The sequence below is a fragment of the Schistocerca gregaria genome, chromosome 8 (genome assembly GCF_023897955.1).
Source record: "Schistocerca gregaria isolate iqSchGreg1 chromosome 8, iqSchGreg1.2, whole genome shotgun sequence".
Taxonomy (NCBI): domain Eukaryota; kingdom Metazoa; phylum Arthropoda; class Insecta; order Orthoptera; family Acrididae; genus Schistocerca; species Schistocerca gregaria.
In genome coordinates this window covers 114,431,139-114,575,317 of record NC_064927.1, presented here as the reverse complement: position 1 = coordinate 114,575,317, position 144,179 = coordinate 114,431,139, and the positions used below count along the sequence as shown (strand labels likewise).

Below are 144,179 nucleotides of genomic sequence, written 5' to 3'. Positions count from 1 at the left end.
TCTTCCATTGGCTAGAACTGCCTGCTCGTAAATGTCGTCTGTCGAATTTCTCACCTCTCCTTTCGAAGACTTTTCGTAGCAGGTCCCGCAGGGCTCCGAAGTCGGTGGGGAGATTCACTGATTTTAGTTGGATTCTGTCAACAGCCTCCATCACCGAGAAGGTTACCCTTCTTCCTTCTTCATGTCCTACACGAACCACATGTCTCAGGGCTGTGGTCAGGGTAGCCGGCTGTTCAAGTCTTGCTAGCTGCATAGTATATTCTAAATTAGGGTAGACCCTCACAGGATCCACAGGTGGCAATCTGAGCACTGGAGTACTCTGTTCGGTAGAATTTATGCTGGAGCTAGTTACTTCATTTTCTTGAATCGGTTTCTCATGCTTGTTCTGTTTCTCTCCAGAGACTGTTATGGCCGCAGGATGCCCTTGCCGTTTCTGATGTTTTATCGGCTCTGCTCCCCGGCTTTCAGAGGAGGGAGCTGCTGCTATAGGGAGATCTGTTTGTATAGCTATGTTCACCCTTTGGGGCTCAGTTTGAATGGCTATATCTGTTGTTTCCGTTTTTCCGGCGCCCGTAAGCGACCTCAGAAATAACTTGAATTTACTTGCCCTCATAGCGTCCCTCCTCCTCTTGCTCGGGGACTTATGCTTCGGCATCCTGTTCGGTATGCCGAGTTCAGCCATAATCAGTTCTGGAGATTAATCTTTGTTCTAACATTCTGTATGTTGGGTAATTCCGACCTACGGCTCCACAAGACTTCTTCCCTCTACTTTTGCATGGTATGCAGATTTGTGTACCTTTACAGTCCTTGCGATTATGGCCACTTTCTCCGCACTTGGTGCACGCCGACTCCCTGGTGCACAGCCTGAGAATGTGGTCCAGGTCACCACAGTTGTGGCAACGAGGTACCACGACATAGTCTCTGGTGTTGATGGCATGGAAGCCAACATAGATCCTGCCCATTGTTGTGAATCCTTCCACATCTGTGCTGTCACTTCAGCGACATGATGTACAACATCACGACCTCGTGGACCCGTTTTATATCTAAGTTTGAAACAATTATTAAATTCATCAACGCTTAAGTGCTCAAAATTTTGTGCCCTGATTGTCTCTGACAGCTCTTCGTTCGTCATAATAGATGGCACGTCATAAAGTATGACGAGAGGATTTCTTTTTCTTGGTGGCTCACATTTCACCACTGAGTTCAGCTTTTGGTTCTTCAACAGCTTTTCTTTATCCTCTTCCGAGGCAACTTCTACGATGACTGAATTCCTACTCGGTTTGATTCTCTTTATCTTTATTTTTTCCTTCACAGTGTCCACGGTTTTCGTGAATAACTCCTGTATTTTCTTTATGCTAGTGTCTTGTCCAGGAAGTGTTCTCAAAAAGACTGCCGTATCTGGCCTCTTAGTTACCTTGTCTATTGTCTCTCTAGTGGTGTTGGGCTTGGTGGGAGCTTGCGCTGCCACTGCCGCCCAAGTTTTCACTGGCTGCTTTCTTAGTCTGTTATTTTCTTTTTCCAGTTCTTCTAGCCTTCCTTCTAGTTTTGCATGGACGATAGCCCAAGCTGCCAATTCATTTTTAATGGCTGACATTCCGGCTTGGCTGATCTTGCCATTTTTTACAGACTGCTCCATGAGCGTAGTTATTCTGGCAAGCCTTTGCATTACTGTCTCATTCTCGATCTGTCCCAGCTCGTCTTGAGGAGAGGGATCAGGCGCAGTAGACGCACGTTGAGCGCACTCGAATCACTCGTATCTGTCGTCGCCATGATTTACGAGTGATATTAAAAAGGTAGCTAGAACTATTGTGAAAAGCACAAAGTTAGCATTACTGCTAACCCGATGTTATAGTGAGAAGTGTTGCTTTCTGTTCACCTGGAGCAATGCTCTCGCGATTTACAGGGTGTCCCATATGAAACTGGTACGCCTCACCCTCGAGATTCAAGTAACAATGAAATAACTAACAAAGACTAGATAATAGTATCGTTACAAACATGTAGTTCCCTGTTTAAAAAGTGTGCAGGAAGTGTGGCCATGGTCATCCAGGCCACTTCACAAGCAATTCGAGAGAGATTATTAACTAATACGAGAGGCGTACCGTATTTATGTGGGACGTTGTGACTGTTTAGACTGCGCCAGGGACTTTCAAAAATACCCCCATTTCGCTGCGGAGTTAACGTTTCTTTCTGGAACATTATTAAATGTGCACTTCTTAATAACTGAACACGGCAATCATTAACGTCATTTCTTGTAAAACAAGGAAAAGTGTATAGTACACTGAACTGAAATACTACACGAGGGAAGATCTTTAAAGAAATATTTTCTTAACAGTAAACACAGATGCAACCCTTTCCTGTAAACTATCAAAATAATGTTGCACGATCAACAAGTAAAAAGATATGATACTCATTTATCTAGTTCAAACTCAGCTCTCGATAAAAATTTTTGAGTGAATTTCTGGCGAGCAGCGTCTTGATCACCCAACATCTCGAACCAGATTAATCACTGAACGTTTTTAATGAGCAGTTTACGAAGAACTTGAGTAATATAGCACCATATTATTGTACAGCAATATCGACCGTCTACCAGCAACTTTGTTAGACAATGTGCTGTTGAGCTATTACTGCAGGATGTGATACTTTAATATGGAGAAATCTCTATAAATTCGATGTGTAGTACGGTCTCTGTAACCATGCATACAATCTGTGGACGACAAAAAACTAATGAAAGTCAGTTCATTTAACGAAGTTTTGAATTTAGTTTTACGAGGACACACTGGTTAAACCGAAGACGACTTGTGGAAGTGTTTACGTAGACCAATAATCGCACGGCGTCGGGAAGAAACAACTGCCGAATTTCTTGGAAAAAAAGTAAGAAACCAGGCATGCAGTAACTTCTCTTGAGCCTGCCTTTTTCCATCCGTAGTGCTATGTTTACCAGTACTTTAGAGTAATTCTAGTCCGGCAAATGTAGTTTTGTATTCGTAGCTGGTGACAAAAACTGTCAAAGTAATCTTGCAGCGAAATTGTTAAAGCATGTTAACTATAGCTACGTTTAAATGATTATTTATCATTTTTTCCCAATATTATGTGAACCAGTTCACAGACTCACTAAAAATATGTTTTGCTTCTATTGTTTGTAACTCATGTTGCTGAGTATCGGATCGAAAACAACACCAAGACCATCACAGCTCAATTGCAAATGATGTTATACTAAAATTAATAAGTTATTTATATTGAGAGATACTTACATTCACATAATGTATTATCGCTGCCGTCTCAAAACCTTATATGGCCTTAGATTTCCGTATGTGTTTTACGACATGCAAAGATCCTTATATCGCAATGGTTCACATTTAGCAGTTGCGTCACGAACTACGGTACTTGGAATAATTGACTTAAGGCAGTAGTCACTGTCATTGCTGAATGGATTTTAAACCCATTTAGCTAGTGGCTGCACAATGATTTATGCAGTGCATTGGTTGGTTTATATTTTAGTGTTTACTAGACTCTGCATTGGTACTCCGCAAAAGCATGACTTCAGTTACAATTTTAGATAATATCTACAAATTCTGCACCCAAGAAACTGGCGTTCCTTACCGGCTCATCCATAATGCAGTTACGTCTGTAGACTGAATTAATTTCGCAGTGACATATATTTGTAACAGTTATGTTTCCTGACTCGCTGGTTCAACAGGAATCTGCTGTATACTTTGAACAGTGACATAGTGATAATGGCATGAATTGTTTTGTCTTCTCCAATTGTAGAGAATTTTTTAGGCGAAATATATTTTTTCTTCCTTTAGCTCGTACTCTGTATCGTCGGCAAACTCAACCCGCAGAACAACTCTTTTTTTTTTAATAAAAAAAAGATTCTCGATTCATTATCTTAATGGTGACTAATTCTTTCATATCTGTGTCGCAATATTTCTTTTGAAGTAAATAAATCTATAAATATTCGGCGACATCTTGCAAGGGAAAGATCGACTTCTCAAAGTCTGTTTTCATTTTTCTTCGCTGTTACTGAACGTTAAGAAATTACCGTATGTAATATTTCAGCCGCTTATACGAAGTGGAAGTTACTGAAAAACAATTATAAGACATGAACACTTTCTAATGGTTCTCGCACTTAAGAGCCTGATGTACGACATAAAGCGCCCCATGCGCAAGCGACGGATCTCAGCTCTCCCTCGCATGAGCGACCGATCGATTCGTAGATTGCGTGCGTGCGTGCGTGCGTGCGTGCGTGGGGGGTTGATAAATGAAGAGGGAGTTTCCCCTTTATATCAAGAAGTAATACAAAAATTAATATGTTCATTTTGTAGTGCAAAACATTCTGAAGAGTTTGGTATGTAAAACATATATATATTAGAGGAAATGTGTCTTAAGTCTGCCAAAGTGCAATGTCACGCTTCTTCACACAGCATTCTTCTATCGTAAGTCACTATATTTACACACAAAAGTGTGTATTTAGTAATGGAATTCGTGAAACCTATAATCAGTACACTGGAAATTAAGCTGCCCTGTGGTGCCTCTCTTGTTCCCAGCTGGTGAGTTTGACATCCTACCCTCTTTAAAGAAAAAACCTCACAGTTAATACCGGGCAGGATTATTTGTAACTGGGAGAACAAGGACTATTCAGAAAATTTGCGTTCTTTGTTGCCTATCAGCTACTATATTTCTCTTTTGTGTGACGTATATTGTCTTGCTTATCTCTTGTCTTTACTGATTTTATGTTTCGTGTATTTAATTTTACATTTCTTTAATTACTAGGTCCTAGCGTGGTTTTTTTCTGATATTGCTACAGCTTTGTACGGCGTGCTTTCCTTTCTGCGAAAGAATGTATTACGTTTTCGAAGTTCGTCAGATGTTTTGCTACATAAAAAATCCAAATATCGATGTGTAACACTAGAAAAGCTATTAATACGAACAGTACTCAAGACTGATATGGTTTTTCGATTTGATTACATCTGTTTTGTCACTGTACGCTAAACAAAACGAAATAGGCCTTTCTAATATTGCAGCAATTGTAACACACGGCAAATAAGACAGACTGTTTTGGCATAAATGATCATTTTTATCTCCCTCATTTACACAAACAACACGACAGAATATAATTCACAAAGTACCAAAATCAAATGCCTCTGCATCTTCATGACTACTCTGCAATTCACATTTAAGTGCTTGGCAGAGGGTGCATCGAACCACAATCATACTATCTCTCTACTATTCCACTCCCGAACAGCGAGCGGGAAAAACGAACACCTAAACCTTTCTGTTCGAGATCTGATATCTCTTATTTTATTTTGATGATCATTCCTACCTATGTAGGTTTGGCTCAACAAAATATTTTCGCATTCGGAATAGAAAGTTGGTGACTGAAATTTCGTAAAAAGGTCTCGCCGCGACGAAAAACGTCTATGCTGTAATGACTTCCATCCCAACTCGTGTATCATATCTGCCACACTCTCTCCTCTATAACGTGATAATGCAAAACGAGCTGCCCTTTTTTGCACCCTTTCGATGTCCTCCGTCAATCCCACCTGGTAAGGATCCCACACCGCGCAGCAATATTCTAACAGAGGACGAACGAGTGTAGTGTAAGCTGTCTCTTTTGTGCACTTGTTGCATCTTCTAAGTGTCCTGCCAATGAAACGCAACCTTTGGCTCGCCTTCCCGACAATATTATCTATGTGGTCCTCCCAACTGAAGTTGTTCGTAATTTTAACACCCAGGTACTTAGTTGAATTGACAGCCTTGAGAATTGTACTATTTATCGATTAATCGAATTCCAACGGATTTCTTTTGGAACTCATGTGGATCATCTCACACTTTTCGTTATTTAGCGCCAACTGCCTTTTCTAAATCGCTTTGCAACTGATACTGGTCTTCGGATGACCTTACTAGACGGTAAATTACAGCATCATCTGGAACAACCTAAGAGAACTGCTCAGATTGTCACCCAGGTCATTTATATAGATCAGGAACAGCAGAGGTCCCAGGACGCTTCCCTGGGGAACACCTGATATCACTTCAGTTTTACTCGATGATTTGCCGTCTATTACTACGAACTGCGACCTTCCTGACAGGAAATCACGAATCCAGTCGCACAACTGAGACGATACCCCATAGCTCCGCAGCTTGATTAGAAGTCGCTTGTGAGGAACGGTGTCAAAAGCTTTCCGGAAATCTAGAAATACGGAATCAACTTGAGATCCTCTGTCGATAGCGGCCATTACTTCGTGCGAATAAAGAGGTAGCTGCGTTGCACAAGAGCGATGTTTTCTGAAGCCATGCTGATTACGTGTCAATAGATCGTTCCCTTCAAGGTGATTCATAATGTTTGAATACAGTATATGCTCCAAAACCCTACTGCAAACCGACGTCAATGATATAGGTCTGTAGTTAAATGGATTACTCCTGCTACCCTTCTTGAACACTGGTGCGACGTGCGCAATTTTCCAATCTGTAGGTACAGATCTATCGGTGAGCGAGCGGTTGCATATGAGTGCTAAGTAGGGAGCTATACTATCAGCGTAATCTGAAAGGAACCTAATCGGTATACAATCTGGACCTGAAGACTTGCCCGTATCAAGCGATTTGAGTTGCTTCGCAACCCCTAAGGTATCTACTTCTAAGAAACTCATGCTAGCAGATGTTCGTGTTTCAAATTCTGGAATATTCCATTCGTCTTCCCTGGTGAAGGAATTTCGGAAAACTGCGTTCAATAACTCCGCTTTAGCGGCACAGTCGTCGATAACAGTACCATTGGCACTGCGCAGCGAAGGTATTGACTGCGTCTTGCCGCTTGTGTACTTTACATACGACCAGAATTTCTTCGGATTTTCTACCAAATTTCGAGACAGTGTTTCGTTGTGGAACCTATTAAAGGCATCTCGCATCGAAGTACGTGCCAAATTTCGCGCGTCTGTAAATTTTAGCCCATCTTCGGGATTTCGCGTTCTTCTGAACTTCGCATGCTTTTTTCCGTTGCCTCTGCAACAGCGTTCGGACCTTTTTTGTGTACCACGGGGGATCCCTTCCATCTTTTACCAATTTATGAGGTATGAATCTTTCAATTGCTGTTGCTACTATATCTTTGAATTTGAGCCACATCTCGTCTACATTCGCATAGTCAGTTCGGAAGGAATGGAAATTGTCGTTTAGGAAGGCTTCTAGTGACACTTTATCCGCTTTTTTAAATAAAATTATTTTGCGTTTGTTTCTGATGGATTTGGAAGAAATGGTATTGAGCCTAGCTACAACGACCTTGTGATCACTAATCCCTGTATCAGTCATGATGCTCTCTATCAGCTCTGGATTGTTTGTGGCTAAGAGGTCAAGTGTGTTTTCGCAACCATTTACAATTCGCGTGGGTTCGTGGACTAACTGCTCGAAATAATTTTCGGAGAAAGCATTTAGGAAAATCTCGGAAGACGTTTTCTGCCTACCACCGGTATTGAACAAGTATTTTTGTCAACATACCGAGGGTAGGTTGAAGTCCCCACCAACTATAACCGTATGAGTGGGGTATTTATTTGTTACGAGACTCAAACTTTCTCTGAACTGGTCCGCAACTGTATCATCGGAGTCTGGGGGTCGGTAGAAGGAGCTAATTATTAACTTAATTCGGCTGTTAAGTATAACCTCCACCCATACCAATTCGCACGGAGTATCTACTTCGACTTCACTACAAGATAAACCACTACTGACAGACACAAACACTCCACCACCATTTCTGCCTAATCTATCTTTCCTGAACACCGTCTGAGACTTCGTAAAAATTTCTGCAGAACTTATTTCAGGCTTTAGCCAGCTTCCTGTACCTATAACGATATCAGCTTCTGTGCTTTCTATTTGCGCTTGAAGCTCAGGGACTTTTCCAGCGCAACTACAACAATTTACAACTATAATTCCGACTGTTCCTTGATCCAAGCACGTCCTGTAATTGCCAAGCACCCTTTGACATTGCAGCCCATCCCGCACTTTCCCGAGGCCTTCTAACCTAAAAAAACCGCCCAGTCCACGCCACACAGCCTCCGCTACCCGTGTAGCCGCCAGCTGAGTGTAGTGAACTCCTGACCTATTCAGCGGAACCCGAAACCCCACCACCCTATGGCGCAAGTCAAGGAATCTGCAGCCAATACGGTCGCAAAACCGTCTGAGCCTCTGATTCAGACCCTCCACCCGGCTCTGCACCAAAGGTCCGCAGTCGGTTCATTCAACGATGCTGCAGATGGTGAGCTCTGCCTTCATCTCGTAAGCAAGACCGGCAGCCTTCACCAAATCAGATAGCCGCTGGAATCCAGAGAGAATTTCCTCAGATCCAAAGCGACACACGTCATTAGTGCCGACATGTGCCACCACCTGCAGCTGGCTTCACCCTGTGCTCTTCATGGCATCCGGAAGGACCCTTTCCACATCAGGAATGACTCCTTCCGGAATGCACACGGAGTGCACACTGGATTTCTTCCCCTCCTTAGCCGCCGTATCCCTAAGGGGCCCCATTACGCGCCTAACATTGGAGCTCCCAACTACCAGTAAGCCCACCCTCTGCGATTGCCCAGACCTTGAAGGCTGAGAATGATCCTCTGAAACAGGGCAGGCAGCTGCATCTGGCTCAGGCAGAGACAGTGCCTGAAACCGGTTTGTCAGGCGCACCGGGGAGGCTTTCTGATCAGCCTCCGGGGACACCTTTCGCTGCCTGCCACGCCTTGGAACGACCTCCCAATCAACCACAGGCGAGGGCTCAGCCCCATTGCGGGCAGCAACCGGGGCAACCACAGTGACAGACCGATCTGGAGACAGACGGGACGAGGTTGACATCCCCGTGATACCCAAGTCCGGCTCCCCACAGTGGTGCCCATTGGCAACAGCCTCAAGCTGCGGGACCGAAGTCAGCGCCGATTGCAGCTGTGAGCGAAGGGATGCCAAGTCAGCCCTCATCCGAACACAGCAATCGCAGTCCCTGTCCATTCTAATCGATGTTGAACAACAGTTACTGAAACACGAGTCCGTGCCTAGATAACGCAAGCGAAACACGCAAAGAATGTATCAACTAACCTGTACAAATGCCTAACGACTGCGCTACAATCTGCTGAATTTACGATTACAGTAACTAAAACTCGAAATTGCACCTCCTATACGAAACTCACACGCAATTTAAATAAGAATCTACCAAGTAAACACTAAAGCGCGATGCTACAACTGTCAAATACTATAATGCGCCCGAAATATATGAATTAAACAATGCAAGTACCCAAAAACACGCAAAGAAATTAATTAAACTATCTAACAAATAAGTAAGCTAGGGTTATACGACTTGCTGCTGCAGCTGCTTATCCAACGGCGGCAGGGACCTTCTACAAGCAAAAAGTTTTATGTTAGGAAATAGTTTCACATTACATTCATACATTCCAATTTATCAGGAATTAGATCGAGAAGTAGTAGTAGTACGAAATTTTTGTATAAATTTGGAATCGTTATATTCTTCCATATAATTTTGTGTTATCCCTGTTTCTTCTCCTTTTAACAAACAATTTTGCCATCACAATCTATCTGTAACTATTCCTGCCATTGCCAAACTAACTCTGCCAGAATCACCAGTTTAGTTATCTTGCATTTATTCTCTGCTTAGGCGTCATTACGTGTTCGTTCAAGGCGTTTTCCTCGCTATTCCGAGAACAGAACTTAACGGTTGCTAACCGGGGACCGTAAAACTGGCCCTTAGTAGTGCAGAGGTTTGGCAAAAATTTTCTGTCAAAATTTTATTTTTTTGGAAATGCCGAGAAGATTAACATGTAATCTTTATTGTCCCGCCGAGTGGACGTGCGGTTCCAGACGCTGCAGTCTGGAACCGCGAGACCGCTACGGTCGCTGGTTCGAATTCTGCCTCGGGCATGGATGTGTGTGACGTCCTTAGGTTAGTTAGGTTTAACTAGTTCTACGTTCTAGGTCACTAATGACCTCGGAAGTTAAGTTCCATAGTGCACAGAGCCATTTTTTTTATTGTCCGTTATTCCTGTTAGTGGTTTATTTCCATTCTGGTTGTCTGAATGTGTGGATTTCGCCAAGAATTATAACAACTCTGGTCATTCGCACACGCAGTCAACCACATAAACAAACAGAGATTGCCAGTCACCCGTTCGCTTTCATTCAGCTTGGATCTTAAAGCCCTATCCCCTTTCGTGTTCGTTGGTCCGTCGATTATTCATATGATTGTGAAACGCGTCTCGGTTGGGTTTTGAATATTTTTGAACACGTTCTAAGTTGATTTCTGAACGAATCATAAGTTGATTTTTGAATGCGTGCATAGTGTACGTGATGTCTCTGCCAGGGGAATCCCCGTCGTATCTAGAAATAAAGAATAAATGCTTTTGAGTTATTTATGAAATAATTACACGTAGTATTAAAGTATGTAGAAATAAAAGTATTGAACACAATGATATACGTACTTACTGTAATGTTAAGGCAAATCCTTTAGGCAGTTATTCTCAAGACCCTTTTCATTTTATATAATCTAACTTCTCTTCATGCAGTTAATAACAAGAGCTACAGTAACCAGTAGTGCTGCTGTATTACCAACATCTCCATAGACAAATCGAGTAAATTATTTCAATACTTGCTGGTAAATATCAAAACTAATGAAAAGGAACTGAGTACTAATGAACTTAAAACGGATATTAATGGCACAGTGGAGAAACGTACACAACACATCTGGCGTCAGTGAAAAATGAAATGTCTTCTGTAAAGTAACCTACAGTTCCCCAGAAAAGTGCTTCGAAACAGGTTTAATAAATCATAATTCTCGTTTATTTTAAATTTATCTTTTGCAAGTGTTCATGGGCATACGGAAGTCAGCTGTAACTGCCGCTTAACATAGCAGTTCATTTTCCACATCGGAACTTTGACAGAGAGTGACCTTCATAATACTGATAGAATTTGTTTGACAAATCAATCATGTGTGGGATGTTGAGACGAGCGATCGATTGCAGGCGATAATGCGTGCGACGAATCGCTGTGATCCGGCACTTACTGCGCGCGGTACGGCGTTGTCTTATCACTGCTTCCATTGGTTAACCAGACGAGTACTAAATCGCCAGTTGCAAGCGATTGAAACATTTTATACATATTGTTGATTCCAAGTTGATATGTGCAAAAAAAGAGTTCTAATACGATTCAAATGGTTCAAATGGCTCTGAGCACTATGGGACTTAACATCGATGGTCATCAGTCCCCTAGAACTTAGAACTACTTAAACCTAACTAACCTAAGGACAGCACACAACACCCAGTCATCACGAGGCAGAGAAACTCCATGACCCCGCCGGGAATCGAACCCGGGCGTGGAAAACGAGAACGCTACCGCACGACCACGAGCTGTGGACGAGTTCTAATACGCCAAAATTAATTTTATTTCTTGTAAAACTAGTAAAAGTATGAAATAATGATACAGTACTTGAAACGTATATTATATTTGTACTGTGAAAATAAATTTAAGGCAACATGTGACAGCCTTGTGTGTTCCAGGCAGTTTCCATGTATTTCAACAAAACTGAGATGAGTTAGGAATGAGGCTGCCACATAAATGGTACTGATTTTAGCTTGAGGCTACTACTGTCATGATGGTCAATGTGCGGCGGAGCGGTGTTAAAAAATTCTCTAGCACTGAGTGAAGTAAGCTGCAAATTAATGTACACCTACCTCAGTACAGTGTTCGTTCACCATCCGCTGCTCTGCATTCGTACGTACTACGTAGACGATGTTCATTGAAGAAAAACATCGTCCATGCTTACGATTCCATAGTCCGCGTAACAAAATAAACCTCTAAATCTCTAGTAATAACGGGCAAAAGTGGATGCTTCCTTCCTTCCTTCATTGAAAATGTCCGCTTCGCGATACTAATGTTTTTTTTATTGTCTTTTAGTTATGGTGTTAACAGGCCCACATTTACGTCGACAGCACATCTACTAGTTCATGCAGCTTATGTCACACGATAGACAGCCAGAAATGTACTAAGTCCTACCCGAAATATTACGAGATCAATACAGTCAGTACTCTGAAGAATCCACTGTAAAGGATCGAGCGTGAAACTCAATGCTCGCCAAAAAATGTTCTGTAAAAGCATAGTGAACACGCCACGCAGACTTCTTCACAAAAAGCCGATAGTTTCACACGCGGTTTTCTCTACAACAAACACTCCAATATCTCCCAAAGTTCACAGAATTGTCCGTAAATGTATTTGCCTGTACGGTGATACCAACCGAACACGAAATAAGTCACTTCTTCATTTTACAAATAACTTTTTCGCGCACGTCTGACATGATCTTCTCGTCCGGAACTAATACACGACCGACTCAGTGCCGTTGCTGTCAGGGCATATAACTCATTCCAAGCGCGGGAAAGATTTTTTTTTTTCATATTGATCAACCAATCAGAGTTAATCAATCAGATCAATCTTTCAAGATCATATTCGCGCTTAAACTGTTTTACTCCAATCAACATTCACAGATACATTTACGTCATTTCATGCTGCAAATATTAACAAAATGTTCCACCAAACCAAACGAAATGAAAACTAATCTTCAAATAATTTTAGAAAAACATTACTCTACAATTAACTATTTTGGCTGCCTTCTTACAAAAACAAGCATGCTTGGACATATTTCATCAGGAATATGGATACAAAAAAATTTCAAGATTAATTTTATGTAATGTATTACACAATCATGGCGTGGGAAAGGTAACGTGTGCCCCACATGCACACTCTCATTCTCTCTAATTTACTCCCACAACGACATAAGACACAAATAACAATTTTGTCTGAATTTTATATTACGAAAATGAAAATTAAAATTTTAATATGAATATCTCAATTAGTTTACCTTTTGGTATCATTTGAAAACATAAAGAAACCATTAAAAATGTCAAAAACTGACACTTAGGGAATTAAATTCAGTTAGGAACTATAACAATTAATTTTACACACGGAGAGTTCTGTTTATATCTCCGAAACTATTATAGGTAGCGGTATCAAATTTTGACACAAAGTTCGTCTGAATAACAAAAGGTCATGTACCAAATTTGGAATAAAATAAATAATATTTAACATAGTTATTTAGTTTATTAGGTGAAATGAATAAGTGATCTTAGTACACGCCACAGCGAGCATTCTCACGGTCTGCTTTAGCGACAGGTGTGGCTATGACGCAAGCGGCAGGTCAGAAGTCGGTCGCCGCCGAATGCTACTATACTGCGGGCTTCCAAAACAGCTTGGCATAATGCAACAAAACTTAGTGCAAAAAACTGCAGTCGCGTAATAGCTGCGACGCTACAAACTAACTACAGAGATCCACTCATAACAATTGTCTCTGTTAATGACCTGTAAAATGCCTTCCTGTGAAGGAGAAATCGCGGTCTAACTGCTGAATTACATTCGCTGTACCATATGTAATCCGACGTATATGTATTTGCTTCGGATACGTGATTTCGAAAGGCGACTGATAGTGCGTACCATTTGGGGAAGGACGCCTTACATGGTGTATTATATATCCATCTTGCCCTAACATCAGGCACCTTCGTTATTGTCATGGAGTTGGACTTTCACCAAGCTTCCAGCCACATCAGCAGCAGTGTCTTCCGGGTAGCATACATTCCTTCCATTGTGCACTTCCATCTTTGCTCACTATATACATGGATATTCGACACCCGACAACCAGCACGGTAACCAGTCCGTTGTGGTAGGGTCGTCATGTACCCACTTGGTGGTAGCCCCCTGACTACACAGGGATCGCACTGCTGATGCCTGAGCTGCTACCTCCCCAAGTATGCCGAGGAGTAGATGCCTCTCCCTCTGGGGCATCGGGACTCCCAGCAAAGGCCCTACTGCCAGGTGCTCTTTGCTATGGCTGGGTGGCGCCCATGGGAAGAGCCCCTGGTCACAGTGGGTGGCATCACGGCGGATGACCCGCAATGAAGCGTGGTACATCATCTTTCGATGGTGGGCCTCCACCAGCAGTATCTAATCAATCAAGGTCTAAGCTCAATGGAAAGAAATTTGATCAGAGATCATTTCGCTCCCTGGCCATTCCATGGGAGGAACGTATGGCTAAAGAAGGCAGTGGAGATTATTCACCTCGGTACCTTGTGTGTACGCGAGTTGATGGGGAATCATTTATGTTGACCAAGCCCCAGTTTTTTTGTGGAGCATTTAGAGGACAAGTTCGGGGAGGTGGAGATCTTGTCCAAAATGCGCTCTGAGTCAGTTCTCATCAAAACATCATGCTCTGCCCAGTCACAGAGATTGCTCACTTGTGACAAGTTGGGTGCTGTTTTCGTTACCATCACTCCCCATAAAAGTTTAAACGTGATCCAGGGTATTATATTCCACATTGATCCAATCTAGAATGACGAGGTGTTTACTTTATCCCTCGGAACCTGATGGACGCGCCGGACGATCTGGTAGCCACCGGTGCCTTCATCTTGGCCTTCGAAGGTGATGTTTCACCCGAAAAGGTCAAGGTGATGGTTTACCGCTGTGATGTGAAGCCATATATCCCTCCTCCGATGCAGTGTTTTAAATGCTGGAAGTTTGGGCATATGTCATCCCGATGTACTTCCAGCATCACATGTAGGGATTGTGGACATCCTTCGGATCCCAATACTCCATGTGTCCCACCTCTCATCTGTGTCAACTGTGGAGAACACCACTCCCTCTGCTCGCCAGACTGTAGGATATTCCAGAAAGATCGAAAGATAATGGAATATAAGACCCTGGACCGCCTGACCTACACCGAGGCTAAACGGAAATATGAGAGGCTTCATCCTGTGGCAATGACATCGACCTACGACGCTGCTGCAACAATGGTTCTCCCATCGTCACGTATGGTTGACTCTAAGATCGGTCAGAATCCACAGGTCCCCTTGCTTGTGGGGGGCACTTCACTTCCTGTTGCTCCTGCTCCATCTCCTTCAGGCGCAACACACTCCCAACCATCAGGGACATCAGTTCCCCCTTCCCAGCCAGAGTAGAGTAAGACTTCTTCGGCTACTCTCGCCAGGAAGGGGACCCTTGGGGCCCTCCCATCCCAGGCTTTGCCCAGTGCCAAAGCGGACACCCGCAAGTGGCTGAAACAACCACCAGTCGCTGGTTGTAGGGCCTCGTCCGTCCCTGAGACTGACCCAGTGAAGCCCTCCAAGCCTGAACCACCGAAGGCACAGCGAGAGAAGCAGAAAAATAAGAAAGTCCCCAAGAATAACGACATTGCGGTGGCACCCATCGCACCGCTTCCTACAAGGTCTGCGTCTGAGGATGAGGTGGAGATTCTGGCGTCTGCTGAAGACCTGGAACTCGCCGGTCCTTCAGACACCATGGATGTCACTCGCGCGGGTACTGAATCGGTGGCAGCGAGTGAACAAGCTGCGTAAATTGCCTTCCCAGTCCCTTCACGCTTTTCTCAGCCATGGATAATATCATCCTCTAGTGGAACTGCAGCAGTTTGGCGGAGCATTTTGCTCTGAGTTCCGCTTCTGCGAATTACCCACTGACCTACCACTCCATTAAAGAGCAGATGGAATGTCGGAACCTTTCATTCCACACGCACTATCCTGAATCCTACAATGTTCCATAGGGAATTTCACAGTGCCCTAGCCGCTTGCCCTGATACCGCTCCTGGGCCAGACGCATCCACTGTCAGATGCTCAACCACCTTTCAGTGGACTGCCAGCGACACATCCTCGACCTTTACAATCGTATTTGGGTCAAGGGTGAGTTTCCGTCACAGTGGTGGGAAAGCATTGTTATCCCCATTTTGAAAGCTGGCAAGAACCCTTTGGAGGTGGACAACTACCGCCCCATTAGCCTCACCAACGTTCTTTGCAAGTTGCTGGAACAGAGTGTGAGCCAGCAATTGAGTTGGGTACTCGAGTCACAGGGCCTCCTGGCTCCATCTTAGGGTGGATTCCGTAAAGGCTGCTTTGCTGACGACAATATGGTGAGCCTGGAGTCCGCCATACGTACTACCTCCCCCAGGGGCTCAGCATTCACTTGCTGAGTACGGGCTTGGCGACCCCGGGGTCCTGAGCTGGGGACTGGTCTGCGCCGCCAGTGTCCTGACACCGTAACCCCCGGACATGCTTCAGCGACCACCGTACGGCGCGGCGGTGAAACGTTGTGTGCTGCGGGGAATGGTAATCTTGGCTTGACCGCCTGGATTGCGAGGAAGGCCAACCTCTATAAAAATCCCTCAATCTTTCGGTGTGCTCCGCGCCTAGAAGATGCATGGCTGTTGGGGTGGAACAGTCGCAAGCGGGCAACCTCTGGGGCACCTGCCGCACCCCAGTTGTATAAGGCTTACTCAGGCACGCGGGGCTCTGTCTGAGCGGACTTTTAGTTCCCTAGCTGCTCGTGGGACCACAATGGACCCTTCGACCTCTACTTTTCCCCCTACCAGTGGCTTGGGTGGGCCGCTGGTTGGAAAACACACCCAATCGAAAAAGCGGCTACGCGCTGCGAGTCCTCCAGCGCCTGGTGTTGCTAGAGATTTAACAGAATGTAGTAACGGAGCACATGCTGATCATCAGAATGTGTTTTTGATTATTAAAAGGAAGGAGGGTAGCTTTGAGAGGGTTTCTCCCTTTTACATCCACAAGGGTCTTGAGGGAATTGCAGGAACGCTGAAATCTGTAAAGCGACTGCGCAATGGGACTCTGTTAGTTGAAACTTCTAGTTCCCGTCAAGTCGCTGCCCTTCGGAAAGCAAATTGTCTAGGAGAGTACGCTGTCGAGACCGAGCTCCACTCCACTTTGAACTATAGTAAGGGTGTTGTGACGTGTAGGGACTTGGTGGATATCCCCATAGACGTGCTAAAATCTGAGTGGGCTGACGAAGGAATTGTTGACGTGCAGCACATTATGAAACGAGTCAATGGGGACCTCGTCAAATCTGACTCGTTTATTCTCACATTCAGTTGCCCGAGACTCCCGGAGCATGTTAAAGCGGGGTTCTTACGTTTGTCCGTACGGCCATATTTCCCCAACCCAATGCGCTGTTTTAAATGTCAGCGCTTTGGGCATACTACGTTGGGGTGCAATGGAATAGCCACGTGTGGTAAATGTGGTCAGCCTGCCCATGACGGAGCCGATTGTTCCTCGCCTGTGAAGTGCGTGAATTGCTCTGGGAGTCACCCTGTCTGGAGCCGGATCTGCCCCATCTATCTCGAAGAGCGGAAGGTACAGGAGATTAAAACCTCTAAGCGCATCCCCTATGGTGAGGCCAAGAAGATCTTTAAGGCCATGCAACCTCCTGTGTTTTCAACATCTTTCGCTTCCACTCTCAAAAAACCGGTACAACTGGCCACTGTTGCTACACAAACGGAGGTTGCTAGTGTTAGCACTAAAACCTGCGCTTGCCAGTGCACTTGTGCTGCTGCGGTTGTTTTGCAATCTGCGGCTCTCCCCGCTACATCGGACAAGGCCGTGGTTGCTGACATTGAGGTACTTCCAGCCTCCCCCCATATGGCGCCTTCTGCCCAGGCGAGTCAACCTCCAACTGTTGACAAGGCTCTGCATTCCAAGCCCCCCAAGACAAAGCCTCAGAAGCTGAAGGTTCTGCCACCTGAGGAGACTAGTCAGCGTCGGTCCGATGATGATGCCATCGTACTGTCTGACATCTCCCGTGGGTCGTCATTGGATCTTATGGACATTGATGTCGACCGGGGGCGGTCTTCTCGCCCCAGGAATCAATCTCCGGCCAGTACGGTCTCTCCTCCAAAGCACAGAGGCAGGGTGAAAGTTCAGCCACCCTGATCACTGGCTCCCATATTACAGTGGAACCTGAATGGTTTCAGGACGCATGTGGCCGAATTACAACTCCTCATACGAGAGTGCCCCTTGTGCTTATGTCTCCAAGAGACACATTTTCGGGCCACTGATTCTCCTTCTTTACGCGGCTATACCGCATATCGAAAAGATGATCTGACGGGGCAAAGGGCAAAGGGTGGTGTTGCAGTTTTTGTCCGTGATGTGCACCCCTCATCTGAGCTCCCTCTCGTCACCGACTTGCAAGCAGTTGCAGTTGACATTCTTGTGGGTCGGAGGCTCACAGTCTGTTCTGTTTATTTACCACCTCCGGATGCGATAGACACTGAGGCTCTCACGGACCTTATTAGCCAACTCCCTCGCCCATTTCTTCTTCTGGGGGACTTCAACGCTCATAATGTCTTATGGGGCTCTCCGACTACTTGCCCCAGGGGTCGCATTCTGGAAAGCGTCATGATGTCTGAAGAACTGTGCCTCCTCAACTCTGGTGCTCCCACTCATTTCTGTACTGCTTCCGGATCGTCATCGGCTATTGACCTTTCCTTTTGCTCTCCTGCACTCGCGGATTCTGCTCTGTGGGAGGCTGCAGCTGACCTCCATTCTAGTGACCACTTCCCCCTCTGGATTCGCCTCCTGGATGAGGCTGTGGCATTACCAGTGCCGCCCCGGTGGCACCTTTGCAGAGCTGACTGGACACTTTTCAGCCAACTGGCTGTTTTGGAACACCGTGCCAGCGTCCACGAATGGGTAGACCATGTTGCAGCCGTGATCTCTCATGCTGCTGAATTGTCCATCCCACGGTCATCCGGTCATCCCAAGAGGCGTCCTGTCCCTTGGTGGACCACTGAGTGCCACTCAGCCATCCGCGCCCGCCGTGCAGCACTGCGCCGCTTCAAGTGCCGTCCCTCAGCTGACAATCTTGCGGCCTTTCGAGTGGCAAGGGCCAGAGCGCGGCGGGTGATTAAAGAGAGCAAACGACGGTCATGGCAATCGCTCTTGAATTCCATCTCTCGCTCCACTAGTTCTACGAAAGTATGGGAAGCCATCAGGAGGATTTCCGGGAAACTCAGCCAGCTACCTGTCACGGCTTTGCTGCATCAGGGATGTCTCCTCACGGCGCCGAGAGACATTGCCCAGACACTGGCCATGCATTTTGCGGAATCTACCGCCACTATTAACTGTGATCCAGATTTCTGCCGCTACCGCACTGCCGTCGAAAGGGGTCACTTGGACTTCCGGTCTCTAAATTCTGAACCCTATAACTGCCCCTTCACAATGTGGGAACTGGATTCTGCGCTGTCTGTGGCTCATGATACTGCGCCTGGTCATGATCAAATCCGGTACAGCATGCTGCGGCACCTGTCGCTGCCATCCAAGGAAGTTCTCCTGAACTGTTTCAATATGATATGGTTATCTGGCACGTACCCTGACTCGTGGAGGGAGGCAATTTTGATTCCCCTCCTCAAACCAGGGAAGGACCGAACGCATCCCAGTAGTTATCGGAGTATTGCCTTGACGAGCTGTGTTGGGAAGACGTTGGAACGCATGGTCAACCGCCGCCTGGTTTGGCTGCTCGAGACCAGGCAGCTCCTTAGCCCCTCTCAGTGTGGCTTTCGGAGATGTCGTTCCACTATAGACAACTTGACCCTGCTTGAGGCCGCCATCCAGCAGGCCTTTCTATGTAACCAGCATTGTCTAGGGGTCTTCTTTGACATTAATAAGGCGTATGACACTACTTGGCGCCGCCTTATCCTCAATCAACTCCATGAGTGGGGCTTTCGTGGCCGTCTCCCCATCTTCATTCGGTCCTTTCTTTCTCACCGCCTCTTTCGGTATCGGGTTGGTAATGTGCTATCGGATTTGTACGTGCAGGAGAATGGTGTTCCTCAGGGCAGCGTTTTAAGTGTCACCCTCTTTGCCGTTGCTATTAACAGTATCACGTCCACTATCCGGAGTCCTGCCCAATGCTCCTTGTTTGTGGACGATTTTGCTGTTTTCTGTTCTTCCTCCAGTCTTGTCAGTGCTAGTCGGCAGTTACAGCTTACGATAAAGCGCTTAGAGGCATGGACTGCAAAGACGGGTTTTACCTTTTCTGCAGACAAATCTGTGTGTGTTCATTTTCATCGTTCTCGGCGTCTTTTTACCTCCCCTGAATTGCGTCTGAGGGACACCGTTCTTCCTTTTAGAGACACTGTGAGGTTCCTGGGCCTCACTTCTGATTCCAAGTTGTCGTGGTTGCCTCACCTTAAAGACCTCAAGGTGCGGGCCCTGAAGGCACTGAATATTTTGAAGTGTCTGAGCCATCGGTCCTGGGGAGCAGATCGGGCGCGTCTGCTTCAGTTTTATAGGGCTTTCGTCCGATCGCGTCTTGACTATGCTTGCACCGTGTATGGGTCAGCAAGGCCTTCGTATCTGAAGATCCTTGACGCAGTACACCATGAGGGTATCAGGCTGGCCACTGGTGCTTTCCGTACCAGTCCCATCCCCAGCCTGTGTGCTGAGGCAGGGGAACCGCCGCTCGCCATCCGGCGGAAACTCCTCATGGTGCGACGGGTGTGTCATTTCCTTGCCTGTCCTACCTCCCCTGCGTACCCTACCGTTGCCCGACCGCCTATGGAACGTCTCTTTTCCAGTCGTCCCAGGGCAACAAAACCATTTGGGATTCGTGCCAAGCATTTGCTTGAGTCCCTTGGTGTGGAGCGTGTGGCCCCCCAACGACAAGGTTTTACTCGCCTGCCTCCCTGGTTGCTCCAGAGGCCCAGCATCCTTTTAGACTTGTCGGAGAACCGGAGGAACTGCACTCCGGCGTTTGTTTTTACCTCCTTATTTTACGATATTTTAAATCAGCATCCGGACCATGTACCTGTATTCACAGATGGCTCTAAACAGGGGGACACTGTTGGTTGTGCTGTTGTTTTCCCTGATCGAGTCGTCAAGTTACGGCTTCCTGCGGTGTTTACCATCCTCGATGCCGAATTATTTGCAATACTGCGGGCATTGGAGCAGATGAGATGTGTTCCCAGTATTAAGTTCCTCATCTGTTCTGACTCCCTGAGTGCCCTTCAGACCATTCAACACTTGTACCCAGCGGATACGGTCGTCCAGAACATCCATGATGCCTTACTCCACCTGCAACGGCAGGGGAAGGAGGTTTCTTTCTGCTGGGTGCCGGGGCACGTGGGTATTAGGGGCAACGAACTGGCGGATGTGGCTGCCAAAGATGCATGTTCCCTCCCTCACGTTGTTGAATGTGCCGTCCCCCTCCATGCTGTAACCTCCCTTTTGCGTTTTCGTGTTATGCATCAATGGGAAGAGGAGTGGTTGGCAGTTTCTGACAATAAGCTGCGTCTGGTAAAGGGCACTACGCGACCATGGCGTACGTCCTACCAGTCATACAGGCGGGATGAGGTCCTCCTCACTCGCCTCCGCATTGGACACAGTCCCTTCACGCATGGTTTTTTACTCCGGCGGGAGGACCCCCCAATCTGCAGTGCTTGTGGCGTCCAGATTACTGTCCGCCACATTTTACTTGACTGTCTTTTATTCTCTGACCAGAGGGCGGTGGTTTCCTTGCCACCGGATTTGCCCTCTATTTTGCAAGACGACGCAGCGACTGTGGTTAAGGTTTTACGGTTTTGTGTCCTGTCCAATCTGTTGCCTCGGATTTTAGGGAGAAGGTTTTAATGTGCTGCTGGGTGACTGGCTCACCCAGTTTTTAGGTAAGAGGTCCGCCAGTCACGATTACCTCCTTCTTTCACTTCGGTATCTATTCTCTTTTCCTTGTGTTTCCTTTCCTTTTTTAGTGTGTTTCTTCTCCTCTTGTTTTGCCTCTGTATGTGCGCATTTGGAACTGCGTTAGGCCTGTGTCTTTTAGCCGTTCTCCTTGTTCGGCGTCCGTCTTCGTCCCTTCACCGCCTGTGTTCCTGTTTCTATGCGCTTGGGCGCTGATGACCACGCTGTTTAGCGCCCGTAAACCTCAAACACACACACACACACACACATACGTACTACCTTTGCCAGTCGTCAGCACCTGGTCGCTGTCTTTTAGGACATGCGGATGGCGTACGATACGACATGCCGTCATCATGTCATCATATCCTCTCAACACTTCAGGATTGGGGCTTTGGGGTCCACGGTCGATTTTCATCCGCAATTTTCTGTCACATCGTACCTTCCACGTATAAGTCGTGGCCTCCCATAGTTCCTCCCGAGTTAAGTAGAATGGGGTGCCTGTTTTTAATAGCAATTAACGGCTCGTTGCGGCTGTGGGAACGTCTGTTTCAGCGTCCTTGTATGCTGACGACTTCTGCCTTATACAGCTCAAATGGCATTGCAGCTGCTGAAGGTCAGCTGCAGGGTCCTATCCATAAGGTGCAGTCTTGAGCTGTATTGCATGGCTTTCAGTTTTCGGCAGCCAAGACCCGCGTTATGCATTTCTGCTGGCGACGCACTGTTCATCCGGAGCCGCGGCTTTACCTTGATGGCAAATTTCTTGCTGTGGTGGAGTCACATAGGTTTTTGGGTGTGTTTTTTGATAATCGGTTGACTTGAGTGCCTCATATTCGGCAGCTTAAACAGATGTTTGAGCCACACCAGGTGGGGCGCCAACCGATCTACCCTGTTACGGCTCTACCAGGCGTTAATCCAGTCCCATCTGGATTATGGGAGCCTGGCTTATGGCTGAGCATCCCCATCTGCATTGCGGGTGCTGGACCCAATCCTACACAGTGGGATACAACTTGCCACTGGTGCCTTCCAGACCAGCCCTGTGGACAGCATACTTGTCGAGGCAGGTGTCCCTCCACTGCAGTTGCGGCTGCAACATTTACTGGCCGCATATGCTGCCCATGTTTTTAGCTTGCCCGCACATCCAAATTATCGTCTCCTGTTCCGCGGTCAGTCGTCCATCTCCCAGAACGTCGGCCCCGGTCTGGATGTACAATCGTGGTCCGCGTCCGAGAGCTTCCCTCCAGGCTTGGGGTTTTCCCTGTTCCTCCTTTCTGGGCCCCTCTCCATACACCCCCGTGGTGTGTGCCTCGCCCTTGCCTTCAGCTCGAATTGGCCCAGGGCCTGAAGGACTCAGTCCCTCCGGAGGACTTCCGCCGCCGCTTTTATTCCATCTTAGCCACGTATCAGCACTCTGGCGTTCTATACACTGACGGTTCGATGGTTGCTGGTCGTGTCGGTTATGCTCTAACTCTAGGGGACCATTCCGAACAACGTTCATTGCTGGCGCTCTGCAGCGTTTACACTGCTGACCTGGTCGCCATCTTTCATACCCTACAGTGTATCCACTCTTGCTCCGGTGAGTCCTTCGTTATCTGTAGCGATTCCCTGAGCAGTTTATGAGCTCCCGACCAGTGTTTCCCTCGATCTCGTCTGGTGATGGCAATCCAGGAGTCCCTGCATACTATTGCCCGTTGTGGCCATTCTGTGATATTTGTGTGGACCCCAGGTCATATTGGGATACCTGGCAATGAAAATGTTGACCGCCTGGCCAATCAGGCTACGAGTGAACCAACCCTGGACATTGGGCTCCCGGAGACTGATTTGCGAGCAGTCTTACGCTGCGAAGTTTTGTGCTATGGGACGCTTAATGGCGCGGTCTGACCGCCCTAACGAACTCCGTGCTGTCAAGTAGACGACGATTGTGTGGCCTTGCAGGCCACTCGCAGGGACTCAGTAGTCCTTTGCCGGCTCCGCATAACCATATCCGCTTGACACACAGCTTTATACTGCGGCATGAGGACCCGCCTCTATGTCGATGCGGGTCGGCTTAGACGGTGGTCCCCATTTTGTTGGAGTGTCCGCTTTGAGCTTTACTCAGGCAGACTTTCGCACTGCCTGACACATTCCTTGCCTTTTTAACATATGACTCTGCCATGGTGGACTTAGTTTTGCGTTTTATTTGGGCAGGGTTTCTTTGTCATTTAATCTGAGTGTTTGTTGTGTCCTTTTTGTTTTGATTCTGGCCTTTGGCCTACTATTTTAGACTGAGTTTTTAATGTGTTCTCGGTGGTTGGCTTTTCCTATTTTATCTCTATGGTTGGCCACCCAGTCACACTTTGTGTGATCTTAAATCGTTTTGTCTGATCTGTGTCTTTCTTGTCCTGTGTCATCTGTCATCTTTTCCGTTTTTCGTTTTTATTATATGCGGATGTTTTTAAGTTTTGGAAAAAGGGACCGATGACCATAGCAGTCTGGTCCCTTTAATGCCACAAACCAACCAACTCTAGAATAACAAGAAAGAATCAATTTGCGCAAAACGGAGCGAAAGCGTGACGCATGAAGAATATAATAGTAGTAGTAGTAGTAGTAGTAGTAGTAGTAGTAGTAGTAGAGGGGTTTTGGGCGCACGACAGCAAGGTCTTCAGCGCCCGTTCAGTAACTTAGTGAGATGGGTGTCAAGAAAAATCCCGGAACAGGAATATAAAACGGAACAGAAAACATTGGTAATAATCGTCGAAAAACATGTGCTCACCCACACTAAAGCGTGGGATGAAGCAGAGCGTCAGCAGTAAAACATGGACAACACAGGAAGAAAATGATAGAAGAAGCTAAAACAATGTAGCAGATGGAAGTGGCTGGCTGACCGCAAGGAAAAAAGGGGAGGAGTCAGCCACTCTGGCCTAAAATTTTAGGCTGGAGGTTTTAGTGTATTGCAGAGTCCAGATACATCACAAAACTTAAAAACCCTAGACACACACGTCTCATCATTAGCTAAAACAGAAGGCAGATCCCCAGCAACTTGTACTTCTGCCCGTGCATCACGGTATAAAATGCAGTCTGTTAAAATGTGCCGGACAGAGATGTGCACACCACAAGCATCACAAAACGGTGGATCCTCCCGCCGTAATAAAAAGCTATGTGTGAGAGGACAGTGCCCTATCCGAAGACGTGTGAGGGCCACCTCCTCCCGCCTGAGCAACCGGCAGGAGGAACGCAACGGCCGAGTGGTTGACTTTATCAACCGCAGTTTATTGGCCGTCACCGCCAGCCATTCGTCCTCCCACAACTCCATGCACTTCCTGTGGGGTGCAGCGATGACTGACTGCAAGGGAATAGGACACTGGACCACACCCTGCTCTCTGCAGGCCTCCTTGGCAGCCTGATCGGTCTGTTCATTGCCCCAGATGCCAACATGACCAGGCACCCAGCAGAAGGATACTTCTGTACCCCTCCGCTGGAGCAAGTACAGTTGGTCATGTATCAGCTGGACCATCGCCTCAGTCGGATACAGGTTCTGCAGTGATTGTAAGGCACTAAGAGAATCGGAGCAGAGAAGAAATCGATCGGCCCGAACACGATTCATCTGCTCCAGTGCCTTCAGGATCGCGTGGAGCTCTGCTGCGAAAACGGTATATTCAGCAGCGAGGCGAATCCGGGTAACTTGATCAGGGAACACTACAGAACGGCCAAGGAAATTCTCCTGTTTGGAGCCATCAGTGTACACGACAGTGAAACCGTGATGCACATCTAAAATGTTAAAAAACAGACATTGGAATGTAAAATCTGGTGTGCGATCTTTCTTAAAATTAGTCAAATCTAAAATAAGTTTGTGTCTCCAGAGGACCCAAGGGGGGGATCTGCTCCAACCGCGACGCAAAACACAAAGACCAGCCATAGACATCGCAGCGAGGCAATCCTGTGCGCGAATCCCATAGGGCTGCGTCGCACGTTGCCGGTTATGAAATAACTGTGCCAGAGGAGGCTGAGCAATGGCAGGGTATGCGGGGGTGTATGGTGCGGACAAAGTTTTATACGCCTGGCGCACTATAAGTAGCCGTCGCCGCATAGGAAGTGGCGGTTCACCAGCCTCTGCACAGAGGCTTGGTATGGGGCTAGTTCGGAATGCCCTGTGGCCAACCGAAGCCCTTCATGGTGCACAACGTCCAACATCTTCAAGTAAGAAGGTCTCGCAGACCCATAAACCGTGCACCCATAATCGAGCCGAGATCGCACAAACGCCCTGTAAAACTGGAGCAGACAAGTCCTGTCAGCTCCCCATGTACTGTGGCTAAGACATTTTAAAATACTTAAAGCCTTAAGCGACCGCCGTTTCAGGTCTTTAAGATGAGGTAACCACGTGAGCTTCGAGTCAAAAATGAGCCCCAGAAACCTCACCATGTCTTTAAAAGTGAGAATAGTGTCCCTCATCCGCAACTCAGGAAAGGGTAAAATCGAACGAGAACGGTTAAAAAGAACACATACAGACTTCTCGGTGGAAAACTTAAAACCACACTTCCGCGCCCAGTAATCCGAACGTCTAATCGTAAGTTGCAACTGACGAGTTGTCGTTGCAAGGCTTGAAGAAGAGCAAAACAAAGAGAAATCATCCACAAACAAAGAACACTGGACAGGACTTTTCACTATGGACGTAATGCTATTAATAGCGATGGCAAAGGGAGTCACACTTAGAACGCTACCCTGAGGGACACCGTTCTCCTGCTCAAAGCGATCAGACAGGAGGTCACCAATTCGGTATCGAAAATATCGTGGCGAGAGGAAAGACTGAATAAAAAGAGGAAGACAACCCCGAAAACCCCATTCGTGAAGTTGCTCTAGGATGAGACGCCTGCAAGTGGTATCGTAGGCCTTCTCAATGTCAAAAAATACACCTAGAAGGTGATGACGGCGTAGGAAAGCTTGTTATATAGCCGCCTCCAGTAGGGCCAGGTTATCGAAGGTGGAACGAAACTTCCTGAATCCACACTGAAAGCGACTAAGGAGTTGCCGAGATTCTAACATCCAGACAAGGCGGCGGTTGCCCATCCGCTCCCAGGTCTTCCCTATGCAACTAGTGAGGGCAACACTACGGTAGCTACTCGGGCTCGTGCGGTCTTTCCCAGGTTTTAAAAAAAGGATTAAAACTGCCTCACGCCACGCGTCAGGAAAGTGACCCGACGCCCAAATTCCATTAAAAAGTGCGAGGAGGATTTCTTTGTTGCGCTTTGTGAGGTGCCATAACATACTGTAATGGACCCTGTCGTGACCAGGGGAGGTGTCACGAGCTCCAGGAAATGCGGAATTCAGCTCCCACATAGAAAATGGGCAGTTGTAAACTTCATGAGATGTGGACTGGAAGTTCAAACTACATCTCTCAGCAACGGCCCTATGACGCTGGAAATCTGGATCCTGACTGGTTGTTGCAGTAACTGTGGCAAAATACGCTGCCATAGTCTGGGCAATGTCTCGCGGATCCGTGTGGAGAGTGCCGTTATTCAGTACAGCAGCTATGGGATACCTCCCTCCCCTGCCAGAAATTCTCCTGATGGTCTCCCACACAATGGAACTTTTGGTGGAACGATTAATGGTGTTCAGGAACTGTTGTCATGACCTCTTCTTGCTCTCACGAATAATGCGGCGACACCTTGCCTTCGCCACCCGAAATACTGCAAGATTCTCAGCAGTCGGCCGAGACTTGAACCGACGCAGAGCCGCACGCCTGGTCCTGATGGCAGAGCGGCAGTCGGCACTCCACCAAGGCACAGGTGGCCTCTTCTGGGGGCCCATGGACTGTGGAATGGATGCTGCAGCGGCGTAGTGGACCGTTTCGGTAATATGATCCACCCACACCTCAACAGTCGCACATTGTTCGAATTGGGCCAACTGGCTATAAAGTGTCCAGTCAGCTCCACTGAGAACCCATCGTGGTGGTCTCCTTTAGGGGCCCACGCCATCTGGCAGGTGAATCCAGATGGGGAAATGATCACTGCCATGCAAGTCAGCGACCACTTCCCAGTGAGCACTGGCGGCAAGAGCTGGAGAGCAAAGCGAGAGATCAATGGCAGAGGACGACCCAGTCGCTGTGCAGAAATGAGTACTCTGTCCTCCATTGAGCAAGTAGGCACAGGATGACAGGAGAAGCCTCTCAATTGCCCTACCCCTGGGGCAGGTAATTGCAGAGCCCCAAAGCACATTGTGGGCATTAAAATCACCACAAATCATGAATGGTTGCGGGAGCAGTGTAAGAAGGTCGGTGAGGGCCACTTCATCAAGTGCCTCATGTGGGGGCAAGTAAAGTGAACAGACAGTCAATGGATGACGTACTTGCACAGACACAGTGACAGCCTGTAAAGTCGTCATAAGCGAGAGAACACACGCGAGACAGATATACCTACACCTCCTCTAGCTCTCTCTCCACGCAGGTCGTCCTTTTTGTGGAGTGTATAGCCTCGCAGCTCAAGGGAGTATGAGGGATGAAAATAAGTCTCCTGGAGACAGAGACACAGTGGTCTACCCTGAGAGAGTAGACGAAGTTCCTCCACATGCGTCCTGAACCCTTGCAAGTTCCACTGAAGTATGGGAGTCATCTATGTTGGGGGTAGCACCTTCATCCTGTCTCTCCGACAGGGCGGGGAGACCGCAGCAGGTGGAGGGGCAGGTGTGGGGTGAGCTGATTGCCCCACACATACGTCGTATTCCATGAAGAATCAGATGAAGCCTCACGTAAAACAACAGCCGCATGGTCAGACGGTTTACCACGGGATTTGACCCGGTCTTGCTGTGGTACAGGAGCTTTCTGTGGTTTGGTGGGCTTTGGGGGAGCTGATGTGGAAGTGGTAATTGGCGCACTGGGCTTGAGAACAGCCTCAGCTGTTGGAGGCGACAGGGGCTGGCCCAAGTTCGCCACTATACCCTTGTCTGCCATTCGAGTAGGGGCTACCGGCTCTGAAACACTGGCTGTGTTGCAAGTGCACTGACAGCTGCAGGTGTTAGTGCCAACACTCACCACCTCGGTCTGCGTTGAGGCATCGACTTTTGGAGTAGGCTTCTGAACCAGGGATGCGAAAGATGTAGCAAATGTGGGAGGTTGCATCGACTTATAGATCTTCTTCGCCTCACCATAGGGGACTCGCTTGGTTGTTTTGATTTCCTGGACTTTGCGTTCCTCTAAAAATATTCGGCAGTCCTTACTCCAAACAGGGTGGTTCCCAGAGCAATTAATACATTTAGCCGGAGACGAGCAACCAACTCCTTCATGAGCAGCCTTACCACAGTTGCCACAAGTCGCTTCGCCTTTACATCCTAAGGTGGTATGCCCAAAACGCTGGCATTTAAAACAGCGCATTGGGGTCGGGAAATAAGGCCTCACACTAAGGCAAAGGAATCCAGCTTTAACATGTTCAGGAAGTTTTGTGCTACTGAAGATCAGAATAAAGGAGTCGGATTTGACAAGATTGCCATCAACCCTCTTCATGATGTTTTGGACATCAACGATACCTTCCGGAGCCCACTCACGTTGCTGTTCGTCCTTGGGAATGTCAACTAGATCCGGCATGTCACAACACCTTTGCTGTAGTTCAAGGTGCTGTGCAATTCAGTGTCTATGGCATACTCTCCGAGACATTTAGCAGATTGGAGGTTAGTTGCTTGCTGGGAAGTGGAAGTTTCCACTAGCAAGGTCCCATTACGTAAGCGCTTCACCGATTTCAAGGAGCCACAGATGCCCTCCAATCCCTTTTGTATATAGAAGGGGCGAAACCTTCTCGAAACTACCCTCCTTCCGTTTCACAATGAGAAACACATTCTGAGCACCAGAATGCATCCTGTTACTAAAGACTTCACTTGTCAAAGATGTGCTGCAGTCAGGGGGACTGACTGCACGAGCCCTCTTCAGAGACTGGGTGTTAGAACCCTCCAGCGGTCCACCCTTTCCGCTGGGAGGAGAAAAAAAGGATTTCGAAGGATCCATCTCGGTCCCACGAGCAGCTAGGGAACTAGAAGTCCACCTAGACAGAGCCCCGCGTGCCTAGGTAAGCCTTATACAACTGAGGTGCGGCAGGTTCCCCAGAGGTTGCCCGCTAATGACTGTTCCACCTCAACAGCCATGCATCTCATCGGCGCGCAGCACACCTTGAGATTGAGATGTTGTTTATAGAGGTTTATTCCATCCTCGCGATCCGGGCGGCCAAACCAAGATCCCCACTCCCTGAGACACACAACATTCCACCGCCACGCCGCACGGTGGTCGTTGAAGCCTGCCCAGAGCTTACGGTGACAGGGGACTGGCGGCGCTTACCAGTCCCCAGCTCAGGATCCCCGGGGTCGCCAAGCCCGTACCCAGCAAATGAATGCTGAGCCCCTGGGGGCAAGAATGTAATATTACCGTTCTACTTTTCCTAGATGTTTGAGATCCTACCATAAGTTTTTGTGTGCATAATATTCACTGGCGATCCAAAGATTTCTGTGGATTCACATAGCTAACAATGAAATTTCCGGACTGATCACAATCATTGTTGTGTGCAAGTGCAGACTTGGACTGTGCAGCAGCGTTTGTACGTTTTTACTCCTTGAATGAGTATCTTATTTGAGCTCGCGTTTCTCCTTCAAATTTAGTCTGACCTTTATTGTACATGCAAGATTCTTATGCTTTGAGTTTATCACGAGAATTTCGTGGACTTGAATTTGAAGCATAATTTTTTACGAGGTGTTTCTTGTCATAAATTTTGCTATGTTTTTGAGCTGCAATGTTTTGAAATAGCTAATCCAACATGGAGATTCCTTTGGTCTTGTATCGTTAGAAACGAAACCTAATCACACTTCATGAAATCATTGACGTTAAACGACATTTGTCCAGCTTCAGAAAAAATTTTGTTTAGAAAGCTGCACATTTAACGTTGCCGATATTATCGACTTCTGAATTTTTCCACCTATGTATTTCACATTCAGAATGGAGAAAGCGAAATTTCTTTCGTTTACTCAATATGTCAAGGCATTTTCCCTGTTTGAATAGTAAATTTTATTTCTCGACTTTTCATTTCCAGACAGCTGGACTATCACATGCATATTCTACATGAGAATAATAATTCAGTTTCTTCGCATCTGTGAACTGGCAGTCTGCCTTGATGAGTGTTTCGGTTGTTACTCTCACATGTCTGCGTTATTTAAACGTCCATTTGAACACTAAACCAGCATATCGCGCATTTCATTATCTACACGCATTTCCTGTTCACAAATTCTGTCGTTGCCTGTTGTATATCTCGTTAGAAACTAGGAATCGAATTTTTTTAAAAGGGCATATCTCATGCAGAGGAAATTTTTCAGGACACACAAAAAACTGTGTCAACCCCAAACTAAGAAACGCAGATGCTTTTTGGTGGTTTTACGTGATTAGTACAGTAATATCGTAGTTTATGTGAGAAGGTTTTTCACCTTAAGTAATTATGCTGTGTGTAATTGAACTATAGACTTCATTGATTAACACCCTTTTAAAAAAGCACAACTAAATTAAAAAAACTCATGTCAGAATTAAGCAAACTTTGCTTTGTTTCTTTTTTTAATTTTCTTTAACTATTTTTCAAAGGTATACAAAATACTATTAAGAACAATGGTTTATGATACAAATCACAATAGCTAATAAAAATTATAACACCAGTACTGCCATCAACTAAATTACATAAAATACATTCTTTTTTTTTGTGGCATTTTCAGGTTAAGTTGGCCAAGAAAATAGTTCTGTGTAGAAATACTTGTGCTCTTGAGAAATGTAGGGTTCGATTTTCTTAAGGTGTTCAATATTTGCTTTTTTGATGGGAACTCCCCCCAGAAGAGTACGATGGTGGAGCAGGTGTCATTTAACTGAGAGCCATGAAGAAAGTGTGGTAGACCAGACCATTTTATGTCGAATGCCCCTTAATGTAACCTTTTCTTTCATGGGAATAGACAAAGTGATAAAGGGTACTAATTGGAAACTTAATTCTTTCATTTTTGGGTTTGCTTTTAGCCTCTTCAGAGGTAGCACACTTTTTGTAGTGCAATGGTCACCAGCTTTTGAAATCCAGAATTTTTGTGGTTGCCACTTCTGTCGCCACAAAATTTGCTGGTACAAAACTCTCTATATCAAAATCACGGTCACGAGGTAAAAAACTGTGACCTCTCACAAGGAAAAATTGTTGTATTTTATTAAATTGACCTGAGTCTGTGAGTGAGAGAAGATATCGAGAAAGTCTCTGATTTTTGTTTTGGCTTGTGCAGTTATCTGAAAATAAATGGAACTCTGTTTTATTTTGAGGCACCTATTTTATAAAATCTGATAAAAAAGAACAGATCTCATCTGGCGATTTTCTGCCATTCCTTTCATGTTAAACGTACAATGTACTCTTCTTTTCTTTTATGTTACTGATACTGAATATACTAACAGTAAACTGTCTTAAATGGAAAAGCTATTGAACTGGAATCATTGGTAGGGTTATATTCTGCATGTAGTAAATTGCGATGGACAAAACAATGCTTTCTTTTTGCCCCTCTACAGATAATGCGTAGTTTAGAGCAGAATAAAATTCCTACTCCTGCGTTTATGTATTAATAGTTCGGCTGTAGCTGTCCTTTTAGCAACCTCATTAAGATGACGGGCTTCAATTTTCTGGTTAAGTTCTGTGCAGGTACAACATACATCCACTTGAGACCTACCAAATCTGTAGCCAAAACTCATTCCAGTATGTGTAGTACGAGACACTTCCGAATTCAGGATATTTCGTTCTGAACAGTTTCCACATTGTTTTTATTGATAGCTCAGGGCTCAGGTGGCATATTTTGACCTGTCTACCTCTTTTACCTTCTGGGGTGCATCCATTCATTTTTAATTCTCTGATTCTTCTGACTATCTTTTCACTCACAGAAAAACAGAAAGAAAAGCTTTCATGCACACCTTCGTTTGATCATTTCCTACAAGAATGTGACAACAGAAAATAGCACTTTTCACTACCTTGGGATTACCTCTACCCTCTGGTCTTCTCTGTTTAACTTAACCTACATCAGTCAAACCTTGTAGATATAAATACTGGGCATTCTTATTAAGAATATTGTAAACTTTTGAAAACACATGCAAACAGTTGTCTACCCACAGATTGTCCAAACATTTTCTTGTACATCTAACAGAAGAAGGAAAAAGAAAGAAACAAATGAGTAATTGTTGCAGTAAACACGACTAGTACATGGTCGTTCTGAAGAAGATGGAGGCTACCATTTAAAACAACTTTGGTTACCTATTCAGTAATATTGTTATTAATTGTTTTAATGATAAACCTAAAGTATAGCTTTGAAACAATAATGTATTGTTAAATCATTAACACAAAAACGGAACAAAATACTAGAAGCAAAGTAGCTTACCTGAAGGAAAATTCAGGTTTTTTAGCCTCAACAATATTGCCTCTGTGGTTAACATTACCTTCACCCTTGAGTCCGGCTACTTTTACTTTGTTTGCCTTATATAATGATGGATTTGCACCACGTTTTCTTTTGCATGATTTGTCAGCGTTATCACCACACGCGCTATCAGTGTCACTCATTTTATCGTATAGCGTGAACTAATTGTCAACTGATCAGCAATGGAACAAAGGCTGTATGTCACAGGTTAGAAAATAAGTGGCAAACTGAAAAAGCTGTTTACAATGCAGCCAACAGACTTTTTTAAGGAGGCGGAAGTCAGTGACGCCCATTTAAAAAAAATCTGCTATCTTTAGTCTGGGATTCTCGCTCAATGGGAGGCATTAGAAACGCCCTTTTAGAAGTAATCGTTAGGCATATCTATCAGGCAAAATTTTGAAAAACACAGTCCTCAGTCGTGAACACAATTAATTTGTCACCTAGGTTTCGGTGTCACAAGGGACACCTTCTTCGGACAAAATTAAAACTAAATGTTATAGCATAATGTACCAAAAAATACGAGAGCTGCTGTCATACCTGACAGCGTCCGATAGTCAGAATTAAAATAAAATGCAACAGAGGTGCAAGCCACTAGGGGCTGCCATGTGTCCACTGCTGCAGTCAACACAAAATTGAAACATCATGTGACTTGTGCACCACTGCAACTTCAAGACAATACCGCCATCTGGTGGCTATTTGGTAAAACAAGCTATTTTGTAAACATCTCTCGAAACTTCAGAGAGGGAAATAAACAAACACCTGAACGGTGTACATGAAGTAATTACAATAGCAGGATACTACATGATATAATATACAACTAATGAATGACTCGCTGTAGTACAAAAATTCCAGAATAAATGCATAAAGAAGACATATACGAAATATTCCATCAAATGACATTACTGCTTTCTATAATGATACGTTATAAAAACCAAAAAGTTTTTTTTTTTAAGTTTACGTATATGAGCCGTAAAAAGTAGAAAGAAAAAGGTATCTCAGAATCTGCCAGAAGTAGTTGGTACATCAAAGTGTTAGATCTCGTCAAGCAACGTCTTTATACCATAGGAATAACTTCTTCCGCGCAACTGCACCTGCTCGTTGAGAAAAAGTCCGTCATTTGAAAGTAAATGCTTGAAAATTTCCAGCTCCTCCAAAATATCAAGTTTACGCTCTTTTACTGTTTACAATATAGCTTGTCTTACCAATTAGCCACCAGATGGCGCTATTGTCTTGAAGTTGCCGTGGTGCACAAGTCACATGATGTTTCAGTTTTGTGTTGACTGTAGCAGAGGACACATGGCAGCCCCTAGTGACTTGCACCTCTGTTGCATTTTATTTTAATTCTGACTATCTGACGCTGTCAGGTATGACCACAGCTCTCGTATTTTTTGGTACGTTGTGCTATAACATTTAGTTTTAATTTTGTCTGAAGAAGGTGTCCCTTGTGACACCGAAACCAAGGTTACAAATTAATTGTGTTCACGACTGAGGGCTGTGTTTTTCAAAATTTTGTATTACACAACAGTCGCTGATTGACAGTCATGTTAAAAACCTTAATATCTATGAGGTTTCTGAAACAACAAAAAAGTGAAAATCGCTGAAATGATGAGTTACGCCCCTTTAACTCGATTCATAGGTTTTCACTCACCATATAGCGGAGATTGCTGAGTCACAGATATGCACAATAAAAAGATTCTCATAATTAAAGCTTTCGACCATTAAAGCCTTCATCAACAGTAGACACACACACACACACACACACACACACAAACACACACACACGCTACTCATACACACACGACTGCAGTCTCAGGCAACTGAAACCACTCTGCGAGCAGCAGCACAAGTGCATGATGGGAGTGGCGACTGGTTCGGGGTAAGGAGGAGGCTGGAGAGGGGCGAGGGGGGCGGTGATGGTGTGATGGGGGTGGTGGACAGTGAAGTGCTGCAGATCAGATTAGATTAGATTAGTTTTCGTTCCATAGATCCGTGTTGAGGAGATCCTCGTGAATGGGGAACATGTCACCTTTCCTTTTTTTCTTTTTTTTTTTAAGCTGAAATAACAATACTAATAGTATAAATATATACAACACATCATTTGTTTCTATTAAAAAATTCGTCAATGGAGTAGAAGGAGTTGGCCACTAGTAAGTCTTTCAGGCTCCTTTTAAACTGATCTCTATTTTAACTAAATTTTTTATGTTTGCTGGCAAATTATTGAAGATGAGTGTTCCTGAGTAGTGGACCCCTTTTTGAACTAAAGTAAGTGCTTTTAAGTCCTTGTGCAGATCATTTTTGTTCCTGGTATTGTATGTATGAACTGAGCTGTTTGTTGGAAAAAGAGATATATTATTTAGGACAAGTTTCATTAAGGAGTAAATATACTGAGAGGCAGTAGTTAGTATACCCAGTTCTTTGAAGAGGTTTCTACAAGACGTCCATGAGTTTACTCCACAAATAATACGTATTACACGCTTTTGGACTGTGAAAACTTTTGTTTGACTTGAAGAGTTGCCCCAAAATATTATACCATATGATATTATGGAATGAAAGCAGGCAAAGTATGTAAGCTTTTTCACTTTTATAGCGCCTATGTCTGCTAACACTCGAATTGCAAATACAGATTTGTAAAGGCATTTCTGCAGTTCTGTGGTGTGCTCCTCCCAACTGAATTTATTATCAAGTTGTAATCCGAGGAATTTAATACTGTCAACCTCTTCTATCTGCCCTTCTTCGTACTTTATGCACATGCTGGATGGAAAGCTCTTACAGGTTATGAATTGCATATAGTGAGTCTTTTCGAAGTTTAATGTCAGTGAGTTGGCTTTAAACCATTTATTAATATCCATGAAAATATCATTAGCAGATGTTTCTAGAACTACACTCGACATACTATTTATTGCAATACTTGTTTCATCTGCAAACGAAACGAACTCTGCTTCTGGCAGTGTAACTGATGGGAGATCATTAATGTACACAAGAAAAAGCAATGACCCTAAGATGGATCCTTGTGGGACACCACATGTAATTTCTTCCCATTCTGATGATGACTGATGACTTAATTCACTAGTCCCTTGCACTGACACCCTTTGTTTCCTGTTAGCGTGGTATGACTTGAACCATTTTGCAACACTGCCCGTGACACCATAGAATTCTAATTTATTTAAAAGGATGTTGTGGTTTAGACAATCGAATGCCTTTGACAAATCACAGAAAATACCTGCTGCTTGTAACTTGTTATTTATTGAATTAAGTACATTTTCACTGTAGGTGTAAATAGCCTTTTCGATATCAGAACCCTTCAGAAATCCAAATTCTGTTCTTGAAATATGTTATTTGTGGTCAGATGGTTGAGAAGCTGCCTGTAGATTACTTTTTCTAAAATTTTTGAGAATGCTGGCAAAAGTGTAATCGGTCTGTAGTTTGATGGCATCTCTTTATCCCTTTCTTGAATAGAGGCTTAACATCTGCATATTTCAGCCAGTCAGGAAATGTCCCCGTTATAACTGACTGGTTACACAAGTAACTTAGAATTGTACTAAACTCACAAGAACATGCCTTAATTAACTTTGTTGATATTTCATCGTAACCACTAGAATGCTTTGTTTTTAAAGATTTTATTATGGAAGTTATTTCTTTTGGTGATGTGAGTGACATATTCATGTTCCTAAAGCTATTTGTAAAGGCTAGTTTCAGATATTCAGGGGCATTATTTACTGATCCTGACAATCCCATTCTATCAGTAATGGATATAAAGTACTTGTTAAATAGATTTGCCACACTATGCCTATCGGTTACTAATGTGTCATCTACCCTTAGTGCTATTTGCTCCTGTTCCTTTCTGGTTCTACCAGTCTCCTCATTCACTATATCCCATATTGTTTTTATTTTGTTACTTGGCATTGGTATCTTCTTCTCGTAGTGTATTTGTTTAGATGCCTGAATTACTTTTTTTAAATATTTTACAATATTCCTTCTATTTAGCTAAATCATCAGCATTGGAGCTATTCTTGGTCGACAGATACATTTTCCTTTTTGTCTTACAGGAAATCTTTATTCCTTGTGTGATCCATGGTTTTATTATAGACTTCTGTTTAATTTGAGTAACTTTTAGAGGAAAACAGTTTTCAAACATGGTACTGACATTGTTCATGAATGAGTTATATTTTTCATTCATGTCATGAGCACTATAAACATCTTTCCAGTTCATATCTTTGAGCAGTTTTCTAAAACACTCAATTTTTGGTTGATTGAATACTCTCCTGTACTCAGATTTAGCAGTCTTGATAATCTGCTTAGAATTTACATCTAAAACAAGGAGCTGCATGTCATGATCTGATAGTCCATTTATTACAGGTTTTATGATATGATTTTGTTCCTTTGATTTGTCTATAAAAATGTTATCAATGGCTGTCCTTGAGGATTTAGTGATCCTAGTTGGAAAGTTTACAGTGTGAGTTAGATTGAAAGACAGCATTACTAACTGCAGTAAATGTTTACTGGAAGATTGAATTAGAAAATCTGTATTAAAGTCACCAGCAATCAAAATTTCTTTGTTTCTTACTGTTAAATAACCCAAAAGAGCTTCTAGATGATTTATGAATAGATTATAATTTCCTGCAGGTGCTCGGTAAATAGTTGCTATCATATAGTATCTGTTATGGAACTCTACTTCTGTTGCAAATGCTTCTAGATGCTGCTCTAAACATAATTTATTAATGCCAATGTTCTTGAATTTATGGCAGTTTTTAATAAATGTGCAGGTTTGATGGAGTCCAGGGGAGAGTTGGGGAGGGGGAGGGGAGTAACAGAAAGGAGAGAAATAAAAGCCTGGGTATGGTGGTGGAATGACTACTATGTAGTGCAATGTAGGATGTGTTGCAGGGAAAGTTCTCATTTGCACAATTCAGAAAAGTTGGTGTGGACAGCATGTGCTTCAAGATCGAAATATTTTTATTGGTACAATTACGTGCAGTGATTTATGTCGATGGTATTCCTTGCACGATCAGAATAGAAAAGCGCTGCAGTTGTTCAAGTAGTCCACGCTACCTTGTCACTATCAAAATGTTTAAATAAACAGGATTCCATACTCTGTTGTGAATTTCTCAACAAATTCTTTCAGTAAATAAGTAAACTGTATCTTGTACAGTACCTTGTATCCAATAAATTGTTTAAATAATATTCCACACATTTCGTTCATTATCAGAAATTGTTTAAACTATATTCCATAGACTGCAATTGGCTGCAATCAACTGAGTCTTTTTCCCACTAATTTCCAGACAATTGGTGGGAGGGTAGGGCTGGAAGATTTACCAGAGGGGAGGTGTTATTAATTGATCAGTTTAGTTAATTAGTCAATTAAATTGATGGAGTGGGAGGGGACTATTCGAATAACTGAAAGTGTATTTGTATCGGCGCTAGGAAGGGGGAGGGTTGGATGTTTCCATTGGGTTGGAAGGGGGTCATAAATAAACCAAAACGGTTCAAAACCCACTTAGTAGATCAATATACTAAAGTCATAGTTTAATTAATTTGCATATCAGTTTAATATCAAAAGTGGTGTAGAAAAATAGGTTAAGCACCTGTCAATCAAAAGAGAACACTAGGTTAATGGTTGACATGGAGCCGAATAGTAGGTTTGCCCCTGAACATATGCTTGTCTCTGATGTAGACAATCCATGCCAACAAGATGTGTTTGTGCTGCCGGTGCCCTACTGCTAAAATATTGCGCCATGATTCCCTATGTGCATCAGTATTACTCGAGTTCCAGTTAATATCAACACATTCACTTTAAACAGAAAATCTTCCACATCGATAGTTAATTGGCCTCTCAGTAGCCGTTGTACTAAGACACCTCGAAACTAGACTGTATATTCGAATATTAAAAATAAATTGTGACGGCTGCTACAGGCGATCCACCACACATATCAGTGCCCAAACGAGGCAACTCTATTTTCTGTTGAGTTGAGAGAACAGATACCTGGTGGGGCCAATGTAATTCATCTTCTTTCGACCTTAGTCATATAAATACTCTTTCCAAGTAAGGTAAGTCCCACACCGTATCCACTGGCACTTAATTGTAATATCGTAGCGTATATTTGCAATTTCTATTTTACATTTACAACATCTGCTCGTCAAATCTTTCATGCGACGTCCACTGTGAACAGAAAGAGACGCTCTGTTTCCAATTACAGAATAAATTATTTTTAAAGCGAAATTTTTTGTCCCCATTCGCTAGAGTGGTCCAAAATTAGTCAAAGGGGATATTTGATCTATCGATATGTATTAACAGAGACAGTAAATCACGAAGAGTAGACAAAAAACCAGAAACGGCTCAATAGTGCTACATGCTTGACGGGCGGCCCAGGGCAATGATGTCGCTCCAATACTGGTTATTCTTCCGGTTTACGGTAAGTGTTAATATACGTTGATAAAAGAAATATCGCAATAGATTAGTCTGGGACCACTCTATCGAATGGGCCACGTAAAATTCTCTTTTAAATAGCGTTTTGTTAGTAATGGTGAACAAACCGACGCTTTCTGTTAACACTGGACGTCGCATGTAAGACGTGACGAGCAGTAATTGTTTGAACTGACCCCAGGTACACGAGAGAAACTCGACATTATTTTATATATAATAGCATTCATTGTTGGTTTAAGATGATCGCGAAGTGAGATCACATGTATTTTCTTCGTCCGCTAAAAGAACTTATTTAAGAGGAAATAGTGTCAAATTTAAATTTTCTATGCTTTGTCGTTATCAGGAGAAAGAAAACGCGTTCTACGGGTCGGAGCGTGGAATGTCAGATCCCTTAATCGGGCAGGTAGGTTAGAAAATTTAAAAAGGGAATTGGGTAGGTTAAAGTTAGATATAATGGGAATTAGTGAAGTTCGGTGGCAGAAGGAACAAGACTTCTGGTCAGGTGACTACAGGGTTATAAACACAAAATCAAATAGGGGTAATGCAGGAGTAAGTTTAATAATGAATAGGAAAATAGGAATGCGGGTAAGCTACTACAAACAGCATAGTGAACGCATTATTGTGGCCAAGATAGACATGAAGCCCACACCTACTACAGTAGTACAAGTTTATATGCCAACTAGCTCTGCAGATGACGAAGAAATTGAAGAAATGTATGATGAAATAAAAGAAATTATTCAGATGGTGAAGGGAGAAGAAAATTTAATAGTCATGGGTTACTGGAATTCGGTAGTAGGAAAAGAGAGAGAAGGAAACGTAGTAGGTGAATATGGATTGGGGCTAAGAAATGAAAGGGGAAGCCGCCTGATAGAATTTTGCACAGAGCAAAACTTAATCACAGCTAACACTTGGTTCAAGAATCATAAAAGAAGGCTGTATACAGGGAAGAAGCCTGGAGATACTGACAGGTTTCTGATAGACTATATAATGGTACGAAAGAGATTTAGGAACCAGGTTTTAAATTGTAAGACATTTCCAGAGGCAGATGTGGACTCTGACCACAATCTATTGGTTATGACCTGTAGATTAAAACTGAAGAAACTGCAAAAATGTGGGAAATTAAGGAGATGGGACCTAGATAAACTAAAAGACCCAGAGGTTGTACGGAGTTTCAAGGAGAGCATAAGGGAGCAATTGACAGGAATGGGGGAAAGAAATACAATAGAAGAAGAATGGGTAGCTTTGAGGGATGAAGTAGTGAAGGCAACAGAGGATCAAGTAGGTAAAAAGACGAGGGCTAGTAGAAATCCTTGGGTAACAGAAGAAATATTGAATTTAACTGATGAAAGGAGAAAATATAAAAATGCAGTAAATGAAGCAGGCAAGAAGGAATACAAACGTCTCAAAAATGACATCGACAGGAAGTGCAAAATGGCTAAACAGGGATGGCTAGAGGACAAATGTAAGGATGTAGAGGCTTATCTCACTAGGGGTAAGATAGATACTGCCTACAGGAAAATTAGAGAGACCTTTGGAGAAAAGAGGACCACTTGTAAGAATATTAAGAGCTCAGATGGAAACCCAGTTTTAACCAAAGAAGGGAAAGCAGAAAGGTGGAAGGAGTATATAGAGGGTCTATACAAGGGCGATGTACTTGAGGACAATATTATGGAAATGGAAGAGGATGTAGATGAAGATGAAATGGGAGATACGATACGGCATGAAGAGTTTGACAGAGCACTGAAAGACCTGAGTCGAAACAAGGCCCCTGGAGTAGACAACATTCCATTGGAAGTAGTGACGGCCTTGGGAGAGCCAGTCCTGACAAAACTCTACCATCTGGTGAACAAGATGTATGAGACAGACGAAATACCATCAGACTTAAAGAAGAATATAATACTTCCAATCCCAAAGAAAACTATCAGTTTAATAAGTCACAGCTGTAAAATACTAACGCGAGTTCTTTACAGACGAATGGAAAAACTAGTAGAAGCCGATCTCGGGGAAGATCAGTTTGGATTGCGTAGAAATGTTGGAACACGTGAGGCAATACTGACCCTACGACTTATCTTAGAAGCTAGATTAAGGAAGTGCAAACCTACGTTTCTAGCATTTGTAGACTTAGAGAAAGTTTTTGACAATGTTGACTGGAATACTCTCTTTCAAATTCTGAAGGTGGCAGCGGTAAAATACAGGGAGCGGAAGGCTATTTACAATTTGTACAGAAACCAGATGGCAGTTATAAGAGTCGAGGGACATGAAAGGGAAGCAGTGGTTGGGAAGGGAGTGAGACAGGCCTGTTGTCTATCCCCGATGTTATTCAATCTGTATATTGAGCAAGCAGTGAAAGAAACAAAAGATAAATTTGGAGTAGGTATTAAAGTCCATGGAGAAGAAATAAAAACTTTGAGGTTCGCCGATGACATCGCAATTCTGTCAGAGACAGCAAAGGACTTGGAAGATCAGTTGAACGGAATGGATAGTGTCTTGAAAGGAGGATATAAGATGACCATCAACAAAAGCAAAACGAGGATAATGGAATGTAGTCGAATTAAGTCGGGTGATGCTGAGGGAATTAGATTAGGAAGTGAGACACTTAAAGTAGTATTGGAGTTTTGCTATTTGGGGAGCAAAGTAACTGATGATGGTCGAAGTAGAGAGGATATAAAATGTAGACTGGCAATGGCAAGAAAAGCGTTTCTGAAGAAGAGAAGTTTGTTAACATCGAGTATAGATTTAAGTGTCAGGAAGTCATTTCTGAAAGTATTTGTATAGAGTGTAGCCATGTATGGAAGTGAATCATGGACGATAAATAGTTTGGACAAGAAGAGAATAGAAGCTTTCGAAATGTGGTGCTACAGAAGAATGCTGAAGATTAGATGGGTAGATCACATAACTAATGCGGAAGTATTGAATCGGATTGGGGAGAAGAGAAGTTTGTGGCGCAACTTGACCAGAAGAAGGGATCGGTTGGTAGGACATGTTCTGAGGCATCAAGGGATCACCAATTTAGTACTGGAGGGCAGCGTGGAGGGTAAAAATCGTAGAGGGAGACCAAGAGATGACTACACTAAGCAGATTCAGAAGGATGTAGGTTGCAGTAGGTACTGGAAGATGAAGAAGCTTGCACAGGATAGAGTAGCATGGAGAGCTGCATCAAACCAGTTTCAGGACTGAAGACCACAACAACAACAACATGCTTTGTATACTTGGTGTAGTGTCGGTTCTTGTCACACAACTGGATAATTAGCGTCCCAGCAGCACTTGTTCTTGAAAAAACTTATTCTTTAGCTGAAGTCCCGATAATCGCGACATAACCCGAAATTTTGCGTGACATAAACACAAGAAATTGTATTCAAGTTTTCTTCGTAGTGCAAAATTGGTTTAAGAAAGACTGCTACTAGTTTCAGCAATATCTGTTGTCACAATAAAAGTGTAATTAAACGTTTCTAAATCGTATTTAACTAACACATTTCGTATTGTTTACTAGTTGGAAAATTTAGGCCTAGATCGCGTCTATCTGAGTTATAAACGTTTAAAAACCTGACCAAACACGCCTGATTACGTAAATTCTCTAAAAGCAAATTAATTACAAATCATTCTTCTGTCATTGTATCTCTAAATCAGTACCAAGAAAACAGCCACTGCACGTAATACCTTTTTGTGGAACAGGAAAGGAAAATGTGTGCCCTTCAGGCACAGTTGGAGGAAGCAAGGAAGAAACTCATAAGGATCAAGGGAGATAGGGGGGAGGAGGGTGGTTGGGAACTGGCAGCTGGTAGGAGGATAGGAAGAAAGTTTTATCATCAACACCAAAAACAGGTATCTACCACTGCCAGAGTTAAGTGGAGAAGACCCTCAGATAGCACGAGAAGCAGAAAATGTGTAGCACGCTTCAACCGAGGCCAAGAAGCCTAGGAATGTACAAAGCGTTAGGAAGAAGAATGTGCTGCTGCTAGGTAGCTTCAATCCAAATGCAGGGCTAAGTCATGTGATAGAAGACCTAGGATCTTTAGGTAAGGACTCTACGAGGACCATGTAGTGATGGTGGGTGGGGTGGGAAATAGTTTGGACAGAGATGGTGCATATGACATAATTGGTGACCTGAACAAGACAGCTCCCTGACTCATGGCACCTATGCACACTTTGTTGAGATGTTCCAGAATCATGATGGACTACATCTTGATGGAGCTGTAATGCGAATCATTGTGGGGTTAGGAATGGCTCTGAGGACAGCCAATTTTGCTCATGTTCCTCTGGTGCTTGTTGGGACTATCAACAGATGGGGTCTCACTAGGCATAGCCTACACCTGAACAGGACAAGGAAGGGAAAATTGGACAGCTTGTTCGTTAAAGTATAGGGTGTGAATCTCGGGCCACACATGGTCAAATACCTGTTGTCATAGGTAGGAAAAGTAAGTTTTTTTTGCTAGGATAAATCCACACAACAGGTTTCCCTGCATAAAGAGTATTTCCAGCACTTTAAAAATTACTGAAACAATCACTCACAGAACAGATTTTAACACCTCAAATATCACATATACCAGATGTCACAAAGAAAAACAAACCATTTGAAAGAGTAACATTGGGCATTTCACAGACTTAACAATCCTCCATCAAAACATGCAATCAATAAAAAATAAAATATAACTATTAGAAGTTGAGCTCCAATCTTTGAACTGCATACATGCAGTAGTATTATCATTATACGAAAAGGCATAGTCTTACTGCAGAACTACTTCAAGAGGTGGAGGATCATGCATTTATATCAGAAAAGGAACACAGTTCAAATCCAGACATGACCTCAGTACTGTAAGTGAAGACACTTTCGATTATGAGCTGTTGAATTAACAGTTGGATTATCAGCTGTTGAATCAACAGGGCTTGACATCACCAAGAAATTAATCATTTTGTATGTGTATAGATCTCCCAATGGTACTGTGGACACTTTTTTAATAAGTTAACAGAAGTTCTAGATGAAGTCTCTAATTACAGAGGTCAATATAATTCTGTGTGGTGGCATTAACATGAACACTAAAATCATAAATGAATCCAGCAGGACCTTCATAAACATCCTTCGAAGTTTTGGCATGTCCCAATTGGTCAATAGTGTTACAAAGGTTACCACAACGACTTCACCAGTAATAGACGATGTGAACACAAATATGGACAGAGAAAAATGAGATGTAGCTGTAAAAAATCTCAGACTGTCAGACCATCTCTGTCAAAAGCAACACTCAAGTCAGGCATCGAGTCATTCCCTAAACTACACGCCTACAAACGACATGTATGAGAAATCAAAATAAAAGATTTTTGAAAAGAACTGGAAAAATAAAGGTGGGATAAAGTGTATCAGGAAGACAATGTGTATATGAAATTCTCTAAATTCTCCACATTGTTTAAATTGAACTTTGAAAAGGCATTTCCAAAAGTATACATGTCTGTATCAACAACTCACAAAAACATATGGAATACAGCAGGTATTAAGAAATTCTCCCAAACACTTAAACACCTCAGTTCCATATAAAAGATTCACAGTGATCCAGAATTCTCTATCGTAGATACAAAAAGATCTGTAGGAACTTGGTGATTCCCCCCTGCGGGTAAGAATAGGCCCGTGGTATTCCTGCCTGTCGTAAGAGGCGACTAAAAGGAATCTCAAACGTTTCGGCCTTATGTGATGGTCCCCTGTTGGGTTTGACCTCCATATCTCAAAATTTTTTCGAAGAGCGAGCCGATTGTCGAAGGGCGCCTTACTTGGTGCATTGTGTTCATCTTGCATTGAGAAATTTCGCGATCTTATTCGTCGTTGCAATGTAGTGCTACATGCTCTCCATCTCTTGGGCATGGATCCGTTCCTGCGTGCACTTTCCGCCATGCGATGAGCAGTGCCAATTTCTGCACGAATGAAAACCATGGACGACATGTCACCTAAAATCCAGCTCGGTAACCAGTCCGTTGTGGTGGGGCTGCCATGTACCATGTTGGTTGTAGCCCCTGACAACAGAGGGATCGCTCGACTGATGCCTGCGCCGTTAACTCCCCACGTATGCCAAGGAGTAGATGACCATCTCCCTGGGGCATCGGGTCTCCCGGCAATGGCCATCCTGCCAGGTGGCCTTTGCTGTGGCTGGGTGGCACCCATGGGGAGGGCCCTTGGTCGGAGTAGGTGGCATCAGGGTGGATGACACGCAATGAAGCGTGGCACATCTTCTGTTGCTGGCGGCCAGTCACCAGCAGTCTCTAAGCGTTCGAGGGCTCATTTTAAAAGTAACGTTTATGACTCCAAATCGTTCCCCATGGGAGGAACGCAATGAATGAAAGTAAGACGTATTTGGCCAGGTATCTCGTCTGTACCAGAGCTGATGGTGAATCCTTTATATCAGTGAAGCCTCAGTTCTTTGTAGAGCATTTAGAGGGCAAGTTTGGGGGTGGGGGGTGGAGGGCTTGTCCAAAATGCGGTCCGGTTCGGTATTGATAAAAACTGCATCCTCTGCCCAGTCGCGGTCTTTGCTCGCTTGTAATAATCTGGGGGATGACTCCGTTAATATCACGCCCCATAAAAGTTTGAATATGGTCCAGGGCATTATTTTCCACAGGGATCTCCTTTTACAGTCCGATGACGAGCTGCGCGCCAACTTAGAGCGACGAGGTGTCCATTTCATCAAGCGCGTCCTCCGGGGTCCGAGGGATCATCAAGTCGCCACCGGTGCCTTCATCTTGGCCTTCGAGGGTGACACATTACCTTCTTGATACGACAGAGTTTGTTTGGCTCGTGCAGGTTGCGCCATTCAGTGTCCCATAAATAAAAAGTTTTGCGGCGTAATAGTGCCTGCAAGTCATGGTTTACTGGTGGCCTCTTTCGCCAGGCAGTCTACATTTTCATTGCCGGGTATCCCAACATGGCCTGAAGTCCACACAAAGACCACAGAGCGGCAGCAACGGGCAAGAGTATGCAGGGACTCCTGGATAGCCATCACCAGACGAGAACGAAGGAAACTCTGGTCGAGAGCTCGTAAACCGCTCAGGGAAGCGCTACAGATCACGAAGGACTCACCTGAGCAGGAGCGGATATACTCTAGGGTACGAAAGATGGCGACCAGCTCAGCAGTGTAAACGCTACAGCCAGTCGGCAATGAACGTTGTTCGGAATGGTTCCCTAGAGTTAGCGCATAACCGACACGACCAACAGCCATCGAGCCATCAGTGTAAACAACGCCAGAGCCCTGATACGTTGCGAGGATGGCAAGAAAGCGGCGGCGGAAGGCCTCCGGATGGACTGAGTCGTTCGGGCCCTGTGCCAATTCCAGGTGAAGGCGAGGACGAGGCACAGACCACGGGGGTGCACGCAAAGGTGCACTGAAAGGAGGCGGAAGAGGTAGCCCCAAGCCCAGAGAGAAGCTCTCGGATGCGGACCGCCATCATACATCCAGCCCTGGGCCGACATTCTGGATTAGTAGCAGATTGTTAGGATGCCCAGGCAAGCTATAAACATGGGCAGCATAAGCGGCCAGCTAACGTTGGCGCCATAACCACAGTGGAGGGACACCTGCCTCGACAAGTATGCTGTCCACAAGCCTGGTCCGGAAAGCACCTGTGACAAGGCGTATCCTGCTGTGGAGGATTGGGTCCAGCACCCGCAACGCAGATGGGTGTATGCTGAGCCATACGCCAGGCTCCCATAATCCAGATGGGACTGAATTAACGACTGGTAGAGCTGTAACAGGGTAGATCGGTCGGTGCCCCAGCGGGTGTGGCTCAAGCATTGCAGAGCATTTAGATGCCGCCAACACATCTGTTTAAGCTGCTGAATATGAGGCTGTGACTCCACCCCTGCAAGAAGTTCGCCGTCAAGATAAAGCCTTGTGTCACCGGTAGAAATGCATAACGCAGGTCATGGCTGCCGAAAACTGGAACCCATGAGCTGCAGCCCAAGACTGTGCCTTACGGATAGCACCCTGTAGCTGACGTTCAGGAGCTGAAATGCCAATATAGCTGTAGTAAAGTCAGCATACAGGGAAGCGGAGACAGAATTTCCCACCGCTGCAGCGAGCCCATTTATTGCAATTAAAAACAGGCAGACACTGAGGACAGATCCCTGTGGTACCCCGTTCTCTCGGGAGGAACTATTGGAGGCCGCGACTTGCACGCAGAAGGTACGATACGACAGAAAATTGCGGATAAACATCGGCAGAGGGCCCCGAAGACCCCATCCATGAAGCGTAGAAAGGATGTGATGACGCCATGTCGTAACGTACGCCTTCTGCATGTCGAAAAAGACAGTGATCAGGTGGTGACGGCTGGCAAAGGTAGTACAGATGGCCGACTCCAGGCTCACCAGATTCTCGGCGGCGGAAAGACCTTTACGGAACCCACCCTGAGACGGAGCCAGAAGGCCCCGATACTCCAGTACCCAGTTCAACCGCCGGCTCACCATCTGTTCAAGCAACTTGCAAAGAACGCTGGTGAGGCTAATGGGATGTTAGCTGTCCAACTCCAAAGGGTTCTTGCCTGGTTTCAGAATGGCGATAACAATACTTTCCCGCCATTGCAACGGAAACTCACCCTCGACCCAAATATGGTTGTAAAGATCGAGAAGCCGTCGCTGGCAGTCCACTGAAAGGTGTTTCAGCATCTGACAGTGGATGCGATCTGGCCCAGGAGCGGTATCTGGACAAGTGGCGAGGGCACTGTGAAATTCCCATTCACTGTATGGAACATTGTAGGATTCCGGAAGGTGGTTTCGTAAAGAAAGGCTCCGACGTTCCATCCGCTCTTGAATGGAGCGGAAGGTCAGTGGGTAACTGGAAGAATCCGAACTCAAAGCAAAATGCTCTGCCAATCTATTGGCAATTTCGTCGGAGCCTGTACAAACTGCTCCATTCAGTGAGAGTGCAGGGAGGCTGACAGGGGTCTGATAGCCATAGAGGACATGGACCATGGCCCAGACCTGCGATGGTAAGACATGGAGGCCAATGGTGGACACTTACAGCTCCCAGCACTCCTTGCTTTGGCGGATAAGGCGGCGGGGCCGCGCACGCAGCCGTTTGAAGGTAATGAGGTTTTCAGTGCAGGAATGTCGCTTGTGACGCTGGAGCGAACGCCGGCGATCTTTAATCGCTTCAGCGATCTCAGGCGACCACCAAGGCACAGTCCGCCGCCGAGGGGACCCAGAAGAATGGTTAATGGCAGTAACTATGCCGGTAGTGACCGATTGAACCACCGCATCAATGTCATCATTAGAGAGAGGCGCAATAGCTGCATTGGAGGAAAACAAGTCCTAGTCAGCCTTTTTCATAGCCCAACTGCTTGGGCGCCCAGAAGTGTGACTCCGTGGCAGTGACAGCAAGATCGGAACGTGGTCACTTCCACACAGGTCATCATGCACTCTCCATTGGACAGTCGGTAAGAGGCTAGGGCTGCAGATCGAAAGGTCAATGGCGGAGTACGGACATGCGCCACACAGAAGTGTGTGCAGGCACCACCATTTAAAATCCAAAGATCGAGCTGTGCCAATAAATGCTCAATGCTGGCGACTCGACCTGTCGCCACCGACCCACCCCACAGAGGGTTGTGGGTGTTGAAGTCGCCCAGTAACATGAAAGGTGGCGGCAATAGGGCTATCAGCGCAGCCAGGACATGCTGCGCGACATCACCATCTGGTGGAAGGTAATGACTGCAGACGGTAACAGCCTGTGGCGTCCACATCCAAACATCGAGAGCCTCGAAAGGTGTTTGTAGAAGGATAGACTCGCTATGAAGACAGTTAAGGAGGGTGGGGGTTCGCATTGCTTGAAACCAAGTTTCCTGAAGAGCAATTCCGAAGAAAGGGTGAAGGCTGATAGGTTGTCGGAGCTCAGCTAGATGGTGCAAGAAACCGCTGCAGTTCCACTGGAGGATGATATTATCCGTGGCTGAGAAAGGCGTGAAGGGACTGGGGAGGCAATTTACGCCGCTTGTTCACCCGCTGCCACCGATTCAGTATCTGTGCGAGTGACTTCCATGGCGTCTGAGGGACCAGCGAGATACAGGTCTTCTCAGACTCCAGAATCTGGACCTCGTCCTCAGACGCTGAGCTTGTAGGAAGCCGTGGGACGGGTGCCACCGCAATGTCAGTATTCTTGGGGACCTTTTCCTTTTTGGGCTTATCTCGCTGTGCCTTCGTTGGTTCAGGGCTGGAGGGCTTCACTGGGTCAGTCTCAGGGACGGACGACGACCGTGAGGCCATACGAGCAGGGACCGGTGGTTGTTTGAGCCACTTGTGGGTGTCCGCTTGTGTACCGGTCGGGACTTGCGAAGGGAGGTCCCCAAGGGATCCCTTCCTGGTGAGAGGAATGCAACAAACGGCACTGATTACGTATTTCTTTATATGTTCAGATGTACTAGCAAAACGAACGTGGTTCCATTTTAAAAAATGTGGGTTTGTTTTAAAAAACATACTTCCATGCATTTTTGAATGGTTTGTATTAAAAATTTACACTAGCCCCTCTCCTCATGTTCGGTCTGTGGAATCGGTTCGTCAGTATTTAATGTGGTTTACGAAATATATCCAGCGGTAACATTAGGTGACTCACACCGTATAATACAGAGAATAAAAGCAAAGCAGTCTGGGATCTTATAAAAAAGGAAATGGGGAGAGGCACACAAATACAGAATAACATACTGCTAAGGGAGGGGGATAAAGTAATAAATGATCCATAGCACATAGCAAACTATGTAAACGAATACTTTTCAAGTACTGCAGGGAAGCTACAGCAAACATTCCCCCAAAGAAATATAACACCTGTAAATAATGTTGCACTAAATACAATGATGTTACTTGTAACCACAGAGAATGAAGTCAGTAAAACAATTAAAAAATTAAAAAATAAAAAGTCAGTAGGCTTAGATGAAGTACCAATGTGTGTACCGAAACAATACATAGGGATTATACAAGGCCCCTTAACAAATATAATAAATGAATCCTTCACACCAGGGACATTTCCAGAGCAGTTAAAACATGCAAGAGTTGTACCTTTGCTTAAGAAAGGTAATGCAGAGGACATAGAAAATTACTGGCTCATTTCCCTGCTGTCAGCATTCTCAAAAATAATAGAAACAATTATGAAAGACAGATTAATGAATTACCTGAATAAATACAATCTTTTAAGCGAATCACAGTTTGGTTTCTGAAGTGGCAAAAATACGGAGTCAGCCATAGTAGAATTCCCAAAAGTTGTACTTGATGCTCTTGATAAAGATGCATGTGTCTCAGTCATATTTTTGGATCTTTCTAAGGCATTTGATACAGTCGGCCACAAGATTCTATTAAATGAATTAGAAGCATTAGGAATAAGAGTGGTGGCTAGTGACTGGTTTCGATCACACCTGACAGATAGGGTACAAAGAGTAGAGATAACACATACTTCAAATAGATCTAAACATTTAGTAAAACACTTATCAGAACCAAAATACATTAATATAGGGGTACTGCAAGATAGCATATTAGGACCAATACTGTTCCTGATATACGCCTCGCGTGGATCTTCACGGAGATAACTCGTCCTCCGATGTGTGATGGAGTTCGCAGCAGTTATTGCTTTGCCTCCCATGCATGCTGATGTACAATTCTGCAGGCTAGGCAGCTAGCAGATGATATATGCCAATGACTTTCCCAGTAGTGTTACTCATGGTGAAAAAAAATCCTCTTCGCTGATGACAGCTGTATCATAGTCACTGAGAAAACAAGACAACTCCTTGCTGAGATAGCAAATGAAACTATCAAGGAAGTTTATGGTTGGTCAATAAGTAATAAAGTTACACTGAACATAATGCCATGAATTTCAGTTTGAAGAGGAGAAATGACAATGTTAAATTAAATGTAGATGGCACCTCAACAGATTGTGTAACAAATGCAAAATTTCTAGGAATGAATGAATATTGATTCTCAGTTGAAGTGGTGTGAACACACAAAGGTACTTCCAAACAGAATATCATCAGCATGTTATGCCCTTAGAATCCTATCATCAGTGTGTAACATACAGTGTCTTTTAGTTACATATTATTCATATGTACACTCAGTTCTTAGCTGTGGCATTCTTTTTTGGGGAACAAATTCACAAAATATGAACACAATTTTCAAACTCCATAACAGAGCCATAATAATAATAGCCAAAAATACTAGGCGAGCTCATTGTAAAGATCTGTTCAGAACCCTGGGGATTTTAGCTGCTCCCTGTGAATACATTTACCATTCAGTTGCTCACATCTAAAATAACATTGGTAATTACTGCACAAACAGCTCTGTCCATATGACCATGCAACGAGAGATAGACTCAACTTTCACTTACCAAAAATAAAAAAACAGCATTTTCTACCAAGGAATAAAATTGTACAATAAATTACCAAAAGGGATTAAAGAAGTTGCAAAAATAGACTCGTTTAGAAAGCCAACTAAAAGGACCTGTCATGCAATACATTTAATATGTTGAAGAATTACTTAGCTAAAACAGAGTAGGGGTTTGATAAAAAAATTTTATACAAATAAATAATAAAGATAATGACTATAAAATATCCAACATTCCACGTAACACCTTCACTTTATGTTTTTTTCTTTCTTTTTTTTCTTTCTAGAAATACTTACCCCCAAGCTATGCTTAACCCGTTTCTACGTCACCTTCATGCATCAATAACATTGTATGTAGAAGCTAGTCAATTTAATAATCCCAACATCTCACTCATTATGGAGGAATGCTGACTCAGTTTTTCAGGATAGCAAACGGGAAGTTGCGGTACAGAAAATGGCCCAGAGATCACCAGTGTATGTGTGTGTGTGTGTGTGTGTGTGTGTGTGTGTGTGTGTGTGTGTGTGGTGAGTGAAGCGTTATGAAACAATGTGTGTATAGTGTGTGCAGTGACTGATAATGAGATATGAGTAAACAATAGCATTACATTATTTAATAAGTTATTTGTAAAAAAAGTATTATATACCAGGAGTAAATCTAATGAGTGTCTCTAGCTAGACGTCTCTAAATATAGGTGTATACGAATTAGCTTATTTTAAATTCATCTAAATTTGTAAATACTTTGACATATCCTATATCCTTGTAAAAAGAGATCTATGGATGAATAAAGCTACTACTACTACTACTACTACTACTACTACTACAAAATATACAGGGTGGTCCATTGATAGTGATCAGGCCAAATATCTCACGAAATAATGATCAGACGAAAAAATACAAAGAACGAAACCCGTCTAGCTTGAAGGGGGAAACCAGATGGCGCTATGGTTGGCCCGCCACATGGCGCTGCCATAGGTCAAACGGATATCAAATACGTTTTTTTAAAATAGGAACCCCCATTTTTATTACATATTCGTGTAGTACGTAAAGAAATATGAATGTTTTAGTTGGAACACTTTTTTCGCTTTGTGATAGATGGTAGCTGTAATAGTCACAGACGTATAAGTACGTGGTATGACGTAACATTCCGTCAGTGCGGACGGTATTTGCTTCGTGATACATTACCCGTGTTAAAATGGACTGTTTACCAATTGCGGAAAAGGTCGATATCGTGTTGATGTATGGCTATTATGATCGAAATGGCCAACGGGCGTGTGCCATGTATGCTGCTCGGTATCCTGGCCGACATCATCCAAGTGTCCGGACCGTTCGCCGGTTAGTTACGTTATTTAAGGAAACAGGAAGTGTCCCGACACATGTGAAACGTCAAACACGACCAGCAACAAATGATGATGCCCAAGTAGGTGTTTTAGCTGCTGTCGCGGCTAATCCGCACATCAGTAGCAGACACATTGCTCGAGAATCGGGAATCTCAAAAACGTCGGTGTTGAGAATGCTATATCAACATCGATTGCACCCGTACCATATTTCTATGCGCATGGCGACGACATTGAACGTCGTGTACAGTTCTGCCACTGGGCATAAGAGAAATTACGGGACGATGACAGATTTTTTGCACGCTTTTTATTAATCGACGAAGTGTCATTCACCAACAGCGCTAACGTAAACCGGCATAATACGCACTATATCCACGATGGCTGTGACAAGTGGAACATCAGCGACCTTGGTGTGTTAATGTATGGTGCGGAATTATGGGAGGAAAGATAATTGGTCCCCATTTTATCGATGGCAATGTAAATGGTGCAATGTATGCTGATTTCCTACGTAATGTTCTACCGATGTTACTACAAGATGTTTCACTGCATGACAGAATGGGGATGTACTTCCAACATGACGGATGTCCGACACATAGCTCGCGTGCGGCTGAAGCGGTATTGAATAGCATATTTCATTACAGGTGGATTGGTCGTCGAAGCACCATACCATGGCCCCCACGTTCACCGGATCTGACGTCCCCAGATTTCTTTCTGCGGGGAATGTTGAAGGATATTTGCTATCGTGATCCACCGACAACGCCTGAGAACATGCGTCAGCGCATTGTCAATGCATTTGCGAACATTACGGAAGGCAAACTACATCTACATCTTCATTCATACTCCGCAAGCCACCCAACGGTGTGTGGCGGACTCGCTGTTGAGAGGAATGTCGTTACACGTATTGCCAAATGCATTGAGGTTGACGTACATCATTTTGAGCATTTATTGCATAGATGTGGTATTTACAGGTAATCACGCTGTAACAGCATGCGTTCTCAGAAATGATAAGTTCACAAAGGTACATGTATGACATTAGAACAACCGAAATAAAATGTTGCAACGTACCTACATTCTGTATTTTAATTTAAAAAAACATACCTTTTACCAACTGTTCGTCTAAAATTGTGAGCCATATGTTTGTCACTATTACAGCGCCATCTATCACAAAGCGAAAAAAGTGGTCCAACTAAAACATTGGTATTTCTTTACGTACTACACGAATACGTAATAAAAAATAGGGGTTCCTATTTTAAAAAAAGAACGCAGTTGATATCCGTTTGACCTACGGCAGCCCTATCTAGCGGGCCAACCATAGCGCCATCTGGTTTCCCCCTTCAAGCTAGACAAATGGTCGTGGATTTAAATCCCATTCCATATACCTATGTAAGTCACAGCTACACCTTAACCCATTTCTACGTTACCTTCGTGCATCAAAAATATTCTATCTAGGGGCTAGTCAAGTTAATAATCTCTCCAGTAATTACTGTTCCTTTACCGCTTAAAATATGGCCTTATGTCCCCATACATATCTCTATACTTGTCAGAACAAAGTATCTCTAAACTTAAACGATTAATCTCATCTTCGTACCAGAAACTATTCTTAAAGACCACTAGGAAGTCATCAGTCTTCTGGAAAATATCTTGATACATTAAATCCCGTGGGCAGTGTGCCTTCTCAGATATCTTTCCACAAAACTGTTCGTATGCCCTCTGTTTGGTAATCTTATCTAAAGAAGTTAAATCGGACTCAACTACCTTTACTCTCTCCTTAACTCCCAACTGAGACTCGACATTAGCAGAATAATTAATGAACATAGACTTCAAATTGTTGATCATTGCGACACAAGAGATGTCTACTTTTTCAATTGTTTTGTCCGTTTTCGTAGATAGCTTTTGTGGCATTTCAGATTTGTACTTAACATAGCTTCTTTAAATCAACAAATTAATATATATTTAATTACTTCTGGAAATGACTAAAGCGGCGCAATTCTTTTTGGATTCGTCTAGTATTCTGACGGCACTGAATTAGAAACCTCCTGTCACCCAGTCGACAACCCCTTTAACATCCTTACTTGTCGAGTCTCCTTACTTTTTTAATTTCGCCCTTAGTTCCTTGTAATTAGCATTTGACATATTCTATAACTTGCCAAAATCAATAGTCTTCACTTCTTCATACTCAGCGTTTAACTGATTCTCTAACTTAACAAACTCAGTTCTTATTTAATTAAGGTTGCCACACATTTCAAATCTGATCTCTCCGTTTCCTCAAGCATGATGGAGGGAGCTACTGGGTATAGCTGCTGGACTGGTTGGTAATTGCTGGAGGAAGGCTGACTACTTCCCATTATAAGGTGAGAATGGTAAACCTGTCGTCATACCCTTCATTAACAAGGTACCAAATGACATATTTAAGGATGGTAATGCAACCCCCACACTGTAGGTCACACCACAAGCTCCTCGAGGAATGTACAGGTTTCTGATTGGCTTATTCTGTCCCACAATTTATTATACATACAGAACACATGCAATGCGATGAAAAGACATCGACTTCCATTACAGACTTTTGCTAGAAATCGTAATGAACTCATACACAGTGTGTTTCACGCAGAGATTCCTCAAGGTGACATGTGTAGACGGTTTTCTTCCATGCCACAACTAATACAAGAGTGCCAATGGTGGTCACACTTCATGCTGATGTTGATGATGGACATATGTTTCCAACGGAATGAAAGCTTAATTGTTTAATATTCATTATGTGATAAACATCTGCACAGAGTTTGATAAATATCGCACTGGTGCGCCATAGTGGAAATGTTACACCACCGTTTTTTCCAAACAGTCCCATAACTTACGTAAATCTATACGAGAGAGTAAAATTAAAATCTAATAAATTAATGTCCACCAGATAACGAACTGTAGATTAGTATTAGTGATTGCCAACACATAACTACTTTGACTTTGAGTTCCCATGTTAAACGGCATGCATAGCTAAATCAGACGTCGCTGTGAAACCAGGTTAGACTCCATTGAGGACGAGGGGCGCTCTGTAGGAGCATAAAACCGCAGAGAGGCAACCCCCAGCCCTATTCACAGAATCACCGCTCGTTCCGCGTGTGACGGGAAATGCAAGGCAATGCCGTGCCGAGCTTTGTTTTGTGAAACAAGAGTAAGAAAGAAAGTCACCTTGTCGGCGAGCGTCAGAAATCAGACTATGCAGATTACATTCTGAGAATGTATTGAACATCAGAGTCTGTTTTTCTCGATATGTGTGCCCATGGAGTGCGTACCACTTAGTGGTGAGAGGTCTAGAAGAACTGCTATTGTAGCGGGAAACAGCGGACAGTCAGATTTTGCCGAAAAGCACAGACTGTTAAAAAAAACACCTTCGAAATAAAATGATAGTATGGCATTATTGGCCGGGACGCCCCATTCGGGGAAATTCGGCCGCTGGGTTTCAAGTCTTATTTCAGCTGACGCCACATTGAACGACATGCTTATCGGTGATGATGAGAACAACACAACATCCAGTCCACAAGCGGAGAAAGTCTCCAACCCGGCCGGGATTCGAACCCGGGACCGTATAGTAGCCAAACGCGTTATCACTCAGCTTAAGCAGGCGGAGACGTCTTCGAAAGTGGAACGTGAAAAGGACGTTTGGCACTTATTGGAAGAGCGTGAGATGCCGAAATCTGTCCAGGTGCCACTAAACTAAACGTTTAAAGAAACATATTGATTCAGTTTAGTAATTGAGAAGGGGAAGTAGGGAGTGCCATGGAGGGGGGAGGGGGGGGAAGGTGCATAAGTTGGACACATTTTGGAGCGCCAACGCTAACAAGTTTTTCAGTCATTAACCTCCTGTGTTGTAAGACAAGATTTTACTGGACGGTACTTCTAAGAATTAGTATTCTGCAAATTAAAATTAATTGACGCGAAAGAAACACAAAACTCAAAGTTTTTCCTTGACGGAAACCGTCAGCAGATAGTTGTTACTTGTGGGGCAGGCCTCTTCACTTCTAGGATTCACTCTTAGACGACTTCTCGAGCACATCTTCACCAAATCCAGCCGCCTTAGGCCCGCGATACTCTCACCCGGCTGATCTGAACAAGGAGTTGTTGGTACAGAACCAGTGACTGTTCTTGTAGCACTCCAGCCGCATCTTGCAGCTCATGAGTATGGCGATATCCAGTCGCAACAGCAAAACCGAAATGTAGCAAAATAGTTTCGTACTGATGTTCAATAATTTCATTCTTCGTTCCAAACATTTCTTTGCAGTTAGAAGTTCAACATTCTCTGAACTCCGACAGTATATACACGTGCATATATCATCGTGTAGTATTTTCTATCTCTCTATACTCATTTATGGCATCAAAGTACGTCCTTCGCGAATGTACCCTTTATCCAAATACGCATTCAGTTGAATCACATTCCAGATCCCTTGTCCAAGTTTGCCAAGGCATTAGTTCATTGATCGCAGTCGTTGTTCGATATGTTGATATAAATTTGATTTCTTGCATGGAAAAATCGAAGTTTACTGAAGTCTTTGTTTAATTTCGTAATCAGATGAATTCCCTTATCATTGATTCAATATGTAAAATTTACTTGTGTCAGACGTTAAAGTGCCAAATTAATGCATTTAATTAAAGATTCAAATGAAAGAATTCCATCTACACGATACGCAAGAGCTGCCAAAACGCGTAAACTTACATAAGACGTTTCATCAGTGTAGTTTTAGACTGGCAGATGCGGGGTACAAACTGGATGTGTTTTCCAGTGCCACAGATGTCGCTCGCTGAATTGAGGACGTAGGCATTATTTCCTTGTAATTTCTATTCTTTGTTTTCTCGGTCTGTCTTTTAGTTTAAGTATTTTTATTAAAACGAGAGACTTCATTAGTGTTTATAATAAATAGAAACATGTAATGTTGAGATCACTCTCATTAATTGTATTGTACCAATGTAATTCATTTGCATCAATTCCTGCGAGAGAATTGCAAGCCCTGCTGGCAATGTGACCAACTGAGACAATTGTCCAGTCCGTCAAGGACAATGTCCTTCGCCTACCTCTAACGAAGGAGTTGATATTCTGCTCCATAACAGCTTGTGTCGGAATTCTGGGCAATAAACTGGTAGACTCAACAGTCGAGCCGAAGACTGGCACTACGTCCACTGTAGTTGTGTCGTCGCAGCAGCTTGTGTGCACGTTAATGGCGCTGAGACTACGTACCACTCTAAATAGTGAGGGGGCTCATGTTTGCCGTGTCGCGCATACACATAGGGCACTTTTCACTTACCGTGTCCGTCGGTCCTCTTACAGTGACTACGGTATAGGACACTCTCCCCTGATGCGTGGACTCTCTCTACGGCGATAGCACACGCTCGTGGAAATTCCAAGAAGGCAGTAGTCATAGCATGGGATGTTTGGGAGCACACTTGTACTTTACAGGAAGGCGCTGTGTGACATAAACATGTCTCCTATCTTTGTACAAATGAGGTAGCTTTCTATACCTGGTAACCTATACGTATTTAAGCCTTTATATGGTAACAATTTTTTCTTTACATTTACAGGACTGCGTCATGAAGAATGCAGTAGCAGCAGCAGTGCGTCTCTGTTTGATGGTGACAGTATTGGCAGCAGAGCCGGACAAGGAAGATGATGACGGAGGTCAGTAGGGTGTCGCTCGGAACCACACGTTAATATTTAATTATTTCACTGTAACTGTAATGTTTCATACACTGTAACTGTGGCTGCCTACTTTTCCTGAGTCGTGTTACTTGTCTAGTCAGTTGCAATGTATGACAAAAATATTGCTTTCATACTGGTCTTTCACGTGTCTGGTTGTCAAAGGAAAACTGGGCCCCAAGTAGTCTTGCAAGCCCCTTTCACATATGCTGCCTTTACTTGCACGCATGTACGTTAATCTTAATTACAGTTATATTAGTGGTCACTAAGACATTAATGTAAATGAAGGAAGTGTGGGGTGCTGCGTAGTAATTTGTTGTCACTAGAAATCAAGCAAAGGAATAAACAGAGAAGTTAATAGCCCAGAGTACTTTCGATAAACGGAACGCAATCATCAAAACGAATATTCCAATATGCAGAGAGTTGATGCAGAGAGTTTACAATCAATGTGTATTATTAGTTCTGACATATATTAGACAAATATACAATTTTAATGACAAAATTATTCAAAAATTGGAGACTAACTAGCGACCATTTAACAAGAGGCATGTTAGGACTTTCTGGGGTGGCAAGAAAAGAAACAAGCGAATCGGGCAACAGACTGGAATGGAAGACGTAATTCTGACTTCAAAGAAAACGAACTGAAAATTGTAGGGAAATGCAACAAGGCTAATGGATGGTAAATACACCAAGGATGTTGTGTGCTGGATTTGAAGTCATAAGATCGAGACGACGGCGTATAGGATAGTGGGTAAATGACATGAGAACACATTTAGGAGCATAGCCGAAACCCCTAATGTATGGTAAAGTCAAGAGGAGGTCCTTATCCTACAATGGTTGTCAAAAGTGTAATGGTAATATCGAAGATCCATAGTAAACAGCTTTAAATTGTTTTCCAGGGAATTTCTGAATTTCGTTCTCAATTCTAAAATCTTTTAAATTTTGAAAAATATTTTTCAATGTGATATTTCCCACATGTCCGTTCGAAGCGATCTTTCTCGTGAAACGCTTTAACATTATAACCTAGCTTTTTCATATCATTAAATAATATTTTTTTCCAAGAACATATAAATAAAATGGAATTGTGCACTAGGAATAAACCGACCGAGGTTGAATTGTTTTCAATAGTCTGGTCTTGTATTTGGGAGGATGGAAGCACGAATCTGCAACTAACCATCCATGGGCATCGGGATTGAAGTTCCGCATTATGCAGCTTATTGCGCACAGTTTGAGTCGTAGCACAGCGCCCTGTGCCTGCATGAAAAAAGCATTATTCAACATGGTGGCGTTGCTGTCAGGGTTCCTCCGAGCCAAAATCGGTAGTCAGCGGTCATCCACTGCAGTAGTAGCCCTTGGGCGGTCTGAGCATGTCATCGACGGTTCCTGTCTCTCTGTATCTCCTCCATGTACGAACAACATCGCTGTGTTTCACTCCGAGACGTCTGGATACTTCCCTTCTTCGGTGCCCTTCCTGGCACAAAGTATCAATGCGGACCGCGGTATTAACCATCTAGGCATGGTTGAACTACAGGCAACACGAACCGTCAACCTGCTTCCAAGTGGAATAACTGGAACTGATCGGCTGTCTGACACCGTCCGTCTAATAGGCGCTGCTCATGCATGGTTGCTTACATCTTTGGGCGGCATTAGTGACATCTCTGAACATTGAAGAAGACTGTGTCTGTAACGCAGTATTCACGTCTACCTTCAGGAGTTCTGGGAACCATGGTGATGCAAAAATTTTGTTGTTGTGTGTATATGGAACTGTAACAAGCTATTCTATAGACAAGCTTCTGAAGGAGTGATCCATCATGGCGTATAAAATAATCATCCTTATAAAATCAAACTACTGAAAATGTAGGATGGAATGTAACAATATTATGAGGAGGAAAGTTGCTACTCACCATATAGCGGAAATGCTGAGTAGCAACTGTTCTTCTCATAATACCGTTATATTTCATTCTTATAAAATGTACACGAGTTGAAGATTCAGAATGAAGAACCAAAAGACCAACCATGCTGGCAAGACAAGTTTGTTTTGACGTGTGTTGCCAGGTTGGTTGGGCTTTTGGCATTTCACTTTTAATCTTTAATTTGTACACGTTCTATAAGGATGACAATTTTATTCTCCGTTATGGGTAATCCACAATGGTGTATAAAATTGTCATCCTTATGAAACGCTTTTGTAAGCCAGGCTATTGAACAGTAACAGTTCTTGTCTGGAGAGAAAGGGACCAAACTACAGGAGCATGAGTCCATTTTACCGCACTCAAACAGCTCGCAGAGTAAAGCCACTCCCCAAAAGAGTCTGGGAAGTAAAAAAGGCGGAAAACTAACCGCTAACCACACTGAAAGACAAAACTAAAGAGGCAAGACAAAGGAGGGAACGTACACTGAAAGGAAAAAAGGGGTAGAAGGTATTAAAAGAATAAAGTAGATGGTCTGGATTGGCTGATTGCTAGAAGAAAAAAGGATGCCACTCTGCAATACGCTAAAATCACCAGCGTAAAAGACAAGGCTACAGGAAAACAGATAGGCAAAAGACGAAGATCAAGGCGAACAAATAGCAAATAGAGAGTGAGGGAGGGAGGGCGGAGGCCTGGGAGAGAGAGCCAGACGCTCACCCTTAGATTATGCGATGAAAACAAATAAAACGTAAAACTATTTCAGCTGATTTATTGTCTCCCAACATCACAGTGTGGTGACAAGGTTAAAATGGGCCACAGAGGGGCTAAAATTGGGCAGTCATACAAGATGGAGACGACAGTCAACTGGGAAGTACAATGGCACTGAGATAGGTTTCTGCAATCGGGGAGGTAACCATAAGTCAGCCATGTATGGGCTGGCGGCTGGCAAGGACAAGGACGCAGGACTGCCACACATTCATTGTCTGCTTCACATTACGGAATTTATTTGGTGTACTGGGGATGCACCATTCAGCATCCCGGATCCCAAAAACTTTACAGTGTAAGAGCAATTGTAGATCAATTTCCACTTGACCGATCTCCAGAGTTTTACTGGTAGCCTGTCAGCAAGTTCATTGCCCAAGATCCTGACATGTCCTGGCGTCAAATTATGGACACTGAACGTCCACTGTTTCTGAGGGCATAAAGAGACTCCTGGAGAGTTATTAGCAAAGGATGGCAAGGGAAGCACTGGTCGAGAGCTTGTAGGCTGCTTAAGGAGTCTGTACAGGTGATGAAGGACTCACCTACACAGGAGTGGATATGGTTAAAAGCTACTAACTCTGCAGTAACAACACTGCAGCCATCCAACTACGAGCATATTTCAGTATGTCCAACTTGAGCGTAAGCAAAGCCAACGTGACCATTGATGTGGACTATTTCTGACTGCTGGAATGCTGAGAATAGAGAAAAATTACTGGCAGATGGTCTCAGTTGGAACTGAGCTTTTTGGATCTTGCGATAGGTTCAGACTAAGCTGGGGCCGAGGCATGGACCATGGAGGTGTATATGAGTGGACCTGCAGGCAAGGTGGTAGAAGGAAAGTGTCGAGTTCAGTAAGAAGCGACTGAGCAGTGTAATTCGAAAGCAGCTGTTGTCACCTGATCCGCAATGTAGGACTCCAGCTTCCAAGATCAGGCAGTCTTTGGGCTCATCGGAAAGCTGCCATCGCAAGTCGAATTCCTCAGAGTTGGATGGCGATGCTGAACCATACACCAGCCTCCCATAGTTAAGAGAGGAGTGTGCAAGGACTTTGTATAACTGCAGCAGTGTATGGCGATCAGCACCCCAGTCAGTGTGGCTCAGGCATTTAATAATATTAAGATGCTGCCAGCACTTGTCCTTCAGCTGATGAAGATGGGGAAGCAAAGTAAAGCCGGCGTCGAAGACCAGTTCCGAAATGCAGTATGTCAGTAGTGGGTCATTGATGCAAAGTTCTGGATGGGGGTGGACAGTACAAGATGACAGGAGTGCATGATACAAGTCTTGGTGGCCGAAAACTTAAAGCCATGAGCTAGGACCCACAACTGTGCCTTCCCTATGGCTCTCTGCAGCTGGCCTTCAGCCACACCAGTAAAAGAGGATCAGAAGGAAATACAAAAATCGTCAGCGTATAGGAAAGTGGGGGGGGGGGGGGGGGTACTGAGGAGGACTCAACTGCTGCTGCGAGACCATTAATGGCAATTAAGAAGCGTGGGATGCTCGTTATCAAGTCCTGCGGGACCCCTTTCTCTATTATGTGTAGCGAACTGTGTGAATCACTGACTCGAGCACGAAGTGACAAAAACTTCCATATAAAAATCGAGAGCGGCTGTTGTGACCGCACTCTTGCAGAGTAGCGAGAATGTGGTGGCACCAAGTGGTATGGTAGGCTTTCGTCAGGTCAAAAAAAACGGCAATGAGGTGTTGAATCCGGGAAAAGGTCGTTCATATGGAAGACCCCAGGCAGACCAAGTTGTCAACAGTGGATCGAGCTTGGCGAAAACCGTCCAAGGACAGAGTCAGAAGGCCCTGAGACTCAAGGACCCACCACAACCGTCAGCTCACCGTATGTTCAAGTAGCTTGCACAGAACATTGGTCAGGCTGATAGGACGATAGCTATCCACTTCTAGCTAGTTTTTACTAGGGATCAGCACTGGAATGTTTTTACTAGGCATCAGCACTGGAATGATTATACTTTCCTGCCATTGCGACGGGAATTCGCCATCGCTCCAGATGCGATTGAAGGCAGCAAGGAGGTCGCGCTGGTAAACCGCTGCCAGATGTTAAAACATTTGGGAACAGATGTGGTCTGGTCCGGGATATGTGTGACGACAAATGGCAAAGGCACAGGGTCATGGTGGCGTGGGCCAAAAGGTAGATGTTGTCGTTACACCTGCTATTTTAGGAGATGAATGGCGAGGCAGTAGTTCTCAGATGAAGAGGTGTGAACATAATGTTTGGCAATGCGCTAAGCGATTTCATCTGGATCAGTACAACTCCATGTGAGGAAATTCCAGATATACATGCAGGAGTCTGGTATCCCTGAAGGTATCAGAGCCTGACGAATACCTGCAAAGGAGAGGTTTCTGTTCCAATGGTGGAGACATATCATTCCCAACACTCCTACTTCCTCGTTTGATGAGCTGATGGACATGAGCATGCAGCCATTTGAAGGGAAGGAGATACTCCAGGGATGGGTAGCGTTTATGGCATTGAGGGCCTGCCTATGGTCTCTAATGGTTGCAGTTATTTCTGGCGACCACCAAGGCAATGTTTTACACCTGGGGCAACCTGAGGGACAAGATATTACCGATTTAGTTGCGGCAACAAAGGTAGTAGTAATGGTCTGGATCACGTCATCGATGTTGCCATCCATCGGTGATTCAGCGGTGGTAGTGTAGGTGAAAGCGCCCCAGTCTGCCTCAATAAGAGCCCATCTAGGTAAGCGTCCAGGTTAGTGACGTTGGGATAGGAACAAGAAGCGCAAAAAGTTGTCACTACCACACAAATCGTTGTCAGCTCTCGCGTGGATAGGAGAAGGCCACGACTGCAAACTGAGAGATCAGTGGCTGAGTATGTGCCATGTGCCACACTGACATGGGTGGGGGCACTGGTATTTAGGAGGCAATGGTAGAGTTGAGTTCGTAAATCCTCGACATCTTTATCATAGCTAGTGATCTTGGTTCCACCCCACAAAGGGTTAAGGCATTAAAATCATTCAGAAGTAGAAAATATGGGGGGAGTAGGAAAATTAGTGCAGCCAATACGTGGTAGGCACTTCACCATCTGGAGGAAGGTAGATCTTATAGATGGTAATTTCCTGTGTTGTCCTCTCCCTGACAGACATGGCTTCTAAAGGTGTTTGATGGGGCACAAATTCGCTACACATACATACATACAAACTCCATCTGACATTCTGCTACAGTCAGGATGGTTTTTGTAGTACTTCCAGTAGCCACAATGGATGAGAGTCGGCATTATGCGAAACCAGGTATCCTGAAGGGAAATGCAAAAAGCAGGTGGAACACTTGAAAGTTGTCATAACTCAGCCAGGTGAGAGAAAAAACTGGCTCAGTTCCAGTGGAGGATAACGCTGTCAGTCGTATGGGAAGTCATGAAGGGGCCAAGGAGGCAGTTAACACCTCTGGGTCAGCTGCTGCCACCAGTTGAGTGCTGGTATCCAGGATCTTTACATCTGGAGTCTCGGCAAGATCTAGGTCCTTTGGATATGCTAGAATCTATATCTCATCATTTGACATGGAACTGTTAGGGAGTGGTGGTGTTGGTGCCACAGGAGTGTCCTGTTTCTTAGCGGACTTCATCTTCATCAGCTTGCTCTCTCGCTTCTCTTTAGGGGCTTGCTGGGAGGACTTTTCCAAAGTAGCTTCTGGCGTAGTGGAAGACTGTGAAGCCCTTTGTCTAGCAACTTGTGGATCCTTCCGTCACTGCAGAGTGTCCACCTGGGATTGCTGGAGAGTTCCAGAGGTCCCCTTTTCATGTGAGAGGAGTTGGAGGAGGCTGTTGCTTCTTTAGCTACGGTGTGGGAACCAAGGTCCCCATCATTTATGGAGGTTTTGCCCTCAACGTTTTGGGAGTAACAAATGGATAAGTGCCCTCAACCACCAAAGGGACAGGATGTAATAGTGTTGCCCTGAAGGCCCACTGTACCGAGGTAGAGGCGAGGAGGCTACTGTCGCCAGTGAGGGTGATGTCGACATAGCTGCAGCATAAGTAGATGTCAAGAGAATGGGGTGCAACCATTCATCTTTCTGTTTAGCCTCTTGGTAAGTCAGCCAGTGCAGGGTCTTGTACTCCATAATTTTCTCCTGCTTTTGGAGTAATGTGCAGTCTGGTGAGCAGGGGGAGTGGTTCTTTCCAAGTTGATACTAGTGGGAGGAGGTGCGCATGGGGAATTGGGATGCAGTGAATGTCTGTAGCCTTGACAGGTGATGCTGGAATTGCAGTGGGGAGACGTGCCCAAATTTCCAGCATAGGGCAAGTGATATATGGTTTTACGTCATATGAGTATATCATCACCTTGACGTATTCAGACAATGAATCACCCTCAAAGGACAAGGTGAAGGCCCCAGTAACAACCCTATTGTCTTTTGTTCCCTTATAGATGCGCCGAATCAAGTGAACACGCCGCTGCTCTAAATTGGAGCGGAGTCATAGAGCAAGAGAAGATCATGATGTAAAATAATCCCTTGGACCATGTTGAAGCTTTTATGAGGGGTGACGGGAATGGGAATATCACCCATCTGGTCACAGGCGTGTAATGCCTGGGAGTGGGCTGGGGAAGCTTTCTGAATGAGGACTGCCTCATTTCTCATTTTCGACAATGCAGCCACTTTCCCAAACATGTCTTCCAGGTTTTCGACAAGAAATAGAAACTTTGTAGCCAGAAAGGAGTCCCCATCTGTTCTGTTACAGACTAAATACCTTGGCGAATAAGGCTCTCTCTTTTCTTTAGTCCTAGAAGCCTCCCATTGGGTAGCTAGGGAGGGGATCGATTTAGGGTCATTTCTGTCAGCATTGTACTCTACCTTGCCTTTCTTAGAGACTGCTGGCGCCATTCAGCGACCAGTAAAAGATGATTTGGTCCGTTTCATTGCAGGTTATCCACCCTTGTGCCAACCACTCTGATCAGGGGCTCTCCCACAGGTGCCACCAAGCCACAACAAAAGCCATCTGGCGCGATAGCCATTGCCAGGAGTCTTGATGGCCGAAGATGATGAGCATCTACTCCTTGGCATACATGGGGGAGTTTGCAGCTCAGGTATCAGCAATGTTGATCCCTATGTTGTCATGGGGCTACAACCAAGAGGGTACTTGATGGCCCCACCACGACTGACTGGCTGGTGTGCTGAATATTGGATGCAGAGAAATCCAGTTTTGTCATGGAGGCAAAAGAGGACAACGGAGAACAGAAGAAGATGACATACCCCAGAAGGTGTCCTCACACAAGCAGCTGAACTTTGGGTGGAGTCACAGAGCCATGACAATAAATAGCGCAGAAGGTCTAACCACCCTATGGATAGCAAGTGCATCACGTAATGCATCCTTCCCAAATGGCTCGCATTCCTGTAGAATTTTGAAAGTGTGAGGTCAAATACTGAAGGGGAACCAGAACTAATTAGGTCGAAAAGTGGGAGACTCCTTTTAGTCGCTTCTCATGACATGCAGGAATACCTTGGGCCTATTCTAATACCTGTACCAGCAGGAGAAGCTTTAACTGTACAACGAAAATTGCAGTATAAGTATTAAAAAGTTTTTATATTAAAAATTATTCATCACAAATTTTACATTACAAAATTTATTTAATAATCTGCTAGACTGATTGAAGGAAAGTGACACCATTTATCGAGTTAGAGAAATGCAGACTGTCACAGACATGTGTAGTGCAATTGCGTCTGGAGGAAAGCAGAAGCGACGGAACGTTTAGAATATTGACATCACAGCCTCAATTTGAAAAGCTAGGATCTACTCAGTTTTTCACCGAAAACTGTATTCGTGGACTGCAATAAGACTGGAAAACTTCAGGGCACTGGAAAATTTCGAGTTACATAATACTGTTGTTTTGGTGAACTGCACAACTTATGAGATAGCTGGGACGAGCTTCTGGCTCCCAGTTACATGCGCAGGTACGACTGTAAATACCATGAGTCCTGATCTCATAGACTCTTTAGATACGCTAATAGCATCTCAGCAAGCAAAATTTCCTTGGAGCAATGTTGCAACATATTCAGCGATATCAAGATAACAGACGCGAAATGTTGTAACCATAAGCATTACGACCCCTAGTCTTTCCGTGTTTCAGATAGCAATTTTTGTAGTTTATTTTTGTCTCAAACGTAGATGTGTCCATTCTCAGGGCCTACCGACACATCAGATGCCTGTCAAGTTGTTACTTAACGTAATCCGAGAAACGTAGACTAAAAAAAACTCTAAAAGTAGTGCAACTTGGAAAACGAAATTAAGGTAATGTAGGATAACTAAAAAGGGTTCAGAAAATCAAAAGTTAAGATTAATGGTATAGAATTAGGAAACAAAGAGAAAATACATCAGAGTCAGCTCTCCCAAGCAAACGACTTGATGACATAGCACAGTGTACAGTTTTGTATCTAAATGTATGAGAGGATTGCAGAGGATAATCAAAGGTAAAATTTTTTTGAAACGTTGAATTTACTTTACGTTGAATTTATTGAAAAGTTCTGCCAGGCAAGTTCAGAACAGAGTAGGCCACCTCTGGGCCGGTGTCCTACTGTGAATGTTAACAGGAGGTGTTGCCGATGTGACCCACGTCACAGCACGAAGCGAACATTGCCACACAAACTTCGAGTGGGGGAAGGCAGAAATGTAACCGTCGCAGTGCTGCGCAACACAGTAATGTGTAATAACACTTCGTAATTTTAGCGACAGACCGCCACTCTCAAGCCAAATGTAGGCAGAAAGACCCAAGTTCAGCGACGTAGAATAATTATGGAATTGCCACAGAAAGGTAAGGAGGTATGACAGGACCGACGATCGAGGGCAAATGTGTCGATACACCTAGAGCGATCGTGTCATAGGCGCATCCTCGGCACACATTCCGTTGTGCTGCCATTCTGTCCAAGTCGCTAGAGCCAGAGAGAATGGCGGTCTACTGAGTTTCAGTGGAACTATGACAAACTGATCGATGATGATTCGCCTGCTACCTGCTTGCTGATTCGCACACCGAGACGCAGCCAACCTGATGCTTACTACAGACTTCGCCCGCCCCCTGATGCCTACTGGAATATCGCAGATGGGTTTGCATCCAGCCTCCTCCACTACAGGCTATCATGGCTTGCAAGATGTCATCTTCATCCCGACCAGGTGTCGCCCGTTTGTACAGCCCTCTGGTCAACTTGTGAACATTTGCTGCACTTGGTCGCTCCATGGGGGATGGCCAGGGCCTAGTCTTCACGGTAATCGACGTCCTGGACTACATTCGGATTTCCTCACCTGAGCAAGTGGTGGGCTTTTTATGAGAGCACTGTGGTGGGAGCTGCAGTGTATCGCACCACGTCTGCACAGGAGATATCTTCTCGCCCCTCTGCTGTCTCCAGCACAGCACGCAGCCGTGGCTCAGTGCCCTGCGGGATAACGTCGCAAGCCGCTAAAAAGGCAACAGCACTTCTTTATGGCACACTCTTACGCCCGGCCGCAGACTGTCGCCTTGAAGGTAACTCTGTAAACTCAAGAGAAGGAACAAATCTTATTACAAATACCAATGTGCAATTGACGCCTCCGAGCGTAAACTGGATCACTAATCCTCACTCTGTGCCAGGCCTCCTGGCGAAAGGGCAGTCCCAATTCCTTGGTTCGCAACAGATCTATGATCACTTGTTCATATTCGATGGTGTTAAGTGCATCTCTTCTACTGAACAAGTACTCATAGCTCTTAAATTACGTATTATAGAGCCCATGTTTATTAGACAATTTTTCCTGTTTTGGTCAAAACTACCGCCACTGAAAGTACACTGTATGATCAAAGGTACCTGGACACCCCCAAAATGATACGTTTCTCCTGTTACGCGCATTGTGCTGCCACCTACTTCCAGGAACTCCATATCAGCGACCTCAGTAGTCATTAGACATCGCGAGAGAGCAGAATGGGGCGCTCTCCAGAACTCATGGACTTCGAACATAGTCAGGTGATTGGGTGTCACTTGTGTCATATGTCAGTAGTAACTTGATACCTTGAGCACACTCGCAGATAATCAGATAATTTAGCAACATTTTTATATGTTTATAAGAATCCCTTGAGTGAGCAAACCTAATGTACCGACAAATACACTCCTGGAAATGGAAAAAAGAACACATTGACACCTGTGTGTCAGACCCACCATACTTGCTCCGGACACTGCGAGAGGGCTATACAAGCAATGATCACACGCACGGCACAGCGGACACACCAGGAACCGCGGTGTTGGCCGTCGAATGGCCCTACCTGCGCAGCATTTGTGCACCGCCGCCGTCAGTGTCAGCCAGTTTGCCGTGGCATACGGAGCTACATCGCAGTCTTTAACACTGGTAGCATGCCGCGACAGCGTGGACGTGAACCGTATGTGCAGTTGACGGACTTTGAGCGAGGGCGTATAGTGGGCATGCGGGAGGCCGGGTGGACGTACCGCCGAATTGCTCAACACGTGGGGCGTGAGGTCTCCACAGTACATCGATGTTGTCGCCAGTGGTCGGCGGAAGGTGCACGTGCCCGTCGATCTGGGACCGCACCGCAGCGACGCATGGATGCACGCCAAGACCGTAGGATCCTATGCAGTGCCGTAGGGGACTGCACCGCCACTTCCCAGCAAATTAGCGACACTGTTGCAAATTAGGGACTATTCGCAACCGTCTCCATGAAGCTAGGCTACGGTGCCGCGCACCGTTAGGCCGTCTTCCGCTCACGCCCCAACATCGTGCAGCCCGCCTCCAGTGGTGTCGCGACAGGCGTGAATGGAGGGACGAATGGAGAAGTGTCGTCTTCAGCGATGAGAGTCGCTTCTGCCTTGGTGCCAATGATGGTCGTATGCGTGTTTGGCGCCGTGCAGGTGAGCGCCACAATCAGGACTGCATACGACCGAGGCACACAGGGCCAGCAACCGGCATCATGGTGTGGGGAGCGATCTCCTACACTGGCCGTACACCTCTGGTGATCGTCGAGGGGACACTGAATAGTGCACGGTACATCCAAACCGTCATCGAACCCATCGTTCTACCATTCCTAGACCGGCAAGGTAACTTGCTGTTCCAACAGGACAATGCACGTCTGCATGTATCCCGTGCCACCCAACGTGCTCTAGAAGGTGTAAGTCAACTACCCGGGCCAGCAAGATCTCCGGATCTGTCCCCCATTGAGCATGTTTGGGACTGGATGAAGCGTCGTCTCACGTGTTCTGCACGTCCAGCACGAACGCTGGTCCAACTGAGGCGCCAGGTGGAAATGGCATGGCAAGCCGTTCCACAGGACTACATCCAGCATCTCTACGATCGTCTCCATGGGAGAATAGCAGCCTGCATTGCTGCGAAAGGTGGATATACACTGTACTAGTGGCGACATTGTGCATGTTCTGTTGCCTGTGTCTATGTGCCTGTGGTTCTGTCAGTGTGATCATGTGATGTATCTGACCCCAGGAATGTGTCAATAAAGTTTCCCCTTCCTGGGACAATGAATTCACGGTGTTCTTATTTCAATTTCCAGGAGTGTATATGAAAATGAAAAATAAAAAAATGAAAAAGAGTCTTGAGGAGCCCCAAAAAGAAACCCTGAAAAGCTACTTCAAAATCACACATTGAGCTCTAGATCATGAAATTCATTATCATTATTTTTAGCTCTTTTCATTCTTTTATATCTAAGCTTAATATTACCTTCTTCAAAACACTTAAAATCCGAGCTACTAAGAATTTTATAATACCTGTGTGGCAAAACAACTTTACATTTTTCTCCATATCTAGTTTTTAAATATTCACAACCTATAATGTAATATAATTCATTTACTCCTAGCTCACTAATCATTTTAAACAAATTAGAATTGTTTGTATTGTTTAGTTTCTTCAGTAGAGCCTCCATTTATGTATAATAAAAAAATTTAATAAGATTATAAATTTTATTATTATAAATATGACTAATGTGTGGGAAATATCTCAACTTGACATCACTGATGAAAAATAACTTCAGTGTAATGTTTGAAATGAATATTTTAAACCATCTTTAATTATAGAACATTTGAGAAGTCGGAACCATGATGTATTAAAGAACATAGAAGAATGTGATGAAACTAATATAGAAACATGGGAGGAAATAGAAAACTGAGGTTCTTTCTTTTCTATGATTTTAAAACAAATAGCTAATTATAATTTACCTAAAAATACTTTACCAATAAAATTACATTAAAGCCTATTCATTATTTTTATCAAAGTATATTCATTATTTTTAAAAGTTTCTCATTCTATAACCAAAAAATTAGATATCAATGAATACAACAGAATTAAACTAACTAATTTATTCTGTTTATATAAGAAATGTGGTATGAATTTTTTTACATTAGAAGAGATTCAAAATCCATAAAACAGTGTATCAAAATTTTCTAGAACAATTCTCTTATCATACTGAAATGAGAATGCTTTCTAAACTTGTCTGTTAACTAGATTTATAGTAACAACATCTCTAGTTACCTTATGTATAACTGTATCTGTATCTTTTCTTCCAATTCACTCTCTATTAGTCATATCACAGAATCACCATTCAGCTTTTGAAGATTCATGTAATGTAAAGAGAAAACTTTTACCTTCATCTCTGTTTTTTTTATCATTTTCCTCATAATAATAACTGGGCCTTTTGAAGCCCAGTCTGTAATCCAGCTATTTCCCAATTCATCAGTCCATTCGGCTAACATATAAACTGTTTCCACAGTATTTTTACCATTATCAATATATACTACAGAACCGGTGTCAAAATACATAACGTTTATTCCTAGTTGGTCTAACATATCATGCAATTTAAGCCTTGCATTTGATGTAGTGAATGCAGCTATGAAAATATTTCTAGCTGTGTTATTTTCCACATAATAAGCCTTGAAATTCTACCTCATCTATACCATATGCTCATTAATAAAATTTATGTCTAAAGTATCTGTTCAGTCATCCAAAAGTATCTCATAAAAATGTTGTAAATCTGTCACATAATGAGTTTTATTCATATTTCGCCTCTGTCCAAATTTCCTCCATAATAAATTCAGACATATCTTGGCAACTGCTTGTTTTTCCGGGTTTTCATTTATTCTATTAGGATCTAATGCAATATCCATTTTCTCTTTAACTATTTTCATATACTCTTCATCTTCAAAATTATGTGGACTGGTTTCTAATTTTATTTTCACAAAATTTTTAAACAATTTGTTGCCTTTATCTTTAAAACCCCATACCTCATCTGTACCATATGTTCATTAATAAAATGTATATGTCAAGTATCTAATCAATCATCCAATAGTATCTCATAAAAATTTTATAAATCTGCCACATAATCAGTTTTATTCATATTTTGCCTTTGTCCAAATTTCCCACATAATGAATTAAGACATATCTTAGAAACTGCTCGTTTTCCTGGATTTTCGTTTATTCTATCAGGATCTAACTCAATATCCATTTTCTCTGTAACTGTGTTGATATACTGTTCCTCATCTTCAAAAGTATGGTGATTGTATTCTAATTTTATTTTTAAAAAGTCTTTCACATAATTTTCAAACACTGTTAGTTTTATGTTTAAAATCCCATACTTCATAGACATCTAAAATTTTATATCCTTTTTCCACAGATTTCTTTACTTGTCCGTTACCCAAGTTCCAATAAAACTCATTTCTTCATCAATGTGATTAAATTATTTATTTGTTCTTCTGCACATTGATAAACAAAGGAGACAACAGCTTTTCATTTTTATCTATCTTTACTTTCAATGGTAAAACAGGGTGATACAATCGTCTGGTTGCCAATACTTAACATTTTATACAGCTGTACCATTATTTAGTGTAATATCTTGGTTTGTACATTTTTGTTTCATGTCATCAGGATAATAATCATAATATTGTACAGCTGGATAAAGACTACATGCAGCAATATATTTTATTTTTGTACTAACACCATTTGATTTACCTCTTAAGTTTATTGCACTTATTCAGCCACCATAAAAAGCATTTCTTGGATTCAACAGTTCAACAATTTTGTCTAACTGGTTTAGTTTCTTAAGCTTTTTATATTATGGTGAGTTCAGCCAATCACATTTCCATATCTCTACCAAATTACATCCAGCATTTTGAATTTCTGTACTTCTTTCTAAAATTCTTTTGATAAAGGTCATTTACTTTTTTTTATTTTTATTCTTAATCGTTTCATTTTTGAAACATTTTTTACATCCATATCAGAAGCAACCATGATAATGATAAAGAGTATTAGTTTCTTTATCAAATCCATCTAGTTTTGCACCAACTATTCTTACTTCTCCCCCATTAAGAACATGTTGAAAGTTGCTATTACTTAAACTATTTAAACAAGCTATGGATTATTTACTGTAATTTTCTTTCTATTCCTTATCCAATACATCAGTCGTATTTCTAGGTAAATATTTGGATCTGTGTATAGCCATGCAAACTCCACCAATTGTTAAGTAACAAAATGGATCAATATTAGCTATTTCTAAGAATTCTAAACAACCACTTCTCAAATCTCTACATTAGAATCAGAGTGCTCATTAATTTCTTTCTTGAAATTGAACACATAATTTTCTTTAACTCTGTAACTATGACATTTGAGAAATGCTTCTGTGTTTTTCAGTGTGAAAACAGTAATATTCAGAATCAGTAATTTGTCCAATTTAATTTTCATTTTCTGCTGTATTGAATAAATGTGGGAAGTAACCTATCTTCAACTATTTCAAATCAAAAGTTTTTGGAAAAATACTAAGAGGAGTTTGTACAGAAGTACTGCTGTCTATAATTTTTGGACCTAACTGTTTGATTTCCAATAACATGAATTTAGTTCCTGTGTAGATGTTATTTTATGATATTTTCAACACAGTATTTCAAAATAAATTGTGAATTGTAAGCTTTTGCATAATGAGCTATGAATGTGCAACAGCTGCTTTTTTCCAGATATCATCCATCTACAGAATTCATCATTTGTCTTAAATTTATAAAGAGTGTCACCTTTAAAATTATGAAAAGTTATGAAGTTTTCAATGTGTGTACTAGTTTCTTGAGTTGCTTCATAATCACACCATATACACCTCTCTGCATAAGTACAATTCACACTCTTAGGGATTCCATCTTTACAACATTTAAACACCTGCAAATATTTTACTGCACTTGAAACATTGCTAAACATAAAAATCTTTAAATTCTCCAGTAATATAACAACCATCTTTATTACAATTTGGACAAACTTGGACTATACAACGCTCACCAAATTTTCTTCCATAGACGCCACCTTTTTGCAATTTGTATTGCATATAACATGTGATTTTTAATTTTTACTACTTGATTACAGTTTCTACAAAGTTCAAAGCGACATGTATGTACTTTCGATCTCACACAAATCTTATTACATCCTTTACATTTATAAGCTGTAACACAAATTTCTTGGCGATTGTTTAAGCATTCTTCATTATAGCAGTATCTATTGCATTTCTCACAGTAAATCTTATTTTCTTCATTTTCATGTTCTGGAATTTTGCATAATATGCACAATTTTCTCTTTATTTTGCATCTATGTTCATTCTTCTTGTTGTATGATTTCTTACACTTATTGCAGAAATATACTAAATGCCAGGAAAGCTGTCATATTGTTAATGACATCGAAATGGTCACGATCTTTATGTAGATACATCTTCATTTCTTTTTCTGGACCACTATAGGTAACTGAGGTGAAATTTTCAGCACATACAACGTTTTTATGGATATCTAGTAGTTGCAATACGTTTTTAACGTCACCTACAGTAAATCCTTCGTCTTTGGATTCACCCAACTGTTTACATAATATGTCAGTTAACTCTTTCTGTAATTTGTATTTATCTCCTACTCTGATCTTCTTAATCTCACCTATAGTTAGTTCTCTTCCCAAAATATTATCTGTATGGTATATCTAAACGCGTTTTGTAAAACAAAGCTGAACAAACCGTGTTTTGCATATAGCAGAGTTTCTCGGTAAGCACGGGAAATAAGAACAGCTATAACAAAAAATATTACGACGATTATATTATCAGTTTGTCTTGGTAATATATCCATATTGGCCTTACCTCTGTAATTAAGTCTCGCAGTCGCAGTTACAGTCGGTTTAACACTATTTATTTCGTTCTGTTTAATCCTAGTTAATTTTCTCCATTGATACAAATTAATGCCCCTCCGTAGTTGGGATAGCTAACGACGCCTGGTGGCGCTCGAGTCGGTGGCAAGTCGGTTGGAATTCTGGTTGTGGATGAAACTTCAACTACCATTATTTGGCCGGAAAGGAGGGGAGAGGTGATGGCACAAGGTTCGCGATCACCAGTCTCTGCGCCAGTATCCTTCATCAAATTGCAAAACTCCCTTCTGTGTCTCACGAAGTGAGGGCGCGTGTGTTAGTCTAATGGGGATGTGAAACTCTGCAACTCCCTTGGTGCTGTTCGAGAACAGGACGGTATGCGCTGGCACCGGCTTTTACCCTTCCCCTTCTCTCATCATCCTTCTCTCATCATCATTCAACATATTACACCCCACTATATATACACATCCACTTCAGTCACATACGCTCGACATATATACCTACGACACCATTCCTGGATGGCAAGGAAAGGGGCCAACTCACACAGAGGAATAGGATCCTTTCAGAGAGGTGGCTTAACTCACCCAGTGAGATATTCCATCCACAATGCCGCACGACATTTACATTTTCAATTCAAGATGATTAAAAGCTGGTAACTTTTCGAATGCTTTATAAAATGTTAAGAGGGAACGACGTCTCCATTTACAAGCCATTTGGTAAATCATAGGCTCTAACAACAAAACAAAACATTGTAATATACTATATTGGTGTGCATGCGCTATTCCAAATTATGATGGAATGTTCCTGGCCACAGCGGCGACTACAGCCGTTCTGAAATGCAATTCACAGTTGCGAATATGGACAACCGTAAGCTGTATAATAAATTGACGACAGTCAAACGGTGCCGACACAGTAGCTCAGCGTCTTCGGTCAGAGGGTTAGTTCCCCTCTGTAACAATAATAAAGAATAAAAATTTAAAAAAGGCGACCACTCACGATTAGTGTGAAGTCCGGGTTCGAGGGCCCGGCACAGCACAAATTTTCATTGTCATTAATTCATTATAGATGTGATGGTTGTCCACATTCGCAACTGCATATACTTTTTTTGTAAATATTGTAATGGTCTGACAGTCAAGTAGCATCTTCTGAAAGACAACTTTCTCTCCTTTCACTTTTAGCTTTAATAAAAATCGCATAAATGTTTATACAGAATGGGTCATATATGGAACACTCTCTTTATTTAGCATGATATTAATACCTTCAGCTGGTAATGGGCGTTGATATATATAAACGGGGAGAGGTGTAAATGTTTGCCCCGACCGAAAGTCAAACCCGGGATCTTACATGGCAAACGCTCTATCCATCTGAGCAACCGTGGGCACAGAGGATAGCTCGACTGCAGCGACTATCTCTAGCACGCCTCCCGCGAGACCCAAATTCTCACCTTTTATGTCCACACACTACATTCGTAGTGTCCTACCCCACCACACTCATTACTCGTGGAAGACATTCTTATGAAGTCCCGTAGCAGTTCGGGGAAAATGTGTGCATCTGCATAGAAGACGAAGGTCATGGCCGGTGTTGCCAGAACTGTATATTTATATGGGTATGGTGTCTGTTCTTTCGGACATGTCCGAAATGTCTGTTCTTTCGGACATGTCCGAAAGAACAGACATCATTTCCATGTAAGTATACTCTTTTTATTTGGTGAATGGTTCAGCATACCGAAACGAGGAATTCAGAAAATTATGGTACATAATGTAGTGTCACCGCCAGACACCACACTTGCTGGGTGGTAGCCTTTAAATCGGCCGTGGTCCGTTAGTATACGTTGGACCCGCGTGTCTCCACTATCAGTGATTGCAGACCGAGCGCGGCCACACGGCAGTTCTAGCCTAGAGAGACTCCCTAGAACTCGCCCCAGTTGTACAGCCGACTTTGCTAGCGATGGTTCACTGTCTACATACGCTTTCATTTGCAGAGACGACAGTACAGCACAGCCTTCAGCTACGTCATTTGCTACGACCTAGCAAGGCGCCATTACTACACTCTTGGAAATTGAAATAAGAACACCGTGAATTCATTGTCCCAGGAAGGGGAAACTTTATTGACACATTCCTGGGGTCAGATACATCACATGATCACACTAACAGAACCACAGGCACATAGACACAGGCAACAGAGCATGCACAATGTCGCCACTAGTACAGTGTATATCCACCTTTCGCAGCAATGCAGGCTGCTATTCTCCCATGGAGACGATCGTAGAGATGCTGGATGTAGTCCTGTGGAACGGCTTGCCATGCCATTTCCACCTGGCGCCTCAGTTGGACCAGCGTTCGTGCTGGACGTGCAGACCGCGTGAGACGACGCTTCATCCAGTCCCAAACATGCTCAATGGGGACAGATCCGGAGATCTTGCTGGCCCGGGTATTTGACTTACACCTTCTAGAGCACGTTGGGTGGTACGGGATACATGCGGAACGAGCATTGTTCTGTTGGAACAGCAAGTTCCCTTGCCGGTCTAGGAATGGTAGAACGATGGGTTTGATGACGGTTTGGATGTACCGTGCACTATTCAGTGTCCCCTCGACGATCACCAGAGGTGTACGGCCAGTGTAGGAGATCGCTCCCCACACCATGATGCCGGGTGTTGGCCCTGTGTGCCTCGGTCGTATGCAGTCCTGATTGTGGCGCTCACCTGCACAGCGCCAAACACGCATACGACCATCATTGGCACCAAGGCAGAAGCGACTCTCATCGCTGAAGACGACACTTCTCCATTCGTCCCTCCATTCACGCCTGTCGCGACACCACTGGAGGCGGGCTGCACGATGTTGGGGCGTGAGCGGAAGACGGCCTAACGGTGTGCGGGACCGTAGCCCAGCTTCATGGAGACGGTTGCGAATGGTCCTCGCCGATACCCCAGGAGCAACAGTGTCCGTAATTTGCTGGGAAGTGGCGGTGCAGTCCCCTACGGCACTGCATAGGATCCTACGGTCTTGGCGTGCATCCATGCGTCGCTGCGGTGCGGTCCCAGATCGACGGGCACGTGCACCTTCCGCCGACCACTGGCGACAACATCGATGTACTGTGGAGACCTCACGCCCCACGTGTTGAGCAATTCGGCGGTACGTCCACCCGGCCTCCCGCATGCCCACTATACGCCCTCGCTCAAAGTCCGTCAACTGCACATACGGTTCACGTCCACGCTGTCGCGGCATGCTACCAGTGTTAAAGACTGCGATGTAGCTCCGTATGCCACGGCAAACTGGCTGACACTGACGGCGGCGGTGCACAAATGCTGCGCAGGTAGCGCCATTCGACGGCCAACACCGCGGTTCCTGGTGTGTCCGCTGTGCCGTGCGTGTGATCATTGCTTGTACAGCCCTCTCGCAGTGTCCGGAGCAAGTATGGTGGGTCTGACACACCGGTGTCAATGTGTTCTTTTTTCCATTTCCAGGAGTGTATGTATGAGAATGTATTCTGAACAGATAATATTATGAATCATGTACCGTCAAGAGCGACGTTCATCATTAATAGATTAATGTTAAGTATCAAACTAATTACGTCCTCTTTCTTAACTCTAATTCCTTGTCATGTTCCAGACCTCACGTCAGTATAATTCTTCCCTCCTCACGCCAGCCTGCGTGAGCTAAAACTCGTGCATTTCGGCCTCCACTAGTAACACGGTGTTGGCTCTTCTGCCAACACAACACACAAATGGGCACGTATTTTATTACATGTTTAAAGCCTTTAAATCATGTATGTACCAAAATAATGAAGTAAGTTTAATTTTTTTAATTTGAATAATGTGGTATTTCAACGGCATTTGAAAATGAGAAAAGAGTGACAGTGATTGTAAACGTGTCCGTGCTGAAACTTCTCACAAAAGTATATTTGAAATGTGCTATAATTTAAAGGCAAGACAGCTAGATGCGCCTGCTGTGGTGGAAACGTCACCAAGTGTGGATCTCATGTCAGGCTCCGCCGTTGTAACAAGCATTTCGGCCGTTTGCTTGTTTGCAGTTAAACAGGTTTATGTACACATAAAACGCCTTCTGATATGCTAGAATTTAGCATACAGTTTAATTTATAAAATTTACCAATATCTATGTTGCATATCATTGAGCTAAGAAGAATATGTGTTATCTTAATAGCGCAGGCTTACCATCTCAGTACACACAAGGTGTATCAAAAACAACCATCCGATTTGGCACGTCTATATTTCTGAAAGTAATAAACAAATACAACGAATATGTTTTTTGATGAACGGGAAACTGAAAAAGTTTTTTTTTCATGCCTTTCCATAGGTGTTCAGTATGCCCTCCTACAGATGCACGGCATACGTCAATGTGGTATTCGAAATGGTTCCACACTGCAGAGAGCATGTCTCGAATTACGGCTTTCACGGCTGGTGTTATGTGATGTCTCATTTCATTTAATGTTGTATTCCTGCCTGTCGTAAGAGGCGACTAAAAGGAGTCTCTAACGTTTCGGCCTTATGTGATGGTCCCCTCTTGGGTTTGACCTCCATTTTTCCAAATTTCAGTTGTTAGTGCGTACCATTTGGGGAAGGACACCTTGCATGGTGTTTTCTACTGGTCCATCATGCACCACCATCTTGCATGCTATCTATTGTCGTGTGGCGGGATTTACACGCAACGTCTTCTGGGTTGCCTCCTTCTCGTCTTGTGCGCAATCCCCTTCTTAGCGCCAACGACAATTGTGGACCTTCTCAACACCTAAAATCCAGCACAATAGCCAGTCCGTTGTGATAGGGTCGTCATGTACCCTCTTGGTGGTAGCCCCTTGACCACGCAGGGATCGCACTACAGATGCCAGAGCTGTTTCCTCCCCATGCATGCCAAGGAGTATGTGCGCATCTTGTCTGGGGCACAGGGACTCTGGGCAACGGGATATCGGCCAGGTACCCGTTGCTTTGGCTGGGTGGCGCTCTTAGGGAGAGTCCTCGTTCGGAGTAGGTGGCATCTGGGCGGATGTGGCGCAATGAAGCGCAATAAATCACACCAAGCTGGTGGTCGCACAGCCACCAGCGTCTCTAAGCGAGGCAGAGTTGACTTTGATGCAGCGCAATATGACCCTCAGTCGTTCCCCACGTTGGCTGCGCCGTGGGAGGGACGCAAATCTAGTGCCAAGCGGGAGCCTTACGTACCACAATACCTTGTCAGCAGCAGGACTGATGGTGACTCCTTTCTTACGACGAAGCCTCTGTTTTTTGTGGAACACCTGGAGGATAAGTTTGAAGAAGTGGCGGGGTTGTCTAAAATGAGTAATGGGTCCATCCTTCTCAAGACGTCCTCCCCAGCCCAGTCACGAGCGTTGCTCTTGTGTGATAAGCTGGGAGACGTCCCTGTTACCATCACTCCCCACAGTAGCTTAAATATGGTCCAGGTGATTATTTACCATCGTGACCTATTGTTACACTCCGACGACGAGCTCCTAGTCGACTTGGAACGACGTGGTGTACATTTTGTCCATCGTGTACATAGAGGACCCAAGACTAACAGGGTGGCCACCAGTGCCTTTATCTTGGCCTTCGAGGGTGCTGTATTGCCCGAGAAGGTCAAGGTAATGGTTTACCATTGTGACGTCAAACCATACGACCCTCCCCTAATGCGATGCTTCCAGTGCTGGAAGTTTGGGCATATGTCTTCCCGTTGCCCATCCAGCGCCACATGTCAAGATTGTGGACGCTCCTATCATCCCGGTTCTCCATGTGCGCCTCCGCCTGTATGTGTCAAATGCGGGGAGTACCACTCTTCATGCTCGCCGGATTGCCCCGTTCTTCATAAGGAGCGGAAGATAATGGAATTTAAGACCCTGGACCGGCTTACTTATCGAGAGGCAAAACTGAAATTTGAATGGTTGTATCCTGTTTCCCTTCGAACATCTTATGCTGCAACCACGTTATCGTCGCCCTCGCGAGCGGCAGTTGTCGCCTCATCTGTGCCGCCTTCAGTGGGCCCTCGGGGCCATGCATCTCTGTCTGCCCCCCTAGTGTCTTGGGGCCAGCCTTCCTCTGTTGCCCCTTAGCAGTTGCGGGCAAACCCTCTTCTGTCGCTCCCCTCACGCTTACTTCGGGAGTGACATCTGCTGAAAAACCGGTGGGCTCGATCCCTCCCCCTCCTTCTCCGCCGGCGTTGCCTCTGTCAGTTCCTCTCTTGCTGAAGGGGTCCCTCGGGGCTCTACCTTCCTCTGTTTCTTCTCCTACCCAGCCGGATGTGAGCCAGTGGCTGATGTTTCCGCCAGCTGCTGGTTGTAGGGCTTCTGCATCGTCGTCAGCCTCCGACGCTCCTTCAGAGAAGCTCTCCCAGCCCTCTAACCCAAAGGACAGACACGAGAAAAAGGAACGGAATGTGTCCAAGAAGAAGGCCGTTCCAGCGGTTTCAGTACCGCCTGCTGTAAATAGTTCTGGGGATGAGGTGGAGATCCTCGCCTCTGCAGCCTATCTCGCCCTCACGGAACCCTTGGGGGGCCTTTCCTATGGACACAGCTGACTCTCCCCCGGTGGCCGTCTGCCTCTTAGTCGCCTTCACGCCCTTACAGTCCCTTACTGCTTCCATTATCCAGTGGAATTGCGGCGGTTATTTCCGCCAACTGCCTGAGCTCCGGATGCTTCAGAGTGTTTCTCCTGTTCTCTGCATTGCTCTTCAGGAAACTTGGTTTCCAGCAATGCGGACCCCCACCCTTTACGGTTATCGGGGATACTATAAGAACCGCGCTGCCTGTCAACGAGTGTCAGGTGGAGTTTGCCTCTTTGTTCACCACTCTGTCTGCAGCTCGCCAGTACCCGTTCTGACGCCTTTAGAAGCAGTCGCTGTCAGGGTTGAGCTCTCGCAGGCTATTGCTGTTTGCTCTGTTTACATTCCTCTGGATGGGGAGATCCCCTGACATGTCTTGGCTGCGCTGCTGGCTCAACTCCCGCCACCACTGATGCTTCTGGGCAATTTCAATGCCCACAACCCTGTATGGGGTGGGACTGTCTCTGCTGACCGCAGTCGTGCCTTGGAGAATGTGTTGGCTCAGCTCGACCTTAGCCTCTTGAACACCGGTGCTCTCACGCATTTCAGTGTGGCCCATAGCTTGTTCTCGGTCATCGATCTCTCTCTTTGCAGACCTGGACTTGCCCCATCCCTCCACTGGAGAGTGCATCCTGACTTGTGTGGTAGTGACCATTTTCCCATCTATTTGTCACTGCCCGTCATTTTTCTGGGCGCCTGCCCCACTGGGCTCTCAAGAGGGCTGATTGGCGGGCTTTTACCTCCGCTGCCACCATTGAGTCTACCCCACAGGGTGACATTGACGAGGTGGTTCGTATCTTGACCACGTCCAATCATTTCTGCTGCCGAGGCTGCCATCCCCCACTCCTCTGGACTCCCTCGGAGGAAGGCTGTATCCTAATGGTCGCCGGAGATTGCTGAGGTCATTTTGTACCGTAGGCGGGCTTGCCAGCGTCATAGGCAGCACCTGTCTCTGGAGACTCTCATCACCTTTAAGAGGCTCCATGCCTTGGCCCAACATCTTATTGCACGGCGTAAGCAGGAGTGCCGGGAGAGGTGTGTCTCATCCTTGGGCTCCTGTGTCTCCCCCTCGCTCGTGTGGTCCCGGATCCTATGGGTGTCCCTGGGATCTTCCTGGACGGCACTGTCTGCTCGGACGCTACCATTGCTGACCACCTTGTCGCGCACTTTGCTACGAGCTCTGCGACTGCAACTTACCCCACTGCCTTTCACTCTCTAAAGGAGCGAGCTGAGCAGACGTCGTTATCATTCCACACGCATCGTTCTCCTTTAGCGAGAGGGAATTCCTTGCTGCCCTCCCCGATTGCCCTGATACAGCATCAGGACCAGACTGCATCCACGTGCAGATGCTGAAGCAATTCTCCAGGGACTGCCAGAGACACATGCTCAACATCTTTAACCGCATTTGGAGCGAGGGTGTGTTCCCGTCGCAATGTCGAGAAGATGTTATTGTCCCCATCTTGAAGCCCGGTGCGGACCCACTGGAGGTGGACAGCTATCGTCCCATTACCCTCACCAACGTTTTGTGCAAATTGCTCGAATATATGGTGGGGCGGCGTTTGTGTTGGGTTCTTGCATCGCACGGTCTCCTCGTTCCATCCCAGGGTGGATTCCGTCGTGGCCGGTCTGCTGCGGACACTTTGGTGCGGCTGGAATTTGCTATCCATACGGCCTTTGCCCAGAGTCAGCCTCCCCTTGCTGTATTTTTTGATCTGCGGAAGGCATATGACACCACATGGAGGCATCACATCCTTGCTACGTTGCATGAGTGGGGTGTCTGTGGTGAGCTCCGGGCTTTTCTTCAAACCTTTTTATTGCGCCGCTCTTTCCGGGCGCAAGCCGGTGCCGCCTCTAGTTCATCTTGTATACAGGAAAATGGGGTCCTGCAGGGCTCGGTGTTGAGCGTCTCCTTATTTCTAGTGGCTATTAATGGTCTGGCTGCAGCCGTGGGGTGTCTCCTTCTTTGCATGCCGACAACTTCTGCATCTCATTTAGGTCAACGACTATGGGAGGCGCCGAACGCAGGCTGCAAGTAGCGGTTTGCAAGGCAGCTTCATGGGCTCTGACTCATGGTTTTCAGTTCTCTGCAGCCAAGACTCGAGTTATGCACTACTGCAGGCGTCGGACGGTCCACCCGCATCCTGAACTTTACCTCGACGGCCACCTACTTGAAGTGGTGGACACTAGCCCCTTCTTAAGACACATCTTTGATGCCTGGCTCACATGGATTCCTCATATTACTCAGCTGAAGCAAAAGTGTTGGCGGCACCTCAACACCCTCTGCTGCCTGAGCTGCACGTCTTGGGGTGCAGATCACTGCATGCTGTTGAGATTGTACAGAGTCCTTGTGCAGTCCAGGCTTGATTATGGGACCCTGGCCTATGGGTCTGCACCACCCTCAGTGTTGACGTTGTTGGATCCCATACACCACTGTGGGGTTCGGCTTGCAACTGGCGCTTACCGTACGAGCCCCGTGGATAGTCTACTGGTGGAGGCCGGGGTTCCCCCGCTGCGGATTCGCCGCCATCGACTGCTCGCCGACTATGCTATCCACGTGCATTGCTCGCCAGGCCATCCCCATCATCGCCTGCTTTTCCCTGCCATGGTCCTCCATCAGCCCGAACGGCGACCTAGGTCTGGCTTTCTATTGCTCTCTGTGTCCAGTCCCTGGTGTCGGAACTGGGGTCATTCCCTCTTCTGCCTCCCTTCTGGGTCTATGCACTTATGCCTCCCTGGGCTATGCCCCGGCCGTTCGTCCATCTGGACTTGGCATGGGGACCCAAGGACTCGGTTCCGCCTGTGGTCCTCCGTCGCCGTTTTCTTGCGCTCCTCGCCTCATTTTCGGGCTGTGAGACTGTCTACACTGATGGTTCCCTGGTTGATGGTCGTACTACCTACACTTTTGCTCACGCTGCCCATGTTGAACAGCGCTCCTTGCCGGCTGGTTGCAGTATTTTTACTGCCGAGCTGGTGGCCATATTGCGCGCTCTTGAGCATATGCGTTCCTGCTCAGGTACGTCCATCGCCATCTGCAGTGACTCCCTGAGCAGCCTCCAGTCTATCGACCGCTGCTATACCTCTTCTCCTCTGGTATATTTATTCAGGAGTCTGTTTCTGCCATTACCCGCTCTGGTCGTTCGGTGGTCTTTGTTTGGACGCCAGGTAACGTTGGCATCCCGGGGAACGAACGTGTCGACAGGCTGGCCAAAGGGGCGATCGACGCCCCAGCTTTGGAGATCAGCCTCCCGGCTCGTGATCTGCAGTTGCGGCATAAGCTGCTTGGGATGTGGAATGATGAGTGGCGTGACCTGACTTTCCCGAATAAACTGCGGGCTGTTAAGGAGATGACCGACGTGTGTCGGTCCTTCCTGCGGGCTTCTCGCAGTGACTCTGTCGTCCTGTGTCGCTCCGCATCGGCCATACCTACCTGACGCACTGCCATATTTTGCGTCAGGAGGATCCCCCCCTGTGTTGGTGTGGGTCCCAGCTGACGGTTGACCACATTTTGTTGGAGTGTCCCCGACTGCGCACCCTCTGGCAGTCTTTTAATCTCCCGGGCATTTTGCCTTTGGTTTTATGCGACGATGCCTCCATGGCTGACGACATTTTAAATTTTATCCGTGGTAGTCCTTTTTATGGATCCGTTTAGGGAGGTCCTGCACCTTTTCCTTTCTGTGTCTCTTGTCCTCGACTCTCTCATAATTGGTTGCAGATTTTGGTATGTAGTCAGATGGTTGACTTTTTTCCCTTTTTTTTGTTCTCGTGGTCAGTCAACCAGTCTCCGGCCATCTTTTCTTCTGTTTCTTTCTGTCTGGTGTTCATCTGTACTCTTCTTGTCTGTAGTGTTCGTTGCCGCATTTGTGTTCTTTCAGTGCCTGGGGGAGTCTCTTTCCCCTTGGGGTTTTACCTGCTCCGCAAATTCGTCTCACCTGTTTTTGGAATGGGGGAGTCTGCTGTTTAGTCCCCCCTTAAACATCGCAACAACCACTACCACCACCTTCGAAGCCAGTAATGTAAGGCTAAATCATTTGGTCCAGTGCTATTGATCCATCCTGCAGTAATCATTTGATTTATAAATTCCCGCACTTGCAAATTACAGTGTGGCGGTACCTGATCCTGTTGATAAATGAAATCGTTCAAATCAGTCTCCATCTGTGGAAAAAGAAAGTTCTCATGCATATCGAGATATGTGCTTTCTGTAACAGTGTTCTGGGCAAATAAAAATGGAGAGACCCTCTGTTGTTGTACAACTTCATGTGGTTATTTCGTACACCATATCCTCACATTATGTCTGTTCACCTTTCCATTTAAATGGAATGTTGCTTTGTCGCTAAACGCTAAGCGTGGAAGAAAACTTTCATCATCCACACGTTGATGTTTGTCACCTCTACAAAGATCTTGCAGTAGCTGAACTTTGCATAGTTTCGTGTGCAAAGGTCGACGCAACACACGCCAGACGGACATCGGGGCCACGATGAGCTGTCGAGCTGCACGACGAACGGATTTCTGGGCACTCCCTGTGAAACTAAGGCAGATGTGAAACTTTCTGGCAGATTAAAACTCTGTGCCGGACCGAGACTCAACTCGGGACCTTTATCTTTCACGGGCAAGTGCTCTACCATCTGAGCTACCCAAGCACAACTTACGCCCCGTCCTCACAGCTTTACTACCGCCAGTACCTCTTCTCCTATTTTCCAAACTTCACAGAAGCTCTCCTGCGAACCATGCAGAACTAGCACTCCTGGAAGAAAAGATATTGCGGAGAGAAGTGCACACTTCGCTGCAGAGTGAAAATCTCATTATGGCTGATGTGTTCGGGGTCTGTGTCAGACACTCAGCAACGGCCGGGCTATTTGCCTTTACACAAACACGTGTTTCTCCGAATTGTTCGCAGGCCGGTCTGGCCAATCGTTTCTTGGCGCATCAGCCTGGATCCGCGCGACCGCTACAGTCGCAGTTTGGATTCGTGCCTCAGGCATGGATCTGAGTGATGTCCATAGGTTAGTTAGGTTTAAGTAGTTCTAAGTTCTAGCGGACTGATCTCAGATGTTAAGTCCCATAGTGCTCAGAACCATTTTTCGGAGTTGTTCATGCCATAGTCTAATGCTCTGTGCTGTAGGGGGATCCACACCATACCTAGAACAAAAGTTACGCCAAACAGTTATTACTGATTCGCACTGCGCAAAACATAGAACACAAAACGCTTTCTGTTATGCCGACACCATTTTTACTAGAACTGAAGTGGGTGCACACTCCTGCTACCTAGCGGGAATCATGTAAGTCTCGAGAGTTTGCTCTTTCCAACAGCACTTTGTTAACACACATATCTCAAACAATATTAGTTATGATTTTTTCAAAAACAGGATAATTTTTTTGATACATCCTATATAACGATGGAAGTAGGCCTTTCAATTTTAATATGTCGAGGATACTACGGCGCAGTTTTCCTACATCAACACTTCTGTATCGCTGTTTCTATCTCTACGCGATCAGGAACTATGAATGCCGTTAAAAAAGTATGCCGCTGCATTTTAAAAACGATACTAGCTTCCACATCTTAGTTGATACAAAAGTTAAGAGTATTACCTCCGCAACAAAATTAAGTTCTCCCCTACGTATTATCATTTACTGGAAACCTCGTTTTATACCTTGAACCATTCAGGAAATAAGAGGGATTTTACGCGTTAACACAGCGCATACTGCATTCTAGACTTACTGTACGAGATCTTTTGTCTCAAATGTGTTCAGATGCAACAGTAGTTTGTATGCTGGCAGATTTAGTGGTGTTTCCTCCTGTGCTTTTCGGTCAAAATTCCAAGCAGACCTATAGCTCGTTCTTGAGGCTAGTTCGTAGGAAAGAGTCAAATATCACGTGACTGTTCTGGCAGCCGTGGTACCGTATCGAGCTCTGCTGCGTATCTGTAAATCTCGAGTCCTGACGGTCGTAAGTATATTTCAACCAGATGTAGTAAACATGATGGTACTGCGACTCAGGTTAGATCTTCACTTCACTTTGTCAGTTCATACCTTTGTAGCTGGTTGTATTTCAAACTCTACGTACAGGAAACGTGTTCATACGACAACTGGGAGTAGGCTGAGAAGGCCAGAGGACGAGTATTGGCACGCTGTGTTTTGTTGCAGGGACAGTGGTGGTGCCCAAGTGCCGGCGCGACAGCCCAGATCTGGACGACTGCCTCCAGCGCGCCCTGCAGGCGTCTCTGCCGCTGCTGCTGCGAGGTGAGCCACTGCTGCGTCAGCATGTCGTACCCACCCTCGAAACCCCCCTGCGGGTCCGGGGGTAAGAATAGGCCCGCGGTATTCCTGCTTGTTGTAAGAGGCGACTAAAACGAGTCTCAACTGTTTCGGCCTTTAATGTGATGGTCCGCTAAGGCGTTTGACTACTCTGTTTTCAAATTTTTCCGTTAGTGCGTACCATTTGGGGAAGGACGCCCTATGTGGTGCATTCTATATCCACCTTGCCCTAAGATCTGGCATATTTGTTTTTTCCATGGAGTTGGACTTAAACTGAGCTTCCGTTCACATAGGCTGCAGTGTGTTCTGGGTAGCCTACAGTCCTTCATTGTGCACTTCCATCTTTGCTGTCTTTATTAATGGATGTTCGACACCCAACAACCAGCACAGTAGCCAGTCCGTTGTGGTGGGGTTGTCATGTACCCTCTTGGTGGTAGCCCCCTGACTACCCAGTGATCGCACTGCTGATGCCTGAGCTGCTACTTCCCCATGTATGCCGAGGAGTAGATGCCTATCCCTCTGGGGCATTGGGACTCCCGGCAAAGGCCATCCTGCAAGGTCTCTAAGCGATTGAGGTCTAACCTCAACGGGAAGAAATTTGATCAGAGATCATTTCGCTCCCTGGCCACTCCATGGGAGGAACATATGGCTAAAGAAGGCGGTACTGATTATTCACCCCGGTATCTAGTCTGTACCCGCGTTGATGGTGAATCATTTATGTCAACCAAACCCCAGTTTTTTGTGGAGCATATAGAAGACAAGTTTGGGGAGGTTTGGGGCTTGTCTAAAATGCGCTCTGGTTCAGTTCTAATCCAGGCAGCATGCTCTGCCCAGTCACGGGGGGTTGCTCACTTGCAATAAGTTAGGGAACATGTCTGTCAGCATCACACCACATAAGAGTCTCAACATGGTCGAGGGTATTATATTCCACAGGGATCTACTTCTGCAGTCGGACGATGAACTATGCGCCAACCTAGAACGAAGAGGTGTTCACCGGTGCCTTCATCTTGGCCTTTGAGGGTGTCTTACCCGAAAAGGTCAAGGTGATGGTTTACCGCTGTGATGTGAAATCATATATCCCTCCTCCGATGCAGTGTTTTAAATGCTGGAAGTTCGGGCACATGTCATCCCGCTGTACTTCCGGCATCACTTGTTGAGATTGTGGACGTCCTTTGGATCCCAATACTCCTCCTATCTGTGTTAACTGTGGAGAACACCATTCCCCCTGCTCACCGGACTGTAGGATCTTCCAGAAAGAAAGAAAGATAATGGAATATAAGACCTTGGACTGCCTCACCTACCCCAAGGCAAGGCGGAAATATGAGCGGCTAGATCCTGTGTGAATGACATCCACCTATGCCGATACTGCAACACCGGTACGATCCTCTCCCGTGTCGTCACGTACTGTTGCCTCTCAGCTATGTCAGTATGAACCAGCCCCCTTGGTTGTGGGGGGCACTTCCCCTCTGTTGCTCCTGCTCCATCTACTTCAGGAGCAACACCACTCCAACGATCGGGGACATTAGTTCCCCCGTTCCAGCCAGAGAAGCGTGAGACTTCTTCAGCTAGTCTAGTCAGGAAGGGGTCTCTTGGGGCCCTCTCATTCCAGGCTACGCTCAGAGCCAAAGCGGACACCCGCAAATTTTTGAAACAACCACCGGTCGCTGGTCACAAGGCTTCACGATCGTCGTCTGTCCCTGAGACTGACCCAGTGGGGCCCTCCCAGCCAGACCTGCCAAAGGCACAGCGTGCAAAGCAGTCGAAGAAAAAGGCTCCAAAGCATCCCGACATGGCGGTGGCACCTGTTCCACCGCAACATTCCAATTCTGCGTCTCAAGATGAGGTGGAGATTCTGGCGTCCGCTAAGGGCCTCGATCTCGCTGGTCCCCCAGACACCATTGATAGCACTAGCGCAAGTGCTCAATTGGAGGCAGCAGGTGACCCAGCGGCGTAATCGGCCTTTCCAGTCCCTTCACGCCTTTCTCATCCATGGACAATATCATCCTCCAGTCGAACTGCAGCGGTTTCTTCCACCATCTAGCTGAGCTCTGCCAACTTATCAGCGTTCACCCTTTCTTCTGCATTGCTCTTCAGGAAACTTGGTTTCCAGCAATGTGAGCCCTCGCCCTCCGTGGCTATCAGGGTTATTATAAGAACCGGGCATCTTATGAAAGGATGTCTGCTGGGGTCTGCATATATGTCCTTAACTCTCTTCACAGTGAGTCTGTCCCTCTACAAACAGCTTTAGAGGCTGTCGCTGTTCAGGTGTGGACGCCACAGGCTGTTACCATCTGCAGTCTTTATCTTCCACCGGATGGTGATGTCGCGCAGCATGTCCTGGCTGCGCTGATAGCACAATTGCCGCCACCTTTCTTGTTACTGGGCGACTTCAACGCCCATAACCCTCTGTGGGGTGGGTCAGTGGCAACAGGTCGAGGCGCTACCGTTGAGCATTTATTGGCGCAGCTCGATCTCTCGATTTTAAATGATGGTGCCTTCACACACTTCAGTGTGGCACATGGCACATACTTCGCCATTGACCTTTCGATCTGCAGCCCTAGCCCCTTATCGCCTGGCCAATGGAGAGTGCGTGACGACCTGTGTGGAAGTGACCACGTTCCGATTTTGCTGTCACTGCCACGGCGTCACACTTCTGGGCGCCCAAGCAGATGGGCTATGAATAAGGCTGACTGGGACTTGTTTTCCTCCACTGCCGCAATTGCGCCTCTCTCTAATGATGGCATTGATGCAGTGGTTCAATCCGTCACCACCGGCATCGTTACTGTCGCAGAATCTGCCATTCCCCGTTCTTCTGGGTCCCCTCGGCGGCGGACTGTGCCTTGGTGGTCGCCTGAGATCGCTGAAGCGATTAAAGATCGCCGGCGGGCGCCCCAGCGTCACAAGCGACATTCCTGCATTGAACACCTCATTACCTTCAAATGGCTGCGTACGCGGCCCTGCCGCCTTATCCGCCAAAGCAAGCAGGAGTGCTGGGAGCGGTAAGTGTCCACCATTTGATTCCATGTCTCTCCATCACAGGTCTGGGTCAAGATCCGACTCCTCTATGGCTATTGGACCCCTGTCAGCGTCCCTGCGCTCTCACTGAATGGAGCAGTTTGTACAGACTCCGACGAAATTGCCAACAGCTTGGCAGAGCATTTTGCTCTGAGTTTCGCTTCTTCCTATTACCCACTGGCCTTCCGCTCCATTAAAGAGCGGATGGAACGTCGGAGCCTTTCTTTTTGCACCCACCATTCTGAATCCTACAATACTCCATTCAGTGAGTGGGAATTTCACAGTGCCCTTGCCACTTGCCCTGATACCACTCCTGGGCCAGATCGCATCCACTCTCATATGCTGAAACACCTTTCACTGGCCTGCAGGCGACTCCTCCTCGACCTTTACAACCATCTCTGGATCAAGACTGAGTTTCCGTCGCAATGGCTGGAAAGCATTGTCATCCCCGTCTTGAAACCGGGCAAGAGCTATTTGGAGCTGGACAGCTACCACCCCATTAGCCTTACCAACGTTCTTTGCAAGGATGGTGAGCCGGCGCTTGAATTGGGTACTGGAGTCTAAGGCCCTTCTGGATCCGTCTCATGGTGGGTTCCGTAATGGACGCTCTGCCACCGACAATCTGGTGAGTCTGGAGTCGGCCATCCGTACTGCCTTTGCCCGCCGTCAGCACCTCGTCGCTGCCTTTTGGACATGTGAAAGGCGTACGATACCACATGGCGTCATCACATACTTTCTACGCTTCATGGATGGGGTCTCTGCCGATCTTTATCCGAAATTTTCTGTCATATCGTACCTTTCGCGTGGAAGTCGCGGGCTCTCATAGTTCCTCCCAGGTCCAGAAGAACGGGGTACCACAGGGATCTGTCCTCAGTGTCTGCCTATTTTTAATCGCAATAAACGTGCTCTCTGCAGCGGTGGGAAGTTCTGTCTCCGCTTCCCTGTATGCTGACGACTTCTGCCTTTACTATACCTCTACTGGCATTGCAGCTGCTGAACGGCAGCTACAGGGCGCTGTCTGCAAGGCGCAGTCTTGAGCTGTAGCGCATGGTTTCCAGTTTTCAGCTGCCAAGACTCGCGTCATGAATTTCTGCCGAACAGTCCATGCTGAGCCGCGGCTTTATCTTGATGACGAACTTCTTGCTGTGGTGGAGACCCACAGGTTTTTGGGTGTAGTTTTTGATGCCCGGTTGACTTGGCTGCCTCATATTCGGCAGCTTAAACAGACGTGTTGGCGGCATCTAAATGCTCTGAGATGCTAGAGCCACACAGCATCCCCATCTGCGTTGCGGGTGCTGGACCCAATCCTCCATAGTGGGAGACGCCTTGCCACTACTGCTTTCCGTACCAGCCCTGTGGACAGCATACTAGTGGAGGCAGGTGTCCATCCACTGCGGTTACGGTGCCAACGTTTGCTGGCCGCTTATGCTGCCCATGTTTTCTGCTTGCCCGGGCATCCTAACTATCAGCTACTATTCCCACAGTCACACGTCCATCTTCCGGAACGTCGGCCCATGGCTGGATGTATGATCGCGGTCCGCGTCCGAGAGCTTCTCTCCAGGCTTGGAGCTTTACCTCTTCCGCCTCATCTCCAGGCACCTCTGCATACACCTCCGTGGTCTGTGCCTCGCCCTCGCCTTCAGCTGGAATTGGCACAGGGCCCGAAGGACTCAGTCCCTTGGGAGGCCTTCCACCGCCACTTTCTTACCATCCTCGCAACGTATCAGGGATCTGGCATTGTTTACACTGACGGCTCGATGGTTCCTGGTCTTGTCGGTTATGCGCTAACTCTAGGGGACCATTCCGAACAACGTTCCTTGCCGGCTGGCTGCAGCATTTACACTGCTGAACTGGTCGCCATCTTTAGAGCCCTAGAATACATCCGCTCCTGCTCAGGTGAGTCCTTCGTGATCTGTAGCGATTCCCTGAGCGGTTTACGAGCTCTCGACCAGTGTTTCCCTCGTTCTCGTCTGGTGATGGCTATCCAGGAGTCCCTGCATACTCTTGCCCGTTGCGGCCGCTCTGCGCTCTTTGTGTGGACCCTCGGTCATGTCGGTATCCCGGGCAATGGACATGTTGACCGCCTGGCGAAAGATACCACCAGTAAACCATCTCTGGGTATTAGTCTCCCAGAGACTGATTTGCGAGCAGTCCTCCGCCGACAAAATTTCTCGCTTTGGGACGCTGAGTGGCGCGATCTACCCACGCCCAATAAACTCCGTGTTATAAAGGAGACGACGACTGTGTGGCATTCCTCCATGCGAGCTCCTCGCAGTGACTCCGTTGTCCTTTGTCGTCTCCGTATTGGCCACACCCGGCTGACGCACGGCTGTTTACTGCGTCGTGAGGACCCGCCTCTATGTCGCTGCGGGTCTGCTTTGACGGTGGTCCACATTTTGTTGGATTGTCCACTTTTAAGTGTGCTCAGGCAGACGTTCGCGCTGCCTGATACGCTCCCTGCCTTTTTAACTGATGACCCTGCTACGGCTGGCTTAGTTTTACGGTTTATTCGGGCAGGGGGTTTTTATCGTTTAATCTGAGTGTCTGTTATGTTCTTTTGTGTTGATTCTGGCCTTTGGCCTACGATTTTAGTCTGATTTTTAATGTGTTTCTCGGTGGTTGGCTTTTCCTTTTTTTTTCTATGATCGGCCAACCACCGTCACACTCTGTGTGATTTTAGTTCGTCTTGTCTGGTCTTTGCCTTAGTTTCTCTTGTTCTTTGTCGTCTGTGATCTATTCTATTAATCGTTTTTATTCTCTGTGGGTGTTTTTAGTATTTGGAAAAAGGGACCGATGACTGTAGCAGTCTGGTCCCTTTAATCCCACAAACCAACCAACCAACCAACCACCCTCGGAAACGAATCACACGTTAGACCGCTAGCTGCGTCCCCTGTTGTTCAGGTTGTATGTTAATAACCTTCCAGACAATATTAATAGCAACGTCAAAGTTTCCCAGCTGATGCTGTTATCTGTGATGAGATACTATCGAGAAATAGCTGCACAAGTATCCGATCTGATCTTGATAAGATATAAAAGTGGTGCAAAGAATGGCAGCTCGTTTAAAATTTTTAGAAATGTAAAATTACACACTCCGCTAATCAAAACAATATAGTGGGTATCCTACGACTACAATATGGATGAGTCACAGATGGAATTAGTCAACTCATATAAATACATGAGAGAAGCAGTTTGCAAGGTTCTGAAATGCCAACCACATAGGCTCGGTTATATATAAAGCACGTAGCAAAATTCGTTCCTTGGTATGGTGCTAGGAAGATGGTTACCAAATACTTGCGCGGCCTGTACTAGTGTGCGACCCGAACCAAATGGGACTGATAGTGGATATTGAACGTATACAGGGAAGGGTGCACGAATGGTCACAAGTTTTTTGGGCTAACAGCAGATTGTGAATCAAATGCTGAAAAATTTGGATTGGGTATTGCTTGAAAATATATGGAAACTCTCCCGAAAAAGCTTAATTACAAAGTTTCAAGAACCAGTATTATGCGAAGAACCTAGGATTATATTACAGCAGCGTATGATATCACTGCTGTAGGAGCCGCGGAGAAAAGATTATAGTAATCATTATTCCTGTGCTCCATATGAGAAAAGGTCGGACAGAAACTGTCATGCGAGGAAAAGACCCTTAGGCATGTATTTCACAACGGTTTGCATGTAGATAGTTGCATCCTCTCTCAATCTAATGTTACCTGCAGTCTCACTACAAATAAATCAGTTTTGTATTTTGTACCGTGTACGCTTAGCCTTCGTTGGCGACGCCCAGTTTTGTCCTACATCTACATCTTCATCTATATACTGAAAATATCTAATGTTCAACGAAGCAACTACTCGTTGTATGTGGGTGGTATATGCCCAAACAAAAATTAGTTATGTTTCGTGCGGTGCGCAATGTGAACAGCAACAAGACATTTTCGTTTTCATTGTAAACAAAGAATTATTCAACTGACAATTTTACCTGTTCAGTCCATAGAACAATCTCACATTACTATAGAGCAATATTTAGATAAAAGGCTTTTATTGATAATGGCAGCGAAACAAGAACAATATCTGTGGTTTCAGCAAAGAACGAATAGTATTTCTCTGCTATGCAGCGTTGTCCTTGGATTGTATTCTGAAGAATGCTAACTATATCAACTGGACACTTACAATCATAATAGGTCAGAGCTAAGGCGTTTTCTTCTATTCGTATTATACGAGGTCTGCTGAAAAAATTCCGGAATTTTGCTAACAAAATTTTTCCACGCTTACCTTTTACTTATTGTGCATGGTCTTCTTCTAAGTACTCACCTCCACAATTGATACACCGCTCCCAACGCCGTCTCCACTTCTGGAAGTAGTCTTGGTACGTGTTGTACTGGATCGCGCGAAGCGCCGTCTGCAAATTTTCTTTTACCTCGGTTAATGTTGCAGATCTTCGTCCTTTCAACAGGGTATTCAAATTCGGAAATAAAAAAAATGGCAGCAGGAGCCATGTCTGCAGAGTAGAGAGGATGAGGCAGTACAGTGATTTCGTTTTCTGTGCAATAGTGACGCACCAACAGGGATAAATGTGCGGATGCGGTATCGCGATGCAAGAGCCACGAATTTTCTCGTCACATTTCGGACCGTTTCCTTCTCACATTTACTCGAAGGTGTCTCAACACATCCCTATAGTACCATCGATTAATAGTTTTTGCCTGTGGCACGAATTCATGATGAACTAATCCTTCAAGGTCAAAGAAAGCTTTGACATATGACCTGACCTGATGAGCTTTTTTTGTCTTGGAGAACTTTTCCCGACCCACTGTGAACACTGAACATTAGTTTCATCATCATAAGCGTAGACCCACGTCTCATAAGGAACATCTCGTTCTCATTTGTGCGATCCAAAAGCTCTTCACTGAGTGCGAAGCGAATGTCTTCCCGGTTCTGACTCATGAGCCGTAGGACGAGCTTGGCGGCAACACGATGCCGTGTCAGGATTTCATGACTTGATCCAACTGAAATGTTATATTCTTCTGAAATATCTCGGATAGCCAGTCTTCGATGGGCACGCACAATTTCGTTGACATTCGTGATATGGGCGTAGTCGGTAGATGTCTAAGGGCGTTATGAACGAGTGTCATTTTCAACTTTCGTCCTGCCATTTTTAAGCCGCGTGAACCATTCGTAAAACCGAGTACGGCTTAAGCACTCATCACTCTAGGCTTTCTGCATCATTTGGTGTGTCACTGTAAAGGTTTTCTTGAGTTTCATGCAAAATTTAATACAGTCGCGTTCTTCCTCTAACTCTGCCATTTAAAAAATCGCAACCTGTGCGACACAACGTTCCACTCGATACAGCATTGGACAATAACTAACAGACATGCAACAACAAAACTTCTGGCAGTTACACACTAAACACAGACGTGTGCAGGGGTGCCAACCACATTTCGCTCCAACACACAACTAGCGCGAAATTACGAAAGTTACGGAATTTTTTGAACAGAGCACGTATATTTCATGTAGCAGTCTACAAGTAGTTTTTATGTGAACTGACTTCATCCAAAATTCACAACAACAAGTTTAAAATAAGCTTTCGAAACAAAATACGAGAAAGTGTCAAATGAAAACCGAATACCCGCCACAATGGGACCATGCAGTGGTGTCATTCAAAAGGAATCACCGCTCGCATTAAGACATTTTTCCCACTGTTACATGTTTCGTGGAACGCGGTCGGCTGCTGACGGATGCAGTAACAGACCGACTCTTGCACGTACTCGCCGGACTCAAACAGACGCCCACGCAAGTCTTTCTTGAGGTAGTCAAAGATGTAAAAATCACACTGTGAAAGATGCGGGCTACACGGAGAATGTTGCAGTGTTTCCGAATCAAAGCGCTTAAGCATAGCCTTAATCTGGTGACAGTGAGGGAGCAGGCGATATCGTGCAACAGTGTAGTTCCGTGTAATAGCGTTCCTGGGCGTTTTATCTTAATGATGCGTCGAAGATTTTAACAAGTGTCTTCATAGCGTTGCCCATTGATTGTGGTTCCACGCTCGACGACTTCGCCGAACAGAGCAACTATTCTGTTCCACGATAACGGCTTTCCCACAATGACAATAGAGCGAAGGCTACACTTCGACGATGTGGTTGAGAAACACTGAAACTTCATCCGTACAGTCTGGATCTTTCACCGTATGATTCACATCTTTGGCGATCTGAAGAAATAAATGAAGGACCGTCGGTTTCATTCGCACGAGGACGTGCAAGAGTGGGTGTGGTGGTGGATTTGTCAGCGAGCGACCGCATTCTCTCAGAGGGATCAATATCTTAAAGCAGGTTATGATTACTTTTGAACTGACCATTCCACGGTCCCCGTGGGTTAGGTTTTCATTTGGCTATCCTTTATATAAGTCATCCCCTTAAAAGAGCACCCCGTTCGCTTTGGAACGCTAAAGGTGTTGTAGGTATAGCACCAGATGGTCATATGACTCTTCAACGCTGACGTACATCATGGCAGCGAAGTGGTGTGAATGTGCCAGTCGGTTGAATAGAATCGGCGTAGCAATTGATTCGGCGTGAATGGGCTTACCATGCAGAGCCATATAACACCGAATGAGAACAGTAGTCGTGAAAAAATCCTACCTGGTAGGGGCCGAAGTCAAGTGTCACCCTCTGTCAATAACAGTTTGTTTCAAACACGACATATACTATAGCTGCCAATGAACGAAAACGTATCTCAACCAACTTAACTTCTGTCAGGTCCGAAAATGTTTATGATTGACAAGGACTGACCCTCATTTTAGGTCTCTGCGACCATTGTTTTTACACAGCATTACATAACTGCAAATGGTGCATACAGGATAGACAGACTTCTTAGATACATCAACAGATAGTGTAACTTGGTTCGCGGTCTGGTCATGAGCACCTCCAAATAAGATAATTCTTTTCAGCCATTCTGTGACGTCCCCGCGTCGACCCATCTTTCACACCACTTCACTATACAGCGGTAAAGGCTCTCGTGACCTCCTGGTGTCAGCTATGCAGCTACCACTGTGCACCTTTTAGGGAGTGACTGTATTTTGCCCAGTGAGCTTACATTCGTAAACTACAGGCAAAAGACAATAAAAAGGCAGTCCAATGACGACGTGAGCTCTGGTAGTGCGTTAGGCTCATTAAGACTAACTGATGCTCATCTTAAGAGCACATCACCCGGCCATAAACCGACTATGGCCTCCCCTAAACATTCTGAACGGCTTTGTGAATGAATTATGGTATGAATATAGACGTCACGCAACCACGATTTTTTTAAAAATGAAGGTTCTCTCGAATACACAACAATCTACAGTATTAAAGTATGTTCCAGAATAAATCATCCAGTGCAGAGCTCGTCTAGAAATGGCTAGGTACGAAGGGTATTCATAAAATTTTAACTATCACCTTAAAAAGTAATCTCAGGTGATCAGTTATTTTCACTTACCTGTCCTTTGTCCAGGTACACATAGATATCCAGCGTCACCTTACGTAGCACGCCGATTAAGAAGCCAATGGCACAGATCACTGACAAATGTGCAGTGCTGAATGGTAATAGTTTTCCGCGTTTGATGAGAAAGCAGAGCAACAAATCCGTGTTGACTTGGTGCAAATGTAAGGCAACAATGCACCATCCTATGGCACAGTAGCTAGATGGCGTAGAGGTTTCCAGAATGATGAAACTAGTTTGAACGACGAACAATCAAGTGGCAGACCATTTCTCTGCGGAGAACCAGGTACCACAAGAGAAGAGGAGACTCTGGTGCTCCAAGCCAGCGTATCACAATAGAGGCGATAATGAAAAAAATGAAATTCAGTGATGGATCAGTTGTTGACATCCAGGACGACATTCCGTACACAAGAAAGGTCGTCGCCCGGTGGGCTCACACCCAGTCTGAAAGTCCGCCCAGCCGAAGCAGCAGTGGAAGTGCTGCTGCTGTGTCAGGCCTATCCACGTCAATTCCGTAGCCGCCTAATGACCACGGGATGCAGGGTCTATCACTATGACTCCGAGCAAACAGAGAATCGACAAAGGAAATAATTTCACTGAATGATTGAGCGATCATTGTGAAAATTTGTAGTTAAAAACTTCTGCAAAGCTTATTTATTATGTCATTTCAACTACTGCTACCATCGAACCAAAATTTACATCAGAAAACTTCTGTCTTTTGCAACTGACTTTTATTATTGAGTACCATACGTGTTTCGCTTATTCATGTTAGGCATCTTCGGTGTATTAATTTTTGTGACCTGTTCATCCAACCATTTGTTGTTCTACATCTGCTAAATGCACATTGTATAGGTTCCTTCCAGTAAATACTTTTCCGCACATAACCTATACTGGTGAATACTCCATATATGGTTGCACTGCCCTTGGTACGTATATACCATCCCATGTGACCAAGTGCAGTGCAACCATGTGGAGTTTCCTACAAAATAGGTTATGTGCCTCGAAGTACTTACTGCAAGAAACCTATGCCATGCGCATTTACCCGATATATAACAGCAAATGGCTGTATGAAAGGCCACAAAAATAAATACCGCTAAAGATGCCTAGCATCAATAGATGAAATATGTTTTGTACTCAAGAACAAATTTCAGTTGCAAAATATGGAAGTTTTTTTATCTCTATAATGAAGTATAACTGAAGCTATTATTATCAAGTGAGAAAAATGGATGCAAAAGTTAACAAAAATTAGAACTTGTAAAACATTTGCAGACATCATTTCTGTTGAGTAGCCGAAAAGGCGTTATAAATAAAGATATAGATTAAGCGATCTGGATGGTTTTATTCACAAGCGAAGAACGAAGCAATCACTGCACACATGTGGAATCACCGCCGCCGCAAAGGCGAAGACCCGATCATCATCGGACAAGGGCATGCTGAGTTATTGGACTGCCATGGTGTGATACGAACAGATTTTGCTCGTAAGGGGTAAACCCTCACGGAATCGTACTACAGTTTTGTTAGTGGACTACGCGAAGATGATGAAGAAGGTATCGGGATTCATCAGATCATGCAACACTTGACTCTGCACCAATACGGGCATCTCTAAAGAAGGCGATCACAGAAGTTGGAAAGAAAACCGTAGGTACAAAGAAGACAACTGCGAAGAAACGATGGATAACATACGAAATACTTCAGACGATCGATGAAAGAAGAAAGTATAAAAATGTTCGGGGAAATTTAGGAATACAAAAATACAAGCCACTTGGGAACGAAATTAATAGGAAATGCAGGGAACCTAAGGCAAAATGGCTACATGAAGAATGTGAAGAAATCGAAAAAGAAATTATTAGCAGAGGGACGGATTCACCATTTAGAAAACTCAAAACAATTTTCGGTGAAATTAAAAGTAAGGACGATAACGTTCAGAGTTCAATGGGAATTCCACCGTTAAATGTAGCGGAGAGAGCAGATAGGTGGGGGGCCCAGTATTAGAATCAGAATATAAAAGAGCTTTGGAAGACTTAAGATCAAATAAGGGAGAAGGGATAGATGACATTCGATGGTAATTTCTAAAATCATTGGGGGAAATGACAAAAGAACGGTTATTCACGTTATTGCGTAGAATGTATGAGATTAGCGATATACCATCAGACTTTCGGGGAATCATCATCCACAAAATCCCGAAGATAGAAAAAGCCGATAAGTGCAAGAATTATCACACAATTAGCTTAACAGCTCATGCATCCAAGTTGCTGATAAGAGTAGTATACAGAAGAATGGAAAAGAAAATGGAGGATCTGTCAGATGACGATCAGTTTTGCTTTAGGAACGGTAAAGGCACCAGAGAGGCAGATCTGACGTTGCGGCTGATAATGGAAGCAACAATGAAGAAAAGTCAAGAAATGTTCATAGGATCCGTCGACCTGGAAAAAGAGATCGGCAAGGTAAAATAGAGCAAGATGTTCGAAATTCTGAGAAAAATAGTAGTAAGTTATAGCGAAAGGCGAGTAATATGGAAAATGTACAAGTACCAGGAGGGAACAATAAGAGTGGAAGATCAAGAACTAAGTGTATAAATTGAAAATTCAATCTATACATCACAGAAGCAACGAGGAAATTGAAAAGAAAGGCTCAAGAGTGGGATTAAAATTCAGGGTGAAATGGTATCAATGATAAGATTCGCTAACAATTTTGCTATCCTCAGTGAAAGTGAAGAAGGATTGCAGGATGTATTGAATGGAATGAAGAGTCTGACGTGTACAGAACATGGACTAAGGGTAAATCGAAGAAAGAACAAACTAATGAGAAGTAGCAGAAATGAGAACAGCGAGGAAGTTAACATTAGAATTCGGGATCCCAAAGATGAATGAATTCTGCTACCTAGGCAGAAAGATAACCTATCACGGACAGAGCAAGGAAGATATAACAAGAAGACTAGCACTGGCAAAAAGGGCATTCCTGGCCAGGAGAAGTCTATTACGGATAATATCAAACATCGGTCGTAACTTGAGGAAGATATTTCTGAGAATATACAGCACTGTATGGTAGTGAGATATGGACATCGGAAAACTAGAATCGAAGCCTTTGAGATATAGTGCTGCAGCGGAATGCTGAAAAGTAGGTGGACTGATAATGTAAGAAATGAAGAGGTTCTCAGCAGAATCTCCGAGGAAAATACTGACAAGAAGAAGGGACAGAATGATAGGACACCTGTTAAGGCATCCGGGTATAACTTCCATGGTACTAGACAGAGCTGAAAAGGGTAAAAACCGTAGAGGAAGACGCAGCTTGGAATACATCCAGCAAATAATTGAGGACGCAGGGGGTAACTCTTACTTTGAGATGAAAAGGTTAGCTCAGGAATGGATTCGTGACGGCTGCATAAAACTAATCAGAAGACTTGAAAAAGAAGAAGAAGAAGAGGAGCAAGAAACGGGAAGAAAAGTGAGTCAGAAAGAAAGAGTCCTATGTAAAACAGTCATCCAACTGGAAACCAATCACATGTTGTGCTGCACAAGCTTCCGACGAAGCTCCCTTCTTTTTTGTTGTAAAAATTAATGTCTTAAGAGCAGTGACATTACCAGATGCCAAGTTAGAATTGTTTGCATGTCTCTATCAAACAATGCACTAAGTAGCAAATCAAGTATAATCGTAAAAAGCTCGGTTAAGGAACTTCTTATGCTTTCTGCTTGTCGCAAATGTCAAAAGACACACTATATGCAGTTCAGAACTCTTAAGTGGTTTCCTGCCAGTATATGTTTAAAATACGACGACGTGCTGATAGCAGAGATTGGTAGTGTCAACTACTTGGTATTACAACTTGATAATAAACTTTTTTGGTTGAATATACCGCACAAATTCTGAAACGCCTAAGAAATTCTTTACTTGCAGTGTGGATGTTGTAAGTGGTGACATAAATGTTTAATTTCTTCTCATAATATCATAAGGATCACTTTTTTGAGCTAACTCAAGCTAGCATGAAGTTTTCGAGTCCAGTAGCTTGTAATGCGAATTATTTATGATATGAGCTGAACCCCAACGTCCTACAGAGGTCGGTTCAAGAAACTTCCTTATTTTTATATTCCTTAATGAAACCCAGGAATCGGGCGGCCGTGTTTCTGTCTTAGCAGGCAGCTCGTGGGACCTCTGGGGTGCAGGGGCCGTTTCGACAGCGTTACCGATTTGTTAGTTCGTCAATCAGTGGGCGGCACTTAAACTGTTGCGTGTAGTACCATGTTAGCTGACTGCGGGAACACGTTCGAGAGGTACGATAGTTGTGGAATTACTGAAAACTGTGAATGACTTCTTTTTGCAGAAAAAAATATCTAGCCAAACATATGTCAGCCACCTTTTTAGAAAAAATTTAAAATACTTAAAAATAAGCAAATTGTAAATTATATATGTCATTTTAAAGAAGAAAGTTAGCGTTACGAGGGCTATTCAGAAATTAGTCTCTGACTTGGTAATAAAAATAAACAAATGATTGTAACTTCATGGCGCTTGCGCGGTTGTAAAAGAAGGCTTTGAAATTAACTTTGCGCCAGTCAGCTCTCTGTTGCGTTCGTCATTGTGTACGCAGCAAACTATAGAAATGGATGCTTTTACCGTGTACCTCCCCAGTAGCGAAGTACATAATGTCGTTAGCTTCCTGCAAGCAGAAAGAGTCAATATTGCCGAAATTTAAAATCCGTTGTGTCCTGTGTTTGGGGATGGGGTTATCAGCGAAAGTGTTGTGAGGGAGTGATGCATAAAATTCAAGGCTTGCACGTGCAGTGTGAGTCAAGAGGAAAGCTAGATGCTTTGAGGGGTGACAGTATTGGTGATTCTGAACAAACACCGTCATATGAACATATGTCCTACTCCCAATACTTTCAGAGGAAACTAATGAAAATTGTGGGGAGAAGACAAATGCAGTTGATAGTAATGAAACATTGTAATATCTCATTTCATTGTCTACATTCCCTCGTAAGAAAAAGTTCACCAGCAACTGCAATGCATTTTGCAGCTCTTGTAGACTGCTACTGTGCTGCCGATATGAGCTCATTCGTTCGGAATGATGTACTCCATGTATTCAACTTTTACTCGCAACGGTATCAATAACACGCGCAACTCGCACGTGTGAGCAGATGTCACGACGTTTCTCAGTGAAAGTGTGGTGAGGTATTACTGATGACCAACACACCGATCCCGTTTTTAGATTACCGTCTTAACAGAGTTCGGTATCTTCAATTCCATCGAAACGTGTTACCAGAATACTTGAAGGATATTCCATTGGCAACACGACGTCGTACGTACTTTCAACGCAACTGACTCCTGTGATTTTCAAACAGCTGTTTGCCAGATACGGTTAAGAAAAGGGCATACGTTCATTTGAAGTTTTTAATCCGGAATCACCAGTACCATCGCCCCTCAAAGCATCTACTTTCCCTCCTGACTGACCCTGTATGTGCATGATGTGAGTGGTCGAAGAAGACATTCAGATACGGCCGATGAACTTATGCAACACGTTCACGAAATTGTACTTGCGAGACGTCGGCTCACAATTTCTGAACTCTCTGAAGGTGTGCCTCAGATTTCTGGGAAAACTCCCTTTAATACTGATGTTACATGTATTTGCAGTTGCGAATATGGAGCACCTAAAACTGTAAAATGGAGTGACGACTATTAAAATATTTGCCGGATCGGCCGTCGAATCCGGATTTCCCGTTTTACGCGAGCGGTCGACATAGCCGCCTTTCTTTTTCAATCTCATTTTTTCTATATTTTTCTTCGAATTTGTTCGACGGACGTCCGATGACACCCTTTCAGGTTCCTCGTTGATCCGTTCACTCAGTTTTTTTATTACAGAGGGTAGCTGACCCTATGATCGAACACGCTGAGGTACGGTGCCGACAACGGCTTTGGCTATCCCATCTCGACTCACGGCCAAACCCAAACTTCCTTAAGACGTCCATACCATTTCCATATGACGTTGTCCGTATGTCATAACTGTTCACGTACATCCCATTAATGTTATTCCCGTACATGGGAGACATTTTCGTCGGTAAATACGAACCCGCAGTGGTTGCAAGCTGAAGAAGTACGAATCAATGTTCCTTCGGACATGCATTTATATAAACACACAACGCTTCATAGGATGAATAAAAATCTAACTGACAGAGATAATTGGTTTATTTGAACTTTTATTGTCCTAAACAGGTGCAGTTCCTTACAACAGTCCAACACGGACGATATAAGATTATGGCTTTCTTCTTCCATTTACCTAGGTACTGTTCCAAAGCCTTTTTAAGAAGAGACGACGTCAACACTACTGCTTTCCCTGCTGTTGGTGTTGGGATTGATGGCGTGAGTATGGGAGGGGGGCGGATTTCAAAAGGCGAAATCGCTGTTTCTTGCCTTACATTAACTATAGTCAAAAATGGCCCCACTGTGGCTTCTGAGGCGCTATCCGCATTTGTTGCTGATTGCTGAAGACGAAAATCCATAGATGATGAAACCAAGAGGGTCACAAGGATAGATCCCAAATTTTTCGAAACCATTTGCATCTGAGCAGTACGTCGAATCCATCAATGGCCCAACGTCTTTGGCTCTCAAATATCGGACAGGTGGCATCTGGAATAAAATTCAGAACATAGCTCTGTATAAACTGATGGCAAATTTCGGATACCCGAAATACTGCAACATATTGCTACCAACTATTAGGGACACTTGCTTCTATTTAAGCACTACCTAATCCTTAAGTGAACTGTGGACGACATGGTTTATCAGTTGGGTAACGAGTCTCATATGAAATGCTTCGGAAGTACGTCTTACCTGGCATGAGGATGGACTTGTAACTGAACTCTTCAGCAAATGTTTGTCCTGACCATAATGCATATACGTTCGAAGGAACAGGCTCTGCCGCGAAAGACATGAAATATATTCGCAGTTGCGAATATGAACCACACCCAGCTACATAATGAAATTATTGTTTGTATTTTTACATATAAAATATCTCCTTGTATGAGAATAACATTAATGGAATGTACGAGTACGGATATGATACATGGACAACGACATAGAAGTCTGGGGCTGGCCGTGAGTCGTGCTCGGATAGCTGAAGCGCTGCAGGCGAGCGCTCGCGTAAAGCCGGAAAGCCGGGTTCCAGTCCCAGTCCAGCACGAATTTTGATCGTCGTCATTCCATTATACATCTAGAGAGGTGCTTCATATTCTAAGCTGTCAACACATTTCATTTCTATCATAGCCGCTGTAGTGGCCGCAGTCCCTGCTGCATGTCCTTGCAGGTGCGAAGGAACATTACATCGTACTTCACAACACAGGCACTGTAATATCGTATCGTCTCTTTAACACTGTTAGATACAGGTTCGTTTACCATAAGTTTTGTGCGCGGTGGTACCAAAGTGTCTCATCAATGTTCACAAGACTAAAACAGTAGATTCAGCCTCGACATTCCTTCGGTGCTACCATGAAGAGGAGGAGGAATTTCTGAATTCAGTCATGACTGAGGGTGGGACATGGGTGCAGCACGTGAGCTCTCAAACTGAGGAACGGCCCAAACAGTGGACGGATACTCATTCTTCCAATAAGCCTAAAAAAACTCGAAGCAGACACCCTCAAACGGCTAAATATTTGTTACAGTTTTTTGATATCACAAAGAGGTTTTGACAACCGATTTCATGTGAGTAAAGGGAGAGACGTCTGTGATATCACGTGTTTATTGCGACACTCTTATAAAACTGCAAAAATCAATCCAAAGAAAACGGAGCAGGTTGAATACCGAAGGCATCATTCTCACTCAAACAAGGAAAATCTCGGAATTTTTGGCTGGGAGAGTTTTCAACGTCCTTGGCAATAAGCTACTTTCATCTGTTTTCGAAGATGAAGGCACAGCTAGCCATTCAGCACATCACTACCGGTTAATAACTGGCTAAAGCAACGAGTGCCACTGTTCTTTTACGAATGAATGAAGAAGCTGATGTCACAGTATGACAAATCTTTCAGTTTGGTTCAAATGGCTCTGAGCACTATGGGACTCAACATCTTAGGTCATAAGTCCCCTAGAACTTAGAACTACTTAAACCTAACTAACCTAAGGACATCACAAACATCCATGCCCGAGGCAGGATTCGAACCTGCGACCGCAGCAGTCCCGCGGTTCCGGATTGCAGCGCCAGAACCGCACGGCCACCGCGGCCGGCTTTCAGTTTGGGTGGCAACTGTGTGGAGAAGTAGCGTCACCTCGTAAGTACAGACTGTATATAGTTTTTTTCCATTTTTCTTTCTTTGATATCCAGTGCGAGGTTAATTTGTGAATAAGCTTCGTATTTTATTGTAGGAAAAGACCACAGATCGAAATTTTCGTCGTGTCTTAGGTCCAGCCCCTCTTAACGAGGTGATTTGTGAAAGTTGGCTGAGCTGCACAATACGTTTTCAGGAAATCCTGACTTGGGGCTGCCTACGCTGCAGCCGCTGCTGGTGGACAAGCTGGACTTCGGCAATAAGGAGGCGGGGCTCAAGCTTAAGCTGCGGGACGTCCGCGTGTCGGGGATCGCCAACAGCACCTTCCACGGGGTTCGGTGAGTGTACGTCTTGCTAAGAAAAGCCTTTTGGGAGCTGTGCGACCACTCCTTTCCCACCCGCCTGTCGCCGTGACTAGTTGAAGGCGCGTCACGTGACACTGCAGGCCGTATTGGGCCTTCCTACTGCGTCGTAGTAGAGGATGTGTTCTTATTTTTGGACGTTTGCACCGTGATGTGGTGTTTAGAGTCACCTTTCGAGACACTAAGGCAGGGAAATATTATAGTAGGAGGGAAGCAGTAAGAACAAGAACTATAAAATCATTTTAAGATTCGCTGACGAATAGGGAAAAGTGCCTGTATTTCGGGTTTTGCCTAATTCAGAGTAGCTGAATATCTTCCTTGCTTGGTGCTGCATTCTGTAGCTCCCTCCGGCAACCAGTAGCAAAGGTCATTTTGATATGCATTTGAGAGTTTGATGCTGGTGCTGTTAACGTTTCTTTCTCCACAGCTATCTTTGCGCTGTGGTCAGGAAAAACATTTTCCAAAATTCAGTTGGAAATCTATCCTAGAGCCAGGGAAGATGTTCTTTCAAAGCATTTCATATGAGACTTTTTATCTGTGTGATAAATCATGTCACCCACAGTTCACTTAAGGGTTAGGTAGTGCCTAAATAGAAGCAAGTGTTCCTAATAGTGGGTAGTAATATGTTGCACTATTTCGGGTATCCGAAATTTGGCGTCAGTCTATACAAAACGATGTTCTGAATTTTGTTCCAGATCCGATGTTTGAGAGACAAAGACGTTGGCTCATTGATGGATTGGACATACTGGTGAGATGTAAATCGTTTCAGAAAATGTGGTATATGTCCGGGTAACCCCCTTGGTTTCTTCATCTATGAATTTTCCTCTTCAGTAATCAGCAGCAAATGCGGATGAGGCCTCAGAAGCCACAGTAGAGCCATTGTTGATTGCAATCAATGCAAGGCAAGAAACAACGGTTTCTGCTTTTGAAATCAGTCCACTTCCTGTACTTCCGCCATCAAACCCAATACCAAGTGCGGGAAAAGTAGTAGTATTGACTTTATCTCCTCTTAAAAAGGCTTTGGACCAGTACCTAGATAAAGGGGAAAAGAAAGCCATAATCTTATGTCGTCCATGTTGGACTATTGTAAGGAACTGCGACTGTTTACGAAAATAAAATTTCAAATAAAACAATTATTTGTGTCAGTCACTCTTTATTTCATCCCACCACGCGTTTCGAGAGCTTACACTCTCATCTTCGGTCGGACCAATGATATTATGTTACATTTTTGCTAACTGGATGCAGACAATTGTTCGTTTTGGTTTCATTTTGCTACAAAAATGCATAAGATGCACTTGTTAGCGTAATATGGCACTAAGATTATAAATTTAAAACGGCGATTGAATTATTTACAATATGTTCCTGTGCGCAGAACCCTTAAATTTGTCTTAAATATACATTTATAACTTAGTTTGTCTCACAGAACACGAACCAATAACATAAATCAAAGATTGTAACGACGTAAATATATAGAGCGTTGCCTCAGATATCATTTATTACTAACTTACATTGTGGACCTGATAGACATATAACAATCATAAAATTGTTTCATTCTGCAGAACAATTTGTGAAAGTATTATTATAGCAAACACTTGGCAATGCAAAGACAACAGAGAAGACATCACACTCAACAAAACCTACTCCATGAGTTAACATGTGACAGACCTTCAATGTCTGAGGCTACCAAAAGGAAGCTGTTCGTAAGAAAGAACAAGTAAGCCATGAAACGGCAGGATCATGGCGAGAAAGACTCATTTCAAGCCTTCATTAAACAATGAATATGAAGAGAACAAGGAGCACATATGAGCATGCTGTGACGAACTGTGGTCACCTGACACGTCCAATGATACCTGGATTAAGTTCAGCGGTTGCTTTAGCTTGTGTTAGAGCTATGTGCAGGTGTCGACGGTGATACTTATACAGTTTTTAAATGTGACTTCTGTATCAAAAAGCACAGGACTGAGCATTTTTCTTGTTATGACTGAAACTTCTGCAGAATATCAAAAAGTCATGCAGCACTCTTTACTTTTGAAACAAAAAAATTAATACGAACAAAGGCTATGATACTAATCATTAAATTTTTGTATTTGTTTACTACCCATAACTAGGAAACCCGAAAACCTGAAATTAGGAAACATATTTCCTGAGGTAAGACCAAAGTCGAGATAATAATGTTACGGTCACATTCGTGGGTCGTTGCTTTTTATTTGTTTGCAGTTGGGTAAAACGCGCCAAGTAAGTAACTTACAATTATTCGAAAAAATTGGTTTTTTCCTTTTCTTTTCCTTGTTAATGTTGAATTCTTGAAAGAAGCTGAATGCTTCCTCATTTGCTTACTTATGTTTAATATATCATTACAGCAGACGAAGGAATAAAAGCAGATGAGAAAAGGTTAAACGGCATGCAAATGTTATCCTTTCAGTACAGTCGATTTTGTTTTGTTTTATTCTCCGTATTTTACAGCTGTTTCTACGCTGTACTAAGCAATTTCAGATGCAAATACTAGTAAAATGTGTGCGGCAAACCATGTTTGGTACATATTTTTGCAGAACGTTCACCACCTAAATGCAGTGACCTGTAAATGACTTATGCCTCTATTACACTGCAGTCGAGATATGCGTGTGTGCGCTGTTACCATTGCATGTCCACCGGACTTTCAGTAGTGTACGATACAACAATAACAGTGCCCACAGCATGTTTTTGGTACCTCAGTATTAAAGAATACGTAGATAAATCTTGCCAGAAAATCTAATGAACTGTGATAGCTGCTACGAGTTGGGTAACGGTTGGAATCTCATAATTTCCACGACGTACTGTAGTCGAAGAGGACAGAGTACGCAGATGGCCACGGCACGGCAACCATGACGACGGCTGAATGCAAAAAAAGTTGGGTGAGACCGAAGCCAACAGGCAATTTGTCAAAAAGTGACCACTGAAGCCTCAATAATTTTGTACTACTCCTCTGTGTGGAGGATATGTCGACCTAATGTTTGGTACAGGTAAGGTATACGTCGGCGATACCATCGTCGTGTGGAGCCGTAGTGAGTAACAACTCCGTGACTTATTAAGACCACCGACCAGTCTCCATGCCAATGTAATATTTATTATGGAGGCAGAAAACGAGAAACAACTATCCTTTCTAGGTGTGCTGGTTACGAGGAATGATGAGAAACCAGCACGCAGCGTATATCGAAAGCCGACACACACGGACCGATACCTTTATAAACTGTCAAGTCATCATCCACGTCACAAAAAGGGAATGATTAGTACGTTCTTAACGCGTGTGAGGTATGTGAGTTGCAGCATCTCGGACGCACTATGAGACACCCGGAAAGTGTTCGGAAGGGCATAGGCACTCCACCAGTTGCATAACGAGAGGCACGAAATCTAATAACACCCCGCCATGTGAAACGTCAGAAAAGAAATGCCGGGTAAAGTCTTCCTGTCTTACAACCCCAGGCTGACGGACAGAATCGCCCTCATCGTGCACAAACTCGGCCTAAGGAAGCTTTACAGATCAACTATGAAGATCAGAGACTGTCGTAGATCAGAAAAGGACAATAGGAACCCACTTGTAACGTCCCCAGTACAACACATTCCCCGTTCATGTGGAAGAAAAGTCTATGTGGGAATGATAGTCTAGTCATCAACACCAGGAACACCGAACTTAAACGATACTGCTGGGTGGGTCACGAGAAGGAATCGGCCGTGGTGGAACACTACTCGGAATTTATTGCTTGGAGAAGAGCTATCGCTCTGTCTTGTTCGGGAAAGCCATAGAAATCCTCAAACATGACAACAGCTTCAGCAAGAAAGAGGGAAGCCTCAAGTTAACTGATCTTGAATATCCGTGCTGCAGAGAACAACCGTTGCAGCTAGAAGTAGGAAACCACTGCAAAATTAACCAGTGAAAATCATCAGACGTTGGCGTGAGAAGTACATATAATCTCCGTCGGTCAGTTTCGACTGTCAGCTACTCGTGCTGGCAAAACGTCAGAAAAATCGTGAAACAAACGTCGGCCGAAGATCCCGAGACAGACGTCAACAGGCAACATGTTTACAAATATTTTCATCCCACAAATATATGCGTTCTTACGACTAAATATCCATACAAAAAAAATTATATTACTTTGTGAGCGAAGATTAAAAGTATAATAATGTACAGGCCAAAACCCGTACACGAGCGAATACTGGCACGGATTACATGTTATATGAATAAAAAAACTGGCGAATGAGAAGAACAGTGAAAAGAGGGGAGAGGAGAGGGGAGGAAGGAGTCAGTGGAATAACAACAAGAGTATTATGTAATGGCGAGAAAAAATTTAAATGGCTGCTGCTACTTTAATAAGAATGAATAATGGAACTGCATTTGATACTTATAGATTAAGTCATTGTGAGTGGTGTTCATTGATAGCCAGAATATCAGTTGATGCCTGATTTCTGCCCACAGTTCCTAATGAAGAATATCACATCATAAGAACAATATCCATTCAGAGGATTTTAAGGAAAGACAGAATTTTTCTTTTTTAAGTCTCTAACTCCTTTCACGTTGAGTCAGTCTAGTAGCTATAGCCTCATATTATTGACTTACAAATAATTTGCCACAGAAATTACAGGAAATTCTATAGATTCCATTCTGTTATAAAGGTGGAATCTTGTCTTTACTCTTGAACAGAGTGTGAGCAACAATATTCCTAGTATAAAAATTTGGTGTACATTTCCTGGATTTTAATTTTCTGGACGTACTTGTCGAGTCATGTCTAGGAACATACGGCATGGGGATCTGTGTTGTCAGTGTGATTAAGTGACTGTTATGCTCTGGTTCTCCTTTCTGATGAGTTTATTATCAATTGAGATAGGACTGCAGTCATTCCTGTATGCAATTTATTCAATTATTTGTAATTCGTTTTCAAACTCTGATTTGGTTTGTATTGTAGATAGCAGGCAGTGTACCATAGAGCGGAAGGTTGGATGTTTATATGTTATAGAATGCTGAGAATTGACAGGTTTACTAAGTCTCTAGACGTAGATTAGATTAGATTAGATTGATACTTGTTCCATAGATCATGAATACGACACTTCGTAATGATGTGGAACGTGTCAGGTAAATAAAAGGTGTCTATACAAGATATTCCATTAGAAAAAATATTACATGACACTCAATAATTCATTTTTTAAATTTTTTTTTACTTTCCTGTACCTCTTAAACCAATGTTTTTTTCCCTGTATATCTTAAACCAATGCTTTTGCCTGCTTGGTGGTTCCTGTCCACAAGCACAGTACATCATCGACATACCTGATCCAGCATTGTAGTTTAAAGCTCATGGGCTCTTATCTAAAAAGGTTTGTACAGAATTATCCATAAACATTTCAGCTAATAGGCGGTTCAAAGACGACTGCATTGCTACTGACTGACTGTACAGTGTCTGTTGAAACTGAAATTAGTTTTACTTTAGCGTGCCTCAGTTGCCAATCTTATGTCCTCTGTATCTAATGGATTTGTCCTGATATAATGTAAAAATTCTTTTAAAATTTCCATAGTCTCTCCAACAGCAATATTGAAAACCAAGCTGCTGATACCAAATGAGATTGGGTTAACATTAGTTAGAACAGGTACATGTTTCAGTGTTTTGACTTACGTGCGCGAATTAGGTACTCCCAATTTTAGTTTAAATTTAGCTTTTGTTTTATTTAGTGAATATAACTCTGGCTAATTTATGGCAAGGTAGTGAACTGAAGACACTACAGGTCTTAATGGAATACTTTCTTTGTGAAGCTTAGTTAACAACATACACTGGACGTTATTAGATTCGTGTCTGTGAGGTATTTGAAGACATTAGTAAACAGGAATTGGAAGGTTGAATTCCTCACTTCCATAGCATATTTCACTGTGGGATCGTTAGGCAACTAGCATATTGACTTTTTTGTTGTCAAGAATCAATCACAGTTCGAGAAGAACAGTTTTATTTATAGATGCGATAGTAGGAGGAGAAATGACTCAGAATATCGTTCAGTCAACTATAGTGTGGCACGGAAAGAAATGAGGCTTTCAGCTGACTATTACATACTGTTATAAAGAATTTAGTATAAAATAAAATTAACTAGAAACGAAAACAGAAATCATATTTATTGACCACTTCTCCTACATAATACAAGAATTTTTGAATGCATATATTTGTGTTTGTGTGTGTAGCTCCCCAGTGACCTGGTCGTCGACAGATGTTAAAGCGTAATTATCTTTTTTTCATTTTGCAGCGCCAAATTGGACGACTATACGGTCTTCGTGGGTGGCAAAAGTCCATTAGTGACAATGACAGGAAGATACAAAATCAATTTCACATTCGAAGGAGAGAAAATTGAAGGCAAAGGGCGTTTTGAAATGAATCTGAGTGAGTACTAGAATTGCGTCTCTAATTCGTAAGATTTAAGCAGAATATAAGAAGAGGTTCTTGTTCGCAGAACCATTTAAATTCATTTCGATTATAGTGTTTTACTGATAATATAGTATTATACTTTTTTAAAATCTAGTTGGCTTATTTTTCTTTCCAATTGCGATGGTGCAGCTTATTGGCTACAGATCAAAAAATGTAGGGAGGAAACCTCAACTACTCCAATGATTTTTTTCTATCATTACCTCTGGCAACAATATTCGTACGTGACACGTTCCAGGTTGCCCCTGGTTTTTCTGAGTAGACCTCAATATGAATAATAATAATAATAATAATAAATCGATGCAATGTTTCATGTGATAGCATCCATCTTACTACGATACATAGAATGTTGTGTCGACAGGCCTATTACGTCGATTGTTTTTTGCAACTGAATACGAATACGGTTTAGAAATGCATGGAAGTGAAACTGAAAAAAGGTACTTTCACAAAGTAGGAAACCTTTTATGATAAATTACAAAGAAAGTTGTTATAAAAATACAGTTTTTAAAAAGTCCAGATATTTGTTTACTGTGCTTTACAAAAGCCCAGTCTTTTGCCCCTCAGGTGATTTCATTGTTCATCCAAAACTTTCGCCGCCAGTGAAAATAATCCCTCAGATGCGAAAGATATGCCGACTGTTATACAATATGTTAACGGAGTATTATACAATTTGGTAAACTCTATTTGATGATCTTTGCAAATTTCCAGGGATTTTTGGTGGTTCTTCCTAACGGAGATATCAGATTAATTAAAAGATCATTAGAATTCCAATTCATGTGTAGTGATGTATGATGGTCACAGCCTCAAGTGACCAAAATGATTTAAGATGACGCAGCAAATACGTAAGAAATTGGGTATTGCCCATTCGATGGACAGAATAAAAAAAACATCGGCACATCGAGTATATCGAAGATTCAAATGTATGCAGGTTCGCTTCAATGCATCAATACTATATATTGAGTGTTTTCAATATGTCGACATCAATATATCATTCATGGGCACGTCCAAGCACAATACCTCCTTTCTGCTATTTTGTCACGTCTCCACATTGACCTATCTCACTGCGATCATCCATACAGTGGATTGACACTTACAATTTACGTAGGCAGTGGAGGGCCATATGATCTCTTGGCGGAACTTATAACCATCTGACCGCTCCAAAGAGACCAGTGTACTATTTTGAGAGTATGACTAATATTTGGTCCAGTCACCCTATGTTTAAGCTCAAGATGTCCTCCTGCAACAAGTGATAGGAATAGCTTGTTTAATTGAGAGTGGTTTTACGATTTTGGATATTTACGAAATATTTCCACATTTTGTGAAGTGTGTCTTTATCGTAGTTGTAATCGGTACACAAGCTCTACGTAAACCTGCGTTGTTTGTGTGAATATGGCAGACACCGGGACGGAATGGTGGCTCAGTAGCCGATAACTGACAACTACTCAACTCAAAACCTGTAATTTGCTTTGTTTTTCTTCTCTCCTGTGACGAGCGATCATGCTGGTGACTATTAACATGAAACTATATTGTCGTCTTGGTTTGGAGTCAGCCAACAGTTTTTACACCGTATCTCACGTAATACGTTCTTTTCAGCTTCTGCTAGCAAATAGTTCTCTCATATAGTACAGACGCACGACTCGATTGGACCTACAGCATGACCTGTAGATAACGAATATATAAATATAAGTGTTATGAAACAGAAGTCATGAAAAGTATATATGAAGAGTCTCATGTATCTATAGCAGACAAAAATAACTAAAATTCAGAGACCATCAACCTAAGTTTAAGACGAGAGTCTTAATAGTAGGGCCAGTAAAAATTTTAAATCCTTGGGATGAAGTATATCACATGTCAGGCGAAATTAATTTTCTAGACACGATATACAAATTTAACTTAAAGAGTGACACTATTAGACGAACATTACAAAGGAAGCAAGGTAAGATTCAATGTCTGTGTCGTCCCATACTGAAGCATTGAGCGTAGGGCAGCAAATGCAGGATTCATTACTGTGCTATGCAAGATCCTAGTCGAGATCGTTCGCGGTTGCCTTCCCGTGACCTGCCATGAACTGTCAAGTGTATCTGTCTCTTAGGGGCGTGTGGATGACTGTAACGAGTGCTTTTCCAATATCGTGTACGGGTTTGCTTTGTTGTGGATGAAAGAAGTGAGAGGGTGAAACCTACTATCAGCCCGTACCCTACTCCTCTCGATTAGGACTAAGGGGTCAGGTAAGCTTAAGGTACCCATCCGAAGGAATGATTATCATCAACAGTGTCATATGCCTCCAATTCGTGTGACATCTCGGAGAAGCTTGGGATTCAAACCAGGAAGTCAGCGCAACGTCTGGTGATCAATAACGCTGTGCCCCCTCCCTTTGCAGTAAGTGGAAATAGAAAGTAACCAATAGACATAGCGTATCCCGCGGTCACCCATCCAAGTACTGATCACACCCAACATTCCTTAACTTCGATGCTCTGACGAGAACCGGTGCTTACAAAGAGGCAAGACCGTTGGCAAAGAAAGGGACATTTCTGAAATTTTATGAAACGCTAGTCACTTTCAGATTTAGTGTAGGGAAGTGAAACTTGGATACACTAAGAATCCAGATAGCGGAAAAGAGACTACACAGGATATGCACGAATAGGACTCGCGAACTTAGGGTTCCGTCCAGGTTTAACTATGTGTGTACACAGTTCATGCATCCTGACAATCGAGAATATCGACGATATTTGACTGTAATCGATAGCGATACAGGCAAGACATACGTCTATCCGATCTTGAGAAAAAGAATTCGTAACAGAACGACAGACACACAGTCGGGAGACAAATGAAAAAAACGTCGTGTGATATAATTACAAATGTACAATTGTCAGATTTTTTTCTTTTTGCTTGTACTATGAAACCTTGCTTCTTGACAAATATCATGACTGTACGTCAACGAGTAGTATCCTATACTTTTCTGTGAGTGACTTTGTGAATTAAGTGTCCATATCTTTTGATGACGTTGACTTAGAAGATTAAATTTTTTACACCGCCAAGGAACATGGATCTTAATATGAGACGTAAATGTCAACTTGGTACGTCCACCCGTTCGTGACAACATTATTTTTAATAGTCGCACAGACAAATAGACGGACAGATGGACAACAAAGTAATCTTATTAGGGTTCCGGTTTTCCGACTGAGATTCGGAACGCTAAAAATGGAAAACAAAATAGGAAATAAAAGCGGCATTTTGATTAATACTTCTAAATGGCAAAACTAGAACAACACGAAGGAAGTGAAAGAACACATCCATTCGTTGTTGAGTGGCAGATCTCTAAAAATACTATACAAATAAAAACCAGCTGAACGGATAAACATACACTTAGTGATCTAAAATATGCGGACACCTGGCTGAAAATGACTTACGTCGTGGCGCCCTCCATCGGTAACTCCGGAATTCATATGGTGATGGCCCACCTTATTGACAGCTTCCACTCTCGCAGGCATTACTTAAATCACCTTCTGGGGAATGGTAACCCATTCTTCACGGAGTGCTGCACTGAGGTGAGGTATCGATGTCGGTCGGTGAGGCCTGGCACGAAGGCGGCCTTCCAAAACATCCCAAAGGTGTTCTATAGGATTCAGGTGCAGGACAGGCCAGTCTATTACAGGGATTTTATTGTCATGTACCCACTCCACCATAGGGCGTGCGTTATGAACAGGTGCTCGATCGTGTTGAAAGATGCAATCGCCATCCCCTAATTGCTCCAACAGTGGTAAGCAAGACGTGCTTAAAACATCACTGTAGACCTGTGCTGTGATAGTTCCACGCAAAACAGCAAGGTGTGCAACCCTGCTCCATGATAGAAACGTCATCTGCTATCATGTGTTGTGCCAACAGTAAAATTCGGGCATTCGTCATAGCCACACCCTGCCTTCGGATCGCCACATAGTGTACCGTGATTCGTCACTCCACACAACGTTTTCCCGTTGCTCAATCGTACAGTGTTTACGCTCTTTACACCAAGCGAGGCGTCGTTTGGCATTTAGCGGCGTGATGTGTGGCTTATGAGCAGCCGATCGACCATGAAATCCAAGTTTTCTCACCTCCCGCCTAACTGTCATAGTACCTGCAGTGGATCCTGAAGTAGTTTGGAATTCCTTTGTGATGGTCTGGATAGATGTCTGCCTATTACACATTACGACCCTCTTCAACTTTCGGCGGTCTCTGTCAGTCAACAGACGAGGTCGGCCTCTACGCTTTTGTGCTGTAGGTATCCCTTCACTATCACTTCACTATCACATCTGGAACAGTGGACCTAGGGATGTTTAGGAGTGTGAAAAATCTTGCGTACAGATGTATGACACAAGTGATACCGAATCACCTGACCACGTTCGAAGTCCGTGAGTTCCGCGATGCGCCCCATTCTGCTCTCTCACGATGTCTAATGCCTACCGAGGTCGCTGATATGGAGTACCTGCCAGTAGGTGGCAGCACATTGCACCTAATATGAGCCGGACGGGTTGGCGGAGCGGTTGTAGGCGCTTCAGTCTGGAACCGCGCGACCGCTACGGTCACAGGTTCGAATCCTGCCTCAGGCATGGATGTGTGTGATGTCCTTAGGTTAGTTACGTTTAAGTAGTTCTAAGTTCTACCCCTGATGACCTCCGATGTTAAGTCCCATAGTGCTCAGAGCCATTTGAACCATTTGAAACATTTGAACCTAATGTGAAAAACATGTTTTTGGGGCCGTCCGGATACTTTTAATCACATAGTGTAGGGGGACCCCAAGTCATAATGTGTCCACGTGACGATATATCTTTTACGAAGACAAATACCATATAATATATACGTGAGGGGATATTTGTAGACGCCCAGCACTGCTGAAACCACAGTGTGTATTCTACAATATGACAAAATTTCAGACAGCTTCCTGATTCCTGAAAGATAACAACAGAACTGCAACAGATACCAGGCGAGGTGATGCCGTGGCAATACGAGTACATTGCACTCGTTTTCAGAACAGCTGTCCGTTTAATGTTTTCCATGGCTTTCTTATAAGAATGATGACTGGTGTTTAACGCACCATCTACACGGATATCATCAAAGCCTTAGTGGCAGCTCACAGTGACGAGAGTGGGTAGTAGTATTAACATACACTGATCTCGATGATATGTGAAAAAAAATGTTACCATATATCGTTAGTCTTATTTTTACAAACCATGCATTGAATCCTAAAGCCTGTCACAATAACTTATAAACCAGCGGCGTTATTATTACGTGTGGCACTTAAATGTAGAGGTTACTTGTACGAGGACGTGCTGAAAAGTAACGCTTGCGAATTTGTTATGTAAAAAAATGGAAAACTAAATACAGACATAACAGCGGAATTATGATTAATATCTCAAGGTAGAAAAAAATATAACACAGACGGAAATGAAAGAGCTAATCAGTTCGATGGTTTTAAATAAAACAAACGTGAGTAACATTCAACATAATTATTCTTCATATCTTCATATTTGCTTTCCACTGTCGCTAGAGGCTTCCGAACTGTAACGTGTAACATGGCGGTGTGTAGGTAACTATGTCGGCGCATATGAAACAATGTGGTGTAGACGAGTTTCAAACTCGTAGAGTTCGTTCACACATGTCAGATCACACACGAGCACTATGACATCTGCAACAATCGGATACTTTGAGTTCATTGTCTTCGATCGTCCTGCATACAGTCCCTTGGTCCCATCCGATATCTTTCTGTTTCCAAAACTTAAAGAACACATTAGAGGACTTCACATTGAAGTTATGAATCGGTGCAAGCAGAGGTGATGCTGTTGTTCTGTTAACAGTCAAACATTCCACAGTGACAATATCAACAAACAGGTCACCAGGGTGACTATGTTGAGAAATATACAGACATGAAGAATAAAGATGCAGTATGTTAATAACGTTTGTTTTATTTAAAAAGCGATGAGAGTTTTCACATACAAAATTAAGAGACATTACTTCCCTTCCTGCGCCGGAAATCGCTGCAGCCGTTAGAGACCGTAGGTGGGCCCTCCAACGTCATAAGCGCCACCTGTCCTTGGGGAACCTTATTGCCTTCAAATGGCTCTGAGCACAGGTTCGTCTCCTCATCATACGAACGAAGCAGGAGTGTTGGGAAAGCTATGTCTCCACATGTGGAACACGAACCTCCCCCTCACAGATTTGGACCAAGCTCTGCCGACTTTACAGCTTTCATAATCCTGCAGGTGTGCCTGTGATTTCCAAAAATTGTGGTTTACTTGCCGATCCAGACATAATTGCAGAGCATCTTGCTGAGCATTATGCTTGCATCTCTGCATCGGAGAATTACCGCCCCACCTTTCGTCTCCTCAAACGGAGGGTGGAGTGACAGCACCTCTCTTTTGTTCGACACCACCCTGAGCCTGCTCCATTCAGTGAGTGGGAATTTCTCACTGCCCTTGCCGACTGTCCTGACACATCCCCTGGTCCAGATCGCATCCATTCGCAAACACTGAAACATCTGTCAGTGGATTCCCAACGTAGCCTCCTTGCTGTCTTCAACCGCATTGGAGTGATGACGAATTCCCATCGCAGTGGCGGGAAAGTGTCATTCCATTGCTAAAGCCCGGGAAGAACCCACTATATGTGGACAGCTATCGTCCCATTAACCCCACCAACGTTCTGTGCCAGCCAGCGATTGTGTTAGCTCCTTGAGTCTCGGGACCATCTGGCTCCATCCCAGGGCAATTTTCGCAAAGGACGCTCCACGATCGACAACTTTGTGTACCTGGAGTCTGCAATTCGATCAGCCTTTTCCCAGCGGCAAAACCTATTGCCGTCTTTTTCGATCTCATGAAAGCCTACGATACCACTTGGCGACACCACATCCTCGGTAGTCTGCTTGGGGGGGGGGGGGGGGGGGGAGAGGGGTCTCCGGGGCGCACTCCCTAGTTTTATACAGATTTTTTCTGTCACACCACACTTTCAGAGTTCGCGTCGGTGCTTACCATAGTGCACCACATATACGAGAGAATGGGGTCCCACAGGGCTCTGTACTGAGTGCCCCACTCTTTTTAATTGCCGTCAATGATATTGCATTAGCAGTAGGATCGTCAGTCTCTCCCTTCCTATACTCTGACGATTTTTGTATTTCGTTCTGCTCTTGTTCTCCTGTTGCAGCTGGATGCCGGCTGCAGGGAGCTATACGGAATGCACAGTAGTGGGCCCTCACTCACGGATTTCAGTTTTGGCCGCCAAAACTTGCTTGATGCACTTCTGTCGTAACCGTACCGTTCACCCCCATCCAGAACTTTACCTCGATAACCAACTACTTGTTGTAGTGGAGACTTACCGCTTTCTGGTATTGGTCTTCGACACCCTCTTCAGTTAGCTTCCCCATCTTAGTCAGCTTAAGGACAAGTGCTGGCGTCACCTTACTCTTAAGACTGAGCCACACCGACTGAGGTGCTCATCACCATACGCTGCTGCAGCTGTACCAAGCCCTTGTACTGTCCCGTGTTGACTATGAGAGTGTGATTTATGGTTCGGTGGCGCCCTCAGCATTGCGTTTACTAGACCCAGTGCACCACTGAGGCGTTCGACTAGCGACGGGAGCTTCTAGGACGAGTCTGGTGACCAGCGTTCTGGTGGAGGCCGGAGTTCTTCCAGTGAACGTTAGGCGTGCACAACTCCTCACCAGTTACGTTGCACACATTCGTAGTTCTCCTGTGCATCCGAATTACCGTCTAGTTTTCCCAAACACTGCGGTTCATCTCACTCATCGGCGGCACAGGTCAGGGCTCTCGATTGCGGTTTGCGTCCGATCGCTTCCGTCTGAACGGGAGTCTTTCCCTTTACCATATCTACTCGAGGTCCATTCACATACACCTCCATGGTGTAAACCTTGCTTGAAGCTTCGCTTGGACATTTCACGTGGCCCTAAGGACTCAGTTACTCTCGCAGCTTGTAAGGTGTCAGGCAAATCCAACACCTTCCATGAAAACCCTGACATGATAAGCAAATCCAGTAGTATGTCACATAGCTCCGAATAAATCGCGTCATTAAATTAACCAAAGTAATACGTGTAACGAGTGAGCAAATGGAATACCACAGACTAACACAAGAATGCCTAAATGCATGTCGTACCTTCCCACCGTGAGGCAGACGCAGTTCCGAGGGGAGAAACGAGGACAGAAGCCGAGAGCAGAACCGTGTTAAGCTAGAAGGCCCTACGATAAGGGACGGACTGGACACCCACGTCGCCAGCCTTCCTCTAATACTACCACCCGCACGTTTTAGCGTGAGACTTTTTCGCGTCTCTGTTACGTCAAGGACCACCCCCCAGCCCATGTTAAAAGCTAGAGCCCTCCAGGAAAACAATATAGATCTTACGATAACACAAAAAGGGCCACTACCACCCGCAAGTTTTAGCGTGAGGCTTTTTCGCGTGTCTGTTACATTAGGACCACTCCCCAGACCATGTTAAAAGATAGAGCCCTCCAGAAGAACAGTATAGATCTTACGATAACGCTAAAAGGACCACACCAGCTGCAGGTTTTAGCGTGAGAGTTTCAGCGTCTCTGTTACGTTGCAAACTTCAAAAACATTGCCCCACCACGAAAAGTATAACGTTTCTCATTGGATAGACAGAATATTTGTAGGCGGAGCTTAAGGTTAACATTGAGACCCTGATTGGTCAGATGAAAACATAGCCAGATAGTTTTTTTTTAAACCAACTTCGGTAAGTTGTAGTAAGGAGAAGTTAGGAGAGTTGCTTCCGAGATGGCGAGGTGAGCGGAGCTGTGCTGCCCGCCGCTGCCCTGACGCTGCCTATACATCGACAAGGTAATGAACGCACGCGATGCCGCATTTTTGAGCGCATAAAGCTTCACTCAGAGCTGCAGAAGTCTCATCTGTTACACCCACTTTTTGCGTAATACTAGTGTCGATCGTTAATTAAAACTCATGGTGTTCACATTTGCCACTTGAAGAACAGATCTGAAACGCGATGATTTTCCTTTTATATAGTTATTGAGAAACCACATCAGCCGCTGTAATTTACGACAAGTTAGATAAGTAATTAAAAATAATTGATGGTCACTGTAGACCATTTTGATAGTTTCCTCTTTTGTGAAACTTAAATTAAACCTAGATTATAGATGTGATATGGCATAGGTCATCCTTCGATCGATTGTAGAACTTGGAAACCCATTCAGGGAATATTCGTTCACATTTTTGTTGAACGCAGTTGGTTTTTACCATCCTGTATTAAAACATTTCCTTTTATCAATAGTTCAATTTATAAACAATGTTTTGTGAGTAGAATAACAGTTCCAATGGTAAACTTAACTGCTTTTTCGACGTTATTTTACCAGCTAACTAAAAATAGGAAAGCCTTGAACCCCTTCCACTAGATTTAGTTAGTATTAAGATTCTTTTTACAGGGAGTGTAGTGGAGCTGACGCTGAGATCATTTAGTATTTGGTTATATCATCGGTAGTCTCACTGAACTCTTCTGAATTCTACATGTCATGTGTGGTCTGGCGTCTCCTTACCAGCAACAGGTCCCAGGTTCAAACTAGTTAATTCCCTAAAAAACACGCTCAGAGCGTCGTTGCGCGAAAGTGGTAGGGAGACACGATATAGAACAAACAGACACCACCATGAATGTTTAGAAGCTCTCTGATGCCACTTCCTCTCGATTCTTGATGTGTTCCGGGGCTCTGAAGTGGTTTACACCGATGGCTCGATGGCCGATGGTCACGTTGGCTTCCCCTAAGTTCACAGAGGGCATATTGAACACCACTCTTTGCCAAATGGCTGCAGTGTTTTCACTGCAGAGCTGGCGGCCATATCTTATGCTCATGAGCACATCCGCTCATGTCCTGGCGTTGTGTACTGACTCCTTGAGCAGCCTACAAGCTATCGACCAGTGCTGCCCCCGCCATTCTATGGTAGCGCCCATACTGGAGTCCATCTATGCCTGAAACTGTCCAGTCAGTCAATAGTGCTTGTATGAATCCCAGGTCACGTCGGAATCCCAGTTAAGTTCCCCGTTTTTGTTGGTTCCATTCGTTTTCTTATTTGATGTGCTTCCCCATTCCTTTTCCCCCTTTTATTTTTGCAAGAGTCCTTTGGGTGTTTTTGTACCTTGAGCCTTACTTGCATCAGGAAAAAGCAACTGATGACCCTGTAGTTTGGTCCCTTGATACCCCAGACCAACCGACCAACCATTATTATTTAAGGAAATTCTTTGTTGAAAAACTTATGTTTCAATATCTTGTCGCGTAGCCATTCTATTGTATTACTTCTTTCAAACGCTGCGTCATATTGCTAATAATACTTTTTAAATAGTCAGTACATAGACCGTCCCATTCGTCTTGTAATCAATGCTTCAGAGTTTTTTTGGAACATATTTGTGCTTTTCTATTACGTCGCGGTAGTTCTCCCGACACATTCTCAGTAATATTGAGGTCAGGTGGTGGAGGTCATGGTTATAAGACTTTCAGGCAGTTGTACGACAAATATTCTTGCACAATGCGAGCTTTATGTTTCGGGTCATTATCCTGGTAAAATTCGAACGTGTTTGGTATCCTCATTTTTTCAACACTTTCGCGTAAATTATTTTTAATATGTGAGATGGTCGTATTTGTCCATGATACTGTCGATGAACACAAATTTACCCTGTCGAAATATGGATATACAATCCCAGACAAGAACACTGTCAACTCTTTGTTTTACAGGCGGCTTCAAATTCATGACATTAGATTCTTCATTCTTCTTCGGCCATACTATTCTTCGATCCGCCCCGAAAATGTTAACTTTCTTGGTTAAAAATGACGTGTGCCAAAATGATGCATCTTGCGTAATAAACTCTTTGGGGAAGTCGACTCTCTGCTTTCGATTTTGCTCACTTACATACGATTTCTTCCTAGCCTACTTTACACTTTAGCCAATATCTTTCAATACTCTGTGTTTCTTTTTAGGCTGTTCCTTCTTTACAATTTCGTGTAGAAGCTCAGTTTCTAATTTAGATGCACTGTGCGTAGGATCCTCCTTTATTTTTCGTAATAGATTCTCACGTGCGTCCAACTTCTTTGGTTGGCACTTCTGAGGCATGGAGTCTCTATGGTCCTCGTTTTTGAATCGTCTAACGATATCTATAAAATACTTTTAGTCGTGTTGAGCATGGCAGCAATTTGTCTATGTGATTTACATTTCTCGTTATAAAAAATCACAAGTAGTCGTATATAAAAACTTGTATTAATTATTCTAGGTATTGTACTGTCTGGGCACTCGACCACGGTTGTAAACAGCCTTGTAACTTAGAGTATATAAATTGGCGTGAACGAACGAAACAAGTGCTACACTGACAAATGTCTGCATATTGAGGTACCGTGAAAATCGAACTATTTTATTTGGACCGTATTATTTAACAGTTGTTACAAGTTGTGTAAGAAAAGTTCATACTTTTATTTATCGGACATCTACCTGAATATAAAGTTGTTTTGCTAAAAATAAAGTTATGAAGATGCTACAAAGTGAAAATCTGATAGCGTCCGAATGTTGACGTTGCTCACTGTATCCTGTAACGTTGCCGCTTAACTTTACGGCTGTAGCGTGTGATGCATGCCCCGCAGCTGAGGTGGAGTCGAAGAACGTGCTGCACGGCGTGAAGAGCGTGAAGCAGGGCCGCGAGTACGTGGAGGTGCACCTGGACGGCGACATCCTCAGCGTGGCCGGGCTCAGCGTGCGCTTCCGCGGACTCTCCACCGGCCACAAGGACGAGGGTGAGCCGCTTACCTCCTGCTACTGTCGTCTCCTTGGAGGAGTCCTCCGTCTATGCGACTAAATAAAAGGCTGTACGTTTTTGTGCTGTACCCGTATCACATGCTATTTTTGTGATTTGTGCTCAGTGACCGCTAATGCGTGTTTGGTGTGTTTAGACAGGGTCAACCAACACAAGCACACTCGGACGCGATTCCGCAATCGCTTGCATACTAACACTACACAAATACCTCTAACACAATTTCGTGTCATTGACTTTTTAGGTGGAAAAATCACCTAGAAAAAAGGAATTTTTGGAAGCGCCATAAACACATGTGTGAGAAGTATCTTCATTCAATGCTGTGTTGCTGAGTTCGAGATACTGGGTCCTGATTTTTATTTATTTTTATTTTCTTATATTGATCTACTCGGTAATGCTGTAGGATACTCTAGTTCCTAAACGACACATATCCTTTAACCACAGACTTTTTAACACTGAACATAGCGATTATTGGTCAGACATATCAGAAGTATTCGTGAGGGGCATCAGTTCAGATTAATTAGCAGTGATATGGCTGAAATACCTACACACATTGTCAATGTGGAAATGTTAGTTTTACACATCACATTCAGTAAGAGCGCCCAGCTGACTGAAAGCTGAAAAACATAATTAATAGTTGCATGATAATAAAAATATACTATTAAACAAAACAAAAAGGAACGCACTACGAAATAATTATCCGAATGGGACGTAAGTAGATAGATGTGATGTACACATACAGACAGGCAAAAGATTACAGTTTTAGAAAAACTGGACGATGTATTCACGAGGAAGAGCCTCACAAGTGGAGCAAGTCAATAGCGCGTTGGTCTACCTCTGGCCCTTACGTAGTTATTTGGCTAGGCATTGATTGATACAATGGTTGGATGTTCTCCTGAAGGATATCGTGCCAAATACTGTCCGATTGGCGCAGTAGATCTTCAATCTCCGTAGCTGGTTGGAGCTGCCCAGAGCACTCCGATCGTTGTCGTCTGGGGGGAAGATTCAGCGTCCCTGCTGGCCGAGGTTGGGCTTGGCAAGCATGAAGACGACCAGTAGACACTCTCGCCGCGTGCGGACAACATTATCTTGTTGAAACGTAAGCGCAGAATGACTTGCCATGAAGAGCAACAAAACGGGGAGTAAAATATTGTCAATGTACCGCTGTGCTTTTAAGGTTGCCACGGAAGACAACCGAAGGAGTGCTCACCATCATCCTGGTAGTCGGGACGTACGGCGGTTGACATTCATGTTGTTATTCCACCTATGTCTGTTGCGTCTACACGCACATTTTGCAGATTTCAGGGCTCAGTTCGAAGTGAGACTCATCACTGAGAACAATTCTACTCCAGTCAATGAGATTCCAGCCCGAATAACTGCTTGGATAAGGGCCACAAAGCGTCATTGACAACGCATTATTGACTTGTTCAATTTGTGAATCTCTTTCTCGCAAATAAATCATCGGATTTTGTGATGCCAAAGTTTCGTGATTACCTGCGAAGGGGGCACTATCCTTACTGAAATAAATGTAATGGACATAAAAGTGGTAAGGGTGATAGTTGGCGCGAATCAATTTGAACTAGAAGGAAGCAGATAATGTGGACACTAGGTGCGAATGTAGTTGACAGGGCAGTGCGAAACAATATTATTAGACGACGTAATTTCCGTGGTTTCAGGGAACTACCCAGGATAAAAGAAGTAGAGATATGAAAGGGAGGCGTTAATTCGGCATTTGTTTTTTACTTTAGAGGGAGAGGTGTAACATAAGAAACGGGAAACAATGCTGAAAGCAAGGTGCAAAGAATGGAGGAACGCAATGCGTGAAAGACTATATAGTAAACAGTTAAAAGTAAAATACATCATAAAAGTGGAATACGACAGAGCTCTCGTTTCTGGGTTAGTATTAAATAATTGCACGTATTTTGTATAACACCTGCGATGATTGCTGCATAACGACTAATAAGCCAGGTATCGTATGACGTAGCTTAGAAAAAAAAAGTTGCTCCTAGACCCGAGATCGAACTCGAGTATTCTAACGTAAAATTCTGCCCAGTGCACTCGCTGTACGGTATAGTGACGCAACACTGGATGAAGATAACTTGTCGTACATTTGGTTACAGCCTTTCTTCTGCGTCCGTTCTCTACCGAAATATTATTACCGATATTTTTGTATTGTTAATAAGCAAGAAATCGCGCCGCGGCGTTCCAGTGCGTGAATTTTGCTTCATACTGTACAATAAATTTGTTAAATAATGTTTCCAGGTATGTTATAATATTTTATTATTCTCCCGTTGTTAGGTAAGAAACAACTTTTCCGAACATAGCCTTCATAAGGCTCTACTTACTATTTTCTGACATCTCACTATCTCACATATATCGCCCTGGCAGTTATCGTACCTCGATGTCGTGCGTACTACAGGATGCGCGATTTTCGGCATCTGCGAGCACTCTACGCGGGACAACAACGTACATTTCAATGTGAACACATATAGGATAATGAGATATCAAAATATACGAGTAGTAATTGAACCTGACGAAACTTCTGCTTGAAAAGCTTATTTCTCACCTAACAGTAGGAGAATAACGAAAAAATTTCCATGTGGTGACATATCTGGACATATTTATGACATATTTAGTATGTACTGTACGTACAACTGATACGTAATTGCCGGTCGGTGTGGCCCAGCGGTTCTAGGCGCTACAGTCTGGAGCTGCGCGACCGCTACGGTCACAGGTTCGAATCCTGCCTCGGGCATGGATGTGTGTGATGTCCTTAGGTTAGTTAGGTTTAAGTAGTTCTAAGTTCTAGGGAACTGATGACCTCAGCAGTTAAGTCCCATAGTGCTCAGTGCCATTTGAACCAATCCATATTCTGCAATTTGCGGAACGGTTGCACTTCTGTCACGTTGAACGATTCTCTTCAGTCGTCGTTGGTCCCGTTCTTGCAGGATCTTTTTCTGATCGCAGCGATGTCGAAGATTTACCGCTTTACCGGATTTCTAATATTCACGGTATACTCGTGAAATGGTCGTATGGGAAAATTCCGTCATCGTTACCTCGGAGATGCTGTGTTCCATCGCTCGTGCGCCGGCTATAATACCACGTTCCAACTCACCTAAAGCTTGATAACCTGCAATTGTAGCAGCAGTAACCTACCAACAACTGAGCCGGACTCTTGCTGTCTTATATAGGCGTTGCCTGCTATATTTGAATACGCATGCGTATACCAGTTTCTTCGGTGCTTCAGTGTAGAACAATAGCTATCAAAATTAAACATTGAAGTGGCTCTAATTACGGACGTCTTAATAGGCCCCTGTAATTACTTCAAGAGCGAAAACAGGAGCAAGAGTGAACTCCGTCTCTCCGATTGTTCGCTATGGATTAATCAGTATCTCTGGCAGCTGTTATACGTAGAGTTGAATGATCGTGATGTTCAGAGTTGAATGGATATTACTTTGCCTTTTTTTTTTCAGTAGAAACATCAAAAAATTTACTCAAGTTAGCAGTTCACAGCAACTACACTGTTGGTAAAAAAATTAAGTTTGCTCACTGACAGTTCCCGGTAGCACAAAAGCATTACTGAATGTACTAAAAATGTTCAGTGAATGAGAAGTTTATAGTAAATTCCAGGCACTAATCAATGAGTTGTATATATCTTGAAGCTAATAGAGTTTCAAAATGTACAAATGTGTGTGAATCCCGAAGGGATCAAACTGCTGAGGTCATCGGTCCCTAGTCTTACACACTACTTAAACTAACTTATGCTAAGAACAACACACAGACACACACACACTCACTCACACACACACACACACACACACACACACGCATACCCGAGGGAGGCCTCGAACCTCCGGCGGAGAGGTCTCGCAACACATTTAAATAATAATATTGCTAGATCAAATAACATAAACGTAAAGCAATATTTTAAGGAAGTCCCTACATGCTATGGCAGCAGGTTAAACGTGTACAATAGAGATATTCTTTAGAGAATATTTCAAGTTGCCTGGACATCTATACATAGATGTCTTACTGCGTGAAATGCTTCAGAATTTCTGCAGTGTTTGCTGACAGTTTGTCCAGCCGATAGGTACGCTAATTAGCTTTCTTGCGACTTCTCCGTCTTGCAGCATATGCAGCATATGCTATGTGCGTTACACATATCTCGGCATTCATCCGCTTTCTCGAACCCTCCAATACGTCGAGCGAGATGTCATCCATTCCCGCATACCTAGTTATGTTCCGTAGCGGATGATATGTTGAAGTCACACAGCCAGAAGCCAAGTTCAAGATTTTAGTTGTAAGGCGCACCCTGCAATTAAGTCGTATCATTATCCAGTCCTTGCGTCTATGAGCTAATGAGCATTTTAATTTCCTTCGCTGTGTCTATGCGCGTCTCTTGGTGACATGACGGTAGTACAGCTGACCCCTCATACCCAAGTGTTTACACCTAATTCACTGTCTGATATTGTAGCATTTTCACTATTCTTCAAAACATAGTTCTATACAATACAGAAACGAAGAGAATATCTCAAGGAAAGTGCTTCCAAAGCTGCCCCAACGAACCAAAAAAACAAACAACCAAATAAAAACTAACGTAATTGACAGTTGAGCGCAATATACCTCTTTACAGGACATACACACTTTCACTAAATACTACGTGACGGAATGCAAGTAATCACCTCATTCCTGAATCAATTGCGGAACCTTACAATTCTACAGGAAGAAGTAAAAAGCAAGTCACCCGAAAGCCACACCAAGACAGGGAGAGTCACGCTTAATTAATGGCTTCATACAGGAGTCAGCCTTGAATATCGTGAACTGAAAATGGTAAAAAAAAATCCAACAAAAAAGTTGTGCTGAAGACAGAAAAAATAGCACAGAAGGTGAAAAAGTAGACATTATCAGGTTGTAACTGATCTAATAAAGTCTCTTTTACAAACGTGTTGACCAACTAGGATAACATTAACAACTTCAGTTCCTCTTCCTCCTTTGTTATTGTTTCCTATTTTTCCAGAATCTCCTTATTTTCTCCCAATGAATTATCTTCCTTTCTTCTGCCCCTGTTCTTCCCGATTTTTTATTTCTTATGCCTTGAAAGCCTTCCTGATTTAGTATTTTATTTTTGAAACGGTATATTTCTGCTATTTCTGATTCCGAAAGGTTGTTTCTTTCTAGATCTTTCCTTACATCTGTAATCCATGCTATCGTCGGTTTCTTCTTCCAGAAATACAGGAGTATTGTTTTGTTAGTCTATTTTTATCCGTTCCGTAGAAGTGTCCAAGAAACGTTAATTTTCTTTTGGCCACTTTCTCTATATCTTTGTAAATCTTCTCATTACTTCTTATTTTCCAAACATTTGTAGTTTTTATTGCACCCATTATTTTTCTAATAATCCTTCTTTCCAGTACCTCTAGTTTGTCCATCTTATAGTTCATCATTAGGCATTCAGATTTATATAAACATTCTGATCGTACCACTGTGGTGTAGTGTTTTAGTTTTTCTAGATATACATTTCTTGTTGTAAATAATTTTGGTCAAACTATATGCTCTTTCCATTTTGTTAATTCTTACATCTAGTGCAGATTTTTCTAGTCTATTATGTTGTATAGTTTCTCCATTATATTTAAATTTATTTACGCGCTCTATTTTACATATTTATGTTTCTATGAATTTTGGCGCATTTTTTATGTTTGTCATGAATTTTGTTTTTTTTTAGCTGAAATTTTGAGACCAGTTCTGCCTGTTATTTTTTCCATAATGTTTATCTGAATAACTGATTCTGTCAGGTTTTCTGAAAGTATTGAAAAATCATCCACAAAAGCTAAGCAGTTTACCTTAGGTCCATTTGCTTCCGTTCCCAGAGTTATTGGTCCAATGTTGCGACTTTTTAGTTCCGAATTCCAGATCTTTACAATTTGTTCTATAACACAATTAAACAGTAAAGGCGATAAACCATCACCTTATCTAATTCCAGTTTTTATTTCAAATGGCTGAATACTTCTTCCATTAGTTTGACTTTAGACAATGTACCTGTTAGTGTTTCACGAATTATATTTGATAATTTTAACACCAAATTCGCCAATGACCTTATCTATTGTTTCTCTGTCTGCACACTCAAATGCTTTCTTGAAATCAATAAATGGCACTATTATTGAAACTTCCTGGCAGATTAAAACTATGTGCCGGACCGAGACTCGAACTCGGGACCTTTGCCTTTCGTGGGCAAGTGCTCTACCAACTGAGCTACCCAATCACGACTCACGCCCCGTCCTCACAACTTTATTTCTGCCAGTGTCTCGTCTCCTACCTTCCAAACTTCTAGACACTATTATTGGTTTGCTGGTTAACATTCTATGGCGAATTATAGACTTTAAATTAAAAATTTCTTCTGCACAGGGTCTTCCCTTTCGAAAACTACCCCGATATTCTCCTAGTTGTTTGTCTAAAGGATCTACCACTCTGTTCAGGAGAATGTTTGATAATACTTTGTATGCCATTGGTAGAAGTGACACTCCTTTGTAATTATTGACATTTTGTAATCTTTTCAGTTTTCCAAATCTTCTCAAAAAGCAGATGTAGATTCTTTATGATTTTTGGTTCTGACCACTTCAATAAGTCTTCTGGAGTCTTCACCACTTGCTTTATTGTTTTTGAGTGTTTTGATGGGTTGGTGGATGTGCAACTCTGTTGGTGGGAAATCTTGCTCTAGATTTTTAGACGTACTATAAATTCCAATTTATCTGTTGGAACTGGAGAGTTTAACAGATTTTCAAGACATTTTGCGAATATTTCACAATGTTCTTTGTTATTTAATACCATATTGCCATTTTCATCTTTGAAACAAATACTTGGTGCCTGACATCCTTTAAGTATGTGTTTAAAAGTTTGGTAAAAATTTCTCGTATTATTTTTGGTGAAATGTTCTTCTATTTCAATAGGCTGAGAATTTTCAACGTTTCTATTGATTTTACAGATTATTTTTGATGTTTGTTTTGCATTGTTGTCTGAACTGTTCAAGGTCTTCCTCTTTTTCGAACATCTGCATTTTCTCCATTTTTGACCTCTTTGTATTGGTGTTTCTACGCATGCCTCATTCCACCATGTCTTCGTTTTTATTCTTGGCCTATCCTAAAGTTTCCTCTGCTGCTTGAGTTATTTGCATCTGAGTTCTTGCCAATCACCTTCTTTACTTGTCTCAATTTCTTCTCAAAATTTGTCTATATTTTCTTTTGTAATATTATCTGTAGTTTTGTTGTATCTGACGACTTTCTTGGCCACCTTTTTTGTTGTAGGTGGGAGAAATTGTATTTAAATCTTAGAGAGATAATGGTCTGAATAGAATTCCCCATTTCTGACTATTTTAACATTCATAATTTTCATGATATGCCTTTTAGATACGGCTACGTCATCCAGTTGAAATTCCTCTAGGTTTGGATTTCGATGTCTCCTACTTTTGGCTTTTTTTGGTAGTTTGCGGAAATGTGTAGACATGAGTTTTAGCCCTCAGGGACTCAGCATTTGTTTGCTGACTACGGGCTTGGTGACCCCAGGGTTCCTGAGCTGGGGACTGATAAGTGCCACCAGTTTCCTGACACCATAAGCGCCAGTGGAACATTGTATGTCACAGGGAACGGGGATCTTAGCTTGACTGCCTGTATCGTGAGGATGGAATAAACCTCTATAAAAAAAAACTCTCACTCTCAAGGTGTGCTGCACGGTGATGTGATGTATGGCTGTCCAGGTGGAACAGTCGTTAGAGGACACCTCAGTTATATAAGGTGTATAAGGCTTACTCAGGCACATGGGGCTCTGTCTAAGTGGACCCTTATTTTCCTACCTGCTCGTGGGACCGAGATGGAACTCTCGAAATCTTCTTCTTCTCTTCCCAGCGGAAATGTTGTACTGCCTGGGAGTCCTCACACTCATTCATCCAAACGAATGAGGGAGGCTTGTCCTCCTGATAATCAACTTCTTGTTATTAATGGGGTTCAAGGAGTTATGAATCACAATCATAGTGATCAAGAGGAAGGAGTGGATGTTTGAAAAATTGCCCCCATTCTATATCCATAAAGGCTTAGAAGAGTTGGCTGGTACCCTAAAATCTATTAAGCGGTTGATAAATGGTTCCTTACTTGTTGAGACTAACTGGGTTAAGCAGGTGGAGCTTAAGAAATCACAGATATTGAGTGAGTACGACATCATTGTTGAGTTGCATAACTCTCTTAAGTTGTGGTAACCTGCTGGGCTATTATGGATATAGACGCTGCTGAACTCAAACAAGAATGGGCACCATAGGGATCACAAATGTGGAACAAAGGACTCACAAGAACAATGGAGAGATTGAGAAGACTGCCACTTTTATTGTGACTTTCAATTCTCCAACGCTACCTGAACACATCAAGGCAGGTTTCCTCTGACTTAAGGTTCAGCCCTATGCACCTAACCCTAAGCAATGCTTCAAATTCCAGCGTTTTGACCATACAACGCTGAGTTGCAGGGGCGAAGCGACTTGTGGGAAGTATGCAAAGGCAGCCCCTGAAGCTGGGACTGACTATTCATCTCCAGCAGTCTGCATTAACTGCTCCGGGAGCCACCCAGTCTGGAGCCGAGGCTGCCCTGTTTTTGCAGAGGAATAAAAAATTCAAGAAATCAAAGTGACCAAGCAAATCCCCTACGCAGAAGCCAAAACGAAATATCAGGCGATGGAACCCCTTGTCTTTGTCACTTCTTATGCTTTGGTGGTGCAGAAACCTGTTACTGAAGTCGACGCTTCGACTTAGACGACGTCCAGTGTTCCCTTATCCACCTCTAGCACCTGTACATGCACCTGTATGTGCCAAAGTAAAGTGAAAGACATAGCGATCCAGACAGCTACGATGGGAGGAACAAGTAATGCTTCCACAGTGCACAGCTGGAAGACACCCCAAAAGCAGAGTGCCCTCAATGCCAATTTTCATGAAAGAAAAGTGGCTCTTACCGCCCCATTTCCCCCTCATACTTGATGGGAAAGAAAGCGGGGAAAGGATCCCAACATTTGGGTCAAAAGCTGACCTGGGTACCATCAGACTTCATTCTGGCACATCTGACGCAAAGACAAGGATAAATCAAGACCACATTGATAAAATGGCTCCCATACTCCAATGGAATATCAATGGATACAGGACTCATCTGGAGGAACTGCGACTCGTTGTACAGAACAGTCCATTTTGTCTCTGCCTGCGAGAGACTCACTTTAAAGAGAGTGGCACTCCTGTACTTGGAGGATATCTCCTTTATAGAAACGACGACCTTACTGTTGAGAGGGCAAAGTTAGGGTTGCAGTGTTTGTAAGGACACTTTTCACTCCTCATATATTCCCTTAACAACAACACTACAAGCGGTTGCTGTTCGGATAGTGGCTCATGTTGACATCACAGTGTTCTCTGTGTACTTACCACCCCATGAGCCTCTTGATAGTGGGGTCCACACTCATCTTCTTGATGAACTAACCTGACCCTTTCTCCTTTTGGGGGACTTCAGTGCACACTGTGAACTATGGGGTTCTAACACCACATGCCCCAAGGGTCGGGCACTTGAGGATATGCTGCACACAACAGATCTTAAATTGCTGAACTTTGGTCAAGCCATTCATTTTAGCGCCACTACAAGTTCGTCTGCAGCCATAGACCTCTCCTTCTGCTCGCCTGCTCTTGGGGACACTGCTCAGTGGACAGTGGACAATGACCTTCTTGGTAGTGATCATTCCCTATCTGGATCGATCTGCCTGATGGAGCAGATCCTGGAAGAAAGCCACCGAGGTGGTGTTCTTTACAGACAGTTAGCTTTCGAGCAATGTAACAGCGTCCAAGCATGAGTGGATCACATTACAGCTGATGCATCCTCCCAAAGTCTGTGGAAGTGCCTAGGAGGCGACCTGTCCCTTGGTGGAATGCTGAGTGTCATTTTGCAATCAGGCAGACGAGGGCAGCTATGCGCAGATTCAATCGATGCCCTAGAAATGCAAATCTTGCAAACTCCCGAATAGCACAAGTAAAGGCGAGGAGAATAATTCGAGAGAATAAGCAGAGGTCTTGGCAAGGGTACCTGCACTCCATCAACACGTCCACATCCGCAAGTTACGTATGGGAAGCCACCAGGAGTATCTCAAGTCACAACTGTCGACTGCCAGTAGCATCTGTACAATTACATGCGTCTCTTGAAACATCGATGAGCGACACAGCTCAGACAATGGCTTAATCATATAAATCCATTACGACTGATTGCAGGCAGGATCCCACCTTCCGTCGATATCAGGAGGCTCAGGAGAAGGTTGCTCTTGATTGTTGTTCCATCAACACGGAAGAATACAAGCAGCCTTTCTCTCTGTGGGATCTGGATTCTGCATTGTCAGTTGCTTGTGATATATCACCTGGAAATGACCTGATAACCGACAGCATGTTGCAACAGTTGGACCGACGGTCGAAGGAAGTCCTCCTTCAGCTCTTCAATAAAATTTGGATAACCGGCGACTTTCCCAACTCGAGGAAAGAATCTATTTTAATCCCAATTTTTAAAACCAGGAAAGGATCGGACAGACGCTGGTAGTTATTATAGTATTAGCCTGACAAGCTATGTAGGAAAGACACTGAAGTGTATGGTCAATGGACGCCTAGTATGGGTTCTTGAAACCAGATCCCCACTCAGTCGCTCCCCGTGTGGGTCAAGGCGGTTGCGCTGTGGTAAAAATTGCTGTTTTGAAGAGCGCACCGCAGCGCGTTGTGTGAAGCAGTCGCCCTCCGTTTCTGGCGGTGGCGCTGCTGTGGCAATCGCAGCTTTGGTGTCTCCCTCTGGTGGGAAACGGGAAAGGTTGCCTGTTCACGTGCATTTAAACGGCGCTGTGAGCTTGCCAGTCGGTCAGTTGGTCAGCCGGGTCAGTGTAAGATAGTCAGTGTCTGTCTGTCGTCTGGAGTGCTAGTATGTGTTAGGCCGCCAGTGTGCTCGAGTTGCTCAGGCAACGGTCATTGGCTGTTGGATCGATGGGTTGGTCAGTCGCGCACTGAGAGACAAGATGACTTGTCCGCCTTGAGCGTCGGCGCATGTGAGGTCGCCACGTGAGTCCAGTGGTCCGCGGCGTATAGCGAGGGGTAGCGACTTCGCGGTCGACACGAGAGCAACAGGAGTCAACCCACGACATCTGTCTGGCCGGTGCGAGCTGCGACGCCGTGAGACGGGAGATCGGCGCGCCTTCCTGCGTCCGTTGACGCGGCTAGCAGCGGACGGTTCGGCTGGCAGCGGACGGTTCGGGAGAGCGTTTTGGGGCGTGATGCGCCAGGTCTTCGCCAGACATCGCAATTTATTAGAAGTTAAGTGATTCGTGATATGTTGTTTCATTTACTTGTTAAATTCTACTTGTTTTCTTGGTCAGTCTCTCGTCCCCAGCTTGCTCGTCTGTCTCTCGTCCGCATTTGTTAGGCAGTTAGTGTCTGACTGGCTGTCATGTTTTTCGGATTCGGTGTTAACGAATTTATTGCTTGAAGTGTAACGGCCGAATTCCTGAAATATGTTTTTATCTTGTCTATCATCTTGAGAGGCGGTGTATGTATAATGTAGAGCATGTTTGTATATTTTATGTAAGACTGCATTTCATGGTTTTTTTTATTTAAATGGTCCTTTTAGTATATAAAGTTGCCACCCTTCCACTGTAAGAGTTTTCTTTTAAAATCAAGTTGCACTTTCGGTGGCAAGTTAATTTTGTTTAATGTTAGTGTTTTGTACCATTTCCATCCCTCCTACAGCATGCATAGTTTATGTGCTTGTGTGTTAAAATTTTTAGTTTAAAGTAATCTGGCGTGTTAAAATATGCGTGTAGTCTTTCAGAGGTTGTTGTGAGCGGTCGTGACTACGGCCGTGTCAAAAGGCAGCGGCAAGTTTCTCAGCCCGAAAGCTCATACCGTCAGTATTTGTTCTTTCTGCCTCTGAATAAAATTGTAACTCGATATTTTGAGGGTGCTTTCTCATTATAATTTTAAATCTGTTTAAAAAAAAGGGCTTTTAGGAATTAAATTTCCATTTGTTGAAAGAACTTTAATTTGTTTTCATCAGTTACCCACTGACAAACGCTTCCACGGTCACATAGTGTGATTAAATGTGTTAATGTTCTTGATGAATCGCTAGTAAATAAAGTAAATTCTCAAGAAAAGGTTTTGAAAGTAAATTCACGGTTCAGAGGTATCGCTCCACTCCCCATAACGTGACCCTGCTCGAAGATGCAATTCAGCAAGCATTCTTCGCAAGTAACACCTTATCGGTATTTTCTTCGATATGGAAAAGGCCTACAATACTACCTGGAGGCATAATATTTTGTCGCAACTCCTTCAGTGGGGATTCCATGGACGTCTATCGACTTTCATATGGCCCTTTCTTTCGGACAGACATTTTAGATACAGGGTTGGGAATGGCCTGTCCGACCGTTTTAAGCAAGAGAATGGTGTCCCCCAAGGGAGTGTTTTATGTGTCACGGCTTTCACCATTGCAATCGATAGTGTTACAACCACAGTGCGACGTCCAGTACTGTGTTCCTTCTTGTGGACGACTTCTCCATCTGCTGTGCATCCTACAGTCTTGCCACGGCTACTCAGCAATTGCAGCTGATGGTCAGGCGGTTGGAGGAATGGTCTTGCACCACAGGTTTTAAATTCTCATTTGTGAAAACAGTTTGTGTTGATTTTAATCGTTCCCTCTGTCTGTTTAATTTGCCCATTTTAAAAATGGGGCACAAAATTCTCACTATTAAGGAAAAGGTAAATTATCTAGGTCTTATCTTTGATGAGAAATTAACATGGTTGCCACATCTTAAAGAACTGAAACTCAGATGTCTGAAAACCTGAAAAATACTGAAATGTGTCAATCATAGGTCTTGGGGAGCTAACAGGCAACGCCTGCTCCAACTTTATAAGGCCTTTGTGCGATTCCCAGCTTGAATACGGTTGCCCGATTTATGGCTCAGCGAGGCTTTCATACCTTAAAATGCCGTTCATCACGAGGGTATTAGCCTGTGTACAGGGATCTATCGCACGAGCCCGGTTGTTAGCTTGTGTGCAGAGGCCTATGAGCCCCACAGTCTATTCGACGTCTTCTTCTCGTGGTACACCAACCATATAGGGCATTGTCCGTTCCTACATCGCCAGCATCCAGTTATGTTGCTCAGCCACCACTGAATCAACTGTTTGATCATCGGCCACAAGCAACACTGCCATTTGGGATCCGTGCAAGGGAAAGCCCTGAATTATTACAGGTTGGTGGCATTTAGGTCCAAAGGCAGGGTTGGTGTAGGGCCTCCCCCTGGCTACTACCAAGGCCCAGACTGCTTTTAGTACTGACTGATTACAAGCAGCATTGTACCCAAGACTATATTTTTAAAGTTAATGATTTTTACGTAGCCACCCAGATTTTTTTACTGTCTACACGGATGGTTCTAAGCAGGGAGATTTATTCGGTTGTTCTGTCGTGTTCCCCGACATTGTCCTCCGGATAGAGCTCCCAGAGCAGTTTTCAGTTTATTACGCGGAACTGTTTACTATCCTGAGGACAATGGAGCAGATGAGAAGGCGCCGTCACAAAAAAGTTTATCATCTGCTCTGATTCTCAAAGTGCCCTTCTCGCTCTTGGACAGATGTACCCAGCAGATCGGATGGTGCAACAGCTACAGGACGCTCTCCTTCTCTTGCATAGGCAAAACAAGGAAATAATTTTTTTGCTGGGTTCCAGGTCACATAGGCATCCAGGGAAACGAACTCACTGATGCTGCTGCTAAGGAGGCTTGCTCCCTTTCTCCTCCTGCCCGATGTTCAATCCCTCTCTGGGCTGTCACTTCATTTGTGACCAGGATGGCTGTATGTTGGTGGGAGTTACAGTGGTTGGAACAATAAACTACGTTCCATCAAGACTTCAGTGCGGCCATGGATTACCTCCTTCCGTTCGCGACGGTATGAAGAAGCAGCACTTACTCTGCTTAAAGTGGGACATTGTCGATTGACACATGGCTTCCTTTTGTTTCCCACTTTTCAAAAGAGAATTTACATTTAATGTTCCAAAGTAATACATCTTCTTGAACTGGAACTTGGAAGGCTTTTCAATATATTCCATCTCTTCTTCACCGCAAATGTTGGGACTCCCAAGAATCCTAGATCCCATTGCATTACCTGATGTAATGGTAGATTCCTCATCCGAGTTACCACCTGGGGTAGAGCATCCATTGTGCAAACTTTCCATTTTGCGACTTGAAGCTGTAAATTGTAAAGAATAGGGGATCCAAAGTCATCCCTGAATTCCCAAATTAAGACCAAGGTGTTAGCCTGGAATATTACTTACTCAGCCGCCACTAACATGTGGAACGGACGCGCTCGGGGTCCCGCCACTAACATGTGGAACCATCGTGCCCTCTGTCCATTTTAGCCTTGGACAAAAGGCTCCCTCTTCCGCCAGCTCCGCCGTATCGAAGTCCATCTTCGCCTTCGCTGCCGTCGAGGTCTTCACCGTATCCCTGGCAAGGGGTTCTCACGAGGTACTGTCACCCGGGCCGGGTGAACCAAGGTTTTTTAACGGGGTGTTATTCCTCTCCCTCCTGCTTTCTCAACCTGGCTTAGGACCGACTATAGCGGAGTTCTTACCGTGATTTTACATTATATGGTTTTGCAGAACAAATGGTTCAAATGGCTCTGAGCACTATGGGACTTAATTTCTGAGGTCATCAGTCCCCTAGAAGTTAGAACTACTTAAACCTAACATAAGGACATCACACACATTCATGCCCGAGGCGGGATTCGAACCTGCGACCGTAGCTGTCACGCGGTTCCTGACTGTAGCGCCTAGAACCGCTCGGCCACCCCGGCCGGCTTTTGCTGAACAATCTGTGTGGTGTCCTGCACTGATAGCTTGTCATCTGCAAACCAAACGATGTAAATGTGAATTTAATCGGTGAGTTAACAAATCCCTTGATTTTTAAAGGACGTGATTTTGGTTTGGCAGAATGTTTTGCCCATTTATTCGTTATTACTCACGTTGTGCTATGACTGATGCTACTTCTTCAGCGTTCTGAGAGCACTGCATATTAATGTACTTTTTGTAATTTCATTCTTCCAAACGCCTGTTAATTTTGTAAAACGCGCTCACGTCGGCGTTCCTTTGTTGCCGAGAGAATTTGGCGCCGAATTAGAATTCTGTTTACTTTTTCTCTCTCGTTGTGTGTGTTTGTGTGAGTGTGTGTGTGTTTGTGTGTAAGTTCCATTAGCTGTTTGTGTTGCCTTTTCTGTAAAATTCCTTTAATGTATTAAATAATGTGACTTTGCAGAGTGTCTAACGGGAATTTGCAATCCCATTACTAACTGTGACGACCTTGGGATGGCACTGATACGTAATACCACACATTCTTCAAGCGCCTATGAATTTCTGCGCTGTTCTCGCGTTCTTCCAAAAGAAATTCAGTGACAGCTCTCTGCTTGGAACGCGCCTCTGTTACAGGGACCATTTTGAGGGCTACGTATAGCGCCACCACCTACCCGAACTTCATGAAACTATAAGGGCTGAAGCGGGAACATTCTATGATGTCCACAGCAAATTACGCATATTTTTAGCCACAACTGGAAAAAAAGTGTTGCACTATTTATCGAATCGCTCTTGTAGTTTACCGAACAGATTCTATAAAATCGTCTGAGGATTGAAGAGCAGCCTGGGTGCTGGCGCTGTCCTTTCTGCACCAGTAAGCTGGTGTCGGCGCTGCCACCAGCTGCCACTGTGTGCTGCCCCATTGCCCACACGGGCCTCCACCACGCGCTTAACCTGCTTCCTTTTTTGTGGGCTGTTGCAGAGGAGCAGGCGAACCGGCTGCTGAACGAGCACTGGCAGCAGTTGTGGTCGGCGCTGGAGCCCGCGCTGGATGCCGCCTACAACAGGCTGCTCTCTGAGATCTCGGGGAAGGCACTCGCCCAGCTGCCGCTCGCCGCCATCCTAGACGACCCTTGAGGCGCCGCTGCCTTGCCTCGCTGCCAACTTTCTAGTTTCCTGATTAACTTTAAGTTTTGTACATGTAAATGATTAGATTTTCATATAGTCTATGTGGTTAATACCGTTGCTGGTGGGGGAAGTAATAAAGAGTGTTTCACAACACACATCTTCTAATTCTTCCCTCCTTTACCAGAAAACAAGTGTCCATACTAAGATAGGCTACCAGTATTCGAGGTTTTTCAGAGCTTTATTGTTGGCACGGCCGCGATGGCCGAGAAGTTCTAGGCGCTTCAGACCGGAACCGCGCAACTGCTACAGTCACAGGTTCGAATCCTGCCTCGGGCATGGATGTGTGTGATGTCCTTCGGTTAGTTAGGTTTAAGTAGTTCTAAGTTCTAGGGGACTGATGACCTCAGATGTTAAGTCCCTTAGTGCTCAGAGCCATTAGAATTTTATTGTTGATACACTACACAAAAATTTGCCATCCTCAGGGGACCGTATCACCATATAAAACACCCTGTATTGTCGGCAACGGCCTCGATTCTGAGACGCAGGAAATCCAAAATCTGAAGCCATTCAGCGATTACATCCCACAGAGCAACTAAGTTGCAGGTGTGTTGATACCTATATTTCACCTGATCTTTCACACAGCCCCAGACACTTTCTATTGCATTAACGTCAGCTCCTTCAGCGGGCCAGCCCAAGTGCGATACGGTGCCTGAGTTTTCGTGTACTCAGGAAAGTAAGAGTGCAACACAGCTTTTGTCACGGTTACCAAGAACATTCAAATAAACATTCTGGGTCTTGTTCAAGGCAAGCTAAATGACTGGGCCTAAATGATGCTATGAAAAATACCCCCAAAACATCACAGGCTGAAGTAGACCTTCCACATACTGTGTCTTAACCGTACGATTGGGCTACTGGTGCACCTCGCATCGTTTAACTCGTCGGACTACATGGGCTGCCTTCAGTCACCTACTGTGCAGTTTCTTTGTTGTTTGGCCCTCTGAAGTCGTGCGGCTTAATGTCCCACTGTGAGCAACGGCCTTTGCGAGGGACCCGACTCCACACGTCTACTACTTGTAATATTCACACGAAAACTCGTTGATGTGGACCTGATTCACTAACAGCAAAAGTTCGTATCTGGTTTGAAACCAATTGCCATAGTCAGGGCGTGACAGTCTTCCTTAGTTCCTGCCGTTTAGAACGTTTTACGACCACTGTTCCATGAGTGTGAGTGGCACACAATTCCTTGTTGATACATTGGACCGTTCGCATTGGTACACCAACAAATCGGGAAACTTCATTCACGGTGTAGTCATAGGCACGTCCGAACACGAAATCTCCTTTCTGCCATTCTGCCACATCATAACGTCGATTCATCTTACAGCACTAATTCTATGCCAACGAATGTCATACATATACCACTTCATTACTATGACTCAAATTGGCGGTAAGGGATCACATGACCAATTGGTACCAGTTTTACACCACATGCAGCGATCCAGGCCGACCACTGTGCTCTTTTAAGGGGGCAGCTAGTATCTTGTCGTGCGAGTTTTTGTTGCTGAGTAAGACCTACTAGACTCAACACGCGGCACTCGTACAAATTCTTTACAAACTTAACATGCAGAGCCTAGGGATCAAGTGATGTTGACCAGACTCCGTATCATCATGTCAATGGCGTTATTTCGATGTCGTATGAATGGACATGTGGTCGGAAATCCTCTTTCCCAGCCCTTCTCAGTCTCTTACATCCCGGCCCAGCAACTCAGCTGTCGGGATCACAAGATTTTGTGTATCCTTTTCTGACTCTCTCACCAAAGGAAAATAGCAGGCAATTAGATGCGCCGACTGCCAACTGTGGAGGTCACGGAGAAGAGCTGATAATGAACGCTGCTTTATTACTACCAGTTCCAGTCCTCAGATCGTCATCAGGTACCAAAAGCCGCTTAAAACAGCCTTCATGTCCGTCTTATGATGCCTCACGACTTGAATACTGAAACTGGTTGTGATAAAGAAGTATTTACTGTAAGCTGGTGGCGATGATGTGCCATTTTTTTAAAATACTTACGAGATGTGATGTACCACCTTCACAAAATTCTTGATGTTCTTCAAATTAGCAACATTCAAGGATCTCACGCCGAACATCAGCAAGTACTGACAAATGGACTCTTTGCTTTAACGGAAGACAAAAATCTAATTGAAGGGGTCTGTAAGAAAAATGCTAACCCAAGCGATCTTCACTTTGACGTATTCTATACTATATGTTGGTTAAATTCGAAGACAAGAACAGAGGTGCAATGAGAGAAAACAATTTATGTAAGAAATAGTTCTCTCTGGCGGTATAAATGGAACTATACCATCTGAACAAAATTATCCAGGCACCCCGATGTAACGCGGAAATGACTACTAGATATTATGAATGGCGGGAACGCCATTGTAAAAAGAGGATGGCGATTATTGTGTTACCAGCAGAGAAGTAATAGCAGCAAATAGGTAGCTCAGGAGAGGTCAGTGACTTCTAACGTAGACTAGTCATAAGCTGTCACCTAAGTAACAAATTCATAGTAGGAACATTTGAACCCTTATAAAGCAGCCCAA

The 144,179-nt window shown here is 44.2% G+C and overlaps 1 protein-coding gene across 1 annotated transcript; it reads left to right on the top strand.

Moving 5' to 3' along the window:
- The first annotated feature begins 88,288 nt into the window (after window positions 1-88,288).
- Window positions 88,289-141,704, top strand: LOC126285065 (uncharacterized). Its single transcript, XM_049984388.1, has 5 exons — window positions 88,289-88,328; window positions 107,198-107,339; window positions 113,619-113,752; window positions 125,425-125,574; window positions 141,439-141,704. The coding sequence occupies exons 1-5, from the start codon at window positions 88,289-88,291 to the stop codon at window positions 141,591-141,593; spliced, it is 621 nt and encodes a 206-aa protein (XP_049840345.1). The 3' UTR covers window positions 141,594-141,704.
- Window positions 141,705-144,179: the final 2,475 nt, after the last annotated feature.

Bases quoted from the DNA above. Each gene is read 5' to 3' on its own strand.
- LOC126285065 (XM_049984388.1), top strand. From the start codon at position 88,289: ATGTCGTACCCACCCTCGAAACCCCCCTGCGGGTCCGGGG. The intron at 107,340-113,618 runs GTGAGTGTACGT...TTCATTTTGCAG, and splicing joins AGCACCTTCCACGGGGTTCG to CGCCAAATTGGACGACTATA. The intron at 113,753-125,424 runs GTGAGTACTAGA...CATGCCCCGCAG, and splicing joins GCGTTTTGAAATGAATCTGA to CTGAGGTGGAGTCGAAGAAC.